Genomic DNA, 121,896 nt, shown 5'->3' on the forward strand with positions numbered 1-121,896 from the left:
GAAGGCTTCCACACTAAGATGTCCGTTGACAGTGGCCAATTTGTGTCAAAGTATAGCAATGACACATCCCAGTTCTAACACAGTGTCATGGGTTGAATTGTGCCCCCCACCTGTATATGTTGAGGTCCTAGCCTCCACTACCTCAGAGCATGACCTTATTTGGAAATAGGTTCATAGCAGGTGTAATTCACTAAATTAGAATGTGATGGGACCTAGAGGGGTGGGATAGGGAGGGTGGGAGGGAGACGCAAGAGGGAGGAGATATAGGGATATATGTATATGTATAGCTGATTCACTTTGTTATACAGCAGAAACTAACACACCATTGTAAAGCAATTATACTCCAATAAAGATGTTAAAAAAAAAGAATCAGGTGGGAATTCCCTGGCGGTCCAGTGGTTAGGACTCCACGCTCTCACTGCCGAGGGCCCAGGTTCAACCCCTGGTCGGAGGACTAAGATCCCACAAGGCACGTGGCGTGGCCACAGAAAACCCAAAAAAACAAAACACAAAACCTTATGAAAAGGGGAGATTTGGACACAGATACACACAGAGGGAGTGAACATGTGAACACACGCCTTGCGAATGTGAAGGCAGAGATGGGTGACGTGTCTACAAGCCAAGGCAGGCCGAAGATTGCCAGCAAATCATCAGAGCTAGGAGAGAGGCCTGGCGCAGATCCTCCCTCACAGCCTCAGAAGGAACTAACCCTGCCAACACCTTGACCTCAGCCTTCTGGCCTCCAGAGCCATGAGACGATAAATGTCTGTTGGTTAAGCTGCTCAGTTTGTAGTACTTTGTTGCACGGCCTGGTAAGTAATACATGCGGCCGCATATCCAATGGCTGCTCAGCTGCAACAGAGCTCTGAGATTTTTGAAACCTTGTTTGTAGAAGCTAAGAGGATCTGTTCTATATAAAATGGTCTTTTCTCTCTCCAACAGAATGACGCATGGACATAGTTTAAAATGTGAAATGGAATAGATATATTAAAATTGCAATGGAAAATAGCCGTCGCTCTCATCCTTTGCCCCCGGCTCTCTCCAGAGGCAGCCACTCTCTATAGCCTTTATCCTGGTGTTTACCTCTGTTGTTCTAAATAATATGCTTCTATTACTGTTCCTTGATTTTTCAGTTTTGGACATGACCTGTTGACGTCTTTTTTTTTTTTTTTAATTTATTTGTTGGTTTTTACTTTTGGCTGCATTGGGTCTTCGTTGCTGCGCGCAGGCTTTCTCTAGTTGTGGCGAGTGGGGGCTACTCTTCGTTGCGGTGCGCGGGCTTCTCGCTGTGGCTTCTCTTGTTGCGGAGCACGGGCTCTGGGCGTGCAGGCTTCAGTAGTTGTGGCACGGGGGCTCGGTAGTTGTGGCTCGAGGGCTCTAGAGTGCAGGCTCAGTAGTTGTGGCCCACGGGCTTAGTTGCTCCATGGCATGTGGGATCTTCCCGGACCAGGGCTCAAACCCATGTCCCCTGCATTGGCAGGCGGGTCTGAACCACTGTGCCACCAGGGAAGCCCCCGACCTGTTGGCTTCTAACTGTGGTAGCTGAGGAGTCACCTGCCCCCACCGTGTCCCTATATCACAACACTGATGAGATGATTAGTGTTCACATTATTAGGACCAGACAAATGCTGTTAGCCGCTGAGCCAGGCAGTGCCGCGGGACCACACCCACTTCTCCTACAACCCTTGTCTTCCTCTGGAGTTGATAACAGCTTTGTTTTTTCATTTGCCTGATTTTCTCTGAACCTCTGTGTTCCCCACATGCTGTACTATCTCTGCCATATCACTGTCAGCATTACTTTCCAGGCTCCCCGCCCTTCGCTTTTTTCCCAGGTGGTGCCCTCTGGCATCCTGCTCCAGTGTGGCCAGGTGGCTTCGGCCACAGGACAGCCCAGGTGCTGGGAGGGAGGTTAGCAGTCTTCCTGTTTTCTGAGTGGATGTTTCAATTCAGCTTTGGGGCAGAGGCTCTTTTTGTTTCACGAAGGCCACCCAGATGAGCAGGTGCACCTCCTCATTGTCCTAAGGGAAGCTGGCAAGCCACCATTCGTGTCATCTGAGTGCAGAGGTTCACAGTTCCGGTTTGAGCCTGTTAATCATTCGTCAAGCTGAGCCAGCTCTGAATCCAGGGGGTGCAAACGACTGGAGATTCCTAAACTCAGTCCTGTGGAAATTGGTGTTTTCATTAATTGGGCTTTTTGAGGGGGAGGGGGTATTTGCTGAAAGGTGCTTGCAGGAGAAGCAGAGTGGACGAGTGGAAGGTGCATTTTCTCCACCTACGAATAGAATCAGCACGGCTGGGCCATCAGGGTGTGAGGCTCTGGGTCATGGCAGCACCCCTCCATCCTGGCCTGGAGCCTGGTAGGCTCCCCATGGGCACTGTGCCATTAAACTGGTGGAATAAATATATTAAATGGAATAAAATTGTGATGAAAAATAGCCATCACTCTCATCCTCTGGTGGCCCCAAGGCTCTACTGGTGGTTGGGTGTCATGGACCTCAACCAGAGAAGCCAGGGCAGAAGAAGGACATGCTAACGACAGGGACTAGCTGGGGGACCCTTTTGAGGACTCCCTGAAAGACCCAGGGGAGACTCTGCAGGGGTGGGGCTGAGGGCCTGCATTCACCTGGAGCCTCAGAATTTTTGTGATTTGGAGTCGTGATCTAAAAGCAATCTAATCTCTACCCCAGTCTGCTGAAAACTGGGTGTATGTGCATGTTTTCCTCAGAATGATGCAGGGAGATAGCCAAGGTATTTTTTACCCCTATTTTATGGATAGAAATTCAAAGAGGCTTATATCCTTAAGTGACAGAGAGGGAATTGGACCCCAGGTCCAGTGCTTGTCTACTTCCATTGAGTATGAAATTCAAGTTGCAGGAAGGTAACAGGGGACATAGCAGCCCCATTGTACATGTTACTGGTCCTAGGGACAAAGTTTATTACCTTCAGTACGGGTATCACATTTTAAGAGGAACAAGAATAAACTCAAGCATTCCCTAGATTGAAATAAGCTTCATGAAAATAGATCAAGTCTTTCCTTTTCAACATTATATCCCATCATCCAGCAAGATCCAGCACAAAGTAGGTTCACGATAATTATTTATTGGATAAATGAATGAATTTGGGAGATGATGAAAGACCTGGAAACCAAGTCATTTAGGAAGTAGCTGGAGGAGCTGAAAGCATTTAGGCAGGAGAAAAGCACAGGAGAAATGTCTTCGACTATGAAAAGCCCCAGTGTGAAAGAGGGTTCAGGTTGATTTGTGTAACTCCAGAGCAAAGCAGAGACAGCCCAGGGGCAGGACAAGAGCCAGCAGGCAAAATTAGAGTAAGAGCAATTTGGGGTCAAAATAACAAAAAACTTTGCAACAATGAAAACTGTCAAAAACGAAAATGGAATGCTTTGGAATGACCATTGGCCCTGGCATTTTGTAAAAGCAAAGGCTCTGCTGTGGGAAGGAGGTTGAGCCATGGCACTTAGGCCAATTCTATGGAGAAAGCAACGCAGCCAGTCGGTGCCGGAGAACCCAAGCCTGTCTCCCCACTCGCTCCCGGGACACCAGGCTGCTGTGGCCTTCGTGGGCCCTTCTGTCTGCCCCCAGGAGGAGAGGAAGACCTTCGACCCCCATGAGCCTGTCTTACTGCAGAGGCGCAAGGGATGAAACATCAGCAGTGGCAGTGATGCCTGAGCACCGCATGTGGGGCAGATTAGAGGAAGGAAGGTGCTGAAGGTGTGAAATGGCAGACATGCCGTGTGGGCCAGCCCGGGGCCGGGGAGTGTGGGAGGAGAAGTGAAGGCATTTAGGATGTCTTCAGAGGAACCACAAGACTTGCTGCCTGACTGAATGTTGGGGGGGAAAGGACAGGAGGCTGAAAATAATTCTGAATGTGAAATCAAGCCTGGTGGCTGTATATTCAGAGAAGAAATTGGGAAGGAGAGCCATTTCTGATCCAGGCAGGTTGTCAGTGAGATACTGAGGGTGAGGGTGCCTTGAAATGAGCCCAGAGCCTGGGTGAGAGGCTGGAGCTGTGAACTGATGCAGTATCAGGAACTCCCCAGTAGAAATTGGGAAGGTGAGGTCTTGTGGACAGAATAACTCCGAGGGGAAGAGTTGAAGAAAGAGGATGAAGCCCAAAGAACATGCACGAGAACCACACTGTCCCAGAGATCAAGCTCCCTAATGGGTAAAAACTCCCCACTTCATTCCCAGCACTGGGGCTAGAACTCCAGTGATGGTGTAGTGCTTGCACAACTGAGGGACCTGCTAAGCTCAGACAGGGCTGCATTTCTTAAGATGCTTCTCGTCAGTGGGAAGTAGGTGGAAATTTCCTACACTCTGTTCTCTTCTAACAAGGTTGAATTTGTTGCTTCGATGGAAAACTTTACTGAAGTCTTGAGAATCCCATTCTAGCTATTTCTATCACTGTTGGACTCTAACCTCTTTATATTTACAGATTTATTTTGCCTCACTCATGGCTACTAAGTGTACTTTTACTGAGTTTCTATGGACGAGGTTAATTAGTCTCTTTTCCTGTCTTCTTGTGATTTTCGTTGACCCCTGTTTGGATTTCATAATCACACAACCTCAGGGGTTTTCTGAGGTTAAGGGAAAACAGCAGCTTGAAGGCTCAGGAAGTGGTTGGGCTTTGGGAGTTCTGGAAATAGAGCCCAGACGTAGACTTACAAATTCCTGATGAGCCTGTATTGGTGGCTCAGAAGACCTGGTCCTCCAAAGACTAGTAATGCAGCTAGGCTGGCCTCCTGCCTCAGGAAACAGAGCACACAGAGGCTTTGAGAGTTAGTAGAAGGCTGCTGGTTATACCTTCTCAGGATCCAGATATGCATCTGGGCCATACAGTTGGGAATTGATCTTAGGGCTTAGGGAAAACTATTGAAACTCTTCCTGATTTGTATCAATTAGTTTAGATTCAGCACAACAACAGTGACTTAACCAAAATATATTAAATGGCTTCTCATATACATAGTCTAGTTGCATTATGTCAGCTTCACCGTCTTCAGGGACCCAGGCTCTTTCCAGCACTGTCTGCCCTCCCTAGACAATGTGCCTCATCCTCATGGTCCAAATTGACTGCCAGCATCACATCTGACTTCCAAGCAGCAGGACAAAGAGACTTCCTGGAAGAACCATACTATACTTTTGCTTACAACTCACTGGCTAGAACTTAATGGCCAAACCAAGTTGGAGGAAGATTGGGAAAATTAGTTCTTTAAGCAGGGTATAGTGCTACTCAGAATAGTGGGGGTTCTGTTATCCCAAGGGGGAGAAGGAACATTGCTGTTGGGTAGGCAGCTAGAAGTCTCAATCAGAGAAAGCTGGATATAGAAGCTGTGATATAAACAGCTTATTGGGATTTATAATTCACTTAACTCTTTGTGTGGCCCTAGGCAGATCACTTTACTTCTTTGAGCTTCAGTATCTTCATAAAAAAAAAAAAAGTTAGACCTTATGACCAGTAGCTGTGGTTGTTAAACTGTTCCATGAAGTCCTGGGGTTTCTTGGAGGTGCCTCAGAGGTGAACGGGAGCAACCAGAGCTGAGGCAGGAGAGGAGCCCAAGCCTCCTCTCTTATCTGCTTTGTTATGTTTCCATGGATCTCAGCAGCTCTAATGCTCCATGGCCCGGGGAGAAACTTAGGAGCCATGGTGCAAAGTTTCTGGGTTTCAAGAGGGGCAAACTGGACAGATAATGTACCCTCAGGTCTCTGTGGTTTGGGAGATGGTTGCATTTCCATAATTCTGAAAATTCAGGGAAGCCTCAGGAAAAAAGCTTGCTCATACTTTTATGATTCTGTAGGTAATCAGACATAATTTTCTTGACTCAGGGGCTTAGAGTACATTTCCTAAGGGCTAGAGTGAAGAGAAAATGGACTTCAGAATAGGATCCAGGCTTGTTTCCCTCCTCTGCCATTTGCTGCTTCTTCTTAATCTCTCTGAGCCTCAATCTTCTCATCTGTAAAATGGCGATAATCATGCCTCCTCTTAGGGCTGCTGGGAGAATTAAATGTATTCAAATATGTAATGTTTAGTAGGCTGTGAGGAAATGTTAGTCTACTTCAATGTCACCCATTCATCACAGGGTCCCCACCACTTAGGGGGTTATGGTAGAGTAGAAAGGCCTGGTCTTAATGACTCTGCCAATCAGTTCCCAAGGCTCAAAGTAAAAATGATGACATTGGGACTTTGGAACATCACCCTGACCAGTGTCTGGGCCAAGCGCCTATCTCATAGGGTTTGGGGTTCTTTTGAACATGCAGCGCCCTAGAACCAACCAAATCTCACTGCTCTTGTTTGCTTTCTCCCCTAAATCTTCCATCTCTTTCTCTTTACTGGTTTTTCCCCTTCACCATCAATTAAATATTCTGAAGTCGTTCCCATCTTAAAACCAGAAGCCTTTCCACCTCTGGGCAGACGACTCCCGCTACCCATGTCTTTCCTCCTTTCATAGCCAAGAACCTTGAACAAGCTGTCTACACCAGCGGCCTCTCCTTTCTCCCCACCTACGCTCTCCTGGTTCCCTGTGAGCGGGTTTGTGCCACATCTCTCCGCGGAATCTGTTCCTGCCAAGGTCATGGACAGCCCCAATAATAAGTTTCAATTCTTCTGTGGCCTGAGTATCGCTAATTCTTTTGGCTCCTTGAGGTCACCCTTTACTTTTTTTTTTTTTTTTTTTTGCCGCATCACGCAGCTTGTGGGATCTTAGTCCCCTAACCAGGGACTGAACCCGGGGCCACAGCAGTGAGAGCACAGAATCCTAACCACTGGACCGCCAGGGAAGTCCCGGTCACTCTTTACTTTAACAAAGAAAGTTCAGCATGTAGGTATAAGTAACACATATAAGTGTGACCCCTAGTGTTTCTGAGGATTGCCCCACCTCAGGGGGCATATGGTACCTGTATGTTTTTAAACTCTTGCAATTTTCTCTCTAACTCTTCCCACTCCCCTTCCTGTGGCTATCTCAGCCCTGCTTCTGCTCCTATGGGCTGTCCAAGCTCTCTCTGACTTGCATTATCCCTAGATAGGAACACACCCATTGCCTTCACATCCAAGGACATCACTCACTTAGTTCCACTGGTTGAAAGAGACGTTAATTCAAGTCTATAGATGCTTCCGGGGAATTACAGCATAGAAGAGAAAGCAGAGAAGACGGAGCATCCGCCCCACGTACCTGGGACCCACCGGCCACTGGCACTGTGGAATCTCTTCCCAGCACCCTCTCTTCCTGGCCACTCTCTCCTGCTTTGTTGCTGGAGCCTCGTTGCTCCCTACCCGGAATCTCCTCCTATACGTGAGCTTCTTTTAGTCACAAGGCCCATCCCAAAGTTCTGTCTCTGAGGTCACCAAAGGCCCATGAAAGTAACTCTACGCTGGGCAATTTCAGTTCCCTTTTGACTCAGTGTTCCCTTTCCGGCGAGAGTGAGGGTGGGTGCCTGGGGGGTGAGCCCCCCTATACTTACCCTCAAGACACCCTTGTACCCCGGGATCTCCACCTTCAGCCACATGAAACACTGGCAGACATTCTGAAGCCAACTTTTCTTTCATGGGGTCAGTGGTCTCAAAGAATATTCTAGGCTTCCCTCCCCACCGTTAGCACCTGTGGAAGGAGAGTGGAGGTCTTTTCCAGAGCAAACTCACGGGGTTGTGGTTTGTTTGTCTTGTTCATCTCCCCACAGACTCCTGCTCAGCAACCTGACACTCTCCTCCCCGGCTGTCATCACATCACTGTCTCCTGTTTTCTTCCTTCCTCCGTGCCTATTCTTTCTGTCTCCTCCCAGGGCTCCTCTTCTTATGCCTTTTTCTTTTCTTTTCTTTTTTTTTTTTAACTTTTATTTAAAAATACTTTCAGACTTACAGAAAGCTGTTGCATAACAATGTAAAAATACTTAACACTGCTGAACTGTGCACTTTAAAAATGGTTAAGATGGTAAGTTTAATGTTATACATTTTTTTTACCACAATTTTAAAAAATGCTATTTGAAGGCTTAGTTACATTGCAAAGGAAGGGAAGGGGTAGAGATAGGAGTTGAAAGTTTTGGAGGAACAACTCACAAGTCAGTTTCAACTCCACTTAATAAATGTCCAGCATTTAATACACACCTCAAAATAATTTCAGACTTACAGAAAAGTTGAAAACAATGCCACAAAGAATTCCAGTGTACCTGTACCCAGATTCCCCCAATGTTAACAGTTAACATTTTATCACATTTGCTTTATCATTATCTATCTGCATACCATTTATTATCTTTCTTTCTCTATCTTTCTATTATCTATCTATCTATCTATATTACCTTTTTCCTGAACCATAGAGAGTAAGCTGTAGACATAATTCTCCTTTAGCTCTAAATACATCTATTGATATTTCCTTAAAAGGGCTTCTCTTATGCAGTACAATGATACGAGTCAGATCAAAGTTACAAAAACACTGATATAGTACTAATGTCTAGATTGACTATAAACTTTATTTCAAATTTTGCTAATTATCACAAAGCAAGTGTAGGAAAAGAAAAAAAAAAAACCCTTTATATTTCCTGCTACAGGACCTAATCTAGGATCGTACACTGAATTCTTTAGTTATTGTGTTTGTTACTTACTCTCCTTTAATCCAGAACTGTTCCTTAGCCTCTCTTTGTCTTTCAGAACCTTGACATTTTTGAAGAGCACAGGCCAGTTATTTTGTAGAATGTCCTGCGATAAGGATTTGTCTGTTGATCCCTCATTATGCATATTGGGCTGGAATGTAACAGAAATGATGTTGTTTCCTTCTCAGTGCATCATGTTGGGAGGCCCATGTTGTCTATTTGCCACGTTAGTGGCGATGTTCGTTTTGATCATTGGGTGAAGGTGGTGGCTGGCAGGTTTCTCCATTGTAAAGTTACTTTTTTGTCATAGTTAATAGAAGTGTCATGTATGGAAGACACTTTGAGACTATGCAAATTTCTTTTTTAAATAATATTTTTTCTTTCTTCATCATTTTATTTATTTTTAAAATTTATTTTTGGCTAGGCAGCATGTGAGATCTTAGTTCCCCGACCAGGGATTGAACCCACACCTCCTGCAGTGGAAGTGCGGAGTCTTAACCACTGGACCGCCAGGGAAGTTCCAAGACTACGTAAATTCCTACATCTTCACGCTCCCCCGTCAGCCTTCGGCTCTTCTCATGCAGCAGTGCGCGTGGCTTCAGTTACTTGGCACGCCGCCTCTCAGACCTCTGTCTTTGGCCAAGATGGCTCCTGGAGACACAGCTCCCTCACTCGATGTCCCGTGGCCACCTTAAGTCAGCACTGCTTTTCCTATTCAGAACCTCGTTTCTCATTCCTCCTCTATCCCTTGATGAGAGTTTATGGCACCACCACGCTCCCATCGTCCATCATGCTGACCTCCTGGGCATCATTCCAGACCCCTCCCTTCCCCTCACACTTCATGCCCAGTCAAAACCACTAAGTCCCATTGCTCTTACATCCCCAGTACTTTTTACTGCTCCCTGGGTGCAGGCTGTTATCATCACATGCTTGGACTCCTTTCAGTCACCTCTTTCTGCCCACAACCTTGCCTTCGCTCTCATTCATTCTCCATCAGATGGCAGAGCGAGCTTCCCAGAGTGTAACTGTTGGTCCTTAAGGGTAGAGCAGGTGGGGTGGGTACCGCTTAAACTCCCTCAGCGGCTCCCCATCACCTTCACAGTACCAACCAGTTCCTTTATGGGCAGGTCCTGCCTCCCTCTCCAGCTGCCCCAGTCATGTTGATGTTTTCAATTTCCCATTTTGAGTTGCTCTCCCTGTGGGTTTTCACACGTGAGATCTGCCATCCCCACTTGAACCTGTTCACCAGGTCTCGCCGCCGTTCAGGCTTCAGCTTAGACCCTGTGCCACTTGCTGAGGAAGACAGTCCCTGACCCCCTGGGCATGAGTTAGATGCCCTTCCCAGGTGCTCCCCTGGTATCTGGAACTTGCTCCATCCCACGGTGACACCAGTCACATCGTTGAAATGGATTAGATCTACTTTGACACCTTCCACTGGGCTGTGAGCTCCTCTAGTCCAGGAAGCATGTCTTGCCATTCCTTGTTGGGCAACTAGCACATTATGTGGCTCCAAAGCACATGCTCTGTAAACGTTTGTTGCCTGGATAAGTGGATGAGTGAGTGGAGGGGCGAGTGAAGGCAGGACTCGGCTGCGGGGTTTTGCTGATCTAGGAAAGTAACCAAGACCCAAGACTCTGCCGACCTAGAGACTTGGTTTCTAGGGACAGGGTGGCCGGTTCTTGGAGTCCAGCTCTCACAGGCCTAGGACATCCAGGAGGAACACCAAGAACAAGACAAAATATTTCAGAGGCCAAAAGATTTAATGAAGGCAGGGCACTCATCACATATCCAAGGTGGCTGTGATCCAGCAGGACTGGGTTTCCAAGTTGTAGATGACTCCAAAGGAACAGGTTTCCAAGGCCCAGGTGACTCAGATAGGGTTGGCTCCAGAGTTTAGGAAGGGCAAGTGCCAGGTAAGAAAGCAATCAGCAAGGCTTCTGCCCAGGTGGCCAACCACACGGTCAAAACCCTCTGTTGACTTAGCAGCCAGTTCAGCCTGTGGTTTCCTAGGGAACCGAGGGCCGGTCTGTAGTGCAGCTTGGCGTGGAGCCGGGGACAGTTTCTGAGGGCCAGATGGCCAGATTCCGGTGCTGTCAGTGTTGCAGGGTGGGCAGCTGAGGGTCTTCAGGGTAGGAGTCAGCACTAGGGCTGGGAGGGTCTGAGAAAAGCTAGAGACTTACAAGGGCCACATGGGTGAGGGGCACGGGAACAGGTGAGATCTGGAGATGCCCGTCACAGTTGGCAGGTAGGCGCGTGCAGAACTAGAGCCTGGTGGGCAGTCTGGAGACAGGGACCACTGGTCCAGAAGGTCAAGACAAGAAAGTGAGTTAGAGACTGGGAGTGACCACATGGTTGGAATCTGGGTCCAAAATATTATTTGCCCCATGAAGGAAGGAACCTTTTCTCTCCTTTTCTCTGCTGTAATCCACCCTGCTTAAAACACAGCCTGGAACAAAAGAGTCCCACAGATCAGAATGAGAGCCAGTCAGGGCTATAGAAGGGCAGGGCTGATGGTGGCTCTTTCAGTCCTGGGAAGCAGAGTGTTCCAATGACAGAACTGACATTTTTAAAGTTTATTTACTAGGATTGATACCTACATGAAGCACTGATGGTAAAAAAAAAAAAAAATCATAAAGCATAAACATGTAAACAGTCACAGTCCTAGCAGAGGGCACTCTTTGTTGAGGGCTGGGTCCCCAGCACCTCAGACGCCCAGCCCAGGTGTGAGAATGTGAGGTTGGTCGGTCAGGGATGCCCCGTTGCTAAGGAGACCTGGAGGAGGGGGCGCTGCTTCAGTGGGAAGCTGAGGGGCCCAGAGCGAAACTCGAGACCTGACTTGTCCTGAGAAGGCAGGAAATGATTAAAACCAAACCCAATCACCAGATATTTTCTCTCTGGATCTGACTCAGAAGATATGTAGATTAAAGGAGTTCAGAGCATGCGCACGGGCAGTCTGAATTAGGCTGAGTTCCATAACAGAGAGGGGAAACCGTTTGTCATATGTGGTTGGTGATGGGCGCAAAATGCTCCATCTGTTGGATTTTTTCCCCTGATGGCAGCAAGAACTGGGATGTAGGAACATCTGGACAGAGAACTGAGGGACTGACAGATAAGGGGAAAAAGCCTGCACTGCTTCCAGTCAGGAACGTGAGCTAGAAGTGCAGGCAACGAAGCCCTGCCACCAGCAACGAGGGACTCTGGGCTCCGAGGCTCCTGGGAACTCCGGACAGGAAGCTTCTGACACACGAGGGATGGGGCAGCTCAGTGCCTATAGGTTGGGACAGGGAGACAAGTTAGGGAACTGAGCAGACCAGGTATTAGGGAAGAGGCGGCGTGAGATGGCCGAAGAAATGGCAGGTTCTGCTACCACCCCAGAGCCTGCCCGTGGTTCCTCATTTTCTGTAGCATCATAAGTGACTCCCCTTTCTGGGTTTCAAGTCCCAGCATCACCACCATCCTCCTCTTCCTCTTCCTCCTCATTAAAATACCATTTATTGAGCACTTCCCTTTTGTTCAATTACCTCACTTAATTCGCACAAAATCCTGTGAGGCAGCAACTATCTGAGGAAACTGAGGCTCAGCAAGGTTCAGTGACTTGCCAGAGGTCACTGTTACTAGGTCATCGCCTAGTAGGTGGCAGAGCCAGACTTTGAATCAAGGTCAGAGGGACTCCAAACTCTGCAAGGTAGCCTAGAAGTTAAGAGCACAGACTGTGGAAACAGACTCGCTAGTTGTGTGGCCGAGGGCAACTCCGTGACTCAGTTTTCTCGTCTGTAAAATGGGAATGATGGTGATGCTAGAACTGCCTCATAAGATACTACTGAGGAGCAAATGAGGAATTATAAAATATATAAACGACAGATAATATTTTAGAACAAAAATGTCTTGCAATATTTGGGACATACTTATACTAAAAATTATTCTTTGTTTATCTGAAATTCTAATGGAACCGAACATCCTGTATTTTATCTGGCAGCCCTATGGAGGGGGCTCCCAGGCTGGCTTGACCCCTTGCCTAGCTCGTCTTGCAGGATTCTCTGCTCTAGCAGGGCTTGTTTCCTCCCTGGCCTCCCAGGCTCCCAGCTTCTGGTCCTGCACTTTCATGCCCCCAACTCTCTCCTCTCCTTTCCTCCCCTCCTGGCCTCAGGGCCTTTCCTTCCTTCCAGCCTGGCTCCTCAGTCTTCCTGTGTCTTCCTCCCCCTGATACAGGCCGGTCCATCTGCTGCTTGTTCAGGTGAGTGGGTCCGCTCTCTCTTAACTGGGATCCATGAACCTATCAGACAGAGCTCTGTCTTCCGAGTCCAGAATACGTACAGGTTTCAGGAAATTCTTGCTTCGTGAGCAGTTACAGAAATGGAACCAGCTTCCTGAGGGAGCCACTTCTGTTTTCCTAGGATGGCGGGGGTTATGCTATCAAAGTAAACCAGAAAGTCTTGGTGTCTCCAGAGGACCCTAGTCAGCCCCCTTCCTCTGGTCTATGGCTCTGTGTCACTTCTGCTTCCCACAGAGGGGAGTGGCTTGAGCAGAAGTTTGTTTTTTCTCAGCCAAGGAAGTAGCACCCAGGGCACCTCCCTTCAACTGCAATAAGGAAACAACAGCCCAGCCTGGAGACCTTTAGAACACAGCAGGAGGCGGGGCACCCACAGAGATGCTCATCCCCCTTTGTCACACCTCATCTCAGGTGGCATCAGGCCTGCCTGGCTCCTTCCCCTGTTTCCTGGGCCAGGGTGAGTCCTTGGATGGACACCCTGCCCTTGATACTCTGTCCTTCCTGTGCTTGTCCTTGTCTTCCCCAGCCAGGTGTGGGCCCTTGTAGGCTGCATAACTAAAGCCATGTTCCCGAAGAGTGGACCTGAGTCACAATAGGGCTTGTTAGGACCCTCGTCACCAGCCCCACCCCTGGAGCTTCAGATGCATAAGTCTGAGCTGTGCTGAGAATTTGCTTTTCTATCGAGTTCCCAGGTGATGCTGAGGCTGGAGCCCAGTGTCGCACTCTGAGTCAACAGGAGGTTGAGTTTCTGAGAGGCACTCTTGACCTGCAGCTTCCTGATCGGAAGACAAGGAATCCCAAACCAGGATGCAGTCCTCTGCATGCACGTTTATTGTGGCTGGCATCCCTGTAGCATGAAGGATTGAGTAGGGTCTTTGCAGGCCCATTTGGTAATCCTGTCTGGGGAGGCCTTCAAGAGGCATGGCGTGGTGATTAAGGGACACTTAAAGTTGGAAGGGCAAGTCTTTCCTACAGCATGTTTATCATCCAGTGTAGACACAAAGTGAGAAGTAGGGGTAACGATTAGTCACTTGTTATGTAATCACACCCCTCAGTAGTGGGTTCTGTGGGTGCTGCTGGGAGCAGGTGGCTGCTCGCTCTTGAGTCGAGTCCCTTTCCAGGAATTGCCCTCCTTGTTCAAGGTCGCCTACATCTATTTATCCCTAAATCTGGGGAAGGTAGTCCAGAGGATAAATGCTTCTAGAAGTTAGAGGAGGGCTCTATCTTTAGGACCTGGTGTTTACACAGAGGGGGAAGCAGATGGGGCAGTGACAGGGTCTGGCAGCCTTTCCCCACCCTCTCTGCACTGGCCCCTTGCTCCTGAGACCCTGGGAGCCCAAGGTTTGTGGCTTGCTCCCCCCCAAAGACTTTGCCGCAGTCCATCTGCTCACCCCCCTTCCACCCAGACTCCTGTTCCTTTCACACCCTTCCTTATACTAAGACTTAAGATATTACTGCTGAGGGGATACTCATCTCTCAGCCATGACCTTTTGTTATCCCCATAAAAGCCACTTGGGTAGATACCATCTCCAAGAAAAGATAAAAAGAAAAGAATGTCTGGAAGAAAAACAACACTGACGCTCTGCAGGGAATCTTGGAAGGGGTCCCCTGATAAGGTGCTATGAGCATTTATAAAAAGCAAAGAAGCTCTTTAAAGTTAAATATGAGGTGCCCAAAGGACCTCTAGATATAAGGATCGTTGTCCTTGATAAGAATGACTTCTGGGTTGCAGTGGGGGAGCTCTGTGAAGGCCATCAGGAAAACTAACCTCCAGGCACACAGTAGGCATTGAACAGAAACTGACTGAGTGAGGAAACATAGGCTAGGCTGAGCTCTCTGTCAGCCATCTCTTCACGAGTAACACTGATGATGTCAGCTAATTTTGAGACTAAAAATATTCCCACCGTGCTTCCATGAGGCCTTTGCAAGTAGTGGTCCCCGATGACTCCACAGACCCCCCGAGTACTGCAGAATATGAAAGAGGAAGTCCGTTTGGAAAGTGTACCTGAAAAGGAGTCCTCAAATGCATCCCCCCCAAAGCTTTCCTAACCCTCCCACCCATGGGCAGACTTAGCCTCCTCTCCTTTTGGACGGGCACTGTCCCCCAGGGCCCCCTCCGAGCACCTGACACTGCTCCTGTAACCCTGCACTGCACTTAACTTCTGGACAAGTCTCTCTCCTCCGCAGCCTGTGAGCTCCTCAGGGGCAGGGGCCATGTCTGTATTTACACCCATGACCACATTACCTGGCACACTGGGGGGGGGGCTTAATATTTATTGAGTGAACAAACAAATTACCTGTATTTGTTCCAGAAATAATCTAGCATGGAAGAGATAAGTCAATTCATTTTAGTTTGGATGAAACGACATTCTTCCAAAATCCTTGAAGGTGATAAAAAGGAAACAAAGGAAACGCAGAGATTGGCGTTAGTGGCAGCGCACAGAACAGGACTGATTAGAGCACTGGGGAGGGTGAACATGCTCTCCGTGAATCTGGGTGCGTTTTATTCTCAGCTCCTTTTCTGGAAACCAGAGCTTTCTGTATCTTTTTTGACACAGTGGAGGACACGGTGTGCAGAGAACATAATGACTTGCTTTGTTTTACTGTGAGGATGACCCCTACCCCAACCCCCAGTTCTTAGATTTTGTCTGATTCTCATAAATAGGCAAAAACTGACAAGTCAGTTTCCTTCGGCATTTTGGAGTTTCATTCACAAAAAGAATTCAAAACATATAACAATAAAGTCAACTGATAAGTTTACAGTTCATGCTTAGGTAAGCCATGCTCTTATAGTTATTATATAAAGCATTCTGTGAACAAGTTGTACATAGTACATTTTAATGTTCCCAAATATCAACGTTTTTTCAGTCTTTAAGAGGGCATTTGTGTGTCTTTCCCATTAAATATATTTCTTTTTCCCCAAGTGTCCCTGTTCCCTTTTTTTTCTTTTTTACCAGAAACGTTTGTTTCATCATGTCTTCAACTTTTTGTAACAATCTACAACTTTACCCTCATAATTTCTTTAAATAAAACCAAATAATTAAAGGAACATGCAAAGAGAAATTCTGGAAAATAAAAGAATAACAGTTCAGATTTACTGGGATTTGCTGTGTCCCAGGGACATTCTAAAGAATTTATACTCCTACCTCATTGACTCTTCACAACAGCCTCGTGAGGCAGGTGCTCTTAAACTCAGCCCCACCATGTACGTGGGAGTCTTCCCCAAGGTCTCACTGGTGTTGGCTGGGGGGCGGAGGTGCAGACTCTGGTGTGTTACGCTCTGAGCCTGTGCTCTCAGCTCCCATAACGTCCTGCCTGCCTTCTGGGACCGAGATGAGAAAGAGGGGAAATGGGGGCTCTTGCTTAAGCCCTGTCAGTGAGAACTGAAACATGGTTACCACGGAAGATGGCTTTCTGGGTGCGATGAGCTTATCTGAGCTGAGGCTGCTTGGCTGTCTCCAGCCTCAGGGTCACTGGTGTTTAATGCACAGAAAAGGATCTGGTTTTCTGACGCTCTCTCTGCACTCTGTTGCTATCTGTTTCAGTGCTTTCTGTTGGATTCTCATCCAGAGTTTCTTCTACTTATGCTTGGTAGACACTTGAACTTCCCTCTCCCCTCCCCAGCCTCCCCTATTGCTCCCAGACAGAGAGCCACCTAAAGCAATTGAGAGGTCAGAGGTCAATGGCAGGAGTCAAAGGTCGCCGGCCTGGTCCCCTAAACAATGGTTGAGGGTCAGACAATTGAAAAGCGAAGGGTGATAAAAACGTCAGCGTCTGTGAACCAATTAATTAGACCCCCTGTCCCTGTGGAGTGAGTGCAGGACACCTCAGATCCAGTGTGGGCAGCACTAACAAGACACTAAGGTGAAGCCATCTCGGAGAGACAGAGCTTTCCAGAAAAAGACTTGGTTTCTCAGAGACCTTCTTAATCATATATTTCTTTCACGATTCCAACCAATATTCGTGGTCCACCTGGTGTGAGCAGGGCAGGAGGAGGAAGGGATGAGGGCATTTTATCTGTGAAGTCAGGAAACTTGGGGTGACCCTTTCTCCAGCAGGGTGTAGAGGGCGTCGCCTCAGCAGGGCTGAGCACCTGTGCCCTCTCAGATCTATTCTGCCCTCCTTTTATCCAGCATCCAACGTTTCAGACTAGACTCCCTGGCATGCCACAAGACACCCTCTCTACTTTCCTCTCCTGGAGGGAAAGTATCTTTGTTCTGGAAAGAGAGGCTTTGGGGCCTGCCAACTTAGGGCAACTCACATCTCAAAAGCTGATCAGGTTTGGGCTCTGTATTCAAATTCCTTTCGTCCAAACTCTTTAATCTCCCCAAGAAGGGACCTCCTCGTTCAGCAGCTCTATCTACCTGCTTGCAGCCATTTGCTTCCCCCGCGAGGAGTAAAGGGGATTCTCTGAGAATTTGTGCATGGTCCCTGGCCCTTTCACTGGTTTCATTCAAAAGTGTTTACCGAGGGACTTCCCTGGTGGCGCAGTGATTAAGAATCCGCCTGCCAATGCAGGGGGCACAGGTTCGATCCCTGGTCCAGGAAGATCCCACGTGCCTCGGAGCAACTAAGTCTGTGCACCACAACTCCTGAGCCTGCGCTCTAGAGCCTGCGAGCCACAACTACTGAGCCCCCGTGCCCCAAATACTGAAGCCCACGCGCCTAGAGCCCATGCTCCCCAACAAGAGAAGCCACCGCAACGAGAAGCCCATGCACCGCAAGGAAGAGTAGCCCCCACTCGCCACAACTAGAGAAAGCCAGTGTGCAGCAACGAAGACCCAACGCAGCCAAAAATAAATAAATAAATTTAATTTTTTAAAAAAGTGTTTACCGAGCTAATGATAATAGTAATATTCATAAACGTATTCATAAAGAGAGGAGGATTATACAGCAAAATGTAAGAGATTATGTGTGAACTGTTTTTTTCTTTGTATTTTTCTGTAGTGACAAACTTTTCTGTGATAAACAGACTCATTTTAAAATCAGAAAACAAAAATGCTATTTTACACTATTATTGATCATGTAGATGAACAAAGCCCTCTTCATAGCATGATGCAGAGATAGACTTCTGCTTCTAGCCATAATGGAGCAACATAGATCAGATTTACCTTCTCATCTAAAACAATTTAAAAACCAGGCAAAATATATGAAGCAATATTTTTCAGCCATGGTACAACAGGCAGTGCAAGACAATAATACCTGAAAGAATAGAAACAAATGAGGAGCACCATGAATTTCCCCCAGATCACTACCTGGAGAGTTTGCAGTAAAGGGAGGAAGACCCAAGTGGAGCTCAGTGGTGTCTTGAGTTGAGGAAGCCAACCTCAGAGTTTGGAGATGGTTAATGGTGGTTAATTTCATGTGTCAACGTGGCTAGGCCACAACACCCAGATATTTCTAGATGTTTCTGTGAAGGCATTTGCAATGGGCTGAATGTTTGTGTCTCTCCAAATTCATGTGTTGAAGCCCTAATCCCCAATGTGATGGTATATGGAGGTGGGGCCTTTGGGAGGTGATTACATCATGAAGGTGGAGCCCTCCTGATGGGATTAGTGCTCTTATCAGAAGAGATGTGAGAGAGGTGATTTCTCTCTCTCTGCCATATGAGACTACAGCGATAAGGCATCCATCTGCAAACCAGAAAGTAGGCTTTCACCAGAAACTGAATTGGCAAGAACCTTGATCTTGGGCTTCCCAGCCTCCAGAACTGTGAGATGTAAATGTCTGTTGTTTAAGCTACCCAGTCTATGATTTTTTATTTTTTATTTTTTTGTGGTATACAGGCCTCTCACTGTTGTGGCCTCTCCTGTTGCGGAGCACAGGCTCTGGACGCGCAGGCTCAGCGGCCATGGCTCACGGGCCCAGCCACTCCGCGGCATGTGGGATCTTCCCGGACCGGGGCACGAACCCGCGTCCCCTTCATCGGCAGGCGGACTCTCAACCACTGCGCCACCAGGGAAGCCCCAGTCTATGATATTTGAAATAGCAGCACAAGCTGACAGTATTAAGGCAGTATTTTCTGGATGGGATTAATGTTTAAATGGGTAGACTTTGAGAAAGCAGATTGCTCTCCATAATGCGGGTCGTGGGCCTGACACAATCAGTTGACGACCTTAAGAAAAAGACCAGTCTCTCCCAAGGAAGAGGGAATTCTGCCAGCAGACTGCCTTCAGGCTTGAGCTGCAACATCAACTCTTTCCTGGGTCTCCAGCCTGCCGGCTTACCTTACAGATTTTTGGCTTTGTCAAGATATATATATATCGACATATATATATATATCAACATATATATATTCATATATTTATACATATATGAATATATATGACATATATATATTCATTCATTCATTCATTTAGGAGATGATGGGGATCCACTGAAGTTTCATGAGCAGGCCAGTGTGGATCAGTGAGGTACTTTAGGAAGATGCCTCAAGCTGAACTGAAGGAGTGAGAAGCTAAAGCTTTGGAGAAATTCTGGGGCTGGGGACTGCCAGAATCCAGGTGTGTGGTAGGAAGGAAGGAGGGGATGGGAGAGAGAGGGTCAGTGAGAGAAACATTTTTAAAGAAAGAATTCATAGGGCCTGGTAAAGACTCTTTTTTATTCATTTGACTGGGGGTGACGGAGGCATTTCAGTGAAGTCCTTATGATGCAAACAGAATACCAGGGATTGGATAATGATGGATAATGAGGAAAGAGAGGCACCCAAGTTCTCATGGAAGAAGGAGATGGCTAGATCAGTTCCTAGAGGAGTGACAGCTTGTTTAGAATCCCTCTGGCTTTGTTGTCATTTTCTCCAGGTCAGACACTTCTTGGACAGTTACTGCCATCAGACCCTCTGCTAGGCAGTGCTCAAGGAAACCTGGGCTTGCAGGAAGGGAGAGAAAAGGGTTAATGGGGAACAGGAGAGCAAGGATGTACAAGCAAGGAAGGGGGATAAGGCACCAAACAGGCTTGGCAAGAGGGAGGGCAGGGGTTATACAGACATGGGTGGAGGGCTAGGCTGCGGCTTCTGAGTCCAGAAAAAGACAGAGGAAGTCTGGGAGAGGAAGGGAGTTCAGAGGGTGGATGAGGTGTGGCCTCCAGCTGCCCTGTGGGTCGTGAGGGTCTCTAGCAAGACTTTTGCACCCTTCATCCAGGATGTTTAACCTTCTCCCTGGGGACCATTTATCGAGTCTTAGTCACTGCTCACTGGACTCCTGGCCGCGCTCTGCCTGTTCAACAAATGCTCTGTGTTGTTCTCATGGCAGAGGGCGATTTCTGGCCCTCGGGTATCCCAGGGTACGAGGAAAAAGCATGTCTGAAGCTGGAAAGAATTCCTCACTCCAAAATTTTCCTTGGGACGTGGAATTTAAACTTTTGTCACTGACAGAACTTTGCTTCTCATTTTCCTGAATGACTCAAATATTTCCTTCAGACAATGGCAGAGTGTATCTTGCTTGAATCATTGGACTTCTGTTATTTTTGTAAGATGTGGGTGGACAATATGACTCAGTATTTTTCCAAGAGATGTGAAAATTATATTGCCTATTTTGGATCACTTCATGCTGAGATCTGGAATCTTTTTCTTGAATTTCAAATCTTGGAGCTTGGGAAATTTTGTTTCTGTTTTGCTTTTCAATCATTTCAGATCTTTCCCAGATAAAATGTTAAAGGAAAATGACTTAAAATTACTTAGCCATAATTCTAAGTTATGAAGTATGTTTTGAATTATAACCTATTCTACATTTTTTAAATAAGAGATTTGCTAAATCTAGTGCTGTGTTTGCCATCTTGGTTGTGAAAAAAATTGGGGAATATGGGGTTAGTAGGGTTTTGAAGGTCATCTAATTCAAAACCTTATCTGGTGTGTGAATACCCTCTGACTAGTTTTCCAGCTTCTGATCGGGCACCTCTCTCTGACAACTGAGTTCTATTTGAGTGCATCAGGTGATGGAGAGTTCTTTGGGTACCAGGCAGAACCACTTCTGCACAGCACTTTCACACAAAACTAAAACCTGCTTCCCTGTAGCTTCCAGGCACTGGCCCTAGTTCTGACCCTATTCTCTATGGATCTCTATTGAATAATTCTGTAAGTGTGATAGATTTTGAAATGCTTACTGCTGTATTTTCCTTCTTGATAGGTCAGGTCCTTTAGCAGTCTTTTTATTATTAATGCTAGGATAAGACTCTGAGGCTTAGTGTCTCCAGGGAGGATAGTATTATGGGATGAATTGTGTTCCCCCTCCAATTCAGCTGTTGAAGTCCTAACCCCCAGTACCTCAGAATGTGACTGTATTTAAAGATAAAATCTTTAAAGAGACGATTAAGTTCAAATGAGGTCTTTGGAGTCTGTCCTAATCCAGTCTTACTGGTGTCCTTATAAGAAGAGGAAATTTTGGACACAGAGAGAGGCACCAGGAGCATGAGAGCACAGAGGGACAGCCATGTGAAGAGGCAGGAGGATGTTTGTCTTCAGGCCAAGGAAAGAGGCCTCAGAAGAAAACAGTCCTGCCAACACCTTGATCTTGGACTTCTAGCCTCTAGAACCATGAGAAAATGATTTCCACTGTTTACAGTTCCCAGTCTATGGCATTTTGTTGCAGCAGTCGTAGCAAATTAATACAGATGTGGCAACTAAGCCTAAGAAATACATGCCACAAGGGCATTGCTTTCAGACAGAAAGAGTGCAGGGGAAATGCAAAGTACTTCCAGAGCATGTGCACGAGAGCCACTGGGCAGTCCTAGAAAAGAGCATGGAGAAAGTGTCTGGTGCCAGGGCTCTCGATGTCCCCACACCCCACTTGCCTCCAGCCCTAAATTTGGCCCTGGGCAGGAGCCATTGTTGACAGTAGAAACATCTAGAAAGTTCTGGAGCAGAGGCAGATTTACCATGAAGCTAATGGAGTTTACATTTCAGGGCCCTTAACTTTTTGGAGCTTCCTCCAATGCCTGAGGAGGTGCCCTAGCAAAGTGTTCACATAATCTTGTTTTTTAAAAATTTGCAAAAGATATTTTAACTGCAGTTGGTTGAAACCACTGCCTCTTTCCACTCCGACTGCTTCTCCATCACACTTCTCCTCCTGTTGAGTGATGGGAGAGTGGCCACAGCTAAGGGAAATTTGAGTTGGGGTTTCATTTTTTGTTTTTGTGGAACATAGGCACATAGGTTGTAGTCAGATCTGGCTAGCCGTCCTGGGGTAGGAATGGCTACCAGGTGGTGGTGTACTAGTAAATGTTTAGCAACTGGATTTGTAAAGTTTGCCGATTTCTATGGTGTAAATACTCCCACCGTGGCCCATTTCAAGCTGTCAATGTGACATCACTGTAAGTGGAGTTGGGAAGAGTATACACCATTAGGTAGTATTTGCATCATACAGATTCAATAGATGTAAACAGCCTTAAGAGCATAGTAATGGTAAAACATAGTGAGATAATAGGAATATGATGAGTGTTGAGTATTTATTATCTTTGGTTTCATTATTATTTATTTAATTGGAAGTTTATATTATTTAATTTTTAATAATGTCTCTGTTTAACAACTGACTCACCAAATTCCTGAAAACCTACCAATGTACTCCTGTGAGCTACAATGAACCAGCTTCATCACACAACTGTGAACCAGGTACACTCCCATTGCCCACTTTGTTGATTCACCATGTTTCATGTCAGGAAGATGCAGGGTTAGAATTAGTAATTTGATATGAAACATGTGAATAAAGGAGGAGAAACTAGGTTTTTAAATGTATGGAGCCAGAAGCTAGTCTGGAAAATTCTTTCACTCATCAGGCATATAAATTTGTACACAGGTGATTTGGTTCTCATCAATGCCTAGTTGAAGTGATAGTTCTTGCCTGTCAAGAATATGCTTGATAATGCAGTTTATAGAATTATAAATGCCCCATATAGTTAGAAGGAAATTTTGATGGTATATTAGCTCCTATCCCCTTTCCTCTCTCATATTCTTGCCCCCACAACACTCCCTTTTGCTTTCTCCACTCCAGCCACTCTGGTCTCCTTGCTGTTCCTGGAACTTACAGGGTGTATTCCTGCCCCAGGACCTTTGTACTAGCTCTTCTGTCTGGAATGCTTTCCCCAGGTAGCCAGATGACCAGTCCCTCATCACTTTCACGTCTTAGTCATTTAGTCACTTTCTCATGAGGCCTTCCCTCAATCTAAAACTACCACCCAGTTATCCCCTTGGCCTTTCCTTAATTGAAGTTTATTTAGACCTTATCACCTAGGATGTCAGCTTCCTACACTAGGATGCAAGTTCCATGAGGACAGTTACTTGTTTTTTTTGTTTTTTTTTTTCAGTTACTTGTTTTGTTTTAATTTTAAAGTTCACTGCTGCACCCCTGGCTCCTAGAAGAGGGAGTGGGACATGGTGTAGTGAGTTCCCGTGATCTACCAGTCTAGTAACCAGGAAAGAAAGATAAGTTCAAGCCGTAATGGCTGCTACTGATCCCTCTCTCTCTCGTTGCCTTTTTTTTTGCTTAACTGACTTGTAATTATAGAAACAATGCATGCACATAGCAAAATTAGAACGATCCAGAAAAGTATAAAATAAAAGTATAAGATGGAAAATAAACATCACATTCCCTTCCCCAAATGGATCCCTAAGACTCACTCCTTAGAAGCCCCCATTGTAAAGATTTTCTGTTTTACGTTTTATGGTGGTTATTATAGAACCCCAGATAATTTGTTTATGACTTTCTTTCCTGATTTATCAATGTAGAAAGTATCTACTAATTCCTTGCTGTGCAAATGAAGAATTTAACACATCTATAATGCTGCCTACTTTCTCTAACCAGTTTTTATTAGATATGTTCTTTCAGTTCTTTAGTTCTTCTGTGGGATATCTTACAACTTCACATAAAATACTAAAACCTTTATTTCTGGGTTTATCAAATTCAGGCAGATCCTATTGACTCTCTGCTGATAGATGAAGAAATTTGCACACTTTCATTTCCTTTTTTTCTCATCTGCCTCTCATTTCTTTATTAGACTTTTTTTTTTACATTATCAAGATTTAAAATATTTACATTCTGTGACCATAGGTAACGTTTTCTGTGTTTTGACTATAGATTGATTCTAAAAATAAAAATCATTTAAAAAGCCATTACAATATTATAATTATTTAAATATTATTCATCACTGAACCAACAATGATTGGCAGGGAAGGAATGTAATCCAATGTCATTAAATCTTTGAAGCTTAAAGAAAAATTATTTATGCATCAATGCCTAATGTATCCCCTATTTTTTAAACTTCCTTTACTTCTAGGTCATTCTCAGCTAACACTGTTTCTGGTATTTCAAGCCACTGTATTTCTTGGAGTCTTTGATTTGTTTTTCTGGAAGCTCTGGGGTTTTTGTTTTTTGTTTGTTTGTTTTTGAAAACTACTCAGATACTTTTTTCACATAGGGTAGGTGTCAAATTTTCTAAATTCTTACAAGTCCAAAAACATCTGTTTGCACTTCTACTTAATTGACAGTTTGGCTGAGTATAGGATTTTAGGTTCAAAGTCTTTGCTTCTCAGAACCTGGAAGCAGGGCTGCCTTCACTGGCATGAGACCTGTCCACCCCAAGAAAGAGAGTGGCATGAAATACAACAAGCATTGGAAGCCGAGAATGGCCTGAAATAAAGGAAGCACAGATTAATGAGGCTCTGTGCTTAAAAGGGCCCTTGTTTGGTTTAAGTCTCTGCTGTCACCATCTTGAAATTCTTAATAATTTTTTATGGAATGCCACATTTTCATTTTCTCTGAGCCCTACAAATTATGAACCTGGACCCACTTAGAAGACATTCAAGCATCTAGCCATGTTGATAAGTCTGAAGTCAGACTGATTCTTATTCCTTGGCAGGTAACATGCTTTCTCTTTCTAGAAACTTTGAATATAAATACATACATACATAAATTTTAATCTGAATTTTATTCTGGATTTTCACCAAGGACACCTCCCTGTGGGTCTCATTATAACGGCTTTGCTTTGGCATTCAGTGGGCCCTTTTAATCTGAAATAATTCATTTCATTCCTAAGCTTAGGGGATTTTCTCCTTATTGTTTCTTTGATTTTTCTCCCCTCTTTGTTTTCTTTCCTTGCAGAACTTCCATTTGATAAATATTGGACTTTCTTCATCTTCTGTGTCTCAATTTCCCTCACATATCTCCTATTTGCTTGTCTTTTTTGCATTATGTTCTGGGAGATGTCCTTAGGTTTATCTTCCAGATCACTAATTTGGCCTTTAGCTTTGTTCATTCATTATTTCACTCCTTCACTTTTTTTCTTTTACTCTAATAGTCATAATTTTTAGGTTCCTCAAACTCTGTGAGGAATTCTGAAGGAGCTATGAAGGTTCCTGTTTCATAGCAGCTTACTCTTTTTTCTTGAAATTTGCTCTCAACTTTCTCTGAGGCTACTCATTAGAATTAAGAAAAAGGTATATTTCTCTTGTGTTCGTGAATTATGCTTCCTCTAGGGTGAGTTGTTGTTTCTTTGTGTGTTTGTTTTCCACATTAGTCCTTCTCTTTTACACCGTTGATTTTCCTCACATGCCTTTTTGTCCCTTCACATTTATAATACACATTTCTCTTTATTAGTATGAGCTGGTTTGGGCTTTTTCTGCAGTTTATCCACATGGTTCTTCCTTGAATGGGAGCCCTTACTGTGTGAGTTTTAGGTAGGTGGGCCAGGGAGTGCTTACAGGCATTCAGATCAGGTCTGTGAGTATCAGGCCCGCAGGTTGGGGGACTTCTCATTTATCAAAGGAAGAAGGGCTTTATTCTGGGAAAAGAGCAGCTCAGTGTATTTCTGTCCTTATCTTTTACTCCTTCTTCTCTTCCTTCTTTTTCCTGGCGTCTGTTGTGGAGGCCTGGAGTTACCTAAGCTCTGCTGCATTTCTCTCTCAGCCCTCAGTACCCTTATTAGGACCCCTCCTTAGGCATGCTGCCCACTGTCTTTAGAGAGCAGTTCTAGCTTCTGCCTAGATCAGGGGTTCTCAGTGTGTTACCAGACCAGCCGCAGCCTAAACATCACCTGGGAACTTGTTAGAAATGCAAATTCTCTGCCCCACCCTAGACCTACTGAAACTCTGGGGGTGAGGCTCAGCAATCTGGGTTTTAACAAGCCTGAAAACAAGCCCAGTACTCTGACAACTATTGGCCTAGGGCAAGGCTGCTGCCGCCAGCAACTCCGTGTCTGAGGAGGAAAGGGGAGGGTACACCTGTTCCAGGTGGTTCAGAAGTTCTTTAATGAGTTATCTGATGATTGTCCCACGGCTCACTCCTTGTCTTTAACTATATTGACTAGAGCTTGAAGCTTCTCTGAAGCTTTCTTGGGAAGATCCACAATTAGTTTGGGTGTGGTTCCCCTTTCCCTTTTTCAGTCAATCAAATCCCACCTGCTTTTAAAAAGTTAGCAATTTTTTCATAATAATACAAGGATGTAAGTGATAAATCAAATAGTACGAAATGACTTACAGTGAAAAAAGCAGTCCTCTGCTGTCATTGCTCTACCTTTGCTCCCCACCTCCATGCCATCCAGGCCCATCCTCTACTGGCAACTACTTTGAACTCTTTTAACCACTTTTCTGTTATTTAACTCCATATTTCTAAATAAAATACTTATATGACTATTTATCAATTTTGGACATTACCTATTGACTTCCTGTTATTGTTATTGAGGATTTAACTCTTTCAATCCATCCTCCCCCTCTTCTGTTCTTTCCATCTTCTAAATACAGTTATATTACAATTTTAAAAAATCAGTAATCAGGGGCTTCCTTGGTGGCACAGTGGTTTAGAGTCCGCCTGCCGATGCAGGGGACACGGGTTCATGCCCCGGTCCGGGAAGATCCCACATGCCGCGGAGCGGCTGGGCCCGTGAGCCACGGCCGCTGAGCCTGCGCATCCAGAGCCTGTGCTCCGCAACGGGAGAGGCCACAACAGTGAGAGGCCCGCGTACTGCAAAAAAAAAAAAAAAAAAAAAAAAAAAAAATCAATAATCAGAGTTTAAATAGGATTCACTATAGAACCCCATAGTGTACTCTGATTGTTTCCTTTCTCTCACAACTTTAGTTTGTCCTAAAGTTAAAATCAGCTTGGTAATTCCCCTGCGGTCCAGTGGTTGGGATTCCGTGCTTTCACTGCTGAGGTCCCGGGTGCAGTTGCTGGTCGGGGAACTAGTATCCTAGAGCAGCCAAAAAAATAAATTAAAAGTAAATAAATAAATAAATAAACTTCTATTTTAATTTGCTTATTTTCTAAGTGCTTACTCATTAATTTTAATTGGCCCCAATGAGCAACTATGTCTGTCATCAGTTTTTTGTTCTAATGTTAAAAAGATCATTTCAAGCAACTTGTCAGTTTCATTATTTTTTAGTCCCTGGAAACCTTCCTCTTGTCTTCCTGTCCTTCTGTCCTCCTTTCTCATCTGACAGGTTGCTCTCCTGGCCTTCTGCTCAGTTACAATCCTGGGATTTCCCTTTACCATTCTACCAGTTGCACGTGCATCTTAGCAGGAAGTACTTAAGCAGCTCAGCAACAAGTCATCCTTCCTTGAATTGTATTTCTAATTCCTGGCCTCTGTCGTAGTCCCTGTGACAGGTCATCCTTTTGATATATCCAAGATCACATAGGCCTAGTACCTAACTTTCTTCCTGCCAGTCTCTTTGCCCAGAGAAGGTCACCCAACTCCTAAACTCCAATCCCAAGACAGGAGCCCTCATAGCTGCTCACAGACTTCCTTGATGCCAATGGGTGCCTTTGACTTTTAAGTTTATTATCCTTGGGATTCCATATTATTGGGCTATCTTCAGCATACAGAGGAAAGAGACTGTGAAGTCATTTGGACCTGGGGTCAAATCTCACCTGTTCCTCTTGCTAGCAGCATAGCCTTAGCAATTGTCCTATTTTCCACATTAGAAAAGTCCAAGGATCAAAATACTACTCTCATTAAGGTTGTTTTATATGTATATAAATACTAGCTCTAGATTCCATTCTCTGCTACCTTGTCTTTCTGGTCCTACCACCAACAGCTTTCTTTGCATTGTCATCTGGTTTTCCCATTTCCGGTAGATAAACTGATCCATCATGCATCTGCACCTGGATCTGTGTCTCTAGAACCACCTGCCTCCGCCTCTCCTGTACTTTGATACTTCCCTCTGGCCCACTCAATAAGCTAAATCTAGTTTCAAATAGAGAACCTTTCTAATCTTCCCATGCTGCTACAAACAAGTGGGTCAAATCCATACATAGTTTCACATACCATTTTTTTTTTTTTTGGCAGAGACTATTTTCTAGCTCCAAAGACATCTTCTGATAAGAGATGAAAATTAAATAGATGTTGAGAATTTTGCTTTATCATCTGTCAATATTACGCCATCCGCCCCTACCATCATGCCTACACCTTCCTTGTTCTTTTTCTCACTCTAAATATAGATTAAAGAGTCCTTTTAGTTGTCCTGAATTTCTTTTGGCAAGGCCCAGCTCATCCTAGGCTTTGGTCTTCCTCACAGCTTTTATACAAATCTGTGCTGAAATTCTGTGTTTGTTCTTGACTGAATGTTCTTTTCACCACGTCCTTTGAAAATCTTGGATTTTCAGGGCTGCCTGTGTACCACATGATTAACTCTTTGCTCACTATTTTTTTACTCTTGTAAATTATAAGTTTCTTAAAACAGGAACCATTTATACATTTCTTTCATTTTCTTCATGGCATCCAGTATACTGCCTTATATGAAACAGACCTCAGTAAAATCTTATTAACCAAACTTACTTTTGTTTCTGCAGGTAATTCTTTTCTAAGGTAATTCTTTTTAGTATTTTTGTTAAAAATCATCTTTAAAGCTATTTTTTCCTGAAACATAAGAGAATATAAGCTTCTTTCCCATGACTGGCCCTACATATTCAGGCTGACTATACATTAATTCCTATTTTTAAGTACTTAAGGAAAAGATAGCTGGGAATTCTAAACTCTATCTCTAATACTATGAAGAAAGTTATTTAGTAGTATTTTGTAGCTTTTGTGCAATTAGAAAACAAAACTTAAACTTAAAACCCATTTTGGTTTTAATGTTAATTTCTTAATTACAACCTATAAAAGAATAAATATGTGAGGCAATAAAATTAAGAGGCAGGACTCACAATTTAATTAAATCTACAGACTTAATAGGTTGTAAATTAGTTATCCATAGGCAAAAGATTTATAAGTCATATATGAAGAATTCAAAGACAATGAACAATATCCAAACTTATTACATATATATTCGTGCTGCAATTTTCAGGTCACAAAAGAATTACTTGTCATTTGGGTTCAATTTGAAAGAGATTCTTTGCATTTTAAAAATATTTGTTTATTGATCATTAGGAGTGACTGCTAACTGCATCAATCACAAACAAGGAGGAATCACCTCTGAAATAAGGATGCAAACAAAATTTATTAAGAAGTTGTCCACTGAGGAATTCCCTGGTGGTCCAGTGTTTAGGATTTGGTGCTTTCACTGCGGAGGGTGCGGATTCAATCCCTGCTTGGGGAACTAAGATCCTGCGAGCCGTGTGGCATGGCCAAAAAAAAAAAAAAAGAAGAACGTGTCCATAATTCTCTATTTATCAAATTTTTCTATTTATTAAATTTTTCTTTATACTTATAGCATTGCTAAACACACCACCTTGAATGCTTAATAAGTGTTTGGTGTTGTTGTTATACGAGAAATTTTTGCCACTGCCTCTCATTCAGTCCCCTTTAAAGATACACACCCCAGCCTCATTACTAGTAAGTACCACCTTGATTATTTGGTTTGCTTCTTATAACCTGAAAAACCAAAAACATGTATATATATATATATATATATATATATATACACACACACACACACACACACACACACACACACACACACACCTCCCACTTCTACTTGAGGTGGGAGTGAAACTTCTTTATACTGCTTGGAAAGTAAAATTTTTACTATTTCATAAATAAGGATGGTGAAGGACATAGAATTTATTTCAATATTTGTCTGTCCTTTTGGACTAAACATTCCCTGATCAACCCCAGTCCAGGTTAGATGTCCTTCCTATGTGCTGCCACAGCTCTTTGTGTTTTTCTCCATCAAAACTCTTAGCATATTATGTTAGAATTTTATATTTGCTTGTTTATCTCTTTTATGGTAAGAGCCCACTGAGGACAGGGGATGTGTCTTTTATTCTTGTGTTCTTAGCAACTACCAGATGTATGGAGTAGACACTCAATAATAAATGAATGGATGAATACATACTTAAAAATTTTGCCAACCTCTCGGGCTAATAACAAGTACACAATACACACAGACCCAGACATGCATAAGTTTCCAGACTGAATCACTGTTAATAACATGTTGCTCACCCCACCAGGTGCATCATCTCCAACTGCATCGAAGTACCAAAGAACTCAGAATGGGAAACCATGATCTAGTGTCCCCTGTAACTATTTTTTAGTAAATGGGTTGGTAATTGAAACATGGAGATTTTGTAGGTAATGTACACAAGAGCTTTTTTTTTTTTTTTTGCGGTACGCGGGCCTCTCACTGTTGTGGCCTCTCCCGTTGCGGAGCACAGGCTCCGGACGCGCAGGCTCAGCGGCCATGGCTCACGGGCCTAGCCGCTCCGCGGCATGTGGGATCTTCCCAGACCAGGGCACAAACCCGCGTCCCCTGCATCGGCAGGCGGACTCTCAACCACTGCGCCACTAGGGAAGCCCCACAAGAACTTTTTGATAGACCAAAATAATAACAAACGCAAAGCATTTGTGATTATGGGATACCTCTAAGCTCTAGGCCCCTGAAAGAACAGAAAAATTGAGAAGATAATATAGAATTCCCATACGCAGGTACCAAGTTTCCCCTATTATTAACATCCTCCACTTGTCCAATACATTTGCTACAATTAACAAACTGATATTGATGCATCATAATTAACTAAAGCTCATGGTTTATTCATTTTTTTTTTAGTTTTAACCTAATGTCCTTTTTCTTTTCCAGGATCCCATCTAGCACACTACATTACATTTAATTGTCACGTTTCCTTAGGCTCCTCTTGGCTGAGACAGTTTCTCAGGCTTTTCTTGTTTTTCATGACCTTGACAGTTTTGGGGAGTACTTCTCAGGTATTTTGTAAAATGCTTCTTTATTGGAATTTGCCTGATGTTTTTCCTCATGGTTAGAGTGGGGCACAGGTGGAGCTTTTCTTTTTTAAAAAAAGTATTTATTTATTTATTTGGTTGTACCGGGTCTTAGTTGCAGAAGGCGGGCTCTTTATTTGTGGCTCACGGGCTCCTTAGTTGTGGCATGTGGGCTCCTTAGTTGCGGCATGTGGGCTCCTTAGTTGCAGCATGCAAACTCGGTTGTGGCATGCATGTGGGATCTAGTTCTCCAATCAGGGATCGAACCCGGGCCCCCTGCATTGGGAGCGCAGAATCTTATCCACTGCACCACTGGGGGAGTCCCACGGGTGGAGGTTTTTGTATGGAGACTAGTCTAACAGAGTGGTTATCAACACGTGGGGCACACGCCCGTGAGTAACATCATCTCATTAGACAAGGGGTGGAGTGGTGGGGACACAGCATTAGGAGCATTTAGGAAACTTTCTCTGTAAAATGTGCCACTCCCTATTCCTCTTCAGAAGGGTCAAATTCTACCTCTTATTTCATAACCCTTTGGGTTGTGAAGCTTAAACAAAATAATAATCGCATAGCACTTTGATTTATGAAAGACAGGTGTAACTCTAGAAGGTATTATCCACTACAAAAATATCATTTATTTAACTTCAGAACAGACTCAGGAAAGGTTAGACTTTTAAACTTATGGAAAATTACAAAAATACAGAAAAGCTGAAAGGCTAGTACCATGAACACTCATATACACGTCATTACCTAGATTCAGCAATTGTTAATATTATTGTATTTGCTTCATTCATCTCCATCTTTCTTTTCCTCTTTTTTTTTTTTTTTGCTGAGCCTTTCGAAGCAAATGCTGACATCATAATGCTTTACCTTTCAAGCCTTAGCATGTGTCTCCTAAAAATAAGGACATTCTTTTACAAAACCACAATACTGTAACACAGCAAAGAAAATTAATGTATACTTAATGTCATCTAATACCCACGTTATATTAAGATGTCCCCAATTATCCCCCAAACTGTATTTTCTAGATTTTTTTGAATCAGGATCAAAGTTCGTAAATTATATTTAGTTCTTTTCTTTTCTTTTTATTGAAGTATAGTTGGTTAACAATGTTGTGAACAGCAGGTGTACAGCAAAGCGATTCAGATATATGTATATATATATTTTTTCTCAGATTCTTTTCCCTTATAGGTTATTACAAAATACTGAGGATAGTTCCCTGATCTATACAGTAAGTCCTTGTTGGTTATCTATTTTATATACAGTAGTGTGTATCTATTAATCCCAACCTCCTAATTTATCCCTTCTCCTTTGATAACCATAAGTTTGTTTTCTATGCCTGTCGTCTATTTCTGTTTTGTAAGTAAGTTCATCTGTATGTTTTTTTTTTTAGATTCCACATATAAAGCGATATCATATGATGTTTGTCTTTCTCTGTCTGGCTTACTTCACTTAGTATAATAATCTCTAGGTCCATCCATGTTGCTGCAATGGCATTATTTCATTCTTTCTTATGGCTGAGTAATATGTCCTTTATCTATCTATCATCCATCATCTATCTACCTATTTATATTTGGTTATTTTCTTAAGACTTTTATCTAAAACAGTGTTCCTCCTCTCTCCTGTTCCCCATCCCTTTTTCCTTTTTTTTTTTTTAACACGGGCTCTAGGCGCGCGGGTTTCAGTAGTTGTGGAGCGCAGGCTCAGTAGTTGTGGTACGTGGGTTCTAGAGCGCAGGCTCAGTAGCTGTGCAGCACGGGCTTAGTTGCTCCGCGGCATGTGGGATCTTCCCGGACCAGGGCTCGAACCCATGTCCCCTGCATTGGCAGGCGGATTCTTAACCACTGTGCCACCAGAGAAGTCCAGGTGATGTTTTCTAACCAGACATTTCCTCTTCCCTTCAGCTCTGTAAAATCAAATTTTCTATCTTCTCCTACAACTTGAAGCAGGCTGTTCCCTGCTTACTCTAGTTAATCTGCTGAACAGGCTATTGTGAGGATCAAGTAGCATAAAGTGCTACACAAGAGCAAACCACTATCATTTAAGACATGTCAGTGGTTCAAGGTAGCGTTCCCAGAATACGTTTATCCTGTGGGACATTAATAGTTATTATGAGAAAAGAAAACTTCAACACATTAAGAGGTCAAATGATTTTGGGAGATGCAGAGTCAAAATTACAGAGGCTCCAGATTTTCTTTTCTTTTCTTTTTTCTTTTAACTGCAGAAGTCACAGTATGTAGCCTTGTCCAAACTTACTTGACTATGGAAACCTTCAGTCCCCAGAATCTCTCTTTTTTTTTTTAAGTTTTGAATTTTATTTATTTATTTATATAGCAGGTTCTTATTAGTCATCCATTTTATACACATCAGTGTATACATGTCAATCCCAATCTCCCAATTCATCCCACCCCCAGGATATTTCTTACTGTGGGTGTTAGTGTTCCACAGAAATCACCATCAGTGGGATACCTCTCACACTTGGTATATCTGTATTTGCTCAGGACCCTCTACCCCACCTTGAAGGGATGACTGTAAAAGTGGGAATTTTATGCACCCTGGCAGACCGATAAAGAAAACCACTTGGGGTGGGTAATTTCTTTCAGGATCCTCAAATTGCATTGCATAGGCCAAAAGTCTATAACTTTCTTCACCAAAGAAGTGACCAGATCTACAGCTAAATACTCTACCATTTCCTTTCTTTTGTTAACATTTTTTTCTAATGATTCTGTTTTTTCTTCAAGTATGGATAGCGTTTCGGAAACAAGCGCCTTCTGTTTCTGAATCTGTAAGAAGAAAAGTAAATATCCTCTAGGAAAAAAAAAGTATAGGCACTGACTGAAGACCTGAGGAGCACACAAGTAATAGCAAATTAAATTTTACTTATAGAAAGGAACATGTTATGGGCTTCCCTGGTGGTACAGTGGTTAAGAATCTGCCTGCCAGGACAGGAATAAAGATGCAGACATAGAGAATGGGCTTGAGGACATGGGGAAGGGGAAGGGGAAGCTGGGACGAAGTGAGAGAGTGGCATGGACTTATATATACTACCAAATGTAAAATAAATAGCTAGTGGGAAGCAGCCACATAGCAGAGAGACATAGCTTGGTGCTTTGTGACAACCTAGAGGGGTGGGAAAGGGAGCGTGGGAGGGAGGGAGACACAAGAGGGAGGAGATATGGGGATATATGTATATGTATAGCTGATTCACTGTTATAAAGCAGAAACTAACACACCACTGTAAAGCAATTATACTCCAGTAAAGATGTTAAAAAAAGAAGAAGAAAAAAAGAATCCGTCTGCCAGTGCAGGGGACACTGGTTCAAGCCCTGGTCCGGGAAGACCCCACTTGCCGCGGAGCAACTAAACCCATGCACCACAACTACTGAGCCTGCGCTCTAGAGCCCCGTGAGCCACAACTACTGAGACCGTGTGCCACAGCTACTGAAGCCCACGCATCTACAGCCCGTGCTCTGCAACAAGAAGCCACGGCAATGAGAAGCCCACGCACCGCAATGAGGAGTAGCCCCCGCTCACCACAACTAGAGAAAGCCCACGTGCAGCCACGAAGACCCAACGCAGCCAAAAATAAAAATTAATTAATTAAAAAAACAAACAAAAAAGAAAACACTGTTCAAAACCCACCTTCCCAGTGCTCTGATTCTACCATGTTCCTTTCTTTATTTTTGTAAATTTTTATTTATTTATTTTTGGCTGCGTTGGGTCTTCGTTGCTGCGTGCGGGCTTTCTCTAGTTGCAGCGAGGGGGGCTGCTCTTCATTGAGGTGCGCGGGCTTCTCATTGTGGTGGCTTCTCTTGTTGCAGAGCACAGGCTCTAGGCACGCAGGCTTCAGTAGTTGTGGAGCATGGGCTCAGTAGTTGTGGCTCGCAGGCTCTAGAGCCCCGGCTCAGTAGTTGTGGCACACGGGCTTAGTTGCTCCGCGGCATGTGGGATCTTCCCGGACCAGGGCTCGAACCCGTGTCCCCTGCATTGGGGAAGTCATGAACAGTGTTTTGAAGAAAAAGGAAGGAGAGGGAATGCTGAGGAAGGGAATAGCAGACATGGTCATGGAGATAGACCAGTATTGGTAGTAGTGGGAAGCAGAGTTGTTAGGCTGGAGCAAACATTTCTTTTTAAAGAAATGAGGGTTTATGGACAAGTGGAGTGTTAAAAACAATCCACAGAGTGACTTCAATTTGATATGAAAATTAAGGAAGATGTATGGTAGGTACCTGCAAAGGAGAAAGGCAGAGAGGTATCTCCACAGTCGTTGCCAACCAATGCTGACATGGAGCTGGGTGTCTCTCCTCAAGATTTTCTTGGAGTATAGTTGATTTACATTGTTGTGTTAGTTTCAGGTGTACAGCAAAGTGAATCAGTTATACAAATACATATACCCACTATCTTTTTATTTTATTATTTATTTATTTTGTGGTACGCGGGCCTCTCACTGTTGTGGCCTCTCCCGTTGCGGGACGCGCAGGCTCAGCGGCCATGGGTCACGGGCCCAGCCGCTCCGCGGCATGTGGGATCTTCCTGGTCCGGGGCACGAACCCGTGTCCCCTGCATTGGCAGGCGGACTCTCAACCACTGCGCCACCAGGGAAGCCCCCCACTCTCTTTTTAGATTCTTTTCCCATATAGGCCATAACAGAGTATTGAGTAGAGTTCCCTGTGCTATACAGTAGGTCCTTATTAGTTTTCTATTTTATATACAGTAGTGTGTATATGTCAGTCCCAATCTCCTAATGTATCCCTCCCTCAGGATATTTTCTTTCTGAAATTCTCTTCCCCCTTTTTTGTAATAATACTCTCCTAGCCTTCCCTCGTAACTTTCTAGGTGCTCTTCAGTCTTATTATTATTAATAAACAAGTAAAATAATTACTCATAATTATAGCTAATAGCTATATGGGTTACTATGTACTAAGAATTGTGACCTGCATTTTGTTATCTCATTTAATGCACCTAACTGTGTGAGGTAGATATTCTTATCACCCCTTAAAATGAGAAAACTAAAACCCAACAGTTAGTAAGTTGTCACAGAGATAGTAGATTGTGGAATTCAAACACATGCTCTTAATTACTAGGCATGGAGATTGTCACTAAAATTTTGGCATTATTCAGAGTTCTAGCCTTCATTCTTTTCTTCTCCAGGTCAAATCTTTGTGTTTACAATTTTCTAACCTTTCCTTACAGATTTGTATGCCTTATAGTGTTCTTATTCTTGCTGATTTTTTGATGTGCCTTTGAAACTAGCTGTGTTTCCAAACTGGAGACTTAACTAAGTGGACCAGGCAAAAATACACAGAAGTGATGCTAGTATGCTCACTGGATCCTATTAGGTGGTGCATGATTCTGATTTGTCCCATTACTGATGGCCCTTGATCCCTTGATTAAGATGGTGCTTGCCAGACTTCTCCACTGTAAAGTTACTTTAATTGTCTTTGTAATTAGTAAGAATTTGATGGGGAGATACTTTGAAACTTTGCAAATATTCCAGTCCTTTTCAAACTTTCAATTTGTGTTATTTACATCTGTATGGTTTCCTATGTTATTCAATGTGTTTAAATACATTATTTTTTATTTTGTCCCAGATTTGGGACACAAGTTGGCCTGTGTCCTTTTGACATGCCCCATTATTCTTTGCACATGCCCTTTTTTTCTGGCACAACTAGGGGCTCTAGTCTCATCCTGTACTTCTCTTCTCCAGTCCTGGAATCAGCCGTTTTCCCAAGAAGAAAAATGAAGAGAATGGTGTTTAGAAGGCAAGATCTGGGCTAGATATACTCATCATTTTGTTGTGCCCCAGACCCTCTCAGTGGACAGAGTGTGCATGTACTTATACACCTATATTTATTTCTATAAATAGAAATAGATTGATACCTCCATTACCAGTTCACTACCGAAAGATTCATTCTAGTTTTCTTTCTATATTTGTAATCTCTTCCTCAACAGTGAGAAATTGGCTCCTATTTTCCTTAATATATTTACTTAATGGATCAATCCTCTTGTTCATAACCAATCTCCCAACACCACTGCTGCCTCCTCCTCTGCTTGACCGCCTTCCTCACTCCACCCATGGTGATATCCCAGGGTCAGGTGGCCCTTCCAGCATTGAGAACACCCCCTACCAGGGCACGTCCCTGTGTGGATACCCTTCTCACCCCAACTCCAACATGATAGCTTTCACTGCCTGCACTTCCATGACAACACACATCCTCTACAGTGTACTTTTAAAAATACATGATCTCTTCTGCTTTTGATAAAGCCTCTGTGAGGTAGTTAAGGAATATATTATTATCTATAATTTTTCTTTGAGGAGATCTTCAAGGATCTAATTCAAGAGAAATGGAGTGACTTGCCCAAGGTCACACAGCTTCTACAAAGCAGGGTCTGAATGTAAGGCTCTTTTCACTACCTGAATCCAGGATGCCTCTAAACATATGCCAGAGTTACAGTAACTTTTCTTTTTTCACCAGTAGAAATATGTTTCGAACTCATTCCCTCTGTGGTCAACTCTGACTTCTAGGTGTTTCTTTTCCTGCAAAATATGTGACAAGCAATGGTGTGGTAGAAAAAGGACTGGTTGTAGAACCAAGACACTTAAAAACTTTAGCTCAAGCCCAGATCTGAGATTTTAGGCAAGTTAATTACTTTTCTCAATTATAAAAAGGCTAGACTAGGGACTTCCCTGGTGGCGCAGTGGTTAAGAATCCACTTGCCAATGCAGGAGACATGGGTTCGAGCCCTGGTCCGGGAAGATCCCACATGCCGCGGAGCAACTAAGCCCGTGCGCCACCACTACTGAGCCTGCAAGCCACAACTACTGAGCCCATGTGCCACAACTACCGAAGCCCGCACACCTAGAGCCCATGCTCCGCAACAAAGAAAAGCCACAGCAGTGAGAAGCCCGCGCACCGCAACAAAAGAGTAGCCCCTGCTCGCCGCAACTAGAGAAAGCCCTCGCACAGCAACGAAGACCCAACGCGGCCAAAAATAAATAAGTAAATTAAAAAAAAAAAAAAAAAGGCTAGACTAGATCAGTGGTTCTCTCCCTGGGGCTGAATGAGACGGGAGCTATAGGGATTTTACCAACGACAGAAATGCTTGCGAAATTTAGCTACAAATATCTGATTCCATAATTCCTATATATATGCATGTATATATATATAATTTTATTGAAGTATAGTTGATTTACAATGTTCTGTGATTCCATAATTCTTAACATCCCTTCCAATTCGCGTAATTATAACAAGGCAATCTATTTTTATTCGATATGTTAGCTGTTTTTATTCTTATCAATCTCATCTTTCATTCAAATATATTTTATTAGTGGCCTAATTATGTGCCAAGTACCGTATTATCTGGTTTTTGTAGTAGTCCCTTTCCGAGGTGTCACTGTCATTTAGAATTTTATCCTTATCTTCCAAACTGGGAACATGAAAATATTCGCATCTAAGTCGTGTTGTTTATAAACATGCCGGGTTCCTCTCTGGTCCTTCCTCCACCCACATTTCAAGGCTGGTCCCTCTCGGCTCACAGCCATTAAATGAATTCCTCTTGGAAACAACCTCCTTCACCCACCAGTGGTTCCATCAACACTAATTTCCTGGCCGGTCGGTGGGAATTCGGGTGGGACGTTTTGGAAGTTTGAATGACTCCCCAGCACACTCCTGCCCCACAGCAGGGCATAACCTGCTCGCTGTGCTGTTAATCCTAGGCTCGGACCCACGGAGGTCGCGGGGCGGCTGCTAATTGATTTAAGATTCTCCCCCGGTCGGGAGGTGGCCCTGGCGGGGCTCTAATTTCCTCGGTTCGGAGAGCCAGAGCACAGACGCAGCGTGCGCCGCTTTTCACTGCGCAGTAACTTCCCCGGCCCCTGCGTTCACTTAGAAACGCCGGAGCCGGCTGTTCGCACGCGCCCGCTGTCCTCCTCCCGGAGCCGCGCTCGCCGCGCCACCGCGCGTGTCCTCAGGGAGCCTCTGCCTCCCTCCGCCTCCCCCGCCCCGCGTGCCCTTCAGCCTGTCCCTCCGCCGGGCTGACGCGAGAGGAACGCGGCGCGCGCGCCGGCGGCAGGACGACGTGCGCGAGACGCACGGCCCCGCGCGGAGCGCCGGAAGGAGCCGGACCGGGACCAAGCGCGTCGTGCGCGCGTCGTGCGCGCGCCGCCGCCCGCCGTCCGCGGCCCCCTCTCCGCCACCCAGCGCCCGGCTGTGGCCTCGCGCGCGCGCACTGAGGCACCGCCGCCGCCGCCGCCGCCGCCGCCGCCGCCGCCGCCGCGGCCGCGGCTGCTGCTCCGGCTGCTGCAGGAGGCGGCGCTGGCTGGCGGCTGCGCTCGCTCCAGTCGGCGAGCGGAGCAGCGAGCGAGCGTGTGTGTGTTTTTTAAAGATGGCCGGAGCGGCGGCGGCGGTGGCCGCGGGAGCAGCAGCTGGAGCCGCCGCGGCAGCCGTGTCGGTAGCGGCTCCGGGCCGGGCCTCGGCGCCCCCACCGCCCCCGCCGGTGTACTGTGTGTGCCGGCAGCCGTACGACGTGAACCGCTTCATGATCGAGTGCGATATCTGCAAGGACTGGTTCCACGGCAGGTAAATAAACCCCTTCTAGCCCCGCCGCCGCCGCCGGCCACCGGCCAACCGCCGCCTTCGCCGCTCCGGCCGCCCGCGCCGCCCTCCGCCCGGCCGCCGCGCCGAGCGCCGAGGGGCCCCGGCGCCGATCCCCCGGCCCGGGCAGCGGGGCGCGCGGGGCCCCGGGCTCGCCGGGCGCCGGGCGGGCTACGGGGGCTGGTGGGATCGCCCGGCCGGGCGAAGAGTCGCCACAACAAACGGGAACAAAGGGGACCAGCCGAGAAGTTGGCAGGAGGAGACCGGGGCGAGGGGACGCGGCCGGGGTAGGCGCCGGCGGAGGCGGCGGGCGGAGCGCCGGCCCGGCCCGCCGCCCCTCGCCGCACCCGCAGCCCGCCGCCGCCCCGCCCGCCCGGGGCTCCCGGCCCGGAGTCGCCGCCCGGCCGGCCGCCGTGCCCGGCCGGCCGCCGCGCCTTCCTTCCGGGCGGCGACCGGCTGGCCACGGCCCGGGGTCTCCAGAAATTGCCCTCCTTCCCTCCGCCTCCGCCAGCGGGTCGCGGTCGCGCCCCCTTCCCCGGTCTTTATCAAACTTCCTCGGCTGCGGGGCGCTGAGACGGGGGCGTCGGTAGCGCCAGCCCGGCGGGGCTCCGCGGAGTAAACAGAGCAACAGATGAGGCACTCTCGGGGACTTGAAAGATGCCAGTCGGAAGTTCGGGGCCGGGGGTCCCGGGCGGGGCGGCGGGGCGGCTCGGGTCGTGGCCTCCACCCGCCACCCCGGCGCAACCCGTCCCGGCGGGGGTGGAGCGGATGGAGTGGGCAGCGGGGCCCGAAGGGACAGCCTCTCGTCCCCAACCCCCCGCGTCGCCCCCGCGCCGCAGCCCAAACTTTACAAAGAGTGAAATTTCCCGTCGCCCGAGGGGCCGGCGACACCCGGGCGGCCCGGGGCCAGCGCCCGGGGGCCTGGTGCGGGCCAACTTTCTCCGGATGGTGGGGATTTCGGGTCGGGTGGCGGGGGCGGCGAGTGTCGCCCTCTGCCTTGGCCGCCGCCTGTGTTTCGGGTTTGACGTTTGTGAGAGCTTGGGCCGCCTCCGCCGCCGAGCCGCCGACTCGTGTGTTTTGTAATCAAAGTGTGAGGCTAATAAAGGGCGGCGCCACAGCCTCTTGACTCCGGCGTGGGAGGGATTCGCAGGCATTTAAACAAAGAAACTAGTTGAGGTTGGGCTCCCAAAGTCCTTATTTGGGTCTTGTGGCAAAGCCTGCGGTCACTTTTAGGTGATGCAGGTTTCCCGAGCACCGTTTCGTGTCGTATCTGGGTGAGAGTACGCTCGCGGGTAAGGGCAGATATGGTGACTGTGATTGTAGGAAGTGTCCTTTGATTGACAGCAGGACATTTAAATACAGCCTCCGCTCCCCCCCTCCCCAATTTTGCAGAAACGCTACACGACCAGGCCAGATGTCTTAGTCTCCCTCTACTGGACCTGGGAGAGAAAACCAGTTAAATTACAGCGTTCTTGTCAGTGTTTAGTGCTAGGTACAGTTGGTTTTATTTAATTTTCAACTACAGCTAGTTTTAATCAGTTTTCAGGTTGCACAGTTCTGACAGCACAACAACAGAGGGGGAAAAAAACCACAACAAATTGTCACTGTAAAAGAAGGACAGCATCCTTATTTTGTATATCAGATAATCTTTCAATAGTCTGGTATATGCTGGGAATGTTATTGCAAATGTGCCGCTTTGTAATGAAGAATAAATTATCTAAAGTTCTTTTTTTATTACTTGAAACCGATGTTTCGCCTATATTTTGATTGTATGTAAAACTGAAATATGAAGATACCAAGTCTTGCCAATTCTATTTCTACATCCTTTTTTCCCATCATAGGCAACCAGAATAGAGATTATCCAAAAATCTAGGTTACATATAGAATAAAACCCAAATCCCTGGTGATTATGTAAATTCTTATTTTTTTCAAAGAACTATTTTAGCTGCATAAGAAATTTGTCCCATGGTACAATGTAGAGATTTGATAGGTTAATATATTTTTGACTACAATTTTATTTATCTTAATTTAAGTAACACTATAACCATGAAAAGCTGCAGGTAGTTTATGGAGAATTTTGTTAATACATTTAAATACAAATTCGTAAATAGGAGAAGTTGAAGGGAGAATAAAGAGGGTGTGTGTGAAGGAGGGAGAGCAGGGCCAAAACAAGTATGGTCTCCTTTGTCACATAGATTTGTGTGACTTTATATCTGTGGAAGTGACTTTGAAAAGTGCTTTTTGAACCCAGGGCTTTTTTGACCAGCAATCCTTGATAAGTTAATGTGATTCAGATGTCAAAAGTTAGAAAATTTCCTGATAATGTCCTGCCATGCTTATGAGCAAGTTTAATTCTTAATGAAACATTGGTAATTTGGGGTCCATATGTTTTTCCTGTAATCAATATTTACTTTGTTTATTGTACCACAAAATGAATGCTTTGTTGAACACAGCAAAATGTTCCTTAGGTATTAATTATTAAACAACTGTCATTTGTTTATGTGAGAATTGGCCCCTAAAGTACCAAAGTACAACTTTAACCCCCATGCTCAGCTTTCCTTTGGTTCCCAGGGATGGTCCATCTGCAGAAGAGAAAGAGAGGGTAGGAGGGTGGATACAGAGAATTGTCTTTCCTGTATAACTTCTTGGTACTTTTATCTTTTTTGAGTAGAAGAATTTTTTAAACTCAAGGAGTCAGTAGATTTTGGTATAAATTTGGGTTAACTCTGCCTGGAGTTTCTGACATCTGGAAATCCGAAAAGTTTTTGCCCTAATTTATCCTTAGTGGGAAGGAAGATCCTCCCTTGATGCTTTTTAGCCAGGCATGAGGGCAGGTGGAACCAGCTTCCTCCAGGTGTGAGGCTTTTGAACTTTGACTGCATCCTTGGTGTTCAGGAATTGCAGTCCCTCAGTCTGCCTAAGCCTTTTCGGTAAGTGAGAGGGGAAAAGAACATGTGCCCAGGGTACAGCATATAATTGATACCCTAGGGGCAGCAAGCTAAGGAATTAACAGGATTTTCCTGGGCAGCTTCCTTCCAACCTAGAGACGGAGTTTTTCCTCTCTGAGTCCTTGGTGGAAGTAAGACAATGGAGGTCTTTCTTGACAATGCCCTACCCCCTACTAATCTCTAGGATAGATGTCTTTCCATAGAGCTTTTATATCATCCTATGCAAAACGGCATCATTGCCCTAATTCAGTTGTATTATAATGTCTTTTGTCTCCCCATTATAATGTAAACACCTTTATTTATTAGTCTTGTTATTCATATATTCATTTTGATTGGCAAAAGTAATGTAGAAAAATTGGGAGGTACAGAAGAGAATCAAGAATATGAAATTACCCATGTCTTCCAGTGATTATCAGTAGTTTAACATTTAAGGTATACGTATGTCTTTTTAAAAATAAAACAAAACTAGGAATTTATTTTATGTATTCTACTGTTACCTAACGTTCATAAATGTATACTTTTTCCTATATCTTTTTTTTTTTTTTTGCGGTACGCGGGCATCTTACTGTTGTGGCCTCTCCCGTTGCGGAGCACAGGCTCTGGACGCACAGGCTCCGAGCGCGCAGGCTCCGAGCGCGCAGGCTCGCGGCCATGGCTCACGGACCCAGCCGCTCCGTGGCATGTGGGATCTTCCCGGACCGGGGCACGAACCCGTGTCCCCTGCATCGGCAGGCGGACTCTCAACCACTGCGCCACCAGGGAAGCCCTTTCCTATATCTTTAATGATCTTTGAGAAACATTTTCGGTGGCTGCATAGAGTTTCATTTCATGGAAGTACAATACATTTCAAAATCATTCTCCTCTTGTTAGTTTTTTACTTTGTTGACTAGTTTTTCTTCTATTTCCTAATGATGGATGGTTGATTGACATCCTTCTGAATAAACCATTGTTGAGCATCTCTAATCGTTTCCTTAGAATGAATCAAATGAGTTAACACATGTAAAACACTTAGAAGAAGATCTGGCCCATGTAAATACTCAATAAGAAATTTCCTTGAAGTAGAATTATTAGTCACAGGGCATAGATATTTTTAGGCTTCTTGTGCCTATTGCCAGAATGTCTTTCAGAAAGGTTATTTCAGTTTATACTCTCACCTACTGCCTACTTGCGTTTCCCTGGATTCTCACTAAGGTATTATTAACCATTATCTCCCTCCCCCCAGCCCTCCCCCCAAAAACCCAAACAAACAAAAATGTTGCCATTCTGCAGATACCGAAAGACAGACCCATGAACCCAGAAGCCCATTCATGGCAGCACTATTCATGTTATCCCCAAACTGGAGCAACTTAACTGTCATCAATAGTCGATTATATAAATTGTGGTATAATCATAAAATGGAATGCTACTTAGCCATAAAGAAGGAATGCACTACTGATGTATGCAACAACGTGGGTGAATCCCACGGATATAAGGTTGAACAAAAGAAGACCGACATGAAAGCATATACTGTTTGATTCTACTTATATGAAGTTCAAGTACAGGCATAATTGGGTAGAAGTCAGACTAGTATTGATACTCACCACTCTGGGGCTGTTTACTGAGAGGAGGCTCAAGGGAGCTTCTGAGGTGCAGGAAATGTTCTATATCTTGGTCTTGGGTTGTTGTTACATGAGTGTATACAGATGGAAAAGTTCACTGAGCTGTATGGGCACTGAAGATTTTTTTAAAGCTTTATAACACTTCAAACATTAAAATAAAAAGTTTAAAAAATTAAAAATGTGCCACTTTAGTAGCTGACACATAGTATTTTGTAATTTTATTTCATTTCTTTTTCCGGACACAAAGGACTGCCTCTTGTGCTTTATCGTCTATGATGTTGGCTTTGGCCCAGTTTGCAGTATGCCTGGCGCTGTTCTTGGTGCTAGGAATATAGCAATGAACAAAGCAAAGTCCTTGCTATCCTGTAACTTACATTCTGTGGAGGTGGGGATGGTGGGGAGGTGGGACAGATGAGTAAATATACATGACAAAAGAATGCTAAGTGCTGTGAAGAAAAACTGAGTTAGGAGAAGAGAGAGGACTGGGGGTGGTATAAGACTACTTTCATACGGTGTGATATGCAAGGCTGTGCGAAGGAGCCATTTGAACACTAGAAAATTTCGGATTTCACTAAGAGCAAATAGTCAAATATTTTGAGTGGAGGAATAAACGATCTGACTTAACCTTTAAAAGGTTCACTCTGGCTGCTACATGGAGAAAATACTGGAGGGGAGGCAAAGGTGACAGGCAGGTGAGTAAGAAAGCTATTGTGATAATCCAGGTGAGGGATGATTTTAAATGTTTGAGTGGTTTTGGTAATTTACAAATGTCCTATATTAATTTTCATTCCTGAAGTTTGAATGAACGAAGAGCCTGGTTTATGGGGATGGAAGCATTTTACCTAGAATAGTGCTATTGGATAGGAGTTTCTCAGCTACTCACTCTTAGAGTCCCAGGAACTCAGGAACACTTGTTGAATGCTTCACCAAGTTCTAGGCACGGTTCTAACTGCATTAGCTGTATTAATTAACTCATCTAACTCTCACTGTAACCTTGCTGGGTAAGTGTTGTTGTCATCTCCATTTTACAGATGAGGGATCTGAGGGTTGAGAGGTCGGTAACTTTCCCAGGGCTGCAGAGCTAGAAGGTCATAGAGCCAGACCTGATCTCTGTCTCTATCGTGGGGTGGGGGTGGGGGAGGGGTGTGATGCAGGTAAAACAGATGTGCCAGAGCTCCAGAGAAATGCATCTGTAAACATCTTCCTTTTTTTCCTTTATTAAAATTATTTTCTTTGGTGTAAATATGTTTAAAATGATCATAACTGCCTTGGGAACAGAGTATGAAATCAGTATTTGAAAAGTTTTATAATTAACTCTGTTTCATCCTTATTATAATGGATTTCTTACTGGAGCGTATTTTGATTTTTTTTAATGTTAAGGATGGGAATTATTTTTAAAATTTGTTTTATCTATGCTTCCGCTTAATGATCAAGTCTTTTAGTATTATAAACTTAATAGGTGAACATGTATCTCCCTGTAAGAGACAAAAAGTCCATTTATGGGCTTCCCTGGTGGCGCAGTGGTTGAGAGTCCGCCTGCCGATGCAGGGGACACGGGTTCGTGCCCCGGTCCGGGAAGATCCCACATGCCGCGGAGCGGCTGGGCCCGTGAGCCATGGCCGCTGAGCCTGCGCGTCCGGAGCCTGTGCTCTGCAACGGGAGAGGCCACATCAGTGAGAGGCCCGCGTACCGCAAAAAAAAAAAAAAAGTCTATTTACTGAGTTTCTCAACATCTTTTTTTGATGTGACAGTTTATCATAGGAGAATATATGAGTATTTTCTTCATATGTTTCACTTATAATAGTATTCTACATATATACTCAGTTTTGCTATTTGAACTAAAATATGTTGTGAAATGGAGTCTTATCTCAGAATGCTTAGTGGCACTAACATACAGTTCTCTCATCAAGCTTTAAAAAATTTTAAACCATCAGTTTGGAGCAGATTTCTGCTTGGTATGCTGTCATATCCTGCGTTCTTAGGTATGAAATTGAGTTTACTGATCACCTAAAGGGGATGAATGCCTTTATATTTGATGATCTGACATCGTGGGGCTCAAGAATAAGAACAGAACAGGAGTAAGTAAAGGAATTTGATTATAAAGCAAGCTTTGGTTGGTTTGAGCAGTTGAAACCCCACAATAATTTGAACAGTTTTTGAGCAGTTGGTCAGTGCTGATGTTGAAGCTGCTACCAAGCATCTAATTCTTTTTGGAAGTTACATTTTATTAATGTAGTGATTGCCTTCTTACTTTTCCATTAATATTATACTTTTTCCATTAATTATGGTGTGAATAAATGGTAACATGATTTTTAAAAAATTATTTATTTATTTATTTATTTTTGGCTGTGTTGGATCTTTGTTGCTGTGCGTGGGCTTTCTCCAGTTGCGGCGAGTTGGGCTACTCTTCGTTGCAGTGGCAGGCTTCTCTTTGTGGTGGCTTCTCTTGTTGTGGAGCACGGGCTCTAGGCAGGTGGGCTTCAGTAGTTGTGGCTCGCGGGCTCTAGAGCGCAGGCTCAGTAGTTGTGGCGCACGGGCTTAGTTGCTCCATGGCATGTGGGATCTTCCCAGACCAGGGCTTGAACCCGTGTCTCCTGCATTGGCAGGCGGATTCTTAACCACTACACCACCAGGGAAGTCCGACATATGATTTTTGTACGTATTTGTGTGAGCCCTGGTTCCTTTTATTGGAGAATGGTTGTTAGAAACCAAAGTCTGGCACTCGGTAGGCTCATTGCTTCTAGACGTTCTCAGTGGACAGAGCTAGGAAACACTCTAATCACGCACGTGCACACACACCTGTATTTGTGTTTATGTCTATTTGTATTAAAACCATAAAACTTTATAGTGATACCTTTGATTCTAATCTAACACCACAGGGTTCATTTTAAACTTCCCCCTTTCCTTACTTATGACTTTGTTGACTAACAGAAATGCAGCTCTCATTATCTACAATATATTTATTTGTTCAATCCTAGTGTATATATAAAGTACATAAAGTAGTTCTCAAATTGCTAACCCATACCCTTCTGAGAAACCCAGTTTGCTAAGTAGATTACAGTGTTTGTGTGTAGGGTTTTTTTTGGTTTGTTTTTGTTTTTAGCCTTATAGTATCTAGGCAGAAAACCGTTTTCTAAAGTTAACTTACTTCTTTTCTTCTACTTTAGTGTGTTATTTATTTGTAATATAGTTCAGGTTTATTTGTTACTGTTTATGTTGCATTTTGGATTCCTCCTCTGTCCTGGTTGGTTTTAATTGTTGGTTTATATTTTGGGTATGTGGAACATTACTGTGGTTCTGAGAAGCCAGAAGTTACATGAAAAGGAATACTCAGAAGTGTCTTGCCCTCTTCACTCCTCCTACCTGTCCCGGTCCCCCATCTCCCCGATCCCCACGAGTAATCACTCTCTTTAGTTTCTGGTTTATCCTTTCTGTGTGGAGTTTTTTGTTCGTTTTCCCACACATGTGCAGATCCTGTGTATTTTCTTATATCTACTTTTTTTACACTGTGTAGCATACGATAAATACTCTTCACTTTGCTTTTTTTTACTTAACGGTGTACACTGGAAATCACTCCATGTCAGTTCCTAGAGCTCTTCTTTATTCTTTTGAACAGCTGTATGGTACTCCTTTGTGTGTATGTACCCTGTTTTTTTCATCCATTTTCTTGTGTATGGGTATTTAGGTTGTTTATCATATTTTATAGTTACAAACAATGCTGTAATGAATAACCTTGTGCATATGTATTTTCATATTAATGGAGGTATATCTTCAGGTTAGATTGCTAGAAGTGGGATTACTTGGTTAGAAGATTAAGTGCATTGTTTTGTCAGGATTACCAGATTTCCCTCCAGAATGGTTGGACTAGCTTTCATTCCCACCAGCAGTGTAGGAAAGTGCAGCTTTCTCCACATTTTTGTCATCAGGATGTGTTGTCATGTTTTTAACCTTTGCCAATCTGATAGGTGACAAATGGTATCCATGTTTTGATCTGCATATCTCTAATTACAAGTGAGTTTGAACAATTTTTCATGGGGCTGAGGGCCATTTTCCTTCCTTCTTTCTTTCTTTTCTTTTTCTTTTTTTATTTTTTTAGAATCATCTGTTTATATATTCTGAGAGCCCCTGCATGTGTTTGAGCAAGCATACATGGGATGGTTAATGGAAACTAGTTGAACGTTAAGATTCACTTACCGGCATGGACATATATACGCTACCAAATGTAAAATAGCTAGCTAGTGGGAAGAAGCCGCATAGCACAGGGAGATCAGCTCAGTGCTTTGTGACCACCTAGAGGGGTGGGATAGGGAGGGTGTGAGGGAGATGCAAGAGGGAGGAGATATGGGAATATACGTATATGTATAGCTGATTCACTTTGCTATAAAGCAGAAACTAGCACACCATTGTAAAGCAGTTATACTCCAATAAAGATGTTAAAAAAAAGAAGATTCACTTACTGGGTTGGTTTGTAATTCATCTGAATGTTGCTAGCGACCATGATGGTTTTGACTTTAATTTCAATTTTTGTGGGTTTTTTGGAGAAACTTTCAAACATAAACAGAAATAAATAGGATAGTATAATAGGCTTCTAGATAACCATCACTCCACCTTAGTGATTATCAATTCATTCATGACCAATCTTGTTTCATCTAACCCTGCCCCCATTTCCCTTGCACTTGGTGTTATTCTGAAGTGAACTGGTGACGTGTCATTATATCTGTGACTATTTCAGCATGTATATCTATTAAGATAAGGCCTCTTTTAAGAAAAACTACAATACCTTTAAAACAACTAAAAATAATTGAAAATTGTGTAATATCATCAGTATTCAAATTTTCAGTTGTATCATAAATGTCATAATATTTTTTACTGTTTTGGTATAGTAAATGGTAAATACAGTAAATTTTGGTATTGTAGTTTGAATCAAGGTCCACATAAGGTCCACACATTATGATTAGTTGATGTGTCTCTTAATCTGTAGCAGTGGTTCTCAACTGGATGGGATTTTGCCTCCCAGGGTACACTTGGCAATGTCTAGAGACATTTTTTATTTTGGCAGGGGGACGGGGTGGGGTTGTTCCCGGCATGTCATAGGTAGAGGGCAGGGATGCTGCTAAACATCCTGCACAGGGCAGCTCCTACAAGAGAGAATTATCTGATCCTAAATGTCCGTAGTGCTGCTGTTGGAAAACCCTGATCAGTAGATTTTCCTCATGTTTCTCTTTTTTCCTTTGCAATTTATTTGTTGCAGAAAGTGGTTGTTTACCCTCTAAAGTTTTCCACTTTCTGGATTTTGCTTATTACATCCTTGCAGTATCTTTCAACATGTTCCTCTCTTTCCTGTAAATTGGTAGTTGGAGCTAGACAAGCTTGATCAGATTCAGGTTTTTCCCGCCAAGAATATTTTGTAAGTGGGCGGTGTAGTCTTCTATCAGGAGGCATGAAATGTCTGGTTGTTTCTCTTTTTGTCATGTTTGCTGCCATTGATCAATGCCAGTATCCATTCATTCATTAATTAGCAGTTGCAAAATGCTATTTTAATTTTAAAATTTCTTCTTCATTTGTTAGCTGGAATACTTCTATAAAGAGAAAACTTTCCTTCATCTACTCCTTTGGTTACCATTTGTATAGGAGAGGTAGATTTAAACGCTTGATTTGGGCTTCCCCGGTGGCACAGTGATTAAGAATCCGCTTGCCAATGCAGGGGACATGGGTTTGAGCCCTGGTCCGGGAAGATCTCACATGCCACGGAGCAACTAAACCGGTGCGCCACAACTACTGAGCCTGCACTCTAGAGCCTGCAAGCCACAACTACTGAGTCTGCGTGCCACAACTGCTGAAGCCCGCGTGCCTGGAGCCCGTGCTCTGCAACAAGAGAAGCCACCGCAATGAGAAGCCCACGCACCACGGTGAAGAGAAAGGTCGCCACAACTAGAGAAAGCCCGTGTGCAGCAACGAAGACCCAACGCAGCCAAAAATAAAATAAATTAATTAAAAAAATAATGATAGGGCTTCCCTGGTGGCGCAGTGGTTGAGAGTCCACCTGCCGATGCATCCGCCTGCCGATGCAGGGGACAGGGGTTCGTGCCCCGGTCCGGGAAGATCCCACATGCCGCGGAGCGGCTGGGCCCGTGAGCCATGGCGGCTGAGCCTGGCGTCCAGAGACTCTTCTCCGCAATGGGGGAGGACACAACAGTGAGAGGCCCGCGTACCGCAAAAAAAAAAAATAATGATAATAAGATGGGAGAATTCCCTAAAAACAAACAAAGAAGCTTGATTCTTTCCCTTCATCACTAGTTTTGAAATTCATTGGCTCATTAGCATCCTCTATTGAATATTAAAGGAAAAATTCAGTGTATAATATTTATTAACTTTAAGCAATATGAAGTAAAATGATGAATTTTAAAAAAGGTCCATGTCTCCTGTGACCACATAACTTGTAATTAAAAAACAAAAAGAACCCCCCCCAAAATCTGGTGAGAAATTCAAGCAATGTAGAAGGATAAAAAAGTGAAAAGTGAAAGTCTCTTGTCTCCTTCCTACAGTCCTCTTTCCCCAGTGGTAAACACCATTAACAATTTTGAATTTCCATCCATATATGAAGGGTTCATATGGTTCATACGGTATACATGGTTTTGTACCTTGCTCTTTTTCGTTTATTAAAAAATTCTGGAGGTCTGGGAGAGCTTTTCACATCAGCATATACAGATATCTCATTCTTTTTAATGGCTGTGTAGAATTCCGTTCTGTGGATTTACCATAATTTACCTGGTTCTCTGTTGAGGAATTCTTCATCTGGTTTCTCTTCTCTCTCTCTCTCTCTCTCTCCCCCTCTCTCTTTTTCTTGTATTTACTTAACAGTGCTGCAATGTATATATATATATATGTGTGTGTGTGTGTGTGTGTGTTTATCTTTATTCTTGATGAGCATTTACGTATTCTTAAGGTAAGTTCCTACATTATACATTTTGAAATTGTTTTTAGCTGTAGTCCTATTTACAGTTTATTTTCTAAAGGGACTGTTGATCAAAGACAGGAAGCATAAGGAACGCTGGTACTGAAATATAAGTTTGATGAACTTAAACGTACCAACTATGCAAACGTAAGATACTTCTTTACCAGTATGTAAGTTGCATTCATCTGGTGATTCTAATACATCAAAAAATCATTGTTAGAGGAAATACAATGACATATCCAATTTGTATTTTATTATGGGGAGGGGGAAATAAAACTCTTCCAGAATGCTTTGTGGAGAAGTGCTGAACTCTTCCTTTGTAAACTGGAAGTGTTTAACTTGAGCACAAAACACAGAAATTCAAGCATAATATTGACTTCTATTTATCAGTTAGTAATCATAACAGTCTGTTATCATGCAATAAATTATGAAACTGAAAAAGCTGGAGGAAGCTATACCATTGTAGGTAATTTGGTGGTTTTTTTTTTGTTTGTTTGTTTGTTTTTCGGTACGCGGGCCTCTCACTGTTGTGGCCTCTCCCGTTGCGGAGCACAGGCTCCAGATGCGCAGGCCCAGCGGCCATGCGCTCCGCGGCATGTGGGATCTTCCCAGACCGGGGCACGAACCCGTGTCCCCCGCATCGGCAGGCGGACTCTCAACCACTGCGCCACCAGGGAAGCCCCAATTTGGTGTTTTTTAATGCACAAAAGCTGTTGTCAGTGAGTGGTCCTATTTGACAAAGAAATTGGAATGTAGTCCACTGTGGTCCTTTTGATTTATACAGTGTCCTATGGATACTTTAATGTTAATAAATATAGAAAAGAAAAGAAAATGGTCCTGGAATCTGTCTGGAAGACATGGAGATATTCACACTGCCCAGGAACCCCACAGATTATTAAAACAAAACAAAACACATGAACAAAAGTCAGAACAATGAAGCAGTTTGGAAAGCATGCTGACTGAGCCATTAAGTGACGAAGTATGGGGCAAAAGGTACCCTCGAAGCAGAGGCTTTCTGGCCGGTTCCCACCAATGACTTCGGAAGCTTTCTGTGGTGACCGACCACAGGGGAGCATTCTCTCCCAGAGCCTGGGTTTGTGGGTTCCCGGGGCTTTCTTCTTCTCTGTCACCTCCTCCTACATTGCCTCACCTGTCACGCACGCCACACTGTAGACATGTGATCAGTCTTTTTTGACTTTACTACTTTATGAAGGAACCTTGGGATATAAGCTGTCTGCAGATTAGAGGAATTCTAGTCTTTTTACTTAATTTAACTTTTCACAGGTCTGACTCATATTCCTCTCTTACATTCTTCCTATTTTAAGGCTGGCTTTCTGTGTGTCTGGTTCTTGAAGTCACTTTCCTTTTTTTGCTGGCCTGTCCTTATTTTCCGCATATCAGAGGATCAGCATTTCCTTAGATGCCATGGTTACTGGGAGAGCAGAGTCCCTTCTATTCGAGTCAGGGACTTCTTTCCTCACGCCTGCTTTTCCAACCATCCAAATGCCAAGTAGTCAGCACTGGGCTCTGCTTGCCTTATTTTCCTATTCTTGCCTCTGCCTTTGTGGGAGGAGAGATCAGAATCCCTGATCTGAACTTGTTTTCTCATTTCTTGAACCCCTTGTTGGAAATGATTATCCTCTGAAAGCTCCAAAGATCTTTCACACACCTCTTTCCCTCAGAATCACCTCGTTGGGGCTGCCTGTCCCTTCAGGAGTGTTACCCAGGGAATCTACCCACTTACCTCCTGCCAGTTGCAGGATGGTTTGTTTTTAGTCTTATCCTGGCCCCAGGGCTGCTGCATGATTCATTCAACAGTTCCAGTGCTTTGAAAGGTTCTTTTGTTTCTTTGGCCAGGAGCGAGGAAGACTGTGGTACAAGCTTTCTTAGGACTTTAAGATCAAGTGATTTTAAGATATGCATGACTTTTCTTCTTTCTTCACCACATCAGTGATTTTTGGTTTCATTACCACTGTCACATTTCAAGCTTTTATTGACCACCGTCATGGTTTGTGCCATATCTGTGTTGCTCTTGTAATATTTATTTAATATTTTTCTTTAAAACAACTTTAAATGGATTTTGGTTTTTTAAATTTAATTTTGTCCTAAACAGTGGTCTCTGTTAAATCATATGTTTGCACTGCTCACTACATATTTTAATATTTGTGAGAAAAGATATATTTATTGAGATAAAGAGTATTCATCATCTAAAATGTTTATGTGTAAGATTGTCAGGAGGGTGATGGTGATTGATAAAAGGGTAATACAGAGACAGGGAAAGGATACAGGCTTCTTTAATGGAAGTAGAGAGTTGAAGATCTTAACCAAATGAGAATGGCTCTATAAAGCAGGAGGCCCAGCAGAATTTGTCCCATTGGCAGGACAAGCTTCCCCGGCCTCCAGTTCTCATAAAGGTGCCCTGTTGCCAATGATGATGCCATCTGGGAACTGGATCCCATCAGGTTCAACCATTCTCACGTTGTTGACGGTGCTGGGGTCCTCTGGGTTCCTCCCTATTTTAATGGTGACCTTGCCTGCCCAGCAGGTGTGAGTAACTGCTCACAACCTCAGCATATTCCTCAGTATTTATGGCAAGATTGGATGACTTGTGGATCAGCTTCTTCTCTTGTGTGCCATCTTTCTAACAGTCTTCAAGCCTGCTTGAAGTCTGCTCCTCCAGGTATGCATAACTCTACACTCTGGTAGACCTCGAACTAGATCAATAAAAAGTAACTAGAAGGTTTGTACACACCCACAGAAAGAAGGGATCCTTAAATGATGAAAAGTAGCATATCTATTTTGTCAAAATAGCATATAGTCTTCAAATAAATGACATTTTTTCCCCTTTAGACATTTTTTATTCTAGTCATTGTTTTTGAAGTGTCAGTGCTACACATCTTGCATTCAGTCATTTATATGCGAGCCAAAGTTTGCTTTAGTATGGAGAGATCTCTTTTCAGAATTAGGAAATTTCTGGAAATGTAATTTTAGGAAGAAAAGGAAACTGCTAAGTCATTGGAAATTATCCTTAGGTGTATTAGATCCCATCTCCTTTCCCCTATTCAAGGACATGACTTCGGCATTACCCCCTCTCTCACAATATCATTGTTTTTCTCGTTAGTGTGCAAATAATATATAACTTCATGTAAAAAAAAAGTCCTTGACCTTATATTCCTCCTTCAGCTGCAACCTCATTTCTTTTCTCCCCTTATAGCAAAATTCATCAGAAGAACTGTCCATATTTAATGCCTCCGGCTGTTTTTCTTCTCTCCTCTCTTTATCTAATTGAGGTACCATTCTCTCTGAACCCAGTCCAATGGGGCTTTCATCTTTACTACTCCATTGGAAGAGTTCTTGTCAAAGTTACCAATGAGTTTCACCTTAGTTGTCTTCTAGGAAATCCCTCTACTGATTTTCCTGCTGCTTCACTCTTCCCTCCTCCCCCTCATTGCTCACTGCACTTCCTTCTTATCTCCCTGATCTTTTGTCACGGGAGTACCGCAGGGTAGCGTTTATCTGGTCCCACCACTTGAGCTTTCATCTGTATGTGGATGATCCCTCAATGTTTATCTCCTTTGTAGACCTCTTCCCTCACCTCTAGTCTTAAATATGTAGTTGCCAACTTAATATCTCTACTTGGATGAATAGTAGGCATCCTATCCTCTAGTGTATCTAAAGTCGGACTCCAGAGTTCCCTTCCTAATCAGCTCTACTCACCCCATCTCTCCACCTCAGCCAGTGGCAAGTCCTTCGGGCCAGAATCTTTGGAGTCACCCTTGCTTCTTCTCTCATAATCTGCATTACATTTTCAGCAAAATCCTTTATTAATAAGGGATTAATTAAAATCCTTTATTGGCTTACCTTCAGAATCTCACCGCTTCTCATCACTTTCACATCCCTTCCCTATAGAAACTGAGATTATTGCAGTAGCCCCCTAACTAATGCCCCTCCTTCTGCCAGCACAGAAAACAGCTTTTAAAATGTCAGACCCTGTGACTCTTCTGCTTGAAACCCTCTAAAGAATCCCACTCAGAGCAGAAGCCTTCCTGTGGCCTGAAAGACCCTGCAGATGGTCCCCACACTCTCTCCGGCATCATCTCCTGCCACTGCTCGCTTGGGCTGTACTAGCCTCCTGTGTGTCTGTCTCCCTCCAATAAAATGTAAGCTTCAAGAGTACAGATACTTGATTTGTTGATTTTATGATCGCTGTATTTCCAGTGTCCGGATAGTGCTTTGAATGAGTGAATGGTTGAGCCATAGAAGGCATTTGGGTTCATTTTACAGCATAAAGTTCATCTCTTGAGGAAGGAAAGCAGGTAGTGTCAAGTGCGTATTTTGCCCATGTACAATATTGTGGCATACTAAACGAAGAAGAACCTAATATTATGGCCTGCACCTCCACCTGCTAATATGCCTTTTCCCTGCTTTCACCGCCCATGCTTTACATTGCCTTCTAGCTGTCTCTTCATGACCTAATCTCTTCTACCTATCCTAGCTTCATTTGTTTTCTTTCCTCATTCTAAGACCCACCCCATTTCTCAGTTTACCCTCCCTCTAACCCTCCCCCCACCCCTCACCGCAGGTACATAAGCGTAATTTAGCGTTAACACTCCCCTCTTCAGCAAAAATAATTTCTCTGGAAATTCCCCGGTCATCAGCATGATTTCTTTCTTCATTTAAAAATAGTTCCTGAAGTGCTGCTTTCTCTGTGGAACTTAAAATAGCTAAAATATTTTAATCTTTTTTGTCTAAAAGACGATTGCCCTCTTTCCATCTGCTCCCCTGGTCCAGTTTCTGCACAGTGATCCAGTCTCACAAGGGATTCGTGGTAGGTGAACCCAGAGTTGAGGCTGCTCTCAGAGGTGGGACAAAATTTGTCTTTAAAACCCATCACTTTTATGTCTGTCTCTGGAACTGATATATAGTAAGTTGGTAGGAATGATTATTTCTCCCTCTGGGGAATTGCTGAGTTCCAGTGATGGTTTCCCACATATACAAATCAGTTGTGGATTTCCTCATCAAGCTGGATTATTTTGTCCTTAATCTTTGTTCAGGAATTAAGTATTAAATATTACTTATTAATTAGTAATATTATTTACTTAGTCCATACCTATGTACCTCTAATAACTTTATTTATATGTATTTTATGTGTATACTTGTTCATTATTCATCCCAGAGAGGATGGAGGAATAATGGACAGAAGGGTGAAGAACACAGTGAGTGTTAAGATGAGCGTATGTGTACAAAGAGTGAACACATGTCAGTATGTCTGCATATTAGTTTGGGTAGACTAAAATGCTGCACAGGTAGCAGGCTCTGCAGAAGCCCCATCACTCTCCCCTGGCTTTCTGTGTTTCCATCTCTATCTCTAGTTCTGTCTGTGTCTCCATCTCTGGAATACTTCTTGTTGTAAGCACTTGAGACTTGACCTGAGGGCTTTTTCTGGCTACAGGTGCTCAGCAGCTTGTACTTGAAGCAGGCTGGAAATTCTGAGGAGTAAATGCCTCTGGATAGCCCTCAACCTTTGTCGATTAGGAGACAGTGGATAAATACCTAGCTTCCTCTTCCACTGCTGGGACCACCCTGAAGCCCCTTCTGCGTAGTCTTCCAGATGTCCCCAAAGGGGCAAATGCTTGTGAAGGTGCCCGCTATGGCTTCCTCTCCTTCCCTGTCCCCCTTTTCCGCTCCCCTACCAGTGCTTCCAGAGACCACCTCCCAATATGGACACCCCCTCAGATTCGTGTGTCAGGGTCTGCTTCTGGGACACTCCAACCTAAATGGGTAGAAAATTGTTAATGTGAAGAGTGGCCATAAGTGAGTGATCATAAGACAACTGGATTTGAAAGTAGAGTTTGGATTCCACTTATGAAATAGCAGATAGATTTTTTACGTGATGGTCATGTTCGTGTATTAATGCCTGTATAATAAGTGTGTTTTCAGTTACTTATGTCTGTGTGCAGATGCTTTGGGACCATGACTGTCAAAGTAGAATATGAAAGCTGCTTGCTTACTTCATTGAATAGTTTTCTGGTACAACCTTGAAAAGATGCCTTGACTTGGGGTTTATGTGTGATAGGGCTTTAATTTGAAGCTGTTTTAATTGATCTCTTCCTTCCTTTATTCCTTTTGAATCCCTACTTCTTAAAATGCTAGAAGCATTTCATAGTAGTAAGTAACCTTTTAGCCTGGGAACAACTGCAATGAAGTGTTAACATTTTACAGATTAATTAGCATATAAAAAACTAGCAACAGCATTGCCATCTTCGGGGACTGTTATGGTCTGCTTAAGTAAGATTTTCCTGTAACTGAAAGATTCTACTTGTGAAATGTGGCTGAGTATCCCAGAAAAGTTACTCAGAAGATAAAATTCTTTTTTTAAAAAAAAAATTAATTAATTTTATTTTTGGCTGTGTTGGGTCTTCGTTTCTGTGCGAGGGCTTTCTCTAGTTGCGGCGAGTGGGGGCCACTCTTCATCGCAGTGCGCGGGCCTCTCACTGTCGCGGCCTCTCTTGTTGCAGAGCACAGGCTCCAGACGCGCAGCTCAGTAGTTGTGGCTCACGGGCTCAGTTTCTCTGCGGCATGTGGGATTCTCCCAGACCAGGGCTCGAACCTGTGTCCTCTGCATTGGCAGGCAGATTCTCAACCACTGCGCCACCAGGGAAGCCCAGAAGATAAAATCCTTTATGTGTTAACTATTTTTGGAAGGATTTTAACAACAATGTATTATGTTCTTCTTGATAGAATACTATATCATTTAATGTCTAAACATCGTGGACCTTAGTTATTCTCTGTGCCCCGTGAGCTGTTGGCATGTGTTGGACCATCTCATCTGTGCACTAAATTGCTCCAGGCCAGTGGGAGCAATTCATTGATAGCGTTTCATCTCCTTCCTTGCTATATCTTTTTCCTGCTGTCTCTTATCTACTTTAACCAGTCCCCACTGCTGCTTCTAATTTTCTGTGTTTTCTTAACTAGAGAAAAACTTCAGAATTTTGATGGGGAATCTGATAAGATGTCTTCTTAAATTGCCCATTCTGTCATTCTGATACATTGGTGACAGTAGGATGGGCCTAGCCAGGAATGGAGTCAAGCTATGCAAAAGGGACTTGGCAAATATTCTTTAAATAGTTTTGACAGGCAAGGTTATAATTTTTGAAGTCAGAGAGCTCATGGTGCTAGATAGTAGCTTTGAATTCTTACCTTAGGACAGAAGCTCTGTGGGGAAGGGTAGTCCTGGCTCATAGGTAATTTTACCCAGAAGAAAATCAGATGCTGGCATAGAGATATGGTGTATCTTGCTTCTTATGGAGATTGTGTATTTTGACAAAATTGTCAGCTCTTTAAAGTAAGGGTACACAGTCTTTAGGCTTGAGCCTAGAAGGTGCCCTATAAATATTTGTTGATTATATTGTGATAAGGGAAATCTGAGACAAACATCTTGATACGTTTCTCTTCAGTTTGAAACGATAGTTTTAAAAAGTTTTAGTGTGTTATCGATTATTGACTCTTTTTGCTCAGGTGCTTTCCGATAATGTGTGCTGTAAATGCTTGGTAATGCTGTCACTAATTTGGTATCCTTTGTTGTTAAGGGAGTGGTTTCACAAAACACTTAATGTGCTGGTACTTTGTACCAGTTGTAAAATTGTAAGTTAAAAAAAAAGTTTGTGAATTTAAATTGTAACAATTATAGTTATAAAACATTAAATTTATAGTAAATTCTTCACAGCTGGTGAGTCTGAAAATTAACTTCTATAACACATTCCTAAGGTGGGAAGTAATAGCCCCCATCTAGATCCCCATCTGGTAGGTGCAAAGTGCACATCAATTTGTTGAATTCTCCAAGAAGTCTTGCTGGTAAGTAGTGATTTGATCTTAGCCCGGCATCTCCCAGGCTTATTTGACTATGGAATCTTTGTGTGTGTACCCTTAACTCCTGTGGGATAGTTTAAGAAATGCTCTTTTAGAGAACGCTGTGTACGCAGTCCGCACTTTGTCCTTTCTGATTCTCACAGGTTTCGGTCACCCTACAAAGGAAAACTGTTTCTCTACTTATAACACTTCTGATACCAAATGTGTGGGTTTTCTACACCCAGCAGTTCTCCAGTTCTCTACAGACACCAACTGGGTATCCTACAGTTTAATTCAACTCTGACAGTAATAACCTGGAGTTAGTGTAGACCCCACAGGTTAAGGGCTCAGTCCAACAAATCTGCCCCCCTACTTCAGACACCAATTGCAAATACTGGATTCCTGGGTTACATAAATTTCTGTCTGACTTGGCTACAAATTGGGGGTTTCCACGACCCCCTCTTTAGGTTTGATAGTTTGCTCTAGTGGCTCACAGAACCCAGGGAAGACTTTACTTGCTATTACCAGTTTATTAGGAAGGATATTATAAAGGTTATAAATGAAGAGCCAGATGAAGAGGTACATAGGGTGAGGTCCTGAAGGGTCCCACATGCGTCTGTCCCTTTGGAGTTTGGGATACACCACTATTCTGGCACGTGAATGCACTCACCAACACCAAAGCACTCCGAACCCCTTTGGGTAGGGTTTTTATGGAGGCTCCCCTGTGTAGGCACGATTGATTAAATCATTGACCATTGGTGATTAACATAATTCTCAGCTTCTCTCCCCTTCTTGGAGGTTGGGGGATGGGGCTGAAAGTTCTCACTCTCTAATCCTGGTTGGCTCCTCTGGTAAACTCAGCCATACTGAAGCTATCCAGGGACCCACCCAGAGCCACCGTATTAGCATAAACTCAGGTGTGGTTGAAAGGGGCTTGTTATGAATAACAAAAGACACTCCTCCCGTCACTCGGGAACTTACCAGGGTTTTAGGTGCTCTTGCGCCAGGAGCCAGCGTTGAGGACCAAATATATATTTCTCATTATATCGCTCTATCGCCATGGTTTAGTTAAATACTAGTCCCCCATGACACGATTCAAATTTTGGTCATCATGATATAGTAACTGTGCAAATAAAGTATAGATTTTGCTGCTAGCTCTTCAGTATGCAGGTCAGCAAGTCAGTGTGTCCACAACAGCTGGGCATCTGTTCTTCAGCTCACACAGAGACAGGAAAGGGTGTTGTTGTACTGCTTCCTTGTTTCCCATTGATAAGCGTGACGTACTACAGAGCTGGGTAATCACAAGAGGGAAGTGGTCAATAAAGATGAAAGTCCAGCAAAGAACAAACAGTGATGTTTCTGGAAGTGAAATTTAAATTGAGCATAAATGAAATAATAAAATGAGTAACTGATGGTAGGAATGTTGACACTGCCACCATTTGAGAGATTCTTGATATGCAGCCAGGAGCACTTAGTGAAGGCAACCTTAAGAGCATAATGGTTTAAATTACAGTGTACTAAGTAAATGTTTTAGGAATTTTTCATTTCTCCATACATTATAACCAACAGTAAGAGAGTTTTAAATGTTTTAACAAACATTTTTGAAGCTCAGGGGACAACTGTAATTTTCCCATTGATTACGAAGATAGCTTTGCGTAGTTCCGACTTGCATAATTATTTTTATGCTCCCACACTACCATGCAAAGCAAGGACTACCTGTATTTTTCTTGTATTTGCCAATCATTTGTCATCTGACCTCTAGTGGAAATAAGGAAGAATTACAAAGTGAACCTTGAGGAACCTATAATGATGTTATCTTTTGAATGGATCTAATAGGTAAAAACCCCTACGTATTACACGCTTAACACTTTGCCCTTACTGTATGTTTTGAAATAGGATGGTCCAGTGTTTGCTGTTGACCTTTTCTGGACAACTCAGCACTACCCGTTTTGCTTTTTTTTTTTTTTTTTTTTTTTTTTTGCGGTACGCGGGCCTCTCCTGTTGCGGAGCACAGGCTCCGGACGCGCAGGCTCAGCGGCCATGGCTCACGGGCCCAGCCGCTCTGCAGCATGTGGGATCTTCCCGGACCGGGGCACGAACCCGTGTCCGCTGCATTAGCAGGCGGACTCTCAACCACTACGCCACCAGGGAAGGGAAGCCCCTACCCGTTTTGCTTTTGATGGGTACTTCTGATTTGTAATTTTGTTGAAGTTCTTTGAAATCTTCATGTAGGGATGTTCGTTAAGGATTATGTCAGGCTTTCCATGATCCAAACCTCTACTCTTAACTCATCCTTCACTGAGAATGAAGAAGCCTGCTAAGGGTGTTAAGTAGTCCCCCTTAGAAACCTTAGTTTCTGTCCCAACAGAAAGTTCTCTAAGATGAATCCTTTCTCTTGGCTTCACTCAGAATGTAGTCTCTCCCCTTAGGTTTGGGCACTGAAGACTGTTTACAAGAGGAGAAAGGTTATTAGGGAACTAGATCGGCTTGAGTTGACTCCTGTCCTTTGTAGTTGACTCATCACTAAGTGACCTCAATATAGAAGTTTATGACTTCCTGTTGTCTTTTATCCCAGGGTGTGATCTCTTAGCCATGCATATATTAAATCTTCTGTAGGTGTCATTAGACCCTGGAAAATATAGCTTTCCTTGCCATGCTCACAATGGGAATTAAAACGGTCAGCTGGGTTGAAATGAAAATACATGATGGCTATTGGTTTATCTTTTAAAAAATCTATTTCTGCTTATCTATTTAATCTATGTATTCTTTTAGTAGATACCCTACTTGGAAAATCAAGCTAACATAAGGACACTTAGAAGCTACAAGAAAGGAGAACAGAATAAATGGGCATAATATATAAATCTGTAATGAACAGAGATCTTTTTTGCACAATGGGATTATATACCTGCGACTAAACTTGAACATTCAGGAATAATGCATCCTTTTACATTGACAAAAAGTATGGATATTTTAGGGGCTTCCCTGGTGGCACAGTAGTTGAGAGTCCGCCTGCCGATGCAGGGGACATGGGTTCGTGCCCCGGTCCGGGAAGATCCCACATGCCGCGGAGCGGCTGGGCCGCTGAGCCTGCGCGTCCGGAGCCTGTGCCCCGCAACGGGAGAGGCCACAACAGTAAGAGGCCCGCGTACCGCCAAAAAAAAAAAGATATTTCAAACTGAGATCTCGAAAGAAAAAGTCACCCATTGTTTATTTTTTCCTCCTCACGTCCATTTTCTACCCCTTTATATTTGCAAAATTCATATTTAATTTTGAGTATAATAGGGTATTTACAGCCAGGATAGTAGCCCAAACTAATGCCTCCCTAATGTGCTTGGAATTTCTGCTTTCCGTCAGTAAATATTCTGTGAGCGGGGACTTCCCTGGTGGTGCAGTGGTTAAGAATCTGCCTGCCAGTACAGGGGACACGGGTTCGAGCCCTTGTCCGGGAAGATCCCACATGCCGCGGAGCAGCTAAGCCCGTGTGCCACAACTACTGAGCCTGCGCTCTAGAGCCCACGAGCCACAACTACTGAGCCCACGCGCCTACAGCCCGTGCTCCACAGGAGAAGCCACAACAATGAAAAGGACATGCACCACAATGAAGAGTAGCCCCCGCTCACCGCAACTAGAGAAAGCTCGCGTGCAGCAATGAAGACCCAACATAGCCAAAAAAAAAAAAAAAGAAGGCAGTAATGTACATAATGATGGCACAGTTTTTAATTCCTTCCTTTATTAACTTAACATTTCCAAGCAAACGTTTATGTAATTGCTACTGTTTATCCTTTATCATCATGGCAAGATTTTTCTCCCCTAAGATGATTTACAAAGTTCTTATTAAATTCTCACATAATATTCATTTTGGGATGGCATTTATTTGCTGTTTCAGGGCTTATAAGTAGAAGTGTAGTCCGTCTTCATGAAACAGCAGATGTGCTGGGCACCATTTGCACTACAGCGTTCCTTAGTTGCTGTTGGCATACCTCAGGCATAGCCGCACCGGCAGAAAGTAGATTCCTAAAGAGGAGTAAGAGAGTATTAGTTTGAGAGATTGAAGAGCTAGTGGAACGACCACAAGGTGGTGAAAAGCAAATCTACTTAGCTTTTTGGATATTTCAGAAATTTAAAGCAGCTTTTCTTTCTTTAGAGCATCCTAGTAGAAATTATTACCTTCCTGAGATAATAGTTTGTTTATGCTTATTTGTAAAGATACTTTAATCCATTTACCATTTACGTTGCCTACCCTGTGTACTCAGGTGTCAGATAGACAGTGACAAGAACAAGCGTGTTTTCTGTGCTCTAGAGGCAAGTAGTATAATGTTCAGCGTGTAAATTATATTTGATGTATATGTTTCACACATTCATCTTGGGACAAATTTTATTAGAAGCATGTCAACAGGATTTTCAGCTTTTTAAGGGGTACATTTTGTATCCGTGAGCTTACCTCTTGGTTCTTCAGTCCCTCTTATTTTCCTTTCATGTTTTTTGTTCATTTCCTTTTTATATTGTCGTCCTCCCTCACCCTTATTAACATAGATGTTCTGAGTCAGCTGGTTGGAAATAATTCAGGAAGCCCTAGGACAGTTGGAAGCATGAGCTGGCTATTAGAGGTAGAAAAACTATCTAATTTTCTGAGATTATTATGAACCAAAGGAATTTGGTTCAGGGTATGCACTTCATTCAAAATCCTTATTAAATGTAGTTAAGCATATTATATGCCAGTAAATAGCTTTAATGTGTCAAAAAATAAAATCTTCAATGCCATACTCAACTTGTAAAGAAAAGCACTTAATTTTTTGAAAAGAGTTTTACATGTCAGCAAGAGAATAACAGAAGTTGGGTTTTTTTTTATTAAACCACAGGTTTAATAAAAAACTACCAGGTTGATTTTCAGTGAAAATATTTCATATGTGCAAATTATAAATTTTTGCTTTAGCTGATAATTGATAATAGAGTATCTTAGGGTTAAAACACTGCATAAAATGCAATTTAAAAGTGGAAATGCCTGTTGGCATCCTAGTACTTTTAGCAGGAGTATCAACCTATTAAGCTAATACTGGTTAGCAAAGTAAGATTTTTGGACCACCAAAACAATTGTTCTGCAGTTTCAATTCTGAACGCTTTATGTTTATTAACTTAATTAATTTGCTTAACTTTGAGGGAGATACTGTCATTATCTCCATCCTTTCAGATGAGACCAAAAACAGACAGAGAAAGTTACCCAAAGGCACATATAGGTAGTAGCCCAGGATTTTAACATAGGTAGACTGACTCCAGAGAACTCAACCATCAAAAAGGAATTAAAAATTGAAAAGGAATTCTCTTCTTTTTCCCTTAAAGAATGGCCATTTGAGTGTCTAATTGTGTTCTGAAGAGGCATCACTGAAGAAAAAAATATTAAGCCTAGTCATAAAGCCAAATTTCCTGCATGGGCTCCAACCTCATAGGTAATAAGCCCAGAGTTGTATAAGCTATGATTGGTACCTAATAGAAGCATAATAATATTAATGGTTACTATTCATTACTTAATAATATTTACTGTACTATTTCTTATTATATGCTAAGCCATATGCTTTACAAATTTACATACATTGTCCTATTTAATCCTAGGAGAACTCCTGCTCAGAGGAATTAAGGAAGTTGCTCAAAGTCAAAACTACTGGAGCTAGAAATCAAACCAAGTCTTTCTTTTTTTTTTTTAAATTTATTTATTTTACTTACCTATTTTTGGCTGCATTGGGTCTTTGTTGCTGCACGCGGGCTTTCTGTAGTTGCGGCGAGCGGGGCCTACTCTTCATTGCGGTGTGTGGACTTCTCATTGCGATGGTTTCTCTTGTTGTGGAGCACAGGCTCCAGGCACGTGGGCTTCAGTAGTTGTGGCACGCGGGCTCAGTAGTTGTAGTTTGCGGGCTCTAGAGCACAGGCTCAATAGTTGTGGCACACGGGCTTAGTTGCTCCGTGGCATGTGGGATCTTCCTGGGCCAGGGCTCGAACCTGTGTCCCCTGCATTGGCAGGCGGATTCCTAACCACTGACTGCACCACCAGGGAAGTCCCCAAACCAAGTCCAAAATCTATGCATCCCACTGGAGCCAGTTGACACCTGTTTTTCCGGTGGCGTGAAACTAGACTGGGTAATCCTTGCCTGACTTATAGTTGTCCCAAGGCCTCAGCTGACCCCAGAGTTATGATATGAAAGGAAATATGAAGAGCAGGTTATAAACCACCCTCTATATTCCTGGTGTTAATTCATCTCAAAGGCCACTCCGCATCCTCTTTGATGGTATTAGTGTGAGGCTTTGAGGGTTGCACAATGGATGACTCAGTCCTCTATGAAGAAGTCATAAAAATCGCCTTTGGGTAGAAAGATGAACTTTTGAAACACAGGCGAAAACTTGCACTGAAGCACAATTTTAAATGAATGAATTTCATTGCTACATCCTACTACCGTCTAAGGAAAGATGAGTGCTAATTCATACATTGAAAGATCTTTCCCTTTTTTGCCAACTGTGTTGCCTTTAGTTCCCATACCAAATTCTTAAAAAATTCAAGCAGAACACTCTTTTTTTTTAAGCTGCTTATAACTTTACCACAACGGATCAATTTTAAAATAAGTTTTCAGCACAGTTAATAATCAGCAGAAATTTACTGGGATCATCATGTTGAGAGGGCACTATAAGTGGTCCTGAGAGAAGTCTTGAGCTCAACTCAGGAAATAGGGTGTGTAAAATAGCTCAATATTAGACATCAGTGAGTGGAAATGTGTGTGAATAAAATGTTGCAGGACTTTATATGGGGTGATCCAGTGATGTTTCACCAAGGAGGAGGAATTTGTGTTGAGCTTTGAAGCCTAGGTAGTGTAAGGTTCCTTGGTGAGGAATGGGGAGAACATTTGAAGCAAGAGGAATACCTAATGAAGTCCACTGGCAGGAAGATCTTAAAGAATTTGGCCACCTACTCTTCTAACACCAAGAGGAGGGAATATAAATGGGAGCATTATCCAAGCGGAAAAAAGAGAATGTTTGGCAGATCCCAGGGAATTCTGGTTAGGCATTAATTCAATTCTGTTCTCGTTAAGTGTCAAAAAAAAAAAAAAAAAAAAGCCAGCTAAGCAACAATTTCAGAAGATTAAGACAATAGAAAGTGCTAAAGTTGTCACTGTCACACTCACCAAATGGCAAGGAGGCTGTTCTTCTATAGATGGAAGTTATTCAGAAAAGGTCAGATTGTCACCCCATAGGAAACGCCCCCCCCCCCACATATACACACACATACTCCCAATGGTCTAATAAACATTGAACATTTTGCCATTAGGAAAAAATGGAGCGATTTGTATATGAAGGAAAGTTTTATAAGAGAACTAAATGGAGTGAGAGACTAAAGGGGATTTGAAAGTTATTCTTAGAAAGTTTGCTTTCAGAGTTCTGCATTTTATGTGTCCTACTGCATTTGCTCTTAACATATCTGTTAAAGCTACAGTGACTCTAGAATTCTTTTAACGGGGGCTGAGGGATGGGAGAAGTTATCCCTCCCTTTGAGAGAGAAACTGAAATGTATGTAGTAGTTCCTTTTAGTGCCGTCCAAAGATCTGAAATAACCTTCTTGGTCTAGGGGCATTTAATTTTTATGTTTAATTTGATTTTTAAAATTATATTTTATGTGATTAATATAAAGGATTGTTTTTCAGATTTACTCATTTATCAGATGTACTGTTTTTTATTAATTTACCAAATTTACCATTAAGTTCTGAAATTTTTTGATAAATGTAAGCTATAAATGTTTTGCCAGTTGATTAGAAATGGTCAAAACCTGAAGATATCACTGACATTTTAATAAAAGAGAGTATAGAGGGTGAGTGTGGAAGTGAAGAGCAGAAGCTGGAGAGAGGAACCGTGGGTCTTTGAGGATCATTAGCCAAGTTTTGTTGAAGTGTCCTTAATTAATTGGAATGTCCCTGTCTTCTCTTTCTTCCCTAAGCTTTATGGGAATCACCCTTATATATGTATCTTAGATATTCATACATTAGTTCATGATGTATGCTGGTTTAGGTTTTCCAGGATATATCCAACAATTTTTTCTCAATAATTCTTTTGGTGTAACCATCACTTTTTAAGCATAAGGAATGTGGCCATAGTCAAGGTATGACGAGACAAACCACGAGTTTCTAGAAGTGTCAAGTTGGCTTATGTGGTCTTGAGTTTCTGTTCTGGTTGGAGTAGCACCAAAATCAGGGAAGTGTGGTTTGGAATTGTTTCACTGAATGTAGAGATACCTTCTCACTTACCTCCAGTGACCCTTTTCTTTGCTCCATTTTAGCAACCTGCTGTTATTACACTTGTACCTTATCACTGTCATGGACTACACTACTTCAGAAACTTTAAATTCTGAACATCCCACTCTTTGAGCATCATCTCTGCCTCTTACAGATCGGTTGTTCAAGGCCTTCCACTGAGTCAGTGCTGAGAACATATTGAGACCCCCTAAGACCATCTCACCATCTTTCACTACCTTTTTCTCTATTCATGCCCCTTTTGTCCAGTTTCGCTTTCATGGTTCATCATTATTTTATCTCCCTGGTAAATATCCTCAACTCCCTTTCTAGTCTTTGCCTGCAAAACCCCAACTCTCGATGGACCCAAGCTCCTCCTCTGGGCCTGCGCCACGTGGTTGAACATTGCTAAGAAAACGAAAACAATCACACAGCTGTGCAGAGATGATTTCACTTGGAATTCATTATCACAGACCTCAGGTGGAGTCTCACTGCTACCTAGCAGTGTTATTGTTTCTTGGTCTTCATTCCTCAGATCAACTATTTTGTATTTCCTTTCCTCACACTGCTCTACCACTTTCCAGACTCGGCTGATTATCTTGCACTAAACTAAGCTGAGAAAACAGAAGCCTTCAGATTGTAGTGGTGACATCCAATTCATCTATTTTTCTTTTGTCCCTCGTGCTTTTGGTGCTGGATCTAAGAAACCATTTTCTGATTCAAGGCCATGAAGATTTACTCCTATGCTTTATTTGAGGAGTTTTATAATTTTAGGTCTTACATTTACATATATGATCCATTTGAGTTAATTTTTATATATGGTGTGTGGTGGGGGTCCAACTGCATTCTTTTGCATGTATTTGTCTCAGTACCGTTTGTTGAAAAGACTATTCCCTATTGGATGATCTTGGCACCCCTTGTTGAAAATCAGTTGATCCTAAATGGTAAGGGTTTATTTCTGGACTCTCAATTCTGTTCCATTGATCTGTATGTCAGTACCATACTGTCTTGATTACTGTAGCTTTGTAAGTAAGTTTTGAAATTGGGAAGTGAGAATACACTATCCAATGATTCTTAACCTTTTCTTTAGGTTACAGAAACCCTTTTGGATATCTTATAAAAAACCGTGGACCCAGTAGTTGTACATAAATAAGTAAAAAATTTTGCATAAGGTTTATTTTATTGGATTGGAAATTGATAGTTTTTCAGTTAAAAAAACTTTCTAAACAGCATATTCACCTTTGCTTTCTGTGGAAATAAATGAAGTATATCTAAATTGGACAGATAAAACCAAAGAAATTTCTGTTCTATAGAAGTAAATTTGCAAGTACTTGATTGAGTTACACAGATTGAATATTCAAATGGAAATATGTTATTTTTGACAACTGGTTTTGACTTTTTTTTTTTTTTTTTGTCTTGATGGAATCAAACTCTACTCAGACTCCCAAAGACTTTATGGAAGCAATTGTACTGGAGTCCTCAAATGAGAACAGGTTTATTTTGGGGTATCCACAGATCTTTAAGATACATTGTTTTTGATATTTTGCTTCAGTCGTTAGATTAATTCAAGGTTTTTGTTTGCTTAATCTTTTTATATTATTGTAGATAGAATTTTATCCTTAAAAGTATTTTAATTGTGAAAGAACACAGAAAAGTGTCTAAAACATAAATATATAACTTAATGAATGATTATAAAACATATACCCTTGTAATAACAACCACCCAGGATCCAGACACCTCCCCACAATCCTTTCCAGATCACAACTCCCTAGAGGAATCTGTGATCCTACTGTTATGATCTATCTCTGCTTTTCTTTATAGTTTAATCCCTAAACACTGTACTTCAGCTTTGCCTGGCTTTAAACTTTATGAATAAATAGAATACATTGTATATATTCTTGTCTTTTTTTTAAAACATAATATTGACATTCATATAATTCATTCAGTTATTGCATGGGTCTATAGTTCTTTCATTTTTATTATGCAAAATTCCATTGTGAGAATATACTGTAGTTTATACATTTTACTGTTAATGGACTATTAGAAATAATGATTCTGTAACCTTTCCTGTATAGTGTCCTTGTGCACACGTGCATGAGTTTCTTTAAGGTACATGTACCTAAAAGAGGAATCGCTTGGTCATAGAATATAGGATTCTTCAGTTCTTTTACAAAATTGTTTTCCATAATGGCTGTGCCAAATTTACTCCAGCCAGTGGTATATGAGTTTCCATTGCTCCACATCATCTTCAACATTTGGTATCAGTAGACTTTTTAGTTTTAGTCAATATGGTGAGCATATTGTTGTTTTAGTTTGCATTTCTCCAGTTATTTATGAGGTTACATATATTTTCATGTGTGTATCAGTCACTTGTATTTCCTTTTATTGTGTGCCTAGTTACATCTTTTGTTCATTTTTTTTTTACTGGGTTCTTTCTTTCCTTCTTTCTTTCCTCCTTTCCTTTCCCTCCCCTCCCTTCCCCTCCCCTCCCCTCCCCTCTTCTCCCCTCCCCTCCCCTCCCCTCTTCTCCCCTCCCCTTCCCTCCCCTCTTCTCCCTCCCCTCTTCTCCCCTCCCCTTTCCTATTGATTTGTAGGAGTTTATTATACTGTGGGTATAATTCCTTTGGTGGTTATTTCTATTGTAACGTCTTCTCCCACTCTGGCTTATCCTTTCATTCTTTATAGTTTAATGAACTATATATTTTAGTATAATTAAAGTTACCAGTTTTTCCCCTTATGGATAGTACATTTTATGTTTTAAGACAACACTTCCTACCACAAAGTCATAAAGATATTTTGATTTTATGTTATACAACCTTTGTAGTTTTCCTCTCACGTGTGTTTTCATGTGTGTTTCTAATCTATTTTGGAATAAATTTTTATGTTGTGAGATAGGTGTCTAATTTCATTTTTTCCCCATACAGATATATAAATGGTGTCTCAGGACCTCCTACAGAAAAGTCTGTCCTTGCTGCATAAGTGTCCACATATGCCTGGGTCTGTTTGGGGGCTCTTGCATCAGTTTTGTATTACCTTCATTCCTACAACTTTAAAATATGTCTTGATACCTGGTAGAGAGTTTGCTTTTTTCTTTCCCCCCGCCCCCCCCAAGAATGCCTTATGTATCCTTGGCTCTTTATGTTTCCATATCAGTTTTACAATCAGCCTGTCAAGTTCTACAGATTTTGACTGGGATTAGATTGAATCTATAAATCAATTTGAGGAGAATTAATATCTTTACATATTACACTTCAAATCCATGATCATGATGTATACCTCCATTTATTTAGGTCTTCTTTAAAGTCTCTTAATAATGTGTTATAATTCTCCTTAAAGGGGTCTTTGCATAGTTTTTGTTAAATTCCAGCATACTTGACATTTTTTCTGCAGTTGTGCATGGTGTTTTATTTCATTTTTTAGCTTTATAATGTTGGTATGTGGATGTACAATTACTTTTTATGTGCTGGTATTGTATCTTGCCACCTTTCTTTTTATTGATTTTTGTAATTTATCCACAGATTCATTTTCTACATGTGTAACCACAGCATTTGCAGTAGCAGCTTTGCTTTTTCTTTTCCAATCTCTATACCTTTTAATTCTTTTTCTTATTTTACTACACCAGGATAAGTTTCATTAGAAGTGGTAGCATCAGGCATTCTTGTCTTGCTCTTACCTCAAAGAGACTGCTCTCATGTTATTTGCATAGGAGTTTTATAAGTACCCTTTACCAGATTTTGGAAGTATCCTTGTAGTCTTAATTTTTCTAAGGGGTTTTGTTTGCTTTTTAATCATAAATAAATGTTGAATTTTATCAAATACTTGTCCTGCTTCTTTTTAAATGGTCATATGGTTTTTTATTTTAATCTGTTAATGTAGCAAATTTCACAGATTAAATTTTTTAGTGTTAAAACCACCTTGCATTCCAGAGATAGACCAAACTTGCTATTTGCATCTTTGCTCATAAATGAGAGTGACTTATAATTTTCCTTTCTTGTATCATCCTTTCCAAGTTTTAGTATCAAGGTCATGCTATCATAAAATGAGTTAGAGAGTAAGTCTTTTTTTCCTACTTGCTGGTGCAAATTTTATATAATATTGGAATTATTTATTCCTTTAATATTTGCTAGAACTTGCTTGTGAGGCCATATGGGCCTGGGATTTTTTTTTTTTGGGGGGGGGAGATAATTTTTAATATAAGTAACAATTTTAGGACTACTCAAATATTGTTTTTCTTTGTGACCCAGGTTTGCCTGACTTATCTATATTTTTTAATCTTTTAGCATAAAATTGTTCATAATACCCTCTTTTGCATTTAGCATGTATAGAATCTATAGTTTTCTCTCTCTTTTCATTCCTACCATTGTTTATTTATGTTTTATCTCATTTTTCTTGAGCTTGCTAGAGGTTTACAAGTCTTTTCAAGGAATCAATTTTTGGCTTCAGTGCTCTATTGTATGTTTGTTTTCCGTGTCATCAGTTCTGTTCTTTTGGTTTTCCTTCTGTCTGTATTTTTAAGGTTTATTTTGCTATTCTTTCTGTAACTTTTTTGAGGTAGATGTTTATTAATTCATTAATTTTAGCCTTTATTATGATTTATCTTTTGACTCGGGTTATTTAGAATATTATTTCTTAATTTCTAAACACATGAAGATTTTCTAGTTAACTTTTTGTCATTGCTTTCTATCTTGAACTGTGGCCAGAGAATTTCTGATTTCAGACCTTCAAATTTGATTGTGGCCCAGTGTATGATCACTTGTTATGAATGGTCCATGTGTGCTTCAGAAGAAATGTGTGTTCTATGGTTGTTGGGTGTAGGATTCTATAAACATTCATAGGCCATGTTTTTTTAATCCTGCAGTTCAAATCTTGTATATTTCATCGATTTTTGTTTTGCCTGTTTATTCTATCAGATACTGAGAGAATTGTCAAAATCTCCACTACTGTTTTGTCCTCCTGGTGAATTGAAATTTTTATCATTATAAAGTGAACATGTTTATCTCATATTTTTTGCTTTAGATTCTGTGTTGCTTAATATAGCTGTACTTTCTTTTGATCACTATTTTTGTGGTATTTATTTGCCCATCCTATTACTTTCAGTCTTAATGTATCCTTGTTTTATGTCTCTTATAACCAGCAAATTGTATTGTTTAAGTCCAGCCATATAATCTGTCTTTTAACTTAAGCATTTAGTCCATTTGCATACAATATAATTACTGATATATTTGAATTTATACCTTATTTTAGTCTTTCTGTTTTTTTTTTCTCTTTTTCCTCCCCTCCTCTTTTTAATCACCCCCTGCCCCCAACTAGTTTGGGAGCTATGCTCTCTGTTTCTGTTCTTTTAGTTGTCTCCCAAGAAATTATAATGGGGTCCTCAACTCATTATTATTGAAGTCTAACAGTAATCATTACCTTCTCTTTCCTTCTCGTATAAGTGCCTCGGGACCCTGTAACTCCATTTGTCCTCTCCTGACTCAAATGCTGCTATTGTCATGTGTTTTAGCTCTTTGTATATATATTTAAACCTCACATGACATTATTTGTTTTATGTAGTCAGTGTTTGTATAAATTTAGCCACATATTTATTACTCTACTTTTCTTAGCTTTTCCGTTTTTTCTTGCATCCCAGACCTCTCTGTGATCATCTTCCTTCTGCCAGAAGTACATCTGTTGGCATTTTCTTTACTGTGGATTGGCTGGAGGTGAACTCTCAGTTTTTGGTTGTACAATTACTTACCCCCCCCCCCGAAACACATTTTAACTGAATGTTGAATGCTTGGTTAATATTTTAGGTTAGCAGATATTTTCTTTAAGCACATGTAAGATATTCTAATGTGTTCCAGTTTCCATTATTGCTTTGAGAAGTCTCTCATCCTTGCAAGTAATCTGTGCTTTTTTCTTCTTATGGCTTTGAAATTTTCTGACTTTGTTTTTCTGCAGTTTTACTATGATGTGATTAGATGTAGACTTTTTATTCATCCTGCTTGGGATATGTTGGGTTTCTTAAATCTGGAGATCAGTGTCTTTCATTATTTCTGCAAATTTTTAACTGTTAGCTCATAATATTGCTTCTACCCCTATTCTCTCTTTACCTTCTGAGGCTGTGGTTAAATGTATGTTATACATTTTTTCATTTTATCCTTCGTGGTTCTTACAGTCTTGTTTGTATTTCCCACCGTCTTATTCTCTCTGCTACATTCTGAATGATATGCCTGTCATCCATTTCACTAATTTTCTCTTCCACTGTTACACCTGTCAACTGATGCCCCAAAATTCTGTGTTAGGTCTGCTTTGGTTCTTTTTCAAGTCCTAGTTGTGGTTGTGTTTTTGTTCTGAAACTTTTTGGGAGTCCAAACATGTATAAATTTTTACCCTAATAAGTTATTTGGGAAGTGAGCAAAGCTGCTGTGGTCTTTCTTTGGTGAACTACTCCTGTTTTCAAGATGTCACTATGTAGTTTTATCAGTTCTTAGGTGGTCCCCTTAAACTTTATTTAAGTGCTGCTGCTGTATACTCCATGATATGGAGTATTCCAGATACAGTGCCTCAAACTAATTTAACTGGTTAATTAGGGATATGAGACCTAAAGCAGAACTGTTAAGACTCAGTGCTCTCACCATGTCAGTGATGTTACCCAAATTTACTAATCACCTCTGCTGATGACAGTCATATTTTAAAGTTAAGTGGTGTTTTAGTCTGCTCAGGGAGGAGAGAAGGAGAGGAAGAGAGAAGAGAGGAGAGAGAGAGGGTATGTGAGCTCTGTGGTGTCTCTTCATATAGGGACACTAATCCTATTGGATTAAGGCTCCAATCCTTATGACCTCATTTAACCTTAATTACTTCCTTCTTAGAGGCCCTATCTACAAATACAGTCACACAGGAGTGTACAGCTTCAGCATGTGAATTTTGGAGGGATACAAACATTTAGTCCATAACAGGTAGTATTTACATAATGGTTTGAGGGTTTTATGGTTTATAATTATGTTACTTCTGCTGTCTCTACTGCTGCTAGTAGTGAATCACTTCCCACATATTCAACCCCACAATTATTCAGCAAGTATGTAAGGAAGAGAATTAAATTTATTCTTGCATGTGTTTCTGTACTTTACAAAGTTTATTGGTGAGGTTGTACATTTCTCAGCTAAATTCTAACCAATCTGTTATAGTTAAGTGAAAATCTTCACCTTATTTACACATTGGCTTTATTTTTCTTTATCTTAGCTGTGTTGGCGTAGAAGAACATCATGCTGTTGACATTGACCTATATCACTGTCCCAACTGTGCAGTTCTACATGGTTCCTCCTTGAGTAAGTACTAGAAGCTTAAATAAAAATTGAACTTTAGAACTTAATATGTACATGACAATACTTTAATGATACTCTGACTAGTTATATTATATCCACCAAGAACTATAAGGAAGATTTTTCTGAAGATGTTGAGAATACACTTTTTGTTTGAATTATTATTTAACAAGTCAAAACATTAAGTGAAAAAAATACTATCCTTCTTAATTGCCAGTGCAAAGCCCCCAAACTCAAATACATATTTTCAAAGCTTTCAATTTGCGAAGTGCAATAAAGTAAAATTTTTCTGATTCTGGCTGTTTTTATCTCTATAAATTAAAAAAACAAAAGAATGGTAACTAGACTTATCGTAGTGATCATTCTGAAGTGTATAGAAATATTGAATCAGTATGTTGTGTACTAGGAACTAACACAGTGTTGTTGGTCATTTATGTTTCAAAGACAAATAAACAGACTCATAGAAAAAGAGGTCAGATTTATGGTTACCAGAAGCAGGGATGGGGGAGAGGATTTGAAGAAGATGGTCAAAAGCTACAAACTTCCAGTTATAAGATAAATAAGTACTAGGGATGTACAACATGATAAATATGATTAACACTGCTGTATGTTCTTTATGAAAGTTGTTAAGAAAGTGGCTCCTAAGAGTTCTCATCACAGGAAAAATTTTTTTTTTCCTAGTTCACCTATTGTATCTACACGAGATGATGGATGTTCACTAAACTTACTGTGGTCATCATTTCATGATGTGTGTCAGTCAGATCATTATGCTGTATAACTTAAACTTATTCAGGGCTGTATGTCAATTATATCTCAATAAAACTGGAAGAAGAAGAAAAAATCTTCCAGTACTATTTGCGACAGTGAACAGTATAGGATAAGACTTTAATGTACACACGTGCTTTATACTTTTAGGAGAAAATTAGGGCACCGATATGCTAAAGTACTACTCCTGTTGTCCGAATTAGGTCATGCTGTTGCGTATGGCCTAGAGTCCTGCCCAGCTATCCTCTGTGATGGAAGCAACTTCCCCACAGTCCCCGTCCCACGGAAGGCAGAGGCCAGACCAAGTCTTTGCCTGCACTCTTCTTGAGGCGTGAGGGCATGGGCAGGGAAGCTCACGTGTCCTCTGGAGTACACCAACAACACATACAAAACGATATTATTGTTAGCCTTTTACAGATGCTTTAGAGGAATAGATGGGAATATTAATTGTACAAATATGAGAGTAGAGAAGAGATTTTAAAGCCTTTGATTGTAACTATTTCTTTTCTTAAAAATTTAGACTGCATGCTAGCTTTTTTGTGTTCATAAAATTAAAGAGAAAAACTGTAGACTTAGTCATTTTAGAACTGAGCTTTTCCTGAACATACCTTGATACACGCTTGGGTCAGATGTAGGTAGCCTATACAACCTCTTTATTTTGAATGCAGCCTTTTTCCTAGTACTTTTTTAAAATAGAAATTTTGTTCTGAGGTTATGGGCAAGTGATTTTATCAAAAGAGACTTAGGAGCAACTGACTGCTTATCTGTTTTGTTAGAAATATTAATAATTTATCAGTTTCTTTCTAAGAGATTTAACAAATTAAGCTATATGAATGTATTAAAATATTTTTTTGTAAAATACAGATTATCCTTTTTGTTAGTTACGCAGTATAAAATTTGAGGTTAGCAAATTGATAGAATTGTTACACGTGTAATTGACTAATTTGTTAATATAAATGTTTTTAAAGGTTCTTATTTTGTGTAGCACTGAAGTATGTAGTATATAACTTGAAGTAATTATTGAGCAAGTGTAATTCTTTGAGGAAATAAATAATACTGGGTTGTTATGTCAAGAAGGGAAACAGAACTAAAATGTAAGTTTCAATTTAGAGTTTAAGTAAATAACCCCAAAATGAAATAATTTAATTTCCATGAAATGTTAAAGGGGTTACTATGAATCAGAATAATGTAGTGTTTAAAACACTGTTGCAGGGACTTCCCTGGCGGTCCAGTGGTTAAGACTCCACCTTCCAACGCAGGGGGTGTGGGTTCGATCCTTGGTCGGGGAGCTAAGATCCCACATGCCTCACAACCAAAAAACAAAAGCATAAAACAGAAGCAATATTGTAACAAATTCAATAAAAACTTTAAAAGTGGTCCACGTAAAAAAAAGAAAACTAAAAAAAAAGAAAACACTACTAAATGTAATGCACTCTATTTTCTTTTTTCCTATATGATTTAATTTTTTTAAAAGCTTGTCATGCTCACTAAATTGATTTCACAACCCGTAATGGATCATGACCTGCACTTTGAATAACAACACTTCAGAGGGAAGCTTGACTGTTACTTGCCCCTACATATGCTTCTCTTCCTTGAATAACATAAGATCAGGCATTGGCTGTCTTCTGGGCAAAAGTCCAACTCTAAGTACCCTTTAGGAAAATGCCCAAGATCCAGGAATCTGTTTTATCTTGATTTAAGGCTCCACTGCTCCTCACCCCTCACCCTCGCCCCTAATTTGGGTCATACCTTTTGGTCTTAAGCCTCTTCTGCTTGCCACCAACGATTTCCTGTTTCTTTGAGAGCTCCCCAGGAATCCTTACTACAGATACCATTGAGACAGTATAATATCCATAAATATGGTGAATTTAGACTTTACCTTCTTAATGGGAATTAAGAACTCTGTTCGAAGTCCAGTGTCAAAAAAACCAACCTGATACTTAAACACATATTCTCAGTGCTCCTCAGGCACATGCAATCTAAACTCAAAATTCTCTCTCCATTCCCTATGACCACTATTAAAATGTTCTTTCACTGGCCTCCTTCCTTTAAGAAATTCAGTCAGCTCTTGCAGCGACTGATTTTATGTGTTAAGGATGTTGGCCCAACAGGACAGTGTAGCCTTCTGTTAAAATCCTGCAAGTCAGCACATTTAAAAGAAAAGAAAAGTAATTGGCAGCATATTGGTTGCCCCAGGCACTATGCTAAGAAAGACTAGACCTATGTTATCTCCTTTGATATTTGTAACACCTTGATGTGAGAAAAATTATCTTACTAGGTCTTTCATGTAGCTATTTGGCAGAGCTGGAGTTTGAACCCATAGCTATCCAATCCCAAATCTGTTTGAATTCTAATCTATTCCGCCAAAATGAAAATTAAAACAGTGTAACATCATTGTTTATTTTCAAATAGGCAGTCTGTTCTTTCTCGCTCTTTTTCCCTCCCTCCCTCCCACTGTTGACCTGGGGCTTTTCAAATAGGCTGCTCATATATATTGGTAAGAATGTGAGTTACTTACCACTTTTCTGGAGGCAGGTTTGCAATATATAGCAAGAAACAGATTTATGTATATAAATATTAATTTCATCTTTATTTAAAGATGCATCTACATTTACATCTTAAAATTCTAGGCTGCCTTTAAATTGTTTTTGAATATTTAATAAGGAGAAAATGCCCATGATAAGAAAGGTAAGCAGGATAAACATTATGATCCCAGTTGAAAATAAAATGGGGTTATGTATCTATATATTTGTAGGAAAAAAAAAGCCTGGAATGAAATACCCTTGAATTTTAGAATTGATTTTAAGTGAGAAAAAAAAAATAGTAACACACAAAGGACACCTTAATGGTATTTTCTAGGAAGGTTGCTTAATGATTGTCAGTTTTTCCGTGACATTTTTATAAAACGGGATTTACTCTCTTCCATCTTGGGGGTCTGACTGCCATAAATTACTTGAGAATCTTGTTTCAGACTCTTAGATATGAATAAGCCTGATTTCCACCCCTATTGATTATTTAGTGTGACTTCTTATCCATATGAGGATCCAGCATTATTTTATTATTGTGATCTTTGTAAGGCGAAGGATTTGAAATAACTTAGACTCATAGAGTTGTGTCCTTCCCCCAAGGTTTTATTATGAAAATGTTCAAACATACAGGAAAAGTTGAAAGAATTTTACAGCGAGTACCTCTAAACCCACCATCTAGATTCCACTATTAACATTTTACATTACTTGCTTTATCTCATATCTGTCTGTGTAATGATCCCACTGTCTATCCACCTTATTTTTTGATTCATTCTAAGTAAGTTAGACATCAGTACATTTCCCAGAATCATGGAGGTTTTAGGCTTAAAAGTGATTTTCAAACTTAAAAGAAAAAAAACAGTAAAACTGAAATCTTACATTGATACCACACAAAAGACATGTAGGTGGTACCCCTCTGGGGGAAAGAGGAATGAGGTCCAGAGCTCCTACCTCAACCTCTTCTCCATCTTCCCTTTTATTAAGGGTTCCTCAACACAGTCTGAAAAACTGTACTCTTTCCCTTCATTTCCACATTGAGGAAACTGGACCCAGACACGTTAAAGAGATTTGCCCGAGGTTGCAGAGCAAGTTATGACTAAACTAGGAGTCAAAGCCAAGTATCCTGATTTTGGTTGCTGTGCTTATTCAAGATTGTAGCCTCCGGGGCTTCCCTGGTGGCGCAGTGGTTAAGAATCTGCCTGCCAGTGCGGGGGACACGGGTTCGAGCCCTGGTCCCGGAGGATCCCACATGCCGCGGAGCAGCTAGGCCAATGCGCCACAACTACTGAGCCTGCGCTCTAGAGCCCACAAGCCACAACTACTGAAGCCTGCGCACCTAGAGCCTGTGCCCTGCAACAGGAGAAACCACCGCAATGAGAAGCCTGCACACCGCAACGAAGAGTGGCCCCCGCTCGCTGCAGCTAGAGAAAGCCCACACACAGCAACAAAGACCCAATGCAGCCAAAAATAAATAAATGAAAAATAAATTAAAAAAAAAGAAAAAGATTGTAGCCTCCCAGAGCTGTAGAATCACGGGATCTGAGTGTTAGATCTGACCAGAAGTTATTTATTCTGTCATGTTACTTGTCCTCCTTTCGTTATGATGCAGTCACCTGCTATCCTTTGTGTCAGTGTAACCATGCTTATTTTGGGAATAAATCTTGACATAACAGAGAAAGGAACTGTGCTGTTAAAATAGATTTCCGATGTGGGATCAAAGGCCCTGTCCTGAGGGGATGATGTGGCTGATCCATAAAAATCATATTATGACCTAATGTTCTAGTGAAAATCATGGTTTTAAATAATTATGAGATTTTATATGTGTGAATGTGGATATTATAAAAGGCTCAATCTGCTAATTTGAATTTGTTGATTTAATTTAAAAATCATTTTTGAAATAAAAAGAATTTTTAAAACCCACAGTTAATTGCCTATAATTGCAGCATTAAATTTTACTTCTTCAGCCTTAGAAATGTATTAAAAAATGTGAGTATTATTGTACTTGACAATTGTTGTTTCTGATTATATAGACTATAATTGATTATAGGAAGTACATAGTACCACCAGTTACAAAAATGCTTTCTTTTTTTAATCTTCTAAAAATCCAGTGAAAAAGAGGAGGAACTGGCACAGGCACGACTACACAGAAATTGATGATGGTTCCAAACCAGTGCAGGCTGGAACTAGAACTTTTGTGAAGGAATTACGTTCTCGAGTCTTCCCAAGGTAGGAAACCTGTTATGACCAAAGAACATTTAAGAATGTTACCCAATAAGGTGATATTATCTAAAGTAGCGTTTTCAAACTTCAGGTTGCAAGCCAGTATTATTCTTAATCAGTTTTTTACTTTTTGAAAATAAAACAGAATAGAAAATATTGGTACATTGCAAGTAATAGGAGTAAATAAGCAGTTTCATGGAAGCTTTGTTATGTGCATGTGTACTGGATTACTGGGTAAAAATGTATTTTAACTGTAGGTCTCAGTCCAAAAAGTTTGAAAGACACTGATCTAAGGCACTTATTCCCGTGCTTCGTTCCTTATGTTGTGCAGCTGCTGCTTCTCTTTCTCCTTCACCTCTCTTACACCTGTTTTCGTACTCTGCTTTTCTTCTTATGTTATTTTCCTATCTGCCTCCACCCTACGTCTGCCAGAAGTCCCCACAACCATTGCTTAGCCTCTGGTGGCAACAGGACTAGGCTTTTTTATTTTTTTTAAAGATAATGGAAAGTATTTGAGTTATCTGTGGCTCAAAGAACAAATGTCAAAAGCATTATACAGCATTTAACCATGCTAATTTAGATCATTTCCTACTCACTGCCTGACATCTATTTAAAGTGATAATGCTTAATAGGCTTTTTACACGAGATCATATCCAGGCTTGTTAAAAAGGGGAAGCACAATTTACAGTTCAATCACAATATCACCTGCAGCCTATTATGGAATTATTTCAGATCATGTAACTATAAAACCCTTCCTATTTTGTCATAGTCTTTAGGATACCTGGCCGTTCCCCTCCCTTAAACAGAAACATAAATGATAAGCAGCTACTGTTGGCTCCCTCACGTACTGGGAGAAAAGAAAAAAAATGAAACACAGTGATCACCACGTGATTTTTGTGATATTAAAGGCCTTATTCTCAGATATTCTCCTTTATGAGTTTCAAAGTCATTGGAGAAATGTCTGTTTATTTTCATTGATTGATTTGGAGCCCAGGGCCAGAGTTTTCAGCCAGGCTCTATGGGCTGGCTTCAGAGAGGCTTGTGAGTTTCCTAAAATTGTATAAACAGTTGACATGTGAACGTGAATTTTTCAGGGAGAGGAGCCTTAGCTTTCGTTTTTTAAAATAGGCTTGTAACCCAAAAGTGTAGTGTTAAAAGTCCTGGCCCAGTGATTCCCGTGGCTTCTCGGCCGAAGTATTCAACACAGATGTGAGCAGGTTCCAGAGGCGGTCACAAGTGTCCACACTGTACTCACCACTAGTTAAGGGTCTTTGGTTTTATTTAATGTAACTCCATAAACCTCCACATCATTTAAAACCGCGGCAGGGTGACAATAATTAACTAAATTATACATACTTCATGTCATTAAGATAGAAGTGTATAAAATAAAGCGAACTCCAGCTATCTACCCCGAGCCCCCCACTTTAAGACAAAGTCTTTTGAGACCCTTTTTTACATGAATGATAACTTTTAAAACAATTATGTGTATAGGTGTATGGATGTATATATACGTCTAATTTTAAAAAATAAAATGGGGTTACATTATGCATATGTTGTGCAACTTGCTTTTTTTACTGTTATGTTTAATAGATATCTTTCTGTGTGTATACACAAATTTACCTCACTCCTTAACTGCTGTGTAGTATGCAGTTGTGTGTGTGTGTGTTGTGTGTATGTATATATATCCCGTAATTTACTTAACCGTCCCACTATGGTGTATGTTTAGTTTGTGTCCAGTTTTTTCCTCTTGTAAGTAATGATGTGCCTGTATTTTTAAGCACTTGTATCTACATATTTTTGATCAATGGGGGGAGGTAAAGCACCAGACATTTAAGATGGAGGAGTACAAGTGATTTAAGATTCTCCCTTAGGTTGGAGTTTAAGGAATTGTTAAATTCTCAGAGGTTGGGGAAGAAGGAACACTTGTGGATGCTTATGGGGAAAATAGAAGGCAGTACAGAACTCAGTGAGTCAGGTGAAGGAGCTCTGAGCCCTCCACTTACAAGACTATCCAAGAAAAGTCTGTTTTGATCTTTTTAGGCCTTAAACTGACCTTCTGTTATTGAGAAGGTGGGAAGATCTGAGCTCAGTAATTCAGAGACCCAGTTTCTCCTGTCTTCTCCTTGACACCTAGGCTACAGATGACATCAAGACTGTTAAGATCTGACTGTATAAATGGAAACTGTTGTGCTTAACCTATGATGCAAGTGTTGCACTTAACTTTGAATGTATAGCAGCTGCATTCTGTGAGCAACTGGAAGATAAAATCTAGAATATCCCCATTTAAAGAGATCTTTGATTTGTGGTTAGATAGGGGATAGTGAAAAGGGACAAACCACACTTAAGTGTAATGCCTAGAATGTGTTAATCATCAAAGAGGGCAGCTGGAGGTTCAGCAACCCTTTTTAGTGGCTTAAGGTGACTGCGTGTTAAAATTTATTAAATACTGGTGATAGCAGATCTCTGAAACCAGGAGTTCTCAGTTGGGGCATTTGGACATTGTCTCAAAGAGTAGGGACCACAGACGCTAGTCATCCCCCAGTGTGCAGGACAACGTGAATTGTTCTGTGTCCGGTGAGACTTTGCAATGCCTAACAAATATTTGTGTAGACTTTTATAGCCAGATAAAATCTGGTCTGTTTTTACTTATCCTAACCAGCTTTTATTCTACTGTACCCCCTCCCTTTTGCTCTTCTGGTTTTCTATGCAGCTTGCGTTGAGTGGCTTCTGATCTTGTTACTTTTAAATCCACCCACTCGTTACAATCGATTGTAAGCATCCTATTATTCTGTTATATTTTCTAGTGTTGTTTACCTGAACATTTACACGTTGAAATACGTATTTTGCTGGAAACTAATTTGTTTTTTCTCTTGTTATAGTTAAGGCATTTTATATAATACATATATATTTTTCCAATTATATGTAGATTGAAGTAATTATCTATGACTTTTACTTTAGAATACTAAAAGGGGCTTTATAAAACATTTGTTATAAAAAGGAGAATTAGGTATGATAGGTTGAGAACCACTGATGTAGATAATAATATAGTATATGAATTAACCCATTACCAGATTATCTTTCTTAACTGAACTTACCAACAGAGATGACATGTTACTCTTATGCTTTCCTTAGTGCCGATGAAATCATTGTAAAGATGCATGGCAGCCAGCTGACACAAAGATACCTGGAGAAACATGGATTTGAAGTCCCTATTATGGTCCCCAAATTAGATGATCTAGGACTCAGGCTCCCTCCACCTACTTTTTCTGTTATGGACGTGGAACGTTATGTAGGTACGAACTTGATTCCTTTAATTACTTGGGAAAACATGGTAAAAGTGAAATTGGTATTATCCTAAAAATACTAAAAGTTGAATGAAGAGATGTTACTTTAGTTCCGTTTCTGGGTCAGGAAAAGTGAAATTCAGTATTACCTATGTTGAAAACTATTTTTTTCTCAGCAGACTTACGTTCAGAAAGACAGAAAAAAACATTTTGCATATTTTTATTTACTCCGCCTCATCCTACTGCTTTTGTTGTTGTTGTTGTCATCAAATTTACTGATACGGGCTTCCCTGGTGGCGCAATGGTTGAGAGTCCGCCTGCCGATGCAGGGGACACGGGTTCGCGCCCTGGTCCGGGAAGATCCCACATGCCACGGAGCAGCTAAGCCCTTGAGCCACGGCCGCTGAGCCTGCGCGTCCGGAGCCTGTGCTCCGCAACGGGAGAGGCCACAACAGTGAGAGGCCCGCGTAACGCAAAAAAAAAAAAAAAATTTCCTGATACTTGCTTAGGAACAGTTATTATGGAGGGGTAGCTGCAGACTGAGGAAGAAGGCTTTGGGAAATCGGGGTGGTTCTAGGCCTCTGTAGCAGCATCCCGGTACAAGATCTCTGCATCCTGCTTTAGTGACCTCCTGCTGCCTAGAGAAAGGCTGTGAAAAAGAGGAGCTCACTTTCAAACCTGTTTTTATATTAATGACTTGGTGATACTGCCGTTTAACGATGCCTGGACCTAATTTTTTATATTGAGGCCCGGAAAGGTATAAGAAACAAGGTGGAAGACCCTTCACCTGTTGCAATATTGTTGACATTTTCAGTCACTTTTTTCATTCGCATCAGGGTATTTAGAGATAAAGCTGACTCTATGTAGGTCTCATTCCTTGTCAACAAAACAGAGATTATTTGAGGATTAGATCTCAAATCTATCTTGACTCAAACTGTCTGTTCTTTAGAGTATGTTATCTCCTGAGCGTGAAGTATCTGAGAACTTGTCCCTTTATTGATCCATTGGTTGACATTGATAATTGTTTCACTGAGGAAGTCCAATTAAATTGTCTGACTTCACATTCAGCTAGTTTTGAATTATTTGATAAATTAGAGGATGAGGCTGTGGTTTCACCTAAACCTGTTTACATAGATAGCACTGTAAAGTAAATGGCTAGTGTAATATAAGTGTAGGAAAAACGTTCATACTACTTGGTAGCTAACTTTTTAGTACTGCAGAATGCTTCAGTTAACAGAATTGTTTTGCCTCGTAAGTATAAAATAGTCTATTTAGCAATACTTTCTTAACTTATATAAAGTTACATTAAAGTAAGAAAATGTCACTTGTTTCCTATTTCAGATTAAGTATTGCCATATTTTGAATTTCACCTTATCCTACAGGACATTGTAAAACTAATTATGCTTTTTAGGGTGATGCAGTGTTGAGCAAGCAATACCTCATGATTTTATAGGAAAATTGTAAATTAATCCCAATTCAGAACTCATTTCACAGGCCCTAATATGAACTGGTTTTTGCTTCCTAACCACTCATTTTTTTCTTGAAGCAGAATATTAGAAGAGAAGACACTACCAGGCAAGCAGAAATTGTTTGTCCTGGTTAATTTGTTCACTAATTCCCCAATGACCGATTGGTTTCCCAAAATGATGGACTCAGAATCTTAGGTGTTAAAGAAGTGAAAGGGAAAAGTCAGTCCCCTTATTTTATGCATGAGGAATGCGGCACAGTTGTTACCTACCAACGTAATATGCATTTTTGTCGTGAGCTGCACAAGAAATCATTGGTGTGTAGAAAGCTTTGTAAACATATAACTTTTTACACTCAGTGTTAATTATGCAGCTCTGTCTTAATTGCTTTATTCTTTCTTTCAAAAGTCATCCCTTTGTTCAAAAGTTCCAGTTGGACTTAAAAAGTATCGGAAGAATCTTTGTCTAGGCTATATAGTTTTTATCGATGGCTTAATTATCATACAAGTAAATATAGTCTTTAAAATATTTTTGTGTAGGGCGTCTATTGATGAAATTCTTAAGCGCAATAATAAGACTATAATTTTTCTCTGCAGGTGGTGACAAAGTGATAGATGTCATTGATGTGGCAAGGCAGGCAGACAGCAAAATGACACTTCACAATTACGTTAAATACTTCATGAATCCTAACAGACCAAAAGTGTTAAATGTGATCAGCCTTGAATTTTCAGATACAAAGTGAGTAGTTCTGGACGTTTTGGTTTAGCCTTCTGAGCGTTAGCTAAAATGTAGTTAAATGATGAATTTCTTTTAGTAAAAGACGTCATTGTGACTTCTAAAGTGGTCCAGTGATATAGCTATGTTGTAAATTTTGCTTTGGTACCCTCAAACTTTAAGTATTGCTGTTAGCTGTGAGTTCCAGTTAATTTCTTGGTTTGGGTTGAGATGGGAGATGAAATTTTAAGAAGTTTTAATTTGCATGATGTGGGTGTGTGTGTATGTGTGTGTTTGTTTTTTTAAAGGATGTCTGAATTGGTGGAGGTTCCTGATATAGCCAGAAAACTTTCCTGGGTGGAAAATTATTGGCCTGATGATTCAGTCTTTCCCAAGCCATTTGTTCAGAAATACTGCTTAATGGGAGTTCAAGACAGCTACACAGATTTCCACATTGACTTTGGTGGGACTTCAGTTTGGTACCATGTCCTCTGGGTAAGCCTGGGGTATTTCTTTGTTCACTTAATCACAAAAACGTACAGTCTTATTTTTCCACGGGTGTATTCATTTGCTGTAAATGACATTTGTAAAGAGGGAAGTGTTTTGTACTTTTTCAGTGGGAGCTGTCATTTTAAATACTTACAGAAGCATTATGATTTTCTTTTTTTAATCGCAAGTAATGGAGGAGCCATGAATTCTTAATTTATATAGATTCCCTTTTTTTGCCCCCATCTTATAAATTAATCTCTTTTAGCCTTTTGTCTCTTTTTGTTTCTTCTTCCCGCTAGTCAGTTACCAGTTAATCCCTGAATCTAATACCTGAGAAGGAGCAAAATTATAGTAATAATTGCTTCTGACCTTAAGGTGAGGCTAAAGACAGCTAGTTGGATAAGTCAGGAATGCCCATAAAAATACGAATTCTCCTCAGGCGCTTATATTCACCTTGCTTTATCTGGAACTGTGCTATTCCGTACAGTAGCCACTCGGCACATGTGGCTACATTTAAATAATCAACTATAATTTAAAATTCAGTTCCGCATTTGCACTAACCCCATTTCAGGTGCTCAGTAGCCACATAGGGCTCATAACTGCTATATTGGGTAGCACAGATGTAGAGCATTTCCATCGCCACAGAAGGTTCTTTCGGGCAGTGCTGATCTAGAGCCAAATCTTCGTCAGTATCACATGCCTGTGCATCAGCAATGCTCTGGACTGTGTTTGATGCTGTGCCCTTGAGCTCCTCTTCCTTTCCTCCGTGAGAAAGCAAAGGGTTAGTTCATTCAAGAAAGTTTATTCACAGATCTTTAAAAATAATTGTATTATTATATGTCTTAGGAGAAAGGGCGAAGTTTGCAGAGATGACTCTCTGTAACCTGGGGCCTATTAACATGTATTTACTTCTCTGCCTTGAAAATGAGATCAGTAGGATGTTTGTGATTCTTTACCCTCCTCTCTTGTAACTATTTCTCCATCCCTGCTTTATTGACCCCTTGTCGTATTTGAGACGGGAGCCTTAGCTCCTTTGAAGATGCTTATTAAGGGCAATAGCTATTGATCAGGTATGTGAAATATGTCTTTTTGAGCCTTAAAAAAATCTGATAATTATCTAATTTAATTTAGAACATTGTATTGGGAAATTACATCAATATAGGCCATCCTAGAATGGCATTTCCTTTTTCAAAAATAGTGTGATTACTTCCTCCTAGGGCGAGAAGGTTTTTTATTTGATAAAGCCAACAGATGACAATTTGGCACTCTATGAATCTTGGAGTTCATCTGTGACCCAGAGTGAAGTGTTCTTTGGAGATAAGGTGGATAAATGCTACAAATGTGTGGTAAAGCAGGGACATACCTTATTTGTTCCTACAGGTAAGGTTTTAATCCCATCCCGCTCCCCATAGTGGATACTCATCACATGGAGTCAGCTTTTGATTGAAATCTCTGACTTTAATGTGTTTGGAAAGTAGTTTTGCATAGCCCGAGAGATGATTCTGATCTTGGACTTTTCACTTCTTTGTGCCTTAGAGGGCTTCTCTTGTAGTCAGGACTTGTTTTGGCATTGTGTTTTATGTCATTTGCCTTCACCTTTATTTTTATTTAGAAAAATTCATCTACCGTAATCCTCACCCTTTTAAAGTGTACAATTCAATGGTTTTTAGTAGATTAACAGGGCTGTGCAACCCTACCCCTATCTAATTCCAGAACATTTCATCACTTCAAAAAGAAACCCCATGCCAATTAGCAGTCACTCCACATTTCCCCCCCTCTGAGCCCCTAGCAACCACTAGTGTGCTTTCAGTCTCTGCGGATCTGCCTATTTGGGGCATTTCATATATAATACGTGGCCTTTTGTATCTAGCTTCTTTGAGTTAGCATCATGTTTACTAGGCTCATCCATGTTGTAGCCCTTGTCAGTGTTTCATTGCCTTTTATGGCCAAATAATATTCCATTGCATGGATGTACCACATTTCATTTATCCCTTCATCAGTTGATGGACATTTGGGTTGTTCCCACTTTTTGGCTCTTAACGAATAGCGCTGCTTTGAACATTTGTGTGAAAGTTTTTGTGTGCAGGTTTGTTTTCATTTCCCTTGGTTATATATACCTAGTAGTGGAATTGCTGGGTCATATGGTTTAATGATGTTTAACTTTTTGAGGAACTGCCAAACTGTTTTCCTAGTGGCTGCACCATTTTACATTCCCACCAGCAATGTACAGGTGTTCCAATTTCTCTACATCCTCACCAACACTGTAGTTATCTTTTTTTATTTTTGTCATTCTAGTGGGTGTGAAGTACTTGTATCTCATTGTGGTTTTAATTTGCATTTCCTTAATGAGTAATGATGCTGAGCATTTCTCTTATTGGCCATTTGTATATCTTCTTTGGAGAAATGTCTATTTAAATGCTTTGCCCATTTTTATGTTGGGTTGTCTTTTTATTGTTGAGCTGTAAGCATTCTTTATATATTCTGTACACTAGACCCTTATCAGATATATGATTTGCAATATTTTCTCCCATTCTGTGGGTTGTCTTTTCATTTTCTTGATAATGTCCTTTGCATAAAATTTTGATGAAATTCCCTTTAATTTTAACTGGTCAGCTCTACATTGATGTCAAAGGCCCAAGCCTGCTGTAAGAATCTGGGCAGCTGTCCTGGGGCAGTTAGGAGGCAATGAGTCTGTTTTGAGGGACCCTAGGAAGGGATTGAGTACCAGCCTTAGCTATAGCCTCAAGTATAGGTATCAGGTCTGTCATTTTGAGACGTGACTAAATGCAGAGTATGGACTCTCCAGGTCAGTGGTTTTGAGAATTGTGTTCTTCTGATTTGGGTGACCTTAATGGCTACACAGCTTGCAAGGATCTGTTACAGGCCCTGCTTTCTTACCTTGCCTCTGGAGTATATAATAAGAAGTAGGTGTTGAGCAAATGAATGAATCAATGCCTAGAACTACCAGAATTCATAAATCTAGATACGTATCAATATTTTCACTGTGAATGGGCTAAGCTCCTCCCTTAAAGCCCCTCCCTTAAAGCCCCCCAGAGCTCCCTCTTATAACAGATATTTTGTTATGCCCACTTCAAAAATCTTGAATTCACACTTATCATTAATATAACCTCCTGCACCAGTAATTCCCCCCCCTATTGATGTAATGACCTAATTAGAATATAAAGAAGAAATTAAAAGTAATTTATAAGAACCCACCCTTGTGCAATGTCCCCGCTCAGGCACAGCAGCATTACAGGTCAGGATGATGCACAGGCCAGCTAACCAGTACAGGTGTGTAATTGGTAGTTCAAAGTCTGTAGCTCTGGTGTGGATTAATGGTTCGCAAACTTCATTGACCATCAGAGTCACCTGGAGGGCTTATTAAAACGCAGAGTGCTGGGCCTTAACCCCAGCGGTTCTGATTCAGTAGCTCTGGGGTGGGCCTGAGAATTTGCATTTCTGACAAGTTCCCGGCTGAGGCTGGTGCTGCTGGTCTGGGGACCACACTTGAAGAACTGCTGCCGTAGATAGTGTGATTTTTTTTTTTTTCCCCCCAAGGTAGTTGGCAACTGATACACTTCCTTCAGTTTACAGGCTACCTAGTTGTATTCCTGGAAAATTGTGCCCAAACCATGCAAAAGATCCTTGTTTCATATGAATGGAGTTATAGTTTCTGGGCTCAGGCAGTTAATAACAGATTTTGCACCTGTCTGAATGCCCAGCAGAAATTTGAAAGTCCTGACTAATGGAGGACAGTTTCTTACTGTGTGGAACTGTCCTGCATGTTGCATCCCTGGCTCCCGCTCGCAAAATGACAGTAGTGCCTCCTGATCACTGTGACAAAAAAAAGTCCACCAAACTGTCTAGATCACACTCTACAGGTGGTACCGCCTCCATGGAGGACCACTGATCTACAGAATTTGAAGCCAGCAGAGACTTCAAATTTGTGATTTCAGGGTCAAGCTCAAGGCTTTGTGCCTTTGAGCACACACATGGTCACCACTTGAAAGCCAGTCTTGGGGGGAGTTTTTTGATATTGTGTTACAGCACAATGAGGGATCAGAATATGAAAAGTATAAGGAAAATGGGATCTGTCTATTTTAACAGTCAACTTTTACATGCAGACGTATGTGTGTATATTGATTTATGTTTATATGAAGTCTTTATGTTCAGTCTACGGACCTTTCTTTCAAAAGTTTAGCATCATCTCAGAAATGAGCCTCGCTTTGAAAACATTTTTATGGGAAAACATTTTGACTTTGTGGGAAAATATCATTTTGATTGCCAGCATTTATATTTATAGGACCATAATCCTGCCTAATGAAATGCGGGTGATCTACTTTTTCTTTCTTAGAGGAAGGTCCCAGGTTGAGTTCCATTGATCCTCCTCTGCTTGGTCCCTAAGGACACTTGTTTCAGGATGACACTAGGGAGGCAAAGCGCCCAGCCAGTCCCGTTGTTCATTTAATGAAAACGCGCTTGCCTCACTCTAACCAGATTTGACTTGTCTCAGAGTAAAATCTTTAATATAAAGTAGATTGTGTTTTTAAGCTAAAAAACTAAACAGCAACAACCACAAAAACCTTCACCTATCCTGCACCGTAATTTTGTCTAATTCGGTCAATCCATTTATCTTAAACACAGCACAGAGGCTGGCATATAATAGGCATTTAATACATATTTGAATCATTGAACCTCTAGATGGTAATAGACATTAGCTTCTCTAGCACTGAAGTATGAGGTAAACTGATTTTGATATTTTGTGTTTCTTAAAATAGGTATATATCACATTTGTGTGGTTTGAATATTGAAAAATCACTGATTTATATACTTTTAACCATTTCAGGGTGGATTCATGCTGTGCTCACTTCTCAGGACTGTATGGCTTTTGGGGGGAACTTTCTGCACAACCTTAACATTGGCATGCAGCTCAGGTTTGTGTCATCAGTATTTAAAGGATCTTTTGTCCTTTCTTAAATAGGACTTAGTTCTAAAAGTAAAAAAAAAAAAAAAAAAAAAAAATTCAGCAACATACTTAATTGAGATCTCATGGAGATAGGCCCTGAGAAATTATTAGGAACTTTTAACAAAAGTATTGTCTTAAGATTTTGACAGGAGAACACCTTGATGCTTTGCTAATCTAAAACAAAAAGAATAATTTATTCCATTTGAGATTAGATATCTCCCCAAATTTCAAAATTTTGTAGAAATGGATAGGCTGTCCTTTGGCTATTTTTACAGTGAGGGAATTGAACTAAAACCAGTCAGACTCAGGTGTGACATATGCTGCTGGGGCAGAGCAACCCTAAGTTAGGATCGTTGTCAAAACACCTGCTTTAACTTTGCTGTGGTAAAGGATTAACAGCTATTTCCCCTTCTGCATGAGAATTTGACCTTTGGGTAATAACTTCCCCTGGTAGCCTAATGAGAGAAGAATGTTCCAAGGCAACATTGCTTATGGTAAAATGATTCCCGATTGATAAACCGCATCAGTACTGGCAGAACTAGGAATACCTAGTAGGAAGCCATGTCTTTGGGCTTTCCTGAGTGTGACTGTTATAACTTGGCCTGCCCCTGGGGAGCCCCGGAAGCCATGCATCTGTGGAGTTATTACAAGAGATTCTGGCTCTTATGGGAGGTATGAAGCTTTAAGCTAGGGCAGCTCCCACACTTGCCAAGTACGAATCTTGTTTCTTTATACCTGAGCTGTCCCTGGGGAAAGACGGCTCCTGGCTGTGTGGACTGCTGCAAGGACCCCCACGGAAGACTCACCCTGTGGCGAGCTGTGGTTTCTCACAGGTCTTCTCACCTTGACCCTTGCCAAGTGTGGTCCTGAGCTTGAATGCTTAGTAGAGCCTAAAGAAAATGCCATGAGAGGGTGTTGCAGGGCTGTCCAACACAGGCAGCTGGTTTCTAAACACATCGTTCTGTTTATTATAGTGGAACCCTTGTAAAATTCCTTCTGTTAAAACTAGGCTACAGATCCCAAGGGGTGATCTTTTTGAAGCCCACTGTAAATTCTTCAGCATCCTGTCAAACCTGTTAAGGGCGGACCTGAGTAAGATCACAGCTCAGTCTTACCCACGTGTGGTGGTGTTGAGCGATGTGCACTACTCGATTGGTCTTATACGTCGTGGGCTGCTTATTTTAGTTAAGTTGATTGTCTCCATTTAACTTTGAAATGCTAATATTAATATTAAATTTCTTCAACTCTTATTTATTTAGGTGTTATGAGATGGAAAAAAGGCTAAAAACACCAGATCTTTTCAAATTCCCTTTCTTTGAAGCCATATGTTGGTTTGTAGCCAAAAACTTGCTGGAGACCCTAAAAGGTAATAAATAATCTGTACATTTTGTTGTTTCATATGATGCATGATACTTCTAAATTCACTAAAAGCCACTCATAGAAAGAGAGGCCCCTTGTAAAATGTGGTGTGGCTATTGTCCCTATTTTGTTTTTCGTTTTTTTTTTTTTTTTTTTTTTTTTGGTGGTACGTGGGCCTCTCCCTGTTGTGGAGCACAGGCTCCGGACGCGCAGGCTCAGCAGCCATGGCTCACGGGCCCAGCCGCTCCGCGGCATGTGGGATCTTCCCGGACCAGGGCACGAACCCGTGCCCCCCGCATCGGCAGGTGGACTCTCAACCACCGCACCACCAGGGAAGCCCCCTATTTTGTTTTTTAAATGCATGATTTTCCTCTGTTCAGAACCTTTTTAGCAAATTAGAAAATCTCTAGTCGATAGGCATAAAAATCAGATATATGAAGAGCTGCATCAGAACCACATAGGTAATATTGAAAAATTTTCCTTTCTCTGGGACTTTAGTCATCTGCACACAGTATCAGGCACGTAAAAGTGCCTCACTAACAAAATGCAGCTGAAGCCAAGGGACTGTTACCTAGTATGTGTTCCCAAACATTTGCTTTTAAAAAATCGAGGGAATAATTTTCATGTCCTGAGTGAATCAGGTGGTGTCTGTGCCATTACCATTATGACCATTATGTGGCCAGTATAAGGCACCTGTTAGCACAAACCAGCTAGTGTCAGGCTATGCATCTATAGTTGAAGAAAAATGGCTCTTTTCAAGGGAGGTGGGAAATATATCCCTTTAAACTTGAAAGGTACCACCTCTTTTATGTGGAATTTCAGATTTTGATGTTTTATTACTGGTTTAATAATCTTTGAGCAGTCAAGTTGGAGACTCACTGTAACTTCCACTTTTATCTATTTTTTGCTTTTTGTGCACTTATGCCCGTGAAAATACAGTCCATCTGGTTTTTGTGTTGTCTGACTTTCCTAGTCAGTTTGCCAGTAGTGCTACTATATTTCTAAAAATTATTTAATTAATTTATTTATTGGCTGCGTTGGGTCTCGTTGCTGCACGCGGGCTTTCTCTGGTTGCGGCAAGTGAGGGCTACTCTTTGTTGCAGTGCGCGGGCTCTCATTGCGGTGGCTTCTCTTGTTGTGGAGCACGGGCTCTAGGCGCGGGGGCTTCAGTAGTTGTGGCATGCGGGCTCAGTAGTTGTGGCTCGTGGGCTCTAGAGCACGGGCTCAGTAGTTGTGGCACACGGGCTTAGTTGTTCCGCGGCATGTGGGATCTTCCCGGACCAGGGCTCGAACCCGTGTCTCCTGCACTGGCAGGCGGATTCTTAACCACTGCACCACCAGGGAAGTCCCAGTGCTACTATTATAATTAACTCCCAGAAGAAGAGATATAAACAGATTAAACAATAAAGTCTAGTCTAAACATTTGGGGGTCTTCCCCATTTAAATGTTACACAAGAAGAAAAGGTAAAAGGAAAAAAAACTACCAATAACTTATTTCCCAGGATGGCATGCACGGAATTAAATGATAAAAATCATTTATGATTTCTTTCCTTAAAAGGGGGGCTGGGGAAAGCTCACTTTCTTTGGAAGGAAAGAGCAGTAGAACCCCGTCTCACACCTTGTAGCACTGTGTAGAGGTAGGTGTCTTGACAGTGGTGCAGCTGTACAGGATGGAGGTGGGATCCCGTGGATGGGGAGGAATAGTGCTCTTGGGTATTTTTCTTGGCTGCAGGGATGTCACAGTAGATCCATAGAGTTGCAATATATGATTTTCAGTAAAATACTGGACAGTAAATTTCATAGTCTCCTATTCAAGTAGAAGCCTGGGAAAATAGGAACACTTATAAAAACACTTACAAATGTCCTTATTTTCTGGAAATAAAACCCAATTACTGAACTCTCCAGGTAAGAGCTTGGCAATTCAATATTCAGAAAATTCAGAGCACTTTTTCCATCTTTCTCTTCTCACTAACACATACACGTACACACACACACACACACACACACTGACATACATACACACCTGGGGTAATGCTTTTTCCTTAATGTCTAAGAGGGGCTCATCAGTCGACTTTTTAGAACAAATTAAAAATTTATCTAAAAGACAAACTCTTGCTGTTCCCCTTGCAGCCACAAGCAGCAAATTGTTCAGTCTTAAAATAACGATTTAACCTTTGTTTTAGACCATTGAGAGTTCAGAAATATTGAGGTCTCACTGAAAACATGAACCTATACATTAAAAACCTAAAAAAAACCTCGATTACTGTAAAAGGATATTTGTAGGTGAGGTTTTAAAATGTTTCCATTTTGTCATCTATATCAGTACAGGCTACCTGGCAATATTAGTGAGTCAGTCCAGTCCCACTAAGGCTAGAGCCAGATGACCACTATACCAATTGCCATTGTCTTAGGATTCATCCTGGAAGCAGGAATGGTGGTCTTGTTACCCCACATTATGTTGTTTTTTTATTCCTGACCCTTTAACTTTCTAGTATGGCCTGTTATCTTCCAGCTCAGGCTGTTAATAAGGTTTATATGATGGGTTAAATAAGTGTGGATTATATGAAACTCTTAACTGTGTTTAGTGTTAGTAATAATAAAACAGTGAACCAATTTTGGGCTCATGTAAGTAAATTAAACACTGAGGAGAAGCGAGATCTTTTGCTTTTGTTTCACCTTACCTGAATTTGAGACCACCTCTAATATATTTTGCATGAGTTTTAGATAATCAATTTGGTTTTAAAACCCAGAAGAGACATTTGTATGTGTGTATGTGTATTTGCCTTTACAATAACGTAGTATGTCATGCCCATAGTCAGTCAGTCATAGTCACACTGCGTACACATATTCTCTCGTACAGTTGAAAGAATTGCACAGCTGTCACTCAGGTCAGCTCTACCCAAAGTAAGCAAAAACAGCCTTGCTGCTACCTTAGAGAGGCCCAGTTATTTTTCCCATTGCACCCTCCTCCTTCCCTTCTAGAGAGAACCACCGTCCTGACTTTTGTGAAATCCTTTTCTTCAGTTTTATCACCGTGTCGCTCACTAAACTAGTTTAATTGTGTCCATTCTTAGACTTGTTGTGAGTAGATTCCTGCTGATCCTCTTGTGGCCTGTGTGAGCTTTCTTTTAACTGGAGCATTTAGTACAACTACATTTAATGTAATACTGTTTCTTTTTCTTTCTCACCTTTTCAACTGATTGTTTATTATTTCTCCATTAACTTGTTTGCTATTTGGTGGTTACTCAAAACCTAAAGTTAATCCCTTTGTCGCAGAGCACTAACTCCTTTCCCCCTCAACTTCATTGCCACAGAACTGAGAGAAGATGGTTTCCAGCCTCAGACTTACCTAGTACAGGGAGTGAAAGCGCTGCATACTGCTTTAAAATTATGGATGAAAAAAGAAGTAAGTAGTTGTCTTTGGTGAATTAATTGTTAATTTTTACATGGCAAGTTCAGGTAAACAGAGCCCTTATGTTATTTTGGAGTAGTAGAAGGAATGGAAATCATGCTTTAAGTACAACCTGCATTTTATTGGACAGTATATACAAATGTGCTGGTTTATGTTTATATTTATGAGAATGAAGTACCTTGGTATTTCTTTTAACCTCAAAAAGAAAGTAAATTTGAGTATATCTAGGATATTGACTAAGAAATGAACATGTAGATATAGAATAATAATATATAACTTTGAGCTCACATAGCGTGCTAACCACTGTGCTTAGTTTTTCTATCCATAAACTCATTTACTCTTCAAAACAACTATATGAGGTTGGGGTACTCTTGGTATCCCCATTTTACATATGGGGAAGCTGAGGTTCAGAGCTTAAGAACTTGCCCAAGACAACTGGTGGAGCTAGGATCAAAGCTCAGTCTCTGTGTTTGCAAAGCCTATGCTGTTATCCCTCTGCTAGTCTTATGTAAGAACGAAGGAAAAGAGAGGTCAAGGTTCAAGCAGGAGATTTCCATTTTTCCCTAAAATGTGGTCTAGTTTGCATTTGAATCCCACCACCTCTAAGAGGTCATCCCAGGTCTCCATTTGGAAGCAGTATGTCCTTTCCTTATGCGTCCGTAGCATATCTCTTGTGCCAGTGGGCTTAAAAGTAATGTCCATAAAGTAATGTGTCCATGTCCTCTTGTCTACGTTTATAAGCTCTTGAAAAACAGGGACTTTCTAATCTTCATTTCCTTCCTGGAACTTTACACACAATGTTTTAATAAATGATAAATAGTTGAGCTGATGAAAATACATTCCCATGCTAATTTCTCAAATGTCCACCAGAAATAAAAATCCCCCTCTTAAAAGATATTGGGAGACAGTAATTAATAGGTTACCCTCCCAATAATTTTATGCTCCCTTTCACGTTATTATCATTGCTGCATATCCATTAAGAGTAAGGGCACTGTGGAAGGAAGCATTCAGGAAAATAAAAATCATGTCTTCCAATGTCAAAGATGTCATCATCTAAATGACAAGTAAAGGCATAAACAGATTACAAAAGTATATAGTATATAAAAAGATAAAAACAAAATAAAGGGTATGTTGCAAAAACCATGTCATTCTTTTCCTTCTGAAGGCTGTAGGCAAGTTGTTCTCAAACTTGTCTGTTTATCAAAATTGCCTTTAGAGTTTTTAAAAAATAAACTCCCTGCTTCTTTCCCGAGAGATTCTGATTTAATTGATCTGGGATAGGATCTGAACCTCTGTTTTTAACAGACTTTGTAGGTGATTTTGATGCACAGTAAAACTCATCAAATAATACATACTGTTAATTCATTGCACTTGAAGTGCACTTTTAAAAGCACGATGTTTGCAGTTAACTGTCCACCTTGCTCTAAGATGAGAGGTAGCTTAGCATAGTGGCTTAGAGCGTGAACTCTGGAGTCAGAGGCTTGGATTCAAGCCTTAGCAATGCTGCTAATAAACCGCTAACCTGTGCTTGAGGCCCTCAACTGTAAAGTGAGAGTCCTAATAGTATCTCTGTCAGAGTGTTGTTGAAAGGATTTATGAGTCAACACTCGTAAAGTACTCAACTGTATCTTGATGTCATTAGTTTGTTTTAACAAATTATGCTAAACCAAGGAGAGGATGTAAAGCAGAAGTAACAATTAGTACCTTAAGTGTGCCCAAAAGGTCAAAACTTTCTTAGATATACAGATTAATATTTGGAAATAGACATAATAATGACAGCAGTTTGCAGTTCAGTAGATATGGTAATTAATTCCTCCTTCCTGTGGATGGGATCTTTTCCCTATTTCGCTTTCACTGTGAAAAGAAAAAAACTTGGCGAATTAGATTTCTCATGAGAAACTAGGACTATTTTAGTGCCTGAGTTCCCCCTTACAGATCCTTACGTATTATGAATTAGATTTAGTTAGTTTCTCTACTAATTATAGTAGTAGTTAGAATTACAGTAGGCTTTGAGGTGTAGAGTCCATATAGAACAAAATTTACAGTAAGACAAGTCCATTTTTAACTCAAGGTAAGAGGATTTTATGAGTTAATAAGGATCTCCTTAGAAGATATGAAACCAACCACATGAGCTCTGAGACCTGACTTGTGGGTATTTGACCTTGTCTGTAAAATCTAGAGAACCTGAAAATTGATTTAGTAAATTAGTTTTTACATCTTAAAATGTAAGTAACTTTGGTTGTCTTATCTTTGTTAATCCAAATACAGCTTGTATCTGAACATGCCTTTGAAATTCCAGACAATGTTAGACCTGGACATCTTATTAAAGAACTTTCTAAAGTAATTCGAGCAATAGAGGTAAGAGTAGAAACTATCATCTAAATGCCTGGTTACTCTGCTCTGAGAAGCACTTGGATCTACCACCACACTACAAACATTGGAAAGCCCTGACACTCTTAGAAGAAATAGAATGCACTGTGTCTTGGAAGGAGTCTCAGGTTTTCAGGCTCCCAAAGTCCTACGGAGAAATCTGGAGTATTGTATCATAGTGAAGTAATAAGGAAGCAGTTACCGGGTTACTTCAGGTTACTCCAAAAAAAAAAAAAAAAAAAATACAGCATAAACAAAACTTTCAGATCTCATTCATTTCTGCAATGCAGAGATGAATACATGTTAAGAAATGAAAGAAAGAGAAAAGGTAAGATGAGTAAGAGCTGGGTGAAACTGAATTGGAAAGAGGGATGACACAAGTAAGGTAGGGCAAGGAGATCCACTTGAGTGAAAATATTACAGCAACTCGTTTAGGTAAATGCCCTTTGATAGAAGCCCATGAAGTCTTAGATTAGGTGTTTTAATTTATTAATTAGAGCTAGTCTAGGTATTAAAGAAAGGGGGTTTTAGTTAAAGGAATTCTTGAGGAAGGTGGTTCTGTTAGTATCCAGCTTGAACTGAAAGGAAATTAAGTGGAGGAATGGCGGCTAATTGACACAGCTCAGATTAGGGCTGTGTTTGGGGGAATGAAAAGAGGTGTACGTCTAAGAAATATTAAAATGTTGGGTTTAATATCCTTGGATAGAGTATTTCATGTAATTCTCAATATGTTCAGATATGGTAGGAAATTATTTTCTGTTTTTGAAGAGCTGCATATAAATGGATTTTTAAAATCAAAAGTCACATATTTAATCTTAAATATATTTGTAAATGGATACATATATAAATATCATATATAATAACAACCAAAACTAAGAATAAACTCAATAAGAAAGGTGTAGGTCTGTATGAAAAAACTATAAATCTTTACTAAGAGAAATAAAACTATAGTTGAATAAATGGGAGTGTCATTTCTGAAATATGTCAATTCCAAATTAGTATCACATATTGAAAATGGTAAAATATACTTGGAAGAATAATTGGACAAAGATAGTCAACAAAGTGTTTTTTTGTTGTTTTGGGGTTTTTGTTTTTTTTAATTGGAGGGTAGGGAGAACAGAAGGAAGCAAAATGGCAGTAGAGAAATGTACAAAGAAAATATAAACGGGTATTTCACCAAAGAAGACATAGAAATGGCCAATCCAATAAAAAGATGAAAAATATTCTCAGTATGCGAAAAAGTATTCAAGTACATTTTGCCACATAATTTATGATTTCAAATGATCATTTATCAGATTGGCAAAGATAAAATTCTTTATTTTTGTGCTGCTGGTTGGAAGTGTAAATAGTTCATGCTTTCTAACCGGCATATCCCTTGACTTAGCATTATTTTAATAAAGTAAATTTTGGAAGCTGGAAAGCAAATGTTCAAGTGGTAACTGACTTAGCAGACCAGAGCGAGCTGAAACCTGTGTGGGCGATGGGAGAAGACCAGAGCAGATCTTATTTGTACAGTAAAACCTTCAAAAAGTTCAGCAATCAGGGAAACTAGGACCCTCTGAATATGAGAGTGGAGGTGGGGTTGAAAGCAGGATTGATTAAAGGTCTATTTAAGAAATAAATTGACCTCCAGATCCCTGCCTTTAACACATGCAAAAAACTAGAGATTTAATTTTTTAGAGGTTGAACTTGAGACTGGACTTTGGCCACTGAACCCAGCTGAGGGAGATGGGTACCGTACTGAAAACAAGAGGATTAAGTGACAATCTACATAGTGAATGATTCTTCTTCCACGTGGCTCCCCAAAACACTGGCAGCCTGGCCTGTACCTCCCAGGCCAAGAAGAAGATCCACTGATGTTGACAATTTGAAACCTTCAGATGGAACAACCCAGATTCCTATAGTGAAACCCATCAGTTGATAAAGCCCCACTCACACGGAGCTCCCAATTAGCTTTTTCCTTTTTACATACAGTGAAACCGCACAGGTCATGAAAGTACAATTCGAGTTTTGACAAAAGTATATACCTGTGTAACCCTTACCCCAGTTGAGCTAAAAAACATCTGCATCACCCCAGAAGGTCATTTCTTGCCCCCCTTCTATTCAGTCCTGGACTATCATAGCTACCACTGTTCTGACCTGTCCTGCTGTATCATAGATTAATTTGGCCTATTTTTGAATTTCAGATAAAGGCAGTCATACAGCATGTAGTGTTTTTGTGTCTGGCTTCTTTAAACATAAGACTTTTGAGATTCATTCACGTTGCACGTGTCAGTAGTTCTTTTTCATTGCTGAGTAGTATTCGGTTAAATGAATATACCACAGTTTGTTTTCCATTCTTCTGTTGATGAATATTTGGGTTATATGCAGATTTGGCCATTATGAATAAAACTGTTATAAGCAACCTGTGTGTCTTGTGGTAGATACATGTTTTCATTTTTCTTGGGCAAATACCTGGGAGTAGAGTTGTTAAGTCATAGGGTAAATGAATTTTTAACTTTATGAGAATCTGCCAAATAGTTTTCCAAAGTGTTTGTACCATTTTACACTCTCACCAGTAACGCATGGGAGTTGTAGTTGTTCCATATCCTTGCCAGTAAGTATTTGGTGTTTTCAGTCTTTTTCATTTTTGCTATTGCAGAGAATATGAAAATTGTTTCATTGTGGTGTTAGTTTACATTTTCCTGAAGACTGATGATGTTGAACACCTTTTTGTGTGCATGGCTGTCTGTATGTCTTCCCTTATGAAGTATCTGTTTGAAGTTTTTGCCCATTTAAAAAATTCTGTTGTTTTTATTATTGATTTTTAGGAGTTTATTATATATCCTGGACACAAGTTCTTTGTCCTTTGGCATGCATTCGTTCATGTATGTACAGATGATATATATTATATATGAGATATATACATATATATAATAGTAAATATTTACCCACAGCCTATGGCTTACCTTTTCATTGTCTTCATGGTGTCTTTTTTTTTGTTTTTTACTTTTTTTCCCTTGAGATATAGTTCGTATGAAAAATGGTGTCTTTTTATGAGCAGAAATTTTTAATTTTGAAGAAGTCCAATTTATAAAATCTTTTTCTTTTATAAATAGTTAGTACCTTTCTGTGTGTCCTCTCTAAGAAATCTTTGCCCACCCAAGGTCTTGAAGATGCTTTCTTTTTTTTCTAGAAGCTTTTACATTTAGGTAAATGGCCAATCTTGAAATTTTATACATAGCGTAAGGTAAATTAAGGCATTATTTTTCCGCATATTTTTATCTAGTTTTCTTAGCACCATTTCTTGAAACCAGTTAGCTTTTTAATGCTTCCCTTTGAAAATGCATAGAAAGCCAAGAAAATTTTTTAAGACAGAGACCAAAAATAAAGGATAAAAAGGGGGAAAAAAAGCATTCAGAGGAAACAATCAATAAGCAAATAAGTCTCTAGCCCAAAACCCAACCATAACTGATACCCTGAAGAGAGAAAAGAGTAAATAGTACCTCCATGAAAAAAGAACAGGAAGCTTTAACAAAGGAACATTCAAAGAAAAAGGAAAAGGAGCTCTTGGAAATTAGAAATAAAATAGAAACAAAATTTAGTAGAATGGTTGGAAGATAAAGTTGGAAAAATCTCTCCCAAAAGTTAAAAAAAAAAAAAAAAAAGAAATAGGACAGAAAAATTAGGTCGCTTTACACAATCACTGTCAAAATAATGTGAGTTCCAGAGAGAGATAACACAGAAAACAAGATTATCAGAAGAATAATCAAAGAAAATGCTTTAGAATTCAAGGACACACCTTCCCAAATTGAGAACTCTACAGAATTCCTGGTACAGTGAGTGAAAAAAGGCCTATTCAAAGGCACATTTGGTCACATTTTAGAATACATGTCATGAAGTATATCCTAAAAAGCATCAAAGAAGGAAGTATGGGTCATATACAAAGAACTGGGAATGAGAATAATATCAGATTTCTCAACAGTAACATTACAGACTAGAAGGCAATAAAGCAGACTCTTTAACACTCTGGGATAGGAGGGATGCCAACCTACAGGTCTGCGTTCAGCCAAGCTATAAGTCAAATATGATGGTAAAGATGTCAGAGAGGCAAGGCCTCAAACAGTTTACCTCCATGTTCCCTTTCTCAGGAGACTCTTAGAGGATGTTCTGGGAGAGAGTAAACCGAAAAAGGAGGAGCCCTGGAATTCATTCTTCCAGCAAATACTGAGTACCTACTATATGTGCTGTGTCCCATCAGGAATCAAAGGCCCTGCCTGCATGGAGCTTAGTAGGAAGAGGCTGGCCGTAAATATTTTAATAACTCAGGAGTAAAGGAGTGCTCTGAAGAAAATAGAGGAGGGGAAAAGGGTAGGGAGTGACAGCCAGAGATAGGGGGGGTGGGGATGGCAGCTTTATGTGGTAGAATGGGAGCAGGTCGGGAATGGCCTTTGGTATCATGTGCAGGCCCAGAGTGCAGCTAGTCCAGGATGGAGCAGGAGAATGAAAGGCTCCATATTAGTTGTTGATCTGAAATTCACATTTAACTGGGCATCTTGTACTTTATCAGGCCTTCCTGTCTAGGAGGTCTGTCTCCAAAGAAAAATATAAAGATTGATAAATTACTTAATGTGTTTGAATGTTTGCATTCTTCTAGTGGGAATTTGGGGATCAATTAGCGATAAATACATAGGAAGCAAAACAGATGGAGATGAGGCAATTATAAACTCAAGGGAAAGTCAAAGGATGTAAAAGTAAGTAAAGGTAATAATAGTATGTTACATGGCACTGGCTTGTAAATAATTTTCATTGAGTCCAATTTAAATACTGAATACTGAAGGAAGAGAAAGTGTGTGTGCCTTTAGGAGAGGTGTGCAAAGATTAAGATTTTATCTTACATAGTAGGGATTCAATAATGTCTGAAGCTGAAAAACCAAGAAATAACAGTTTAAACATGTTCTTTAGACATTTGGAGGCAAATAACTGAAACAACAACAAAAAAAACAGCTACAAGAGTTGGAAGTGCTGGGTATATACCCCAAAGAATTGAAAGCAGGGTGCACACACATGTTCATAGCAGCATTATTCACAGCATCGAAAACGTGGAAGCAACCCGGACATCCATCACAGATGAATGGATGAACAAAATGTGTTATATACATACAGTGGAATATTATTCAGCATTAAAAAAGAAGGAAATTCTGACACATGCTACAACATGGATGAACCTTGAAGTTACTGTGTTAAGTGAAATAAGCCAGTCACAAAGGGAGAAATATTGTGTGATCCCATTTACATGTAGTTCCTAGAGTAGTCAGATTCATAGAGAAAGTAGAATGGTAGTTGCCTGGGGCTGGGGCTAAGGAGGAGCGGAGTTATTATTATTATTTTTCTTTTTTGCGGTACGCGGGCCTCTCACTGTTGTGGCCTCTCCTGCTGCGGAGCACAGGCTCAGCGGCCATGGCTCACGGGCCCAGCTGCTCCGCGGCATGTGGGATCTTCCCAAACCGGGGCACGAACCCGTGTCCCCTGCATCGGCAGGCAGACTCTCAACCACTGCGCCACCAGGGAAGCCCGGGAGCTATTATTTAAGCGTTTGAGAGGATTAAAAAGTTCTGGAGATGGATAGTGGTGATGGTTAGACAACAATGTGAAATGCACCTAATGCCACTGAACTGTGGCATTTTACACTTTAAAATGGTAAATTACGTATACGTTACGTATAAATTACATATACATATATTATGTGGTACAAAATTCTGTGTATGTTACTACAGTGCTTAAAAACTTGCAAGTTGTTACCTCTGGAGAAAGCGAATCAGATGGGGACGAGTAGACTGCGCTTTTCATGATATGCTTATAGAGTTTTAATTTTTAAAGTTACATAGAGATGTGTGACTTTGGTCTAAAAAGCATTTATTGATTTATGCAATTATGTATGTGAAAGAATTTCATCCTAGGGAAGAACTGGAAGCAGCCTAAATAATTGCCATAAAACATTAGGTCAACAAATGATGCCATTATCTCTACAGTAGAATATGGCACAGCCTCTAAAATGATATTGAAAATCAAGGAAATATGTTCACAGTATATTACGTGGGGGAGAGAAGGGGAAAAGGTCTCAGCAAAGCCGTTCAAGCTTTATAATTCGGTGTTTTTTGTTTATGTGATTAAACTGAATGTTTTTTGTTTTCTAAAATATGTTTATGGCTGATTAGTCAGTATGTTTGTGGCCTTGTCATAAAAATACCCTGAATTTCATTCTTAAAGGAGGAAAACGGCAAACCAGTTAAATCTCAGGGAATTCCTACTGTATGTCCAGTTTCACGATCCTCAAATGAAGCAGCTTCCCCATACCATTCCCGACGAAGGATGCGGAAACTTCGAGATCATAATGTCCGAACTCCTTCTAACCTAGACATCCTGGAGCTCCACACGAGGGAGGTGCTCAGAAGACTGGAGATGTGTCCCTGGGAAGAGGCAAGCTTCCGTTCCATGGTCACACGGGAGACTTGGTCGTTTCTGAAAGGCCTTCAGAAAGACTATAGAAAGAGAACAGGCCAGCCGTTCTTGTTGTCTGATCTTTGCTTAGTGCTGTAGGGGTCAGCAGCGCTTCTGCTCGTGACAGGGACATGCTTCATTGTAGAAGTAGGACGAACAGATCTCATCTATTTGCCGACATGTTTACTGAGTGCTTACCAAGTGCCGCGTGCTCTTCTAGGCTCTGGAGAAGATACCAGAGTGAGCATAACTTAAGTCCCTGCCCTGGTGTAGCTTCCATCCTAGCTCAAGTTGGAAGGATTGAAGTCAGAGACAGATATTAATATAATTTCAGATAACAAATGTTATGAAGAAAGAGAGCAGTAGAGCCAGAGAATAAAAGGGCTCAGGTGGCTGGCTGCTTTAGCTAAGGTGGTCAGAGAGCCTCTCAGGTGGGTGCATTTGAATGCCACTTACATAGCAGAAGAAGTCAGGTGGATACACAGATTGGAGGAAGAGTATTGCAGGCAGAGGGAAGAGCAAGTGCAGAGGGCCTTTTCCTGGCCCAGCAGCAGCAGCATGGATAACTGTCAGGCTGGGAGTCTGTTAAACCCATGACTGCAGTTTGAGAAGTGATGGCCTAATGGACAAAGGGGAGAAGCAGTGGGGCAGTCATGAGCTCGATGTAGGGCCTTTGTAAAACACGCTAATGACGTGTGGTGAGGTCCATATCATCCATGATTTTACATCTTAAGTAGAGGATAATTTAAAATGAATAAGATAGCAGTATCTCTTAATTAACATATTTAAAGAAGCTATATAGAAATGAAAACTTCCTTAAATATTTGAAATTTTATATAATTATATTTATACTGTTTTAAGCTTTTGTTGTTCTAAACCGCCTTAAATCCATAGCCATCTAGGAGAAGATTTAGCTTATTATAAAAGGTTCTATTTATTCTTAAAGAAAAATACTGCCACGAAAAGGAAATATTCTTTATGTATTGAAAACCAGCTACTGTTGTGCCTTTATGTCATCCGGTGGCCTTTGTTCCCGGTGATAGCAGGGTGATGACATGTAAATTGCTGGGAGTGCCTGGTGGGAAGACTAGAGATTAGGTCAAAGATAGGGTGACTGGAAAGGACCCAGCAGCTGGCACTTCTGCAGGGAGAAGCCAGACAAAGAGAATTCAGACGGGTGAAGGCAGGACTTCTCCAGCTCTTCAGTTTTTCAGCTCTCTGCAGAGTGAAATGTCTGAATTCACTTGATAGGGATTTCATATTCTGCGTTATAGAATGCGTTTTATAGTTAACTGGCCCTACAGAAGGGTGAACCAGGTTCATGCTTTGGTTTTAGGAACCATTTAGTTTTCGTGCCACACCACTGCGAACGCCCTAGCCTCGGAGGCCGCCCAGCACTCTTCAGCATGCAGGGCTTGGGGAGGGGGGGTGGGGGAGGTGGTGGGTGGTATACAGTTCTTTACTTGTCAAGCTGATATATTTGAGGGCGGAGGTTAAGTAAGTTCTGTTTTTATACTTTAAGGACATTTTGAGCTCTAAACTGAATGGAAAATTCAACAAACATCTCCAGCCATCTTCCACGGTACCTGAATGGAGAGCGAAAGATAATGATCTCCGGTTACTGCTGACAAATGGAAGGATAATTAAGTATGTGAAGTAGATCAGAGTATCCAACAGATTAGTTTTCAGTGGATTCCCTCTGTTCATTTAATCCCTGGTCCAGACCGTTACACAGCTGCCTGAAATATGGGGAAAGTGTCTTAGTTCTCTATTTTCTCTGTAAATTAAGGAGGGTTTAATACCGTTTGGCTACATGGTTGCACTGACTCGATTGTTTTTCCCACTGTATACAGGGATGAGAGACAACCCTTTACAGATCAGAGTCTCTATACAGCAGACAGTGAAAATGAAGAGGATAAGAGAAGGACAAAAAAGGCAAAAGTGAAGATGGAAGAGAGCTCAGGAATAGAGGGGGTGGAGAATGAAGCGTCTCAGAAACCACTTAACAGTATGTTTGTTTTAGTGGTCATTTTAAAGGTCTGCTCGTTACCAATGTGCTAATAATATGTAAAGTAACTTGCTAATTTTAAAGTGCTTAAATCAGTAGTAGGATTACAATTTCTGTGTCCCTGATACTCTTTTGAGAAGTCTGGAGCATTTCTGAGCCGTCTCCCCATCAGGGAACTGCCAGGTGTGACCACCAAGTGAGGGGTGGCGTCCAGGGAAGGTGATATTAGTGACGAGGATGTCGCCGGCCAGTGACACCCTCATCTAGTAACAGTTTTTACAAGAGTCACACGAAGCTCATGCATCTTACGGGCCTCTACTCCAAATAATAAAATAATAAAGTTGCAAGTTTAATCCTATTTCTGAGATAATTTTAGCTAAGATACAAATGGTTTTCAGAATTAGGAGACATATATAACTGGCTGATCTGAAACTATTAGCAGTCCATGTATTGTTTTGTTTGATTGCCTGTTGACAAGAAGGCCTCTACTTGGTTATTAATTGGTTATCATCAGTGTGATGAATAGTAACACCTCCTCCTCCTCGAGATCTTTCTTCTTTGAATGAAGTCTTCATTTTCTCAACATTTTTCAGGGCCTCCATATACCCTTCTATCTTAAAAAGGAGTTAAATATTTTAGTACTTGATAAGTAAATGTTCCAGGTGATTAACATTATTTAATCCATGTTGGATACCTCAGTCCTCCTAATTCTGGGTAAGTTTGGTATTGCTGTAGTTGCTGACTCTGCCTTTGTTCTCGTGATGGGGGGGAGAGGCAGCTAATCAATGGAATTCATCCAACAGTTGTTGAGGAGTGCTACCGGCAAGAGAGAGGCAGGGCTGGAGCCTGGTTCAAGCTTGTTGGATTCACTGTCTACTTGAACGTGTCTTAGGCTTAGGAGAGTTTATTTTGTTTTGTTTTCTGTTGAGAGAAATAATGCACAACGGAAAGTGAAAAGCATCTTGCAAGCTAATTTTAGTGTTAGAGGTTTTTTTCTGGAAAGAAATATAAAACGGTCAACCCACCCATATAAGGATTATATCACCATATTCAACAAATACCCCAGATGTTTTAAGAATACACGTTAATCTGTATCTTGGTCAGTTAGGGAGATAGTCCATGGGGGAGGAATGGAATGAAGACAATGAGAGCAGTGAGAAAAGGACAGAGCAGGAGCCGGTGAGGCATCTCACAAAGCTGGACGGGCTTTGGGTGGCACTTTATTCAAATTCTAATGACTCTGTTTTTCTCTCATCATTTTCCTCCTCAGGGCTTTTAACAAGTGTGAAATCAGAACTCAGGAATCGATCATCAGAATATTCTGATATCTCTGATTCAGAAGACTCTGGACCTGATTGCACCGCACTGGTACGCCTGGAACCCTTAACTTAAAGTTATGTGACAAAAAGATGAACACCCACTTTCCTTTACCTAGGAGGAAAGTGAATGACAGCTTTCCCAAAGCCTGTCTCTCTGACCTTTGTGGCACAGGGCCTTCTCTGCAGTGGTAATTATACACACACGTCCCATCATGTGACTATTTACATCTGATCGACATAGCTTTTGTCTGATTTTGGAAAGGGTGGAGGGAGGTACTGTTCTCATGTTTCTCGTATTTCTCTCATAGGTTATATTTCATTTTGCCTTAAAGAAAACCTGTACTATGTGGTTTTTTTTAACTAAGGAATTATGTTACTGTAGTTATTAGACATTTTCACTTTTTCATATGAAATACAGAAATAATTCCATGATAATTAAAATTCTCACTTTCCCTAGATGGATAAAGTGTCTCTGGTTAGTTCGTACAGACCTGTTCAGATTTCTTATATAGATTTGCCTCCATTTAATTATCTCAGAAAAGTAATTTTACCACTGAAGAGTCTGAAAGTTCAGGTGATGAAAAGAAACAAGAAATTACATCAAACTTTAAGGAAGAATCTAATTTGATGAGGAGCTTCCTTCAAAAGAGCCAGAAGCCGTCTAGGAGCGAAATTCCAGTTAAAAGGTGGGCATGCTGATGATGGTAGTCTTATTATATTGTGATATAAATGATAGGAAAATGTTTGTTGCTTTGTTTTGTTTGGGGTTTTTGTTTTGTTTTAAATTTTACCAAAAATTTTATGAGAATTAAAAAGGTTCTCTTTTGCTGATCCGCCCTTTAGGGAGTGTCCTACCTCGACGAGCACAGAGGAAGAAGCTATTCAGGGCATGCTGTCTATGGCAGCGTTGCACTATTCCACGTGTTTACAAAGGCAGATACAAAGCACAGACTGCGGTGGTGAAAGACACTCTCTCCAGGATCCCAGCAGCTGTCGCAGCAGTAACCATGAGGTTAGGCAGCTGTATCGCTGTGATAAGCCAGTGGAAAGTGGTAAGAAACATAAACTGTAAGTCTCTGAAAAATAACATATAAGCCCCACCTTAACAGCCCTGTCATCCTAGTTGAGGTTAGAGATTATGAATAAGAACTGTTTATTGCACATCTTTAGTTGGAAATGGTGTTAAGCCTGTTGGCAAAAGAATACATAATGTTGACAAATGTAAGATGCAAGTATAAGAACTCAAAATGTAAATTAATGGATTAAGAGTTGTGTTCACTGGCTGTCACAAGACAGTATTGTTTCCCTTTTATAAGTCGGGTCAGAGTGGAGGGAATGTTTTGGTGTCTTAATTGACGTGCTAAGTTTGAACAATCAACTCTTTTTCCTTTTGTGGAAGCAAGCTTTGAACTGTTACTGCTTGAGGACGTTCTCTCCTACTTGAAAAGGAAGCATTAGGAAAGAGACAAGACTCGGTGGCATTATCAGTGATGCCACACAGTGTTTTCTTCTGTCTGCCTTTGGTGAAAAATTTTATTTCCCTAAAAATCTGAGGAGGATTGGGGAGAAGATGGTACCACATTAAAACTGAAGTCTGTTGCAGACATTGTGTTCATTCCCACCTAACTGTGTTAACTAAGTACCAGGAGCTTGACATTGATTTCACTTAATTCTCGAAACAGCATTTTGGGTGTATGTAATGTAGCTTTAACAGGTAAAGGAAAAAAGACTTAGTGGAATTCACTTGCCCATACTTACATAGCTGTTCAGAGGTTGGAATTTGAACCCAGGACTAGACGGTTTGATCTCAAAATCTTTGCTTATTGTATAAGAGGAAACTGAGGTTTAAAGAGGTTAAGTAACTTGCCTTAAGATGCATTGATAATGGAAGAACTTAAATTCAAATCTGGGTTTGTCTGTCTTTCCACTATACCATTCTGTCTCCCTGTAATCTCTTTGTCCCTTGAAAAGAAAGCTTCTACGGAAATGCTGCCAAATTCAGGCAAACGTGTGCCTTTATTCTATATGGGAAAATATATTACTTTTAGAGAAAGTATTATTGCACTTGGTTTTACATCTACAGCAGATGGCCATAGAATTTGATCTAGGTCCTCCAGCATCTGGCACAAAATCCTGCCATAGAAAGACAGTCATTGGGAGAATTGAAAGAATTAACATGTTAGATTGAGAGCCGGTGACTGTTTTGTTTTTGAGAGGGAAAAGAGTGTGGTGAAAGTATAGGAATAAAGAGTTAGTATATTCATTTGAAAATAAAATGTCGATATAAACTTACTTTCAATTTTAAGTAGCAGGCTAACTTTGTTCTTTATGATCCAGTTTGTGCGAAGATCATTTAATGAAAGCTTCTCTTTAGGGTATCATGTCAAGACTGAAGATCAAGACTTGAGGAGTTCTTCCTGGATTAAACAATTTGATACAACTTCCAGATTTAATCGTCAGGTATATTCAAGGTTTGAAGCGTTCAAATAGATTGTCATTGGCTCCGTTTTGGCTTTCTTTTTTTAAGCTGCAACCAGTAATCAACCACTAGACCTGGAGAGCTTAAAAATGACCATTAAACGCACATTTGAACAGCTCTCCAGTTTTAGGGATTCTGATATAATGACTGATGAAAGGCTTATGGATAGAATGTGATCTGGAAAAGAACAGTTTATTTAAGAAAACAGTTAAAAACTCCTGGCTGCCAACACCTTTAGGTTATGTCTGGCTAGAATGAAACATGAAAGGAAAAAAAAAGTACCACAAGGATCCTTTTAGTTTCTGACGTTGTTTGTCAGATTTTTTTTTTTAATGTTATTTTATTTATTTTTGGCTGTGTCGGGTCTTAGTTGCGGCGCACGGGATCTTTGTTGAGGCGCGCAGCTTCTCTGTATTTGTGGCGTGTGGGTTTTCTCTCTCTAGTTGTGGCGCGCAGACTCCAGGGCGCGTGGGCTCTGTAGTTGTGGCACACAGGCTTAGTTACCCCGTGGCCTGTGGGATCTTAGTGCCCTGACCAGGGATCGAACCCACGTCCCCTGCATTGTAAGGCGGGCTGTTTACCACTGGACCACCAGGGAAGTCCCTGTCAGATATTTTTAGATACTAAATTTCTTTGAGAATTTGATGACAGTTACGGATTCTCTTTCCAGAAAAATGTCCATCATAAATATGACTTGTGCTTACATTTTCTCATGGTCTGTGCCCACCCTCACCCCAGACCATTCGTTGACTCCAGATTAAGAGTCCCTGCTCTAAGAGAAGGCACTTGATGTTTTAGGATCCTGGTGTATGAATGCTTATACCAAACAAAACGAACCCAAAATACCTTTTAAAAAAAGCAAAACTTTACCAGTAGCACCATACAAGGAAAGCAGTATGACCTTTTGCTGCAGACCTTGGAAAATGACAGCCGAAGAAAGAATCAAAATTCTCATGTGGCAGAGTGGAGTCCTCAAGCCTCCCCAACCCCAAGCATTCTCTGAGTAGCAGAAATATGGGTAGTTTTTATGTTCTTCGTTTGGCTCATCTGTATTTTCTAAATACTTAGCAATTACAGTGTTAGTAGGAAAAAGAACCGAGTTACTCTTTCAAGGCAAGTACATACAAGTTCTCTTCCTGGAAGGATATGCTCCAGGGTCAAAGGTCAGCTAAGAAATCCCTGAACTATTAAGAATTCACTTATTCAGTGTATGAGTTTATAGTGCCTCACTGGTTATAAAACTTATAACTCATTAGCATTACAGGATTTAGCATTAAGAGTAAGCTGTTATGTAAACCTAATGGCTGTTTTTATAATTGTCTGGAAATAAAGAAGCAGGGGACAGATGATTAGCAAGGTCACCTTAGAGGAGATTGAATTTCTATTGACTGTAATCCAGCGAGGTATTAGAACGGTATGTCAAATTGAACAGCTGTTTCTTCATGCTCAGCAGTATTTGTGAGACTGTTTTAAAGCAAGTCTGTGTTGAATGCTGTTTTTAAAACTTACTTGACTGTTACAGAATCAGAAATTCACTTTAATACACACACACACACACACACACACACACACACACACTTAAAACTAGCTTTGTGAGACATCACATCTGCAGCATGCTCTTTTCGAGTTTATCTTTCCTTCTCTTTTTAATTCTGGTCGGGACCCTCTCTGTTTTGACTTCAAGACCCACCAGTCATCTGTCTGTCTATCTATCTATCTATCTATCTGTCTGTCTGTCTATCTATCTACGTTTTCTTCTCGACTTAAATTATGAGGCATCTTCAAGACTTGAATCCTTCAGCACTTCTAGGTTTTGGAATGAGATGGCCCTCAGGAGGGGTGGTTTTCTGAGGCTACTGCATGTTAAGAAAACCCAAGTTCAGTAATCTATTTCTTCTCTCCCTTGAATTGTTAGTGCATAGAGAGGTTAAATACCGTACTCATCTTAAAGGAACCCTAAAAATTCGACCTTATTTCCTTCCTTCTTTTTTAGGATCTAAGTAGAGGCCAGAAATGCATCAGAAAGGAAGTTTCATCAGAAATCAGTCAGAAGGTACAAAGTAGGAATTTTGTGGACAGCAGTGGCTCAAGCCCTCAGAATGGAAAGTATATGCAGAGTTCAAGCTTGATGTCAGGGGCATGCCAGATGAGTAATGGCAGTGTAAGCCCAGAAAGGCCTGTTGGTGAAACTTCCTTTTCAGTGCCCCTTCACCCCACCAAGAGACCTGCATCAAATCCGCCACCTATCAGCAACCAGGCAACAAAAGGTAACTGCTGCACGCGTGCGGGTTAAGTCCATTTCTGACTGTGTATGTTGGTGACAGTAGCAGTTTAGATAGACATCGTCTGTACCCTCACGTTGCTCACAGCCTGCTGCGTCACAGACAGCACAGCGATAGCAGCAGCGTGCACAGGTTCCTATGGGGACAGAGAAGCAGGATACCTCAGTCAACCCCGAGGAGCAGGAGGGGCTTCCTGGAGGGGGAGGTAGATCCTGGAGAGGCTGACAGTGGGTTAGCCATGCTGAGGTGGGGGAAGGGACAGGGTAGACAGCACCGAAGGCAGAGGAGACAGTGTGACCCACAGGACAACGGGGAGAAACAGCACGGGGTTATGTATGAAACTGCCCTCAGTTTCACTGCTGAAGCACAGTTTGAGGCAGGATCGGGTAAGAGCTCGTGCTGAAGAGATAGGCAGGGATCAGAGCGTGGGAGCGTCTCCTAAGTCCTAGTGAAGGAGGTTGGCCCTTCCCTCTCACATGATGAGGTGGAAGAGTTTTAAGCAGTGGAATTCCAGAAGTGTGACCCTGCTCATTCAAAACACCGAAAAGCCTTTGCCTACCATGTCGCCCTCGTTTAAATCTTCCCGGTGCCATCACCTATGATTTTCATTGTTATTTACGCTGTTGTTGGTGTCCTGTATGTTATAGGTAAACGTCCAAAAAAAGGAATGGCAACAGCCAAACAACGTCTTGGGAAGATCCTTAAATTGAACAGAAATGGCCACGCACGTTTCTTTGTGTGACGGAGCTGCGGTTGTGGTCACTCTTCCTTTCGGAGACCGGTCTCGGGGTACGGGAGCCTGGAGCTTCCGCGCGCCCCCGCTGAAGCAGTTTGCATGTACCGTAGGGAACACTGCCTGAAGAACAAAATGAACCTGATGCTGCATTTTCACTGTGCCACACCCACTCAGCAATAACCATTTTGGACCTGGTGGGGAGAGGAAGAAGGAGGGTAGAACCTTAAAAAGAGACCTTGAACTGGAAAGGGTCTCTTGTCAGGGCTTGAATTCCATTTTGTTGTTGGTAGTGTTTTGATTTGTTTTCTGTGGTAGGGTAAAGAATTATCAATAATTTATTTAACAGATTTTTTTTTAAAGTTAACAGCTTTTAAATTCTTTCTTTTTTAAAGCTATTTATTTGGAAGATTTCTGGAGAAATATCTCACTAATTTAGATTTAAGAATGTGAAGGTTTTTAAATTATTTTTGATAGTGTGTGTGTTACATGTGGGGAAGAGCCACGGTAACAGTAACTAGTCTGGACTCTTAAATTTGCTATTCAGGTTAAAGTCTTAAACAGGGATTTGATGCATTAATTATTTTAAATTAAGATGTATATGAAAATCATTTTATTTTATATAATTCATGTGTTTTTTATAAGCTATTAGCTTCGCTTTTGCTAACATCCAAGGTGCATACTGTTATCCAGGTCGATTACCTATATCCCACCTTCCCTCTGCACTCCCCATCATTTCATAACGACACAAGACTCTTCTCTTTGCAGGGAAATACTTTCATAGCCAATGTGTAAGAACTACATAGAAGACCCCACGTGTCTCATTTCATTTGACATTGCAGTTTTCTTCTAAATAGAACAATAGGCTTCTTGCATTTTCATTTTTTGCTGATGATATCTGGGTCCCAAAGAGTACAGCTTTAATATCTTTTCCCTACTCGTGGGAAAAGTATTATAAGTTTGGTTAAATTGTCATGTTTGTAGTTTTTCAAATACATTTGTAACTACAGAGGGCCTTCTTCATACTACTGGTATTGGAGGGCAGGACCAACACCTGCCACAGAGGTTATATTTTATGACGCTTTTATTCTGTATACCTAATTTGTTGGAAAATATGAAATATGGTTTGACTTAGAATATTCAAATCTGCATAATAAGCCGTAATATAATAAGACTATACTATATTAAGTTGTATAGAAGCAAGCATGTTGGAGTAGATGATTTGGGTGTGTGTGTGTGTGTGTGTGTGTGTGTGTGTGTTTAGTTTTTTATTTCTTAACCTTCTAAAGAATTATTTAAGATACGGATTTGGAGTAAAATGGGTGCTTTTTGCAGTTTCTTCCGTCTATCCTAACTTAACCAGTGCATAGGGAGGTTAAGTATCTGGTTGAGCTTTAAGGAATCATTTCTCTCCTTTGTGCACAACTTTTACTAAGTGCCAGTTTTCAGTTGCTTGCAATAGCTTATATTTTCCTTTTCTGTCCCCCGTGACATAAAAACAAGTGATTTCTGCGGGGGGGCTGGGGTGGGGTGGGGCGGTGGAGATATTCCCAGTTCTGACAATAGAGCATTTTAGAAGTTCCTACAAAGAAAATATAGGCAAATTGGATAAAATTTATTTTTATGGAGAAGAAATACGGCCATATTATGGGTTTGTCTTTTTTTTTTTTTTACTCAGCAAGGTAGCAGGACTTTCCCTTCTGTATTAAAGAGCTAAGAAAAAAAAAAAGTCTATACCATTATCTTTCATGGTCACATTCAAATGTGTATTTTCAAAGAGAAATATTTCTTACTCTGCCTCCGTTCCAATATTTCATGGAATATATATGAAATATCTTAAAAATGAGCCTTTCTGGTCCAAGTGACTGGACCACTGTCTGGGTCTTATCTGGGTGTCAGGGAGAAGAATTTTTATGGGAGTACTAAATGTCTATAATAGGCCTACTTAAACTCTGTACGCTATGCCAAAACTAGGTAGAGATAGGTACAGTCAGTCATTTGTTGGTCATCAGAGCTCAAGACGTCAAAAATGTGGGTCTGCCTGTTTCTCCCACCTTCCCCACACAATATATTACTGTGATGTTTTGGTTTTCTGTAGACACCATTTTAGTGTTAAAATACACATGTTTTGGTGTCAGTTTAAGCATTGAGAATTATAATTTCTTTTTCCAGCTACATTATGATTTGGGTTCTTTTGTTGCCTTTACATTTTTCACAGCGCTAAGTATTTTTGATTACCTTTTTTTTTCTTAGCTATAAAAATGAAAATAAATAATTTATTTTTATGAATTAAAATTGTAGCCAGTATCTGCCCTGTGTACTTAGGCTGGTAAATACTAATTTTAAGTAGCCAGTATGATGAACTTTTAAGTGAAGGAACTGTGGATTCATTTTTGGCAGTGTTAGCCCATTAACTGGCTAAGTTCAAAAAACTTTCAGTAACATGAAATAACCACTAAAACAGAATACATGTAATCTTTTTGTGTATTGGTAAAAATCCAGCCACTGATCCAGTGACTTCCTTGTCAAACCTCTTGTAAAATCACTGGCTGTGATGCATCCCTTTATCTTGTGGAAATGACAGAACTTTGAAGTAACAGCATCTGGACTCGACTGCAATAGACACAGCCTTTCCCTCAGTCTCATTTATTATGTGTTGTATAGACCCTGCAACCTAGGAAGACACCAGTGGTGGCATTTAGCTAGTTATAAGCAAATACAAATTCTGTCAAACACTTACGATTTAACATATGCAATTTTAAGTGTAGTAGTAGGTAGTCATTTTCCTGTATTGATTCAAATAAGTGACTTCTGTTAACCTGGGATCCCCTGTACTGTAATTCATAACGTCACATAATATTATGCTCTCCAGTATTGATTAAAGGTGTAAACTGTACAAAGCTGGCAGTTTACAATAGTTCAGTACCTGGAAATACTTTGAACTTCATAAGTATCAGTTCATTTTTAAAGCATACAGAATTGAAAATTCTGACCGAAACCATCTTATAAACTCAGAAAACAAGCCCATCTTGGTCACTACTTAGCACTGAATACTGCTTTATTTTTTTTGCTCTATTTTTTAATAATCCTAGTTATTGCCTTTTTAATGAACTCTACTGTATTTATTCATATGAGATCAGCAGGTATTTATCAGACATCTACTATGTGCCCAGCACTACTTAGTACTGTGGGGGGCATATAAAGTTGAAGCTGTATTGTTTGCTCTTGAAGGTATCTTCTCCAGGAAATAAGCAGTATTATTTTCACTTCTAAGCAAACTTAAGCAAGAGGGCCCATTCATAAAACAAAACTTTATTAGTTTTAACAGAGATACACTATACAACTGTAGAGGTAGAAGTAAAAAAAAGTTGTTTTATATTTTCAAAATTTGAAAAACATTTCAAAAGTTAATAATTAAATGTTCGTAATCATAGGGGCATGTTATAGCATGAAAGGGAGCAGAAGACCTCGGTGTTTGTCCAAGTTCTGCCCTTTACGTTTCAGCTGTGTGTCCTTGAAGAAGTCATTTATTCTTTCTGAGTCTTAGTTTTCACATTTGTAAATTTGGATCAAAATGCAGTTAAGAAAAACACAGAAAAGCATTCCTTAATCTATTAACACTTCATATTTGCAGAGGATTTATCATTATTTAAGTTACAGCTGACAGCAAATGCACATTTATATGCTTTTTTTTTTTTTTTTTTTAGCGGTACGCGGGCCTCTAACTCTTGTGGCCTCTCCCGTTGCGGAGCACAGGCTCCGGACGCTCAGGCTCAGCGGCCATGGCTCACGGGCCCAGCCGCTCCGCGGCATGTGGGAATCTTCCCAAACCGGGGCGCGAACCCGTGTCCCCTGCATCGGCAGGCGGACTCTCAACCACTGCGCCACCAGGGAAGCCCTATATGCATTTTTAAATGAAAACTGCTGTTACTCATAAAATTTGCTTCATATCAAATATATGCCCAGAGCTTGCTACCTAAAAAATCTGAAGCATCTCTAACAAGATGCTGAATTAAAGTCAGAATCAGTGCATGAAGTGAAAGAAAAAGGAATGAGATACTTTATGGGTAAGCGTGAGAACGTTTATCCTCAAGTAATCATTAAGATGATTTAAAGTAATTAAAAGATAATTTTAGGTTTTTCTCAAAGAGTACTGCTTCATAGATTCTGCATACTCTTCAGGGCACTAGCATAAGGTAAAATAAGTCATGGAATTAAAATGATTTAACAACCATCCGTGGTACTAGAGCGGGAAAATAAGGTGGTAGATAGATGGGGATCAGCAAAGACAGCCCTGAGTTGGCCAACCATGGCTCGTTGGTTAGAGAGAGAAAGAAACCACTGTAGTGTAGGGAGACTCGGCCGGATTCTGCTTTTTTCAAGAAATGCTCTTTATAGTGATCAGTCAGCCCCCCAAAGAGTTGATGAATAACTGTATGGCCCAGCATACTACTGCCAGAAGTAGCTCTTGCGGTATGTAAGCATTTTATGATTTCATATTAAGAGATGAGGGCTTTATATAAATTTGAAATTTTTTCAAAAGTTCGTTTTTCACGTTAATTATTAAGCTAATTGCTTCCTCCAAAAAGAGAAGTTAAAGATCACCGGTCATTTTCAGATGCCGTAGACCTTCATCTAAAGCAGTTTTGAGAAGGCTGAACATCAGATCTTTAGCTTATTAAGAAGAGAGACAAATGAAACCCAGCGAGGGCAGTGACTCGCCTGGGGTCACAGTGGATCCCAAACCTCTGGTACTTTGCTTCCTACAGCAGCCCCTGTTCTGTGACACTGTGAGGCCTCTGCTCATCCTGTGGCGGGTGATGTTGATACACTTTCTAGAAGCCAGGTGGAAAGAAAGGGGAAGAAGTCACATACTACTCACTACATTGCTGTTGAACGTAATGTAATTTTAATAATGGAGCCTTACTAAAAGCCCTTCCGTTATTTTTGCTTTTTTTTTTTCAGTGAACGTCATGCCGTAAGTCAAATATTTGCTATCCCTTACATAAAAATTTTTTAAGTTAAGGACGTTAAGAAGCAAATGCCTGTTTTCAAAGCAATTAGCTTATTGTGACTGTGGTTTTATTCTGTTATGGTGGGTTTTTTTCCCCTTTAATGGGTATGGGAAAATAATACTCATTAAGCTGCATTCTACCCCTTAGAGTCTCCCTCTCACCCTTCCTGTCCTTCCTAGTGTCCTGAAGCTTTGTCTTAACAAGCGCAACATTAAATTTTCTTTGTTAAAGCCTTTTTGAAACTGTATTCAGTGATTCTTCCTACAAGTTTATCTGCTCTGCACTATTTCACTAATAAACCCTGGCTACCACGTAGCCCCTGACCTCCAAGTAGTTTACCTATGCAAGACCTGTGACATCCTGAATTCACTTTTCTTTATTTCAGAAAGCACCCCTAAATGGAACTTAATCAAAGATAAACCTTGTATCCACCCAGTTTTATTTTGGCCATTTCCTATTCAAAATGTCAGCTATTTTCCCCCAAGATTTTTCACCAAAACAGTGATCATAAGTGCTGGAATATATACTATTTTGCAGGAATAAAATAACCCAGAAATACTCTTATATTTCTTTGGTGGATTTTGGTTGGTAACTGTTACCAGCAGGAGGTGTAATGTATAATGAGGAGTTGATTCCTTGCCTAGAATCATTTCTTCCCTCTAAGATTCATAGGATTCACCTTTTATTTTTACAAAGCATACATGTAACTTCCACGTTATAGTCAGGGACCTGAGGTGTAACTTGCTAAGTGAACCCCAAGGTTATTTTATCTTGCAAAAGAAACCTAAACCAAACTAAGGGCCTTACATTTATGGTTTAGACTGAATCAAAAGCTGTAACCTCAGTTTTTCCGAAAACAGCTTCTGACTGCAAAGCAAGTCATGCAGTTGTTAGGTGTGAAATAGCACTGATCAGGAAATGCACATGCGTCTGGGCAGACTGCATTTCCTTCCGAAAAGACTTTTCTACTTTTAATATAAATTAAGCCATAACAGTTTCATGCTGTGGAAAGAGGGTGAAAAGGTTCATTTTAATGAGATTATATGATATGAACTTTCACATTTACTGTGAAATGTCGAACTTTGCCAGTGCTTCAGCAGGTTGGTTTGATTTTGGGGGGGTGGGGGGAGGGTAAAGGGTGGTGACAGGGAGGGGTAGTATTGGTTTTAGGGGGTTTAAATCTGTGAAATTTGAAAAGGGACAGTTGTTGGCTATGGTATTTACTAGTTTTGTAGTAATGTTTTGCTAGCCTGACTGACTTTCCTGAGCTGATTTTCATGCCCATGGTCCCAGGTGACTGTTAGCCTTTCTCGTTCGGGGTGTCTGCAGAGTAGTGTCTTGTTGTGTGGATAGGCGGTCAGTGTGTGTGCACATGTGTGTCCTTTGAATAGAGAAGCACACTGTGTGACGACAGAGTGAAGTGTGGCTGGGAAGTGGGATGCTGAAGCTTTAAGAGCATTTTTTTTCGATTCATAACAGTATTTCCCATCTTTTGCCTGCAGGCAGGGAAAGTGTACAGTATTTATTTTGTTTCTGTTTTAAATTTGTAAGTTTTTAAGTAGCTTACATTGGTTATTATAGGGGAGGACAAGTGACTTGTTTAAAGTTGTATTTGGTATTCCTACTTTCCAATTTCTGTACTTTAAAATATTGAAATTAAAATTGGTATTAATTCTGTTCTGATTTTTTTTTTAGCACTCGGTGTATTTTTTGCTTATTTTGTTTGAAAGCATAAATGTTGAAAGTTATATAAAATGTGTCTTTGAAAGAAAAAAATCTGAATTCTATATCCAGCTCTGACTTGCCGTTCCCTTTTTCTGCTTATTGAGTCTTGGGAGAATTATTTAAGAATGTGAAAAACTGTGTCAAACTTACGCTCCTTACGAGTTCTGAAGGTTTCAACGTAAAAAGTAATGTGTCTTATTGCTTTATGGGATGCGCTGCTGGGGAAGCAGTTGCTGAAACAGAGGAACACAGAGGGGTGACTGGGGAGAAAAGGCTGCTCTGTGGCCACGGGTGCGGGTGCTTCCCGACGGTCACTTAAGAGCCCTCGTTGTCCCCAGCCTGGGCCCCCCCCCCCCCCCCGCAGACGTTTCCTGAGCACCTGCAGAGTCCCGGGCCCAGCTCTAGTGCCAGAGCTACAGGGTGAACAAACAGCCCCAGTTCTCAGGGAGCTTCTGTGGCTGTGAAAGACGAGGGAGAGCGAGGCGCCCTGGGCCTGGCTGCCTCGTGCAGGTGAGGGCGGAAGTGCAAGTTTACCGAGGAGGACCGGGGGCCTTCTGGACACGGTGCTCTGGGGGCTCCCAGCTCCAGGCCTGGGGGGATCTGAGTGTGCCGGTACAAAAGACCCAGGAAGCAGGACCAGTGGGGGCGGCGCTTCAGGGTGGAAGAGGGGCCTGGGAAGGGAGCTGGGAGGAGCAGCCCTAGCGGCGCTGGTTTCTGGAAGGCAAGGCAACCTGAGGCCTCAGCTCTTTCACTGCCCAATACCTGCAAGAGCGTAGGAGGTGCAGAGGGCACACACCTCAACAGCCTCACAGGAGTGCTACCCAGGGCACGCTTACACCTCCCCTTTCTACTTCCTGGCCTGCTTTCGTCCAGCTGATGGAAACCCGGATCTGAACAAATCTGTTCTTTGGTAAAAATCCGCATACTGTCTGTAAGCCTTTGGGGGTGTTGACCCTTCATTAAGCTCGTCTGTTAGAATTGACGATCAGGACGTGCTGTCCTTAGACTTTAGCCGGATTTCCGTGTTTCTGCCAAGCAGTGAGACGGTGCGATACACCAGTAGGGATGCGGGGCGTCGGAGAGTGCGGGAGGGGTGGCGTCTTAAGTCCTATGCAGGCAGGCAGGGTTTGGAAGAGGAGCCCTCGGTATCTTTGCTTGAGTACTCACCGTGGACCACGCATATTTTCCTTTCTTCCTCACAGCAGCCCAACGAGCCAGGTGCTGTCCTTCCCATCCTGCAGATGGAACCGAGGCCAGAGGGTAAATGACGTGTCCGGGTTCACACTGCTAATGAGTAGGACTGAGACTGTAATCAAAGCCCAACTCTAAAGGCCATGTTATTTCTCTGATTATTTTTAATTATTGTATACTTTCAATTATTGAAAAGGAATAGATGGTCTTTAGGAATGGTTTTGTTCAAAAATTGTCTTTGTAGGCACCCATTCTGAATCAAAAATGTATTTTCCTACAGACGTTTCCTGTCACTCAACTAAAGTTTTGAGTCTGTACTTCCCCAGGAGCTGGGCACACATGAAAGAGTGCGGTTTCTTTTCTGGGACCTCACCTTCTAGTGAAGTTCGGGCTGTACACAAGGGACACGTGACACATGAACCGAGCATGAATTCCCACGGTTGCGGTCCCCAGGGTCTGCACAGAGGCCGTGCCTGTGCACCCTCCGCGGGCCTGCGCAGCCCCTGCGGGATGCGGGGATGCGGGGATGTGCTGATGCCTCCCGCGCTGCCCCTCGGCCCTGGTGAGTGGCTCGGCCCAGGTGA

At 41.3% G+C, this 121,896-nt stretch overlaps 1 protein-coding gene across 6 annotated transcripts; it reads left to right on the forward strand.

The window, feature by feature from the left end:
- The first annotated feature begins 39,299 nt into the window (after positions 1-39,299).
- KDM7A (lysine demethylase 7A) lies at positions 39,300-120,079 on the forward strand. Of its 6 annotated transcripts, none has more exons than XM_022579761.3 (20): positions 39,304-39,581; positions 74,431-74,516; positions 79,909-80,026; positions 83,153-83,313; positions 85,367-85,508; positions 85,793-85,979; positions 87,191-87,353; positions 90,820-90,907; positions 92,199-92,305; positions 95,613-95,704; positions 97,979-98,068; positions 104,330-104,539; positions 106,083-106,207; positions 106,414-106,568; positions 107,839-107,936; positions 108,425-108,573; positions 108,731-108,939; positions 110,262-110,347; positions 112,360-112,633; positions 113,296-120,079. In XM_022579761.3, exons 1-20 carry the CDS (start codon positions 39,388-39,390, stop codon positions 113,388-113,390), a joined length of 2,829 nt encoding a protein of 942 aa, XP_022435469.1. In that variant the 5' UTR covers positions 39,304-39,387; the 3' UTR covers positions 113,391-120,079. The 6 variants fall into 6 exon arrangements, with proteins under 6 accessions (XP_022435474.1, XP_089773447.1, XP_089773445.1 ...); XM_089917320.1 differs by lacking the exon at positions 39,304-39,581 and adding an exon at positions 72,926-74,147; XM_022579766.3 differs by lacking the exon at positions 113,296-120,079 and having other exon boundaries at positions 39,300-39,581; positions 110,262-110,358; positions 112,360-112,464.
- Positions 120,080-121,896: the final 1,817 nt, after the last annotated feature.

Source organism: Delphinapterus leucas, chromosome 9 (genome assembly GCF_059928025.1).
Source record: "Delphinapterus leucas isolate spDelLeu-1000000601 "Yukka" chromosome 9, BTC_Dleu_Yukka2, whole genome shotgun sequence".
NCBI classification, from domain to species: Eukaryota; Metazoa; Chordata; class Mammalia; order Artiodactyla; family Monodontidae; genus Delphinapterus; species Delphinapterus leucas.

What these genes read in the sequence shown, in the direction of transcription:
- KDM7A (XM_022579761.3), top strand. Translation starts at nt 39,388, where the DNA reads ATGGCCGGAGCGGCGGCGGCGGTGGCCGCGGGAGCAGCAGCTGGAGCC. An exon ending in CTTGAATTTTCAGATACAAA is followed by an intron (nt 85,509 to 85,792) that starts GTGAGTAGTTCT and finishes GTTTTTTTAAAG; the next exon opens with GATGTCTGAATTGGTGGAGG. An exon ending in GACCTGATTGCACCGCACTG is followed by an intron (nt 107,937 to 108,424) that starts GTACGCCTGGAA and finishes TAATTATCTCAG; the next exon opens with AAAAGTAATTTTACCACTGA.